General features: G+C 38.6%; 4 protein-coding genes and 1 long non-coding RNA gene across 7 annotated transcripts; 3 read left to right on the top strand and 2 right to left on the bottom strand.

The window, feature by feature from the left end:
- Positions 1-6,862: 6,862 nt before the first annotated feature.
- Positions 6,863-12,481, top strand: LOC144632586 (uncharacterized). 2 transcript variants are annotated; one of them, XM_078491264.1, is made up of 6 exons: positions 6,863-7,054; positions 7,958-8,086; positions 8,422-8,568; positions 9,166-9,273; positions 9,570-9,751; positions 12,080-12,481. In XM_078491264.1, exons 1-6 carry the CDS (start codon positions 7,046-7,048, stop codon positions 12,342-12,344), a joined length of 840 nt encoding a protein of 279 aa, XP_078347390.1. In that variant the 5' UTR covers positions 6,863-7,045; the 3' UTR covers positions 12,345-12,481. The 2 variants fall into 2 exon arrangements, with proteins under 2 accessions (XP_078347390.1, XP_078347389.1); XM_078491263.1 differs by having other exon boundaries at positions 9,570-9,747; positions 12,076-12,480.
- Positions 12,482-16,860: 4,379 nt separating this feature from the next.
- On the top strand, positions 16,861-47,775 carry LOC144633622 (tether containing UBX domain for GLUT4-like). Its single transcript, XM_078492464.1, has 20 exons — positions 16,861-16,979; positions 17,191-17,246; positions 29,721-29,821; positions 30,106-30,223; positions 31,256-31,331; positions 31,696-31,769; positions 32,905-32,978; positions 33,485-33,703; positions 33,996-34,060; positions 34,707-34,750; positions 35,399-35,496; positions 38,779-38,854; positions 39,254-39,335; positions 39,905-39,971; positions 45,007-45,069; positions 45,189-45,241; positions 45,777-45,828; positions 46,250-46,325; positions 46,528-46,739; positions 47,601-47,775. Exons 1-20 carry the CDS (start codon positions 16,893-16,895, stop codon positions 47,606-47,608), a joined length of 1,701 nt encoding a protein of 566 aa, XP_078348590.1. The 5' UTR covers positions 16,861-16,892; the 3' UTR covers positions 47,609-47,775.
- LOC144633623 (uncharacterized) lies at positions 40,490-44,561 on the bottom strand. Its single transcript, XR_013567078.1, has 3 exons — positions 44,331-44,561; positions 43,836-44,116; positions 40,490-41,929 (listed from the first exon to the last, which is right to left on the bottom strand). It is a non-coding gene; the product is annotated as an uncharacterized LOC144633623 (long non-coding RNA).
- A 1,740-nt stretch (positions 47,776-49,515) lies between the features above and the next one.
- On the top strand, positions 49,516-65,609 carry LOC144634018 (hepatocyte growth factor-regulated tyrosine kinase substrate-like). Of its 2 annotated transcripts, XM_078492949.1 has the most exons (17): positions 49,516-49,668; positions 49,780-49,864; positions 49,997-50,072; positions 50,622-50,714; positions 51,486-51,606; positions 53,093-53,148; positions 53,602-53,670; positions 55,963-56,096; positions 56,613-56,709; positions 57,210-57,311; positions 58,036-58,128; positions 58,512-58,550; positions 59,178-59,297; positions 60,692-60,766; positions 62,804-62,944; positions 63,470-63,542; positions 63,658-65,609. In XM_078492949.1, exons 1-17 carry the CDS (start codon positions 49,626-49,628, stop codon positions 65,106-65,108), a joined length of 2,868 nt encoding a protein of 955 aa, XP_078349075.1. In that variant the 5' UTR covers positions 49,516-49,625; the 3' UTR covers positions 65,109-65,609. The 2 variants fall into 2 exon arrangements, with proteins under 2 accessions (XP_078349075.1, XP_078349076.1); XM_078492950.1 differs by lacking the exon at positions 60,692-60,766.
- A 1,423-nt stretch (positions 65,610-67,032) lies between these two features.
- On the bottom strand, positions 67,033-99,148 carry LOC144631921 (DNA-directed RNA polymerase III subunit RPC5-like). The gene is made up of 23 exons (XM_078490497.1): positions 99,070-99,148; positions 98,930-98,980; positions 97,658-97,735; positions 95,377-95,507; positions 94,739-94,821; positions 91,701-91,811; positions 90,299-90,339; positions 89,532-89,651; positions 88,996-89,078; positions 88,600-88,644; positions 87,660-87,751; positions 87,116-87,236; positions 86,119-86,200; positions 85,711-85,770; positions 85,568-85,603; positions 84,859-84,926; positions 83,387-83,440; positions 82,801-82,868; positions 70,273-70,581; positions 69,660-69,754; positions 69,385-69,465; positions 68,817-68,942; positions 67,033-68,161 (listed from the first exon to the last, which is right to left on the bottom strand). The coding sequence occupies exons 1-23, from the start codon at positions 99,106-99,108 to the stop codon at positions 68,084-68,086; spliced, it is 2,052 nt and encodes a 683-aa protein (XP_078346623.1). The 5' UTR covers positions 99,109-99,148; the 3' UTR covers positions 67,033-68,083.
- Positions 99,149-112,181: the final 13,033 nt, after the last annotated feature.

Below are 112,181 nucleotides of genomic sequence, written 5' to 3'. Positions count from 1 at the left end.
AAGAAATCGGGATTCAACTATATTAGCTTCTTAATCTTTGTCAGCTTTAATGTGACATAATAATTCGGGCAAAAGTGGCACACTTTAACAACTTCGCAGAACGAACATTTTGTCGCTTAGGATTTTTCTGCTTTGTTTCTTTATTTTTATCTTTGTCCATCAACTGCGTTATGTTTTTGCGAACACTTACATAAGCCGTCAATACTTCCTTGCTAAACTTTCTTTGTTTAAATCTCACGCACCCCTCCGGGTAAATTTGATCATTTCAATGCTAACAATATCCCGGCTCTATCAGGCCAAGTTTGAAAAAAAAACGCCGGGTGCGTTTAATCGAGAAAATACGATATTTCACATTGATAGGTTTCGATCTCTAGAAAACAAGCTTCATATCACAAGAACAAAAGTATCGTTTTTACATGCATTTGCGATACCTTTAAAAGTATCATATTAGATATACAGTCAACTGACACAAGAATTTTTCATCTCTGTGGAAGCTGTGTACGTCGACATGTTCAAACTGCTACCTACAGAGGAATTTGGTAATTTCCACAAAAATATCCACAGTAAACAATTTAGTCGTCCATGTAAATGTTGACTCAGTAAAGTGGTGGCTCTTAAAACTGGAGGTGTTAAAATCTTCAAATGGATCTTTGCTTCAAAGTCCCGTACAAGTTTAAAACTTGAGACACATAAGCATCTGATTGTCTGTGTTACAAGGGATACGTGAGATATAAACAATGAAGTGCCAATGGTCAAGTATCAAGTGCACTAAAGCAATTAATCACGACGTCGACTGATTATCATTTTTTTCTCGCCTCCTTGTTTTCCCTCCTAAGTTTGGCTCTAGGTTGGTGGTTAAACTGACGTACGCTCCGACTGTGCTGTCTTTTGCCGTTTTGCTTATTTTTTTAACGTATTTAAAGAAGAAAGTACCAACGCCAAGAAACGTTTTTGCTTACAAGTGGAAACTGCAACTCACCGTTTAGGATTTGAAATAACGATTAAGAGTTAAGATTATAAAAACTCTAGCTTACTATATGGGATTACCGTCCGCCTCATATCAATCATACATTCAATTTTCTTTCTACTACAATTATGACCGCCTCTGATCACCAAAGCTTATGTACGCCTTGCGTGCCTATGTCGATAAAAAGAAATGGGTGAGTTCAAAGTAAGAAACTTGATACAGTGTACGGGTTATTGTGGAGTTTATTTTCGTCGGTTCTCTGCGCTGGCGTCATTTAGATTTTCTACACCGTGCTGACGAGTTCCAATAAGACGATTAACTGTCCACGGTTGCAATCCTGCTCTATCAGTTCTAGTCACGGTTTTGCTGTCTCGCAAAGTCTACTTTTTCACGTAGTATGATCAGCATTGCTGTATTGTTTGCTTTGTTTATATGGTATGCACCATCAATTTTATGTTGCAGAGAGTGTCTGATATTTTTGCCTGCTGTGCTTCTATCTTGCATTAAATTTACTTCCCTCTCAGCAAGGACGGAAACAGGAATGTATATGCAAGAAAGTTGTCTATTATGCCAATTTGCTCGGTTTGCTACACATACCTTTATACAAGTAGTAATCAGAGATCAGGGGAGTGCGTTTGACCTATAGGTAAAAGAGACCCTAGGTAGGCAGGCATTGGCAAAGAACGATGCGGTCTGCCTACTAGAAGTATGCCTTATACCAAAGTTAGTTAATATGCATATACACTGTACCTGACCTCGCTGGTTTAGCTCCGAACTCCGTATGAAACTAGGCATCAACTTACTTGATTTCCACTCTTTTTACGACGTTCAGTGGCTGAAGGCAACTCTGCTACCTTGGATGATAACCCTCTAATGTTCTCCATTTCGGCAAAATTACAATTTTGGTCACACGTTTTTAGCCCTTTTTCTCAAGCAAAAAAATGTTTCTGAGCTCAGTTTGGGACGCCATCTTGTTTTGAATGAAATCGAGGCCATCTGTGGCTACCAGTTTCCCGGCCGAAATTTGCCCCTGCAAAAATTAAGCGGGGGAGGCTAATCGCGTGTCCATACATCTGCGCGCGCAATGCGGCTCGATTCATTCCGCATAACAGTACACAGGCATACCAACTCAAAAGACACAGGACACAAAAACAATATTAGGCTTGCGGTCTCCTTTGTCGAACGCAACTACCGATTAAAATTAAAATTTAAAGCATCTAAATGCAGATTTTCAGCTTTTGTATGTGACAAAGATTTCAACGAAGTAGCACATTTATTCACCTTCGCGGAACGAATTTGATGCCCAGCAGGATAATTCTGCTCAGCTTCCTTATTTTTATCTTGCTCCATCAGCTGCTTTGTGTTTCTTTGAACACTAACCTTGGCCGTCAAAATTTTCCTTGTTTAATTTTCTTTGTTTCAATCCCACGCACCCCTCAGGGTAAAAAAAAACAATGTTAATAATTCCAACTTTACACTTTGGCCGGTCTAAAGTTAACTAATGTGTTGCAAACAGGAGCGTTAATTAGACGACACTTACACATTTCAGTTTCCGTGGTTGCTAAAAGAACAAGCGCTCGAATCTGGATTGCCAAATAAATTTAAAGATTTAGAAATATTACCACCTAGATGTTTATGTTACAAGGTTTCGCGGCATTTCAACAAGGAAGTATCAAGGCCAAGGTATCTTTCTTGTTTGCTGAAACAGAACTAGGCTAAAAAAGGAAAACTATTAAGCAGCAGGCAAAAACAAGGAAACTGAGCAGAAATAGCACTAAAGCATTAAATGAAATGAGCACTGATAGTCCGGCGGCTTAGCTCCTGAATTGTGCGATTTTTGATACAAGCACCAAACTTTGCAGGATTACAAGCATTCGCATACTAATCAATTCTTGATATAGTGCCAACGCCAATTTCCTATTTTCAGCTAGTAAACAGCAATGAAATTTTCAGCCGAGAGGCCCCCCTGCCCCTTCCCCACGAAGTATTTCTTCTTGTACTTTTATAAACCTTTTATTGTTGATTTTTATTCATAAATACAGATATGAATGCTTTTAATTAGGCTTACAATTGTTATTTTTTACCATCTGTTTGATACCAATAATTAAATAGGAAATTATTGCATGGGAAAAGATTTTTCGTTCCCCGCCCTCTGCTCCCTCGCGTCTTTCGTTTTGCGCTAGCGTCCAGGTCTCTCGATCGGTGAACCGTTCGCTAACAGAAGAAAAATAGGAAAATATAGGGCTGTGAACAGTCTAAATTACAGCATTTCATTCTAAATTTTGTACGTGCGATTTGGTGTCACTACCTGGCATAATAGTATTTGTCTATAAACCAGGACAAACAAATACTAGTCACGAAATTTCATTGATTTTAACCATATCCAGACCGGGAGGGGCGGAAAGTGCCCGCGCTGACTTTGAACGCTTATAACTTTTTCAAGATTCAACCAAACGCTACCAAACTTTGCGAATTTATCTAAAATTTATCTAGAAATACTTTGGTAGGATAAGTTGTTGTGTCAGGAACTTGACGTCACCATGGCAACGGTATTTTGACAGGCATGTTTTCCCAATTTTGTAATTTTCGTGTTTCTATTAATGAAAAATAATTTTAATGCAATTATTTTCATCCTTTCACGGTTTTTAAGCACAGTTTTATTGGTTTTGAGTACTTTGCAGTAATTTTGGGTGGTTTTGTGACGTTTTGGAAAAAATTCGAAATCCAAGATGGCGGATCCAAGATGGCGGCTGCTTTGACATTATGATGTAATTGTCACGTGATGTGACGTCATCTTCCCACGTGACGTATACCAAAAGATAGGTGTTTGGACATACTATATATTCCTTAAGTTTCATTGTGATTGCTTAAATATTCTGGAAGTTACGTAGGTCTGAAAAGATCCAAAAAAGCCCGGTCTGAATAGGGTTAATAAATTAAGGTTTCCATGGAAACCGGTGTTTTTCGGGCTTGGCACTATATCTGAAAACATTTCTGTTGGTGACCACTTTCATTGTGCCAAGTTTCATGCTTGTATCAAAAAGTGCACAATTCAACTAAAATTTCGAGCTAAGCCGCCGGACTATGAAGCATTAAATGATGTTAATTTTTAGCCGCTATTCTGTCAAATGTAAAACCTTACAAACTTATACTTGGTAATATTCCTTCTTATTATATAAACATCAGTGAAATACCAGGAAATCTTTCGCGCGAAAAAATCATATCTTCACAGGTGAAAATAACATGTTATTTTCACATGTGAAGATATCGATTTCGAAACATTTTCTGACAAGTTTGCCCTGTTTCAATGCTGAATGAGTCAAAGTAAATCGATATTAAGTCGAAACATCTTCGGATCTTCCTCGGCAATCTTCGGATATCTTCGGAAATTTTCGGAAAAGTTCGGAAAATGTTCGGAAACATTCGTACGACCTTCGGACAACATTTTGCAAATCTTCGGAAATCTTCGGAAAATGGTCGGCAATCTTCGGAAAATCGTCAAAAACATCGTAATTAGTAGGTTTATATAATAAACAGAATATTACATGGTTGCTTGGAGATATGAAATTTATCTTCTCGTGTTCAAATCGATATCCCACTCGTTCGCTGCGCTCACTCGTGAGATATCGATTCGAACACTCGAAGATAAATTTCATATCTCCGCGCAACCATGTAATATCCTCTATTTAACACCGGCAGAAAACTGAGGTTCAACTGCTTATTGCAGTTATTATTTTTTTAATCCATTCCGACTAGACATCAAGTTCATCCGAGGTGCAAAAACAGGAAGGGCCAAGAGAAGGAGGTAAGGGAGGAAGAAAGAGTTGCCAAGAAATTTAAAAGCATTATGTCACAGGTTTCGATTGCAAAAAACAAATGTCATATTAAAAGAACAAAAGTAACGTGTTATATGAATTTGCGATAACGACAAAAGTATTATGTTACATAAATTTGCAATAACGACAAAAGTGTTGTTACGCGCTCAAATCTTCGTTTGCATCTCTGCTTTAGGCTACCGGATTAATTTAAAACTTGAGACACATAAGCATCTGATTGTCTGGGTTGCAAGGGATACGTGAGATATAAACAATGAAGTGCCAAAGGCCAAGTTTTAGGTGCGAGGAATCAGAAAGCAATTAAGCACGAATGATTAAATAATTGCTTTTTTGTTTTCCCTCCTACGTTTAGTTCTAAGTTGGTGGTTCAACTGACGTACGCTCCGACTGTGCTGTAAGGAAGTGCCAACGCGTTTACTAAAAATTGGAAACTAAAACTCGCCTTTCAGGATTTAAAATTACGATAAGAGTTAGGATTACAGAAACCCTTACTTTTTAGGATTACCGTGCACCTTATACCAATTATCCATTCAATTTTCTTTCTGTTATAACTACTATGAATACCGTACGTTCATTGAATTTGATGCTCCAGCTAAGGTCTGATATTTTTGCTTGCTGTGCTTCTATAATCCGTCGAATCGAATTAGCTTCTCTCTCAGCAAGCACGGAAACTGGAATACGAAAGTTGTCTAATATGCCTGTTTGCTCGGTTTCCTACATCAATTACTTGAACTGCCGATTAAAATTAAAATTTAAAGCATAAAATGATTCCCAGCTTTTGTGTGTGACAGAATTTCCAACAAAGTAACACATTCATCAATTCATCAAAGTAGCACATTCATCGCGGAACGAATTTGATGCCCAGTAGGATATTTTTATTTAGCTTCCTTATTTTTATCTTGCTCAGTTAGCTGCTTTGTGTTGCTGCGAACACTATCCTTGGAAATCAAAACTTCCTTGGTAAACTTTTTTGTTTAAATCCCATGCACCCTTTTAGGGTAAAAGAACATTTCAATGCTAATAATTTGCACCTTTAGTTATCCTTTGGTCTAAAGTAATCTAATGTGTTGCAAACAGGAGTGTTAGACAACACTTTGACATTTCAGTATCCTTGCTTGCTTGAACACAAGCGCCTGGATCTGGACTGCTAAATAAATTTTAAGGTTGAGAAGTTTTATCATCTAGATGTTTATGTTACAAGGGCTACGTGAGATTTCAACAAGGAAGTATCAAAGCCAAGGTACCTGAGTTGCTGAAACAGAACTAGGCTAAAAAGAGAAAACTAAGCAACAGGAAAAAAAAAGGAAACTGAGCAGAAATATTGCACTGAAGCGTTAAATGATGCAAACTGTTAGCCACAATTCTGTCGCATTTTAAAACTTAAAAGATTATACTTGTTATAATTCCTTCTTAACACCGACAGAAAACTGAGGTTGTGAATGCTGTTCACGCTGCAATAATTGTTTCATTTTTTTCTTTATTGCAAAGAGATCCGTTTTGGTCGCACAAAAAGCGTTTTGCCTACACAGAAGCTGGTTTAGCCATCAAACTCAGTTGTGTTAGGAAAAACAGAAAGGCCAATTATGCAAGAGGAAGTAAGGGAGGAAGACAGAGCTTTCCAGAAAATAAAAGCTTTATGTCACATCGATAGGTTTCAATTTCAGGAAACAAGTGTCATATTACAGGAACAAAAGAATCATGTTACATGCATTTGCGATAACGACAAAAGTATCATATTACATATACCACCAAGCATTTTAAACCACTGGTTAATAGAGCGAGACGTTAAGACGTTTTTAGAAGCATCTGATATCCATGTTGCAAGGAGTACGTGAGGTTTAAACAATGAAGTGCCAAAGGTGAAGGTATGTGTGCGCTAAAACGGGAAGCAATTGAGATGCTTATATTTAGTTCTAACTTTAGATTTATTTGGTTATTCAAAGTCAAGTAAGGTGTAGCCAACTTGCGCATCCAGTAGTCATCACTAACATTTAAATCCGTGCTTGCTGAGACTATTAAGTTCAAACAATATAGAATTAAAACCAGGAAGACGCTGTGTGCTAAAACAGCAAATTCCTGTGCGCTAAAACAACAAATTCCACGCACGTATTATTTATAAAAAAAAACTAGCACAAGAACATCAGTTCAACGATCGACGCGCAACAAGAAGAGCACGAAGAAAGGAAAGCTAAGAGGAGAAGAAACTGACAAAGTTGAAGCTAAGCTAAAGAGAAATTGAACCATGCTGGACGTAAGTAAACAGAAAACGTAATGAATGGTTACTAAAGTAGGGGCCCAACCGACCGAGGAAATTTATGTTCTAGAAAGTTGTTTTTTATGCTGCCTGTATAGTAATAGCGCACTTTTCGGAACATTTCCAGAGCCTTACACAATTTGAGATATTCGAATTCTTTAGCTGATTACTGCATTACTGCCAACAATGTTTAGGGAACTGAATCTTATTCTTCCGGTACTTAAGAACTGAAAGATTTATGTCACCGAATAGCTTATTTTGTTTCGTTTCCTTAAAAAACGAAACGGTATAATATTACTACGGAATACGAGGAATTGCATAACGATACTTTTTAAAAAGTATGGTGTTCTTAAGAATTTGACAGTTTTCGTTCAATTTGTTTCTCACGTAACTTAATGCGTCATAAGGAAATATGTGATGCCGAGCTGTTCCATGTGCTGAAATGCACGAAAATATTGAGGAAAACTACTTCATTTTAGCATAATCGTATTCAACAAAAAAGGTGGATTATGTGTTTTGATCATGTATAAGATGTTCACTTAAAAAAAATCCACCGATTTAATAACTCAAGTCGCGGGAACGAAACCTTTTATTTTTTTTAAATAAATGCTACTTACATTTTCCATCCCTTCCGAAAACGTAAGCCGGAATTAATCGTGTTCTCCACGTTCCAGAAGTTTAAGCTGACCATGTCAACAAGGAGAACTCTATTTTTCAACAAAGTTACATCTGAATGTTTGAGGCAACTCAGGCTTCCTGATAATTCCCCACCCCACTTTCCCCCGGCCAAGTCGTAAATAACAATTGGTTTTCACCTGAAAAGATCACATGTCGACAAAAGTTAGGAAGACTTTCTCGCTTTTCTTGATTAATAGAAATTTGATGATTTTTTTTTTACAGCAAACCACCATTGTTAAATGCTATGCGGCTTTCATATTTGTCCTGCTTCTTGCTTCGGCAAAATTGGCATCCGCTAATCCTATTTGTGCTGGATGCGGGAACAACACTGCAGATTCGCCCTCTAAAAAGGTGGGTTAAGTTTTCAGGGTAAACAGTGTAAAAGACGCATAGGTTATTTCGCGTGGCACACGTCTTTATTATTCTCAAATAACTCTTCATTTAATTCTTGATCTTTAGTCATTATTTCCGCAAGTGGTGGTTTTCGGCAGTTCTAAAAATATGTTAATTAATTTATAGTGATTTCTTCAAACTTCTTGAGTGTAGTTTTATCCCATTTTATATCCGCCCTTTGATCGATGAATGGGGTTGAGATTTGCAAGCAATATCTAGCTTTAGTCTGGGGGTAACTTAAGACAACGTAGTTATAAACTAACTTGTGTGGCGTTATTCACTGCTTTTCTTAGGTGGTGGATTTTAACGTCCAAATCAGCGAGTCTGGAGCACAATACAACGAGACGATCGAGGTGGACACAGAGAAGCAAACAGAACTGTTTAAAGTTCCCGCACATAATAGCGTGGAACACAGCAATATTTTGCATGACTTCAAGACGGTAAGCATGCATATGGTCTCTTATAAAGGCTAAACAGGTTTGTCTTTGATGGTCGTTTAAAGGTGCGAGTGGGAATTTTCGCAAACTTAGGAAAAGGTCACTGATGTAGTACTACCTTATATACCCTATACGTGTATGTGCCGTTAGATGGAGTCCCGTTTTTGACCTTTCAGGTCTGTGATGTCGGTCCAGTTTTGACATTTTAATCTAAAAGATAGGGTCTCTGTTTCCGCTGTTTATTAAATCCTGCTCTAAAAACCGTATTCTGCGTACTCTTCTACTCCTTTCTAAAAATATAACCAAATGTAAATGAGAAAAACAAAATCAATTGAGCCAGAATTCAGGCTCCAGTACACATCTCTCAAAGTCACAGATGAATTTCTATCACATTGTATACATTTCCTTTGTTTAATAATAGCAAACAGGACTGTCACGCAGGTTAGACTGCTAAACTAGACAAAGCGGGGGGGGGGGGGGGGTCATTTCCGCCTTCTTATATCTGCTTCAGTGTACTGACGTGTCTAGACACCCTTTAGTCCCTTTAGCACTCAAGCCATCTGTTTTTTTAAAAAAGTTTTATATTTTTCGTCACCACAGAACATGAGTATGATACTGTTACCGGAAAAGAAAGTCTGTTACGTTCTGCCCCTGGAGAAAAGCGTGTTGACGCCAAAACAACTGTTAAGTGATCTTGATAAAGCTGAGGTGAGAGCATGCAAACTACGATATTTTGAATGTGTAGTATCTTAGATTTTAGCAGGTCTCGGGCGAGTCCCGGGCCCGTTTCTCGAAGGCTGTGAAAAGTTTTCGCACCCCGAAAGCCATAGCAAAATCTCAAACCTTACGAAATTACAGAGCTGTCGGTTATATTGACATATTTTTAATATGAACTCCTTCCACATGTAAACACATGGGCTACTAAAGGTCACAAGAAACAACCACCCCTATCACTCACTGCTCTACCGAAGTAGCGTTTAAATTATCTATGCTCCTTCTTTTAGAGAGCTGACAGCAAGATCACCGAGACTAGAATTATTGAAAACAAGTGGATAATTGACCGTGAGATGACGGACCGGTCTGTTCTCAGTGATGAGTTGGCAAATTTTTGTGCAAAATACCCGATGTATTACGTGAAAAAGTTGGAGGACTATCTGAAAACCACAAGGATTCAAACAGGTGGTGAGTGGCATTTTATAGCTGTCTTATACCCGCTCATGTTTTTACGTTCGCTTTTAATTTGGCTGTCTGGTTTCATACCAAACTACCTTGAAAACGCCAAAAATACTGTCTCAGACAACCTGTCAGACCCCACCCTCCCAGCGCGTAGCCAAGCGTTCTTCCCAAATATGATTTTATTATTTGTTGTAAATTTAACTCAGAATTTGGACGTTATATTGCGCATGCCCGACCATAGATAGGTAGAGAAACTTTATTTACCCTCGGGTTTACATGAGTCTTGCTAGGCTTGTCAGGCCTCTTGACAATGACATTGTTACTTATATTCGAGTGAAACTAAAAACAAAACAACACAGTATGCCTGCTTTAAGTTAAAAACTAGTGGTAACCACAGGTTAGAAAGTGCGGGCCTTGACGCACTTAGAACTGAAAGGTACTGACTGGTACGAGAGTGCGTAATGTTAGATGGCAGTGTCGATAAATAAATGATAAAATGGACAAAAGACAATGGTATTCCGAGTAACGCGTCACGCAAGGAATGCATGTTTTTATCATTTCCTATTGCAGCGAACCAATCTATGTTGTTGATTACACAGTTTTGTGAAGTGTAATCGAGCACTCGTTGTGAACTGAGATGTGTTTTTTCTCAGTCGGTAAACTCGCTATGTTGTGCTTGCCTTTTGTTAACGTGGCGCGATAAATGAAAAATCACTGGACAAAATTAAAGACAATTATTCCGAGCAACGCGTCACGCTTTAATAGTTGCCGCGAACCGGCCGCAAACCAGTCAGAGTTGTTTTTTGATTGACAGTTGATTGTGAAGTGTAGTCGAGCACGTGGTGTGAATTGAGATGCGATTTTTCTCGGTTGATAAACTCGCTATGTTGTCAGTGTTATATATAACGAATTCCTCGAGAATAACCGTTGCTGGAATCATTCGCTTTGCCGTTGTTTTATCTGTGATATAATCACAGCAAATTTTACAAATTTTAATAAAAGTAACACCTATAAAACAACGTCTACAAATTGTAATGTTTGCGATCTTCCATGTGACAGAAGCGTTGATCTTATGTGACAAACAGTTTAGATGTGTCACGACAAACTATCGTGATTGACACATTTTTCGCGTTCCGATCGAAGAACAAAATATCCTATATTCGCGTTCCGATCGATGGAAGAACAAAATTTTCAACTTCCGGTTTCTGTTCGCCTATTATTAACGTGGCGCGCACGCTTAAAACGCAATCCGCTGGTCACTGTCAAGTTTAGGGTTGCGGGCCTTTCTTGGGCCCGCAATTATTGTCTGTTCTTGGCCACACGCAATAAGTTGATAACAACTAGTGGTAACCACGGGTTAGAAAGTGCGGGCCTAGACGCACTTAGACAAGGTACTGGTAGGCAGTGCCGATAATTATAAATAAACGACTGAACAAGGAGGACTGAAATGATCAAATGGACAATACACAATTATTCTGAGTAACGCGTCACGCAAGGATTTTTCGAACGCGGTGCAGTGTGAATTTAGATGTGATTTTTCTCAGTCGGTAAAATCGCTATGTTGTCAGTGTTATAACGAATTTCTCGACAATAACCGTTGTTGGAATCATTCGCTTTACCGTAGTTTATCTGTGATACAATCACAGCAAATGTTCTCAAAAGCAACACATAACCCCTTTAATGTCACAGAAGGTTTATCTAATGTGACAAGCTGTTTTTAAAATATGGCTCTTGGAAAACAGATTTTTTCTCTTCCGGTGTTACGACAAACTGTCGTGATTAACACATTTTCACATTCCGATCGTGCTTAGTGGAAGAACAAAAATTTTCAACTTCCGGTTCGGTCCTGGTTTATAAACGTGGCGCGCACGCGTAAAACGCAATCCGCTGGTCACTGTCAAGATTAGGGTTGCGGGCCTCTCTTGGGCCCGCAATAATTACTACGTGAATGGCCATAGCAGTTGTTCATTCAACTAAGAGCAAATGTTAAGGGGAAAAAAGGACTGAAAACTCAGGCTTAAACGGGATTCGGACACATGACCTCTGCGACACCGGTGCAGTGTTCCAACAACTGGGCTATGAAAACGTACGCAGAGGTTAATACAATACAATACAATTTTATTGTCCATACGTAGGACGAGGTCTCTCTCAATGTCCGAGCCAGAGGCTCATGTATAAAACGTAGGACTAAAATTAAAATACACTTAAGTATATGCTATTAAAAATATAAAAAAATTATCCCACCCATTAAAAATAGAATTAAAAACAAGGTTAATAAAGCTGAAATTAGCTGAAAGGACAAGATAATCCTATATTCTGTATTCTATTTAACAGGTAGAAAAAATCGAAATCGTCGACAAGTTGTAACTGCACCTGGATACCCAATCCTTGAACCGGCCATTCTATGCTCGGGAGGGAAGAGTACGGTTACGCCGTCGGACTACGGATGGTGCACTGTTTTTCAGAAGCCGAACACCTGGAAGTTAAAATGCAAAGTGTATATTGATACATGCTATGAGATAGTTGTGTGTCCTTTGTGGGATCCCTGTTATAAAGATCACCTCATAAACAGAAGCTATTGTTGCGAATATCTTTGCATGTAGCAAACACAGGAACTATCATGCCTACTGCGACATACCTGGTACTAGATGTTTGATTGCTTCTTCTCTCATTATCGGCTTTTTTCATTTCGGCCCGAAGCGGTAAAAACTATTTGGCTTTTTCTTTTTCTTCTTAAAGTTACATTGAGCCAAACCTTTGTATATTTTTAGTAGTTCCTTAGTCTTTGACGAGTGAGCCATAAAACACTGACAAAATCACGAAATTTAATACACTTTTTGCTTTAATTTTTCTTGCAATCGCGAAAATTAATACCCGCGCAATTTGGCTCCTGATTTTTCGCGAAATTAAGCACTCACGTTTCAACACATTTCCAAACACCTTTAAAAAGTTCGTCAACAACACTATGGTGAGCGTCGTATATTTTGAATGCTCTAACCTGTGTTCGGAATTGTGATGAAACACTATCTCTCGTGATCGATATATCATGAGAAGTACGGTAGGACATCCATTCAGTTTGTGTTAAGAGACATCTATTTTCTGATCGTATATTGCAATTGTTAATTCTCCATTTTGCAAAAAAGTGTGTACATTTCCAAAACAGTGTTCATTTTCGTTGACAATCCAATATCAAACAGGGTTTGTTTTTTTACGTTCTGAAAATAACAATGGTAAAAGCTTGCTCTTTTCTTCGTAAGACGCGCAAGATGTAAGTTTTTAATTTTCTCTGGTCATTCAGTGAACAGTCCTGAACTGAAAATTGACATGACCTTCATTTAATCACGATCACCTGACCTTCCTCTCCTTGCACCCCTCTAAAATGGAGTGTTCTTTTTCATTTTATGAAAAAATGGTTTATTCGCCGGTAATCCGTCACCCTACACCCCGCCACCTTGGACCTGCAACTGTCAATTATTCTTAAGCAGTATATGTAATGTAACTATGAGTAGAGTGTGTTTTTATGTGCTTGTAACTAAGTGCTTTGAGTGAAGCAATAAACAAGGAAACTTTTGAATTTCACCTCTACATTACTTTATCACTGCTCGGCTGAAATGTAATTAAAATGTGACGTTTTTACAAAAACCTGCTAAACTTCTTGGGATATACAACTACATACAGTAGCGGCTTTATGCAGTAAAATAATGACCAAGTTGTTATTAAAGATAAGATGTTCTACATGACACGAACATGGGACAAAGAAAAATTCTGAGTCCGTACGCCGACGGGAATCGAAACCATGGGTTCGATTCCCGTCGGGGACTCAGAATTTTTCTTTGTCGATCCCATGCTCGTGTCATGTAGAACATCTTATCTTTATTATTTATTACCGAGCTTAAAATTTACCATCTTTATTATTTACTATAATTGTTATTGTACAGCGCATTTTAGCAAACCGATTTTGATTTTTTTTACATAGTTTACCTCGCTTCAGTCGTTTGTTTTTTTTTTAATAACTTCCCGTGAGGTATCTGGACCGATTTAATGATGTTTTTAAAAGGAGATTCGGATTTTTTTTCGGCCCTGAAACAAAATGGAAAGAAAGAAACTAACGACTAGAGCGAGGTCGGCTTTTCTCCAATTAAAAACTTATTCATATTTTTAGGTTAAAAAATACAACTGTTTTCCCTGTACAAGACCTTATATTTCGGAACAGAAAATCTCAGCTAGGTTGATTTGCCAAATCTATGATCGACAACCATCTCCGCTGCAATTTATCATTGATTAGACTTAAGGAGCAGTTTATACCGAGAAGTGATATATCACAAAAAGGTGCACGTGGGAGAATGTTGTTGCCGATCTTGCAACCATTTACAGAATGAATATACATCCTCGCGAGGATCCTTGCCAAAACACTGACATCTAGCAATATATAAATTTTTTACAAGGCCTCCACCACCACTACCCCTCTCCCCTCCAAAAAAAAGCTCACCGCGCGGAGCGATCCGAAAATACTTTAAAAAAAAGTGCATTTTTGCAGGGACATTTCTTATCGGCAAACGGTAATTTTTTTACGCGTACGTTGTGACATTTTTCTCTAAACTTTATCTGCGCCTAATACATGTACAGTAAGTTTGTCAAGACAAACCTAGTCACGTTTGCGGCCGTGACAAACGCGACCGGCAAAGGACGAGTTCGATGGTAGAGGACGTAGAGGTCATGAGATATATATATCGACATGGAGGCTGACAAATGGAACGTCACTTGAGAGAGAAAAAAGCCCAAGACTGGTTGGGGCTTTCGATCACACAAGCCCCGACTTTTACCCTGGGATATATACTTTGCTAACGTATCCTGCATCAACCCATGATACAGAACGTAGTTTTAGCGGTATGAAGAGGATGAAATCCCCTCTTCGTGGCGCCATGTCAGAGGAGAGGCTACCTGACTGGCAAACTCTCCACATGTACATTCACAAGCATAAAAATGAAGACATTGGGGAGACGTCTCGCCCTTTGCTTGTAAATTTTACTCTCAGTCTGTCTTCGAAAAAAGGTTAACATATAAACGATACTCGGCGTTTTGTCATGTTTTCATTCAGAGCCCCTAAAAAGTAAAACTTTCCTGGGGGGAGGCATGCCCCTACCCCAGAAGTTCTCTACGTTGCGTACTCCGCGAAAAATGCACGCTATGCCCCTGAGTGAGGTTGGAAGAGGTCAGGTATATATTTGTGTTCCCATTACAGTGCTCTACATTAACGTTTTATTGAGAAGGGAATATGATTATCCAAAAATAAGAAGCCTGTTTTATGCTGGAAGTATATCTTCTAAAGAGGTTTTAAAAGAAAGAACAATTTCAAGAGCGATTGTCAAACAAAAGCAAAATCGCCCAATCATTAAGCTTAACAACAACAACAACAGCAGCAGCCTGGCAGCAGCAGCAGTAACAACAGCAATAATGAAATGAGCAGCAACAACGTTTATTTAGTACCATGAAAACGTTGCAATATTAACTTTACTTTTTAAATCACAATAACGACGACAGTCATCAAACAAATCAAATAAATAGTAAATCAAAATCTTCCAATCACAACCAATATGTGACCAGTGAAGAACCTGTTGAAGTGAATTTTCGTTTCCTGAGATGATAAACGGCAAAGAAAAACGCACGACCAACTGTTGCAGTTGAGCCGAGTTTGCGCGTTATTATGGTGCAGTAATTTAAAATCTACAAGATATAGTCGAACTGAATATCAATTATTAAAATCTAGCAATGGTATATTGAAAATCCTGCGTTTTGATTGGTTTACAGGCAATGGTATATGAGCTCATATACCATTGACACAAAAATGGTAGCCGATACGCGTCATCGAAAACAGCAGGAGAGCTTAAATATTGCAATTCTTTGGGCATTTATAATAAAACAATTATTCCACTCGTGCTTGTTGGATATACCATCTCACATCCAACGCGCGCTCGTGGAATAATTGTTAAATAACAAATTCGAAATTAAACCATGCAATCAGTGAAAAGTAGCTATGTATCAATTTTCCACCAGATTGTTTTCGATTTTGGATACGAAATAAACTATCACTACAACGAGTCTACAAATAAATGGCATGCAATACATGCAGAAGCGATGACATTTCACAAGGGGTCTTACATAATTTTGAGGAAATTTGTCAAAAAAATAACGTAAATAAAAGTAGCTGACGCCTTGTGCGTAAAAAAGACTATTATCCAACTGCAGCTTACATTTTTTAAACCTAAGAACCAATGTTAGTGATTGTATAAATAGCATAGTTAGGGTCTGAATTCAAATCAATGCAGTACAGTGGAACCCCGATATAGCGATATGCCAAGGGGGCAGTAAAATTATATCGTTATATCGAGGAATCGTTATATCGGGGTTCCGTCCCATACATTTTACTATTGCCGGGACATAACATATTCATCGTTATATCGGGAATATCGTTATATCGAAGATCGTTATATCGGGGTTCCACTGTAGTTATAAATTCACAGACCAAGGATGCAAAGTTAAAAATACACTTTCGTCGTAGATATAGATTTGCTCAATTGTACAACAATATTTTGACTATTTTTAGATTTCCCTATGTTGTCTCAACAAAGCTGGCTTTATATTATAGCGTGACTTGCGATAAACGACATACGTCATACGCGGGAGCTAGGTTTTGAGCTACAAGAAAGGTCAAACGGTCTTTTGCTCTCAGCTGACCTGTATTTTCTGTATTTTCTAAGAATTAGAAATTTCTGTCTACTACATCTAATAGATCCCATCATATAAAATTTAGTCTCTTTCGTTTATACATAGCCTCCCACGCAGTCGTTCTTTCACTCGTGGAGTGAACACGATCGCCCCTAAGAACGACTGCGTGGGACAAGTGGGAGGCTAGTTTCTACATTGTACTGTTCAATTCTAACTGCACGGGAGTATTTTGCTCTTGTGTTCTACGCGGCGATTTCTTGTAAATTTTTACTAGATTTGTTCGATTGCGCTAAACAGACAACAGAAAACATAATAAAATGTAAAAATCGAGAATTTTTGTTTTTCGCGCGCATTTCGCGAAGAAGAAGAGAAGGGAAAGAGAAAGACTGGTGCCCAGCGCAAAAAAAGTTGGCCTCATATTCAACATGGCGGCGTGCAAGAGTGTTGTTGTTCTTTGTCCAAACGCACGTCGGCAAACCGTGAAAGTAAATCCAACAAGCACGATTCTTCAGGTATTTAAACTTACATTTCATTTTCTTCTTTTTATGTTGTAGTTGTGCAAAGTGTTGTGATTTATCTGGAAATATGTGAAGCTACGCACGGAAGCCTTTCATTTCGTAGTGTGCTAAAATTTAAAGCTTATTAAAATACGTTTAAAAATATAGACGAATAACCAGTAGTAAAATAGTAGTTAAACAAAACGTTATTTGTTCATTGATGCAGGTGCTTGAAGAAGTGTGTAAGAAGCAGGTTCTATCATCTGAGCACTACGCTTTGCAGTTAGTAGAAAAATAATTATGATTTTGAATCTATGAATCATTAAGTTATTAATTATTGTCATCAATGTGCAATCAATGTCTCATTTGTGCCCCTAAGCTCTGCATCAATCAATATTTTCAAGGTTCAGCTAAGCACAGGCAGCCCAAACTCAATATGTGACTGTTACACAATGAATGATTTATAAATTTTCTATGGGAATGGAAGTCTTAATTTATATAAATCCTGAGGGCCGTATTCCCAAGGGATGTATATGGATTAATACGAACCATCAAGGTATTTATCTGACTTATGTCATGATATAATTCATGAGGGATCTTTATATAAAGATTTTTCCTTCTGTTCAAGAACTGATACAAATGCTGACTAATTAGTATGCTCACACCTTTGTTGGATCAAAACAGAGACAATGAATGTGTGAGATTTTCACGAGGCTATGATAAACTAAATGAAGAGAAGATCCTCGCAGTTATGAGCACAACTTAAGCAGTTGTGAAAATAAACCTGAAAAAATCAGGCCTGCCGGGACTCGAACTCTGACCTTTGCGATACCGGTGCATTGCTCTAACCAGTTTAGCTAACAAGCCAACTGGGAGCTGGTCATTAAATTGGTTCGTAATATACCCTAACCCTAGGGTTAGGGTTAGCGTTACAGTAAGGGTTATTGTTTTAACCCTAACCCTAAGTGTCATGTTAGGGTTATTGTTTTAACCCTAACCAAAAACTCTTACCCTAACCCTAAAACTTTTGCTGGTTTCATTTTTCTGAGAAATAAAAGGTTGCCTTTGTTTATCATTTGTCAAAGAAAATTCCTATAGACGCTGCCAGCAAAACCCTCGCTTTTTTGCATATGTTATTTTGTGAAAGAAAGCAAGGACCAGTGAAATGAAATACAGCACAATGTTAAGCACACATAAATAAGCTTGCATGCGAAATTTGGAGCTGTTGTGACACTGTTTAATTAAGCCAAAAATTCAAGGGGACATTGTTGCGTACATACATTCAATTGTTAAATACAACCTAATTTCAAATGTGGTCAGTCTGTGAAGCTGGGGGATTACTTGCACATAATTTGCTGTCAGGCTTTCACCTTGTGCAGTTTGACATCTTTGTTATTTGCCAGTAATGTTCTGCCATTTTCTTAGTCCATTTCTATCGTAAAACATGCCAACTGTTCTCCAGGATATAAAATAATCTGTGAAGGATGTAAGTGCAAGATATGTCGCTTCAGTTCATGGATGTTTATTTTTTTCAAAGCCAATTTCATTATAGACAACTGCACCAGAAAAATGAATGGATTCTGATTATTGCATTCATTATTCATAGAAAGAGTTAAAAAATTCATGCTTATTCCAAGCTACTTGAAGTTTTCCAGTCATAAGTTCTGCAAGGAATCTTTCTTTTCTTCATAAAGGAAATGACTTGCAGGGGATCTTTATTTGAACTCCACATGACTTGACCACAGATCTTTTGCCTCTGCAGTATATCGCATTTCTCATCAACATGAATAACACTCGAGTGTTGACGCAAGGTGTCAAAATTGACCAGTCAGAGGGTATACCAGAATCTGGTATACTGGAACAAGCTTTTTTTCCTTGCTTCCTAGCCTCAGTCCCCTCAACATTTTTTCCACTTGCCAGTCTTTGCGTTAATCCTGTTTTTCGTGCTGCTCCCCAACTAACTGAACACATGGAACAGGCTACCCATGGATGCTGGCAAACTTAAGTTTGGGTTAACCCTGCGATGGACTAGCATGCCATCCAGGGGGGAGTAGAAATACTCCTAGTAGCTTAATGCTACAGAAACCAGGGTAAGCTCCATCCTGTATGGGTCAATAGGCTCGATGCAGACTTTACCTTATGGCTATGTTGCTTTATGGCAATTCTGTACATTTCTTTGTAATGCTAGACTGATATGTGGGAGAAGAAACCCTGTGAGTCTCCTACCTTGCTTTGCTTTATGTGGAGAAACAATAACTAACAACATCGAAAAAAAAGGCCACAAAGCCATCTAAAATGGACGCAATGCCCGATTCCATGCCTGCAGGGAATCATGGTAGTTGTATTCATCGTTGCTAAGTCTCGCCCGACCTCGCACATGGTTTGATGAATACAACTAGTGATACCTATCGGTAGAAATGCCAACGAGTACAACGGGACGCTTTATGATTTTAATCGATCACTAAACATTGCGCGTTTTCTTTGAAAATCTTGAATGTTTATGGAATAAAATGCGATTTTATGAAGGCTAACAAAAAGTTCTAAAATAATACCAAAGTAGTGAAGATTTAGTGCGAAATCTTGTAATCTTTATGCTATTTGCAAGTTTCAAGCCATTGTTGTCCGATGCCGCTATTTTGGAAAGGTTTCCGCTGTTTTAAATTCCTATAGGTCTTAATCAAAGTGGCTATGAGCCACTGAACACGAAAAATAAATTACGAAACAAAAAGAAAACTTTTACAAAGATTCAGCCAAAACAAAGCATTTCAAACTTTCCACACTGCAGTTCAATCCATTCAGCACATAAGTATTAAAAAAATTGAGGTTTTAAAAGGTAAAAGCCTGGTCGGACAAGTTTGTGGCCAAAGATGGAACAAGTTTATTTTATTAATATTCCGAGAATAATTCATCACGCACAATGCGTGATGTCTCAAATATCACGTTGAATTGTTGTTGTTGAGACACTGCAAATTGCGTTCGGGCAACCAGCTTTTAGGAAAATTAAAGGCCCTGTTTCCCGAGGAAAAAAACGCTGAAGTATCCAGAAAAAAAATGTAGTATAGGGAATTTATTTTATAAATTCGAGAAACGAAATAAAACTCTCTTATGATTGATAAAATCTGTGTTGTTTACTTTGCTAGACCTAACTTAATTACGCATGCAAATTTGTATGACTTCGAAATTTTCGAAGCTTTGGAAATCTTGAAGCTTTGGAATGAATTTTTTACCCTCATCTTAAATGAAATTAAATTCTAAATAAAGTTTAATTCAAGTTTCTTTCGTATTTCAATCTCTAGTTCGGGAATTTTGGCTTTTTGAAGCGAACAGATTTGAAACCTCTTTGTTATCTGAAACGCATCATGTCTGGGAATTTTAGTTGCCAATGACTCATGCACGTGCTGAACAAATTAGTAGCGCGCTGATTGGCCAAACTACAACAAAGTGTGCACGTGCTGAATTGTGTCGTCACGATCTACCTTACATTACATTACATTACTTACATTTCTCGACATTTGGAGTGTTTCTGAGATTTTTTTCGCATGTACAAATCTTCTCGCGGCTCTATGTGACCAGAAGGCCTGACTCGTTGGCAATTATCATGATTCCCTGCAGGCGAGCGCCATAGAGGAAATCAAGCATTTGCACCCAAACTGCATAAAAGACACAATGTTGCATGGTAAGTGAAATTTATTTCTACTTTTATTTTTAATATTTAGGACTAAAGTGAATTTGAACACAAAGTCTATAAATAATTCATTATGTAACATTGTATCAACAGTCACATACCAAGCTTGCGCTGCCTGTGAACTTAGTTGCATGTCAAATGCCCATCCTCCCTGCTCTGTGTCAGTCTTCACTGTCCATAGAACTCATTTTGCAGTTTTAATAGCAAAACATACATTAGCAATTTTGTATGTCTTGATGAAAACTGGACTATGAATAAAATGGTTTGAAGCTGAGCTTACATCTCTCTTGGTATGATGCAGAGCTAGAAATATGATTATATTCTTGGTTGCACTTATTGTGCAAAAACGACCATTATAGCACAAGGTCTTATTAATTAAACAAAGTCATTGGGAATCAATATCGTATCATATCTATCCATCATGTATCATATCATGGATATCAGTAGGCTCCGAGGATTTTTTATCCTCAATGTTTCATTTTTTTTTTAATATACTGTATTACATGTACATCCTTCCATGAACACCTACTGTCCATCTTATATTTAGTAATAATTATACATAAACCATAGTAACCCTTACACATTACTAACAATATTTTACAACCTTCATACGCTACTAAATTTCTTGCATTTTCTGCTTACATTTGCAATAAGGTGTCTGTAGTATATTATATTAGAAATGCATGACTCACAATACCATGCACTGGTAGCAGTGGGGTGCTTTATGATTGGAGGGTCAGGGCTTAGCTGACAGTTGTTCTGTCACTTAGCATTTCTAGTCTGAATAGTCAATCTTGTTCAGGTTTTGTTCCCATTCAAGTCCTTGCCCAGAGGGGGTACTCCGGGATCAAAGTGACGGGGATGATCGAATGGAGGCAAAACTTAGGACCCAAAAAAATCCCTAAGTCTCCCGACATTACCCAAAAAAATCCCTGGACCAAAAAAAACGCCCAAAAAAATCCCTAGTCAAATTACCCCTAAATTGCCAAGGCCGCGCCAAAGCACTTTAGTTTGATTTTAATACCCAAAAAAATCCCCTATTTAAATCAAGTCACCCAAATTCTCCTACCCAAAAAAATCCCGGAATCAAAAATTTCGACCCCCAAAAAATCCTTTGCACGTCCCCGTCACATGGATCCCGGAGTACCCCCCCCCCCCCTGGGAGTCCTTGTAATCACAAAAATCATGAAATAACACAAGGTGAATTTGTACCCAGACTCGTCAGTTTGAAAGGCAAGTGCCTGTGCTATTTTGATATGAGTGGGTCTGATGTTCTGCTTCTGGGTTGGACACTATTCCAGAAAAGAAGGAGAAAGAAGAGAAAATGTGACTTTAAACTCTACACAAAGGTGGATTTGTTTTCGATTTCTTGTGCAAGCAAAATCATAACTTTCTCAAAGTTCATGGGTTTTCACAGAGGTTTTTCTCACTTGAAGCCTGGTTGAGCTTTTGCAGCTCAACTTGTGGGCAAGTCTGGTAAATTTGTAAACCTCCAGCAATCACCACACATGCGATTAGAGAACAGCTTATAATATATAGTAAATCAGAAGAACTTGTTAATCTACTGATAATGAAAATCCTGGAAGCCCTAATGTGATTTTGGAAGTATGGTTAAAAGTCCCAATTGTCGGCTGACCGGCCAGTTGGTTTTATATAAAGCAGTGGCGGATCTAGGGGAGGGGCCCGGGCCCCCACCTTATTTTTTGGCCAAATATAGACCCGAAGGGACGAGAAAAATTATTTTCGAGGTACGTGGGCCCCCTCCTTATTCCAGGGCCTGGATGATCGGGCCCCCCACTTAGCTGAGGGTCTGGATCCGCTACTGTAAAGCGTGATCGAGGATTTGAACTCAAGACGACCAAGGGCTTAACCCGGGACCTCCGGAGCCCCAAACCACAGCCACACGCTGCCGCCAAAAGTTAGAAAGACAAAGGGGAGTTAGGCGACTTATCCTCAGGTATATTCGGAAATTTTGCCATCTTTAGAAGTTTTGGGTCAACTTTGGAGGTCCTCAGGTAGTTTTTGGAAATCTTTGGAGCCTTTTTGCTCGTGACAAACAGTGTATTTGCCATGTCTTGACGTACAAAGCCAGAATTACGCGTCAGTGGAAACCATCCTTTCGGTTACTAGCAAAACAACGGCAATTATATTTCTATTTATTTAATAATTTAATTATGCATGTATATACATTTTTTACCTTTTTTAACTTGTTTTCTTTTGTAATGTTAGACCTTTTTTTATTCCACGAGAGCGTTATAACGAGCTACGGCTCCCGTGCTTTTCGTGGATAAATCAGGGGCAGGTATCGAGCAAATTTTGCTATAGGTGTCGGAACACCGTCTTTATGTTATCTCCTTTTTGTGCCATTTAAAGGTTAATTTTTAAACGCTAAGAAAATTGTATCTGTTCGGATACGCTAGCTGAACTTTCAAACTTCAGAAAATTTTAGTGAACAAAATGTTATTACTCGAATTAACGCGCCGCTGTTGCCTTCTCGAAAATCGTAGCTGGCCTTTTCTTCAGTTTCTTGCCCAAAACGACATTTCTCTCTCCCCAAATACAACAGGCATTACTTTCCCCGTGTCACGAAAGTTTAAGGTAAAGAAAACTCCAGTTTTCGTCACGCTTTTATCCGGCAATTAGGCAATTATCGGTCTTCCGAACAGATATTCACCGAAACGGTCTGTTGGGTGCCCCTGATTAATAGACTATGCCTGAATATTGTCGCTACTAGGCAATAGAAGTATGTAACAAGCATGGTTTGCTGTGGAAATAAGCAGAGAAGAACTGACATTTAGAAAACTGTCTTACCTCAACCGGCGATACAATGAGAAATTTAGGCGATGGCACGACGGAAAGGGAAGTCGAAGAAGAGTCAGTTTCAATGTTGACAACAACTTTATTTCACACTTTTCTTCCAGTAATAAATGATCATGGAAGTTTACGCGAATTTATTTAGAGATTTAACTGGTTATAAATTCACTGTCTATACTTGTAATCGGCCACCTGGTCAGTTGTTAGGGTTCCAAAAAAACAAGTCAGTAAAACCGGTATAAAATGGTCATCACACCCGACCTATGGTTGGCCTTCGTAACAAATGATTTCTTCTGTGTACTTTATGAAAAGCCAGTGACTTTTCTTTACTAACCAAACCCGGTTAAAGGAAAGAGTTATAAACGTTCGTTAATGGGTGAGGACTGCAGGAGAAAATAAACACATAATTTGGTGTCAATCAATTACCATTTATGGTAATCGTGATGAGAAAAGCAGATCGTGTGTCGCACAACCGCGGAAAATCGATACGGTGGCACATAAGGAGAAAACATTTCCCAGAATCCGGAACACTTCCCAGAATATTTAAACACTTCCCAGAATTCTAATATTCTTTGCAGAAACCCAAGACACTCCCCAGAATCTAAAACACTTCCCAGAAGCTAAAACACTTCTCGACACTTCCCAGAATCGAAACCACTCCCAGAATTTAAAACACTCTCCAGAATCTAAATCACGTGTAAAGGGAGGCCTGGTGTGTACAACAAATGTACAACAAATCAGGGAAATCCTTCTGTACAAAAATGCAAAAAAGTGCTTAATGCAAATAAAGAAGAAATGGATCTTCCAGTAACTCGGTCATTTTTTCAAAAAACCACTTGAGAGAAACACACCTCTCCAACCAAAAAAATAACTGACACGTTAATCAAACTAATTTTAAACAAAATGAGACGACTGCATCTTGAATGCACGTTCCAGTAACGGACAAAATAGAGTTCCTTTCTACGTAAAATCAGACCAGAATCTTCCAGTTTAACCATCAGTCGCCTTCAAGAACTACCTGAAATAGGTAAATTACAGCTTGCAGAAATAAAAACAACGAAGCCGAAACAAAACTTGTATAAACGCAAAGAACGAAAAAGCAGTAAAAGAAATTAACCAAAGCAAAACACGGACATAAACCTAAAAAAACAGACAAGAGAAGCACTTCTGTTATTACGGAACTCCCAAAATAAGGGAGGGACAAATGCAAATTAACCACCAGCAGAAATGGGGTGGAATAAACACCTCTCGGTGAACCCATGGTAAAGTAAACGCGCAGCAAGGTCTCACGCCTAAATGCAGATCTACACCGTAAAAAACACATGAAGACATGCCTAAAAAGAATTAGCTTTTCAAAAACCTATCCCACAGAGAATACCGTAGATTTGTACTCTTACAAAAAATTAACAAAAAGGGTATGCTCGTTAGAGCCAAAACATACAAGGTTTACAAAGGTTTCCGCTGGTAGAGATTGTGTGACTTGTCAACCCTTGCAGTTTCACACACTGAAATTCTAGGAAGTGTTTTGTGATTTGTGAAAGTGTTCTGGGAATTGTTTTGATTTCTCGGAAGACTCGGAAGTGTTTTGGATGATTCTGGGAAGTGTTGTGTAACTATGGGCCGCCCGTAGATATCCAATCAGACAGCGAGTTTTCTCTTGTTATTCGATCCGTGAGTCCCCGGCCCCTATATATTTGAGCTTTCAGTCATCGATCATAAAATTCCTGTATTCACCCGTGTGCTGTATTGAAGAGCACTACGATCGTCGATTTTATAAAGACACCATGTCTGTTCAATTTCTTGGCGAAGAAAACTGGCAAACAACAAAATCTACCATCCAAGAAAGGTGCAAGTTCATGTTTAACAACGATGTCTTGAGCGACATTAAATTGGTCGTACCTTCAGCAACAAGCAACGAAAGTGAAAGTAAACGAGCTAAGCAGGTGCTTTCGGCTCACAAGTTTATACTGTCGATCAGTAGTCCTGTGTTTTACACCATGTTTTACGGCGAATTGCCGGAGACTGGAGACTCCATAGAATTGGCTGACTGTGAGTACGCGACTTTGTTAGAATTTGTGCGTTTCCTGTACAGCGATGAAGCTAATTTAAGCGGAAGTAATGTGTTGCAAGTGCTGTACTTAGCGAAAAAGTACATGGTGCCTTCACTAGCAGGAATAAAAATTTTTTTTTATAAATTCTTTAGGGTTTTACTTGTAGGAAAAAAATAAGATATGTGGAAGTGACGAAGGAGAAAAAGAGTTTGGAATCCGCTGAATCAATCGAGAGGTCTGTACTTGAGGCTATAGTTGAAAGAGATACTCTTAATATCAAAGAGATAGAACTGTTTACGGCTGTTAGTCGTTGGGCGGTAAATGAATGCAAGAAACAAGGTTTAGAGTCGGGTGGCAAAGTTATGAGAAGAGTTCTTGGAGATCGAGTTATCAAGGCAATACGCTTTCCAGTGATGTCAGAAGCCGATTTTACTTCAGTTGTTGTCAAAAGTGAAATTCTTACTACTGAAGAGATCAGTGATCTTACCAAGAATTTTGCATCAGAATTAAATCATCCAGTGGGATTTTCAAAGGAGGCTAGAAAATACAGTGGTGATCTTCAAAGATGTCGTAGATTTACTGGTGGTGGTTATGGATTTGGCACTAGTTGGTCATACCGTGGTTCCCCTGATAGTCTGCTGTTTGAGGTGGACAGAGACATTGCACTGCATGGAGTACGCCTTTTTGGCAACAGAGACAATAATTATTCAGTAGATTTGGAGGTAATAAACCTTGGTGATGAATCATCATTACTTTCAAAAACGGGAAATTTTACATCAGAGCCTCTGAGTGAAAATGTTGTGGGCGATTATGAGGGGTTTGATTTTTTGTTTGATACTCCTGTTGTTATTAAGAATAACACTAAATACCGTGTGAAAGCATTGATATCTGGTCCTTCCTCTTTGAAGGGATGGGGGCGCTATAGAAGTACAGCTTGTTCAGGTGTGAGATTTACTTTTTATTGCGATGAAGATAAAACAAATAATGGAACAAACCATAAGAAAGGACAATTCCCTGAATTTCTTTTTACACAGCTATGAAATATGCAGGGTATTAGCTTGCATGGGTATAGACTATTTTGACCATAAGACCATGAGCTCCAGGTTCCTATTAGAAGTGCTACTATGATAAAATTTTCACCCCTTGCAATTTTAGGCATATCATAGATATTTAACGAAAGATTCAAAATGGCTTTTTCCGTTTTCAAATAATTATCTATTTTAACTTAAAAAAATGATGTCGTCATCTACTCAAGTACCAAAATTGAGTTATCTTGATCATTTTTCTGTAGAGACCAATGAAACTTGGCAAACTAATAGTTCTACAGGTGTCACTTTTACAGTTGTAGTAAAATTATGTTACCTTGGCAACTCACTGTTTTCCATACCCCTTCAATTTGTTTTTAATTTTCAGTTCGGAAAAATGAAACATGGGCAAGACATCTGCCTAATCCATTCATATGCTCTCCAGGTCAGGCATGTTAAGCATCATTGGCAATCATCAAAAAGAATGCCAGAATTGGCCAGAAAAGCCTTTAGCAGCTGGGGGATCTGGGGCCTAATATGTTGCCATGGTAACCAAATTGTTAAGTTCATATTGTGAAACACAACTAGCAGAGTGTTCCTGCAAAGAATCAGAGTCTTCCATTACAAATTGAATTGGCTGAGATAACACTTTCTTCATATTTGATTATAATTTCTTTGAGTCTACGACGTCATTTATTTGCTAATTTGCATATTTTTAAAACTTAAATATCTCTGAAAAGAGAAGAGATATTGGAAAACAGTTAATGGCAGTTTTCTATGAGCGATAGTCAGCGAGGTGCACTATCACTCATAGAAAACAAGGGCAAGTAGTCTAATTGTTTTAGTAGAAATGCTGAAGAATTGCAGTCCAAATCATTCATCTAGAATGATGTAGTTTTATTCTAATCAATTTGTTCTGTAGGCTCGATTTCCTCTGCCTTCTCAAGTCCGGTCTTTGTTCCTCCCTGTGAGCAGGGGCTCATTTTCCTGAAAAGTGGCTATTAATCGAGCCTAACAGGCCCTGTCAGGGTAAATTCCAACAAACGACATAGCCTAAAAAGTAGCAACAGGACATAAAATAAAATCTCGACAAATGACAACCCTTATGGAAAAACTTGAATTCCGACAAGGACAAGCAATTTTCCTTCAATTTAGTTACCAACAGCAACATGAAGAGCGATAAAACAGTGACACAGAACATTTTTAAATTCAGACAAGCAACACAAGAAACCCCTCCTGGCAGGGCCTTCCCTAAGGGTTCTGCAGATTGTAAACTACATGTAAGATTATCATTCTATTACATGTATTCATATTTGAGAGTTTTAAAAGAAAAAAAATACTAGCAATGTTAGAAAATGTGTACAGCTGACAGCGGTAGTTTTTAACTTTGTCAGCATGACAATGTGATTATAAATTAGTTACGACCAAAAGAATAAAATTATTAAGAGTGTAAAAATTAAATTTCTGCAACTTTGTACTGGTCATGATTTGCTTGTGACTTTACTAGTTTGACACTGTTAATTTCATTATATTTCAAATATAATAAGGAAATAAACTAGACTTTTTCCAAGATACATATATGTTTGATTGTTCTTTATAATATTTAACCATACTTGCCTGGAAGTGGAGCATGATGCCTCACTTTGCACATGGTTTGCAGACTTCTCAACCTCAAAGAACTGGAAATCTGGAGATCGAGGTAAAAAACCCGGGAGATTCGAGTAAAAACTGGGAGATTAATCAATTGATGGACAAAAATAATTATACCAGGTGCTAATTAAGAGAAAGAGTTTTTTTCCTGTTTTAGCAACACAAAAATGGACGTTATTTTCACGGTTTGTGTCTTCTATATATGGTTATCAATTGTGTGTCTAGCGAACAAACTAATGAAATACCTTTGCTGGCTACGATTTTAAACAAATTGGCGCAAGACAATCGCCTTAGTAAGCCAAAAATGACATTATACAAGGAAATTGTATCCTTACAGCTTGTCACTCTGTTTATCGTGAGATTTTTTTGTCTTGTCGTGAGACCGTAAGATTGAACTAAAAATCGTGAGACTTGAGAGGTCTGGGTTTGGCCTGTCTGCAAGGTGCATTACGTATAGTTCTTGGGACCTATCTACCACAAGTTCTCATTAATTATATTAGCCCAAATATAATTTCTGAGCAGCTGCCATTTTCCCTTCTTCACCATGTCAGATGACTAAATTGATATTGCAGTAACAGGCGGGCCTACAAGTCCCGACTACCAGCACTACGAGGGGGCATCATTTTAGTTTAAACATTTTTGTCTCGTAAAGTGGTTGCCCATATTTCTCCACCTGAATACACAACAAAACTAATGTCCATGTCTTTAATATACCTTATTATAGGAATTTAACGAAGCAAAATTAACACATAATAAAATTAACGTGAATTGTCGAAAATTTATGTTTAGACATACATTTAATTAACACAAATTCTCATGTGGTGTGTGCTTACGTGCAGTTAATAACGCAAATTTTATGCGTAGTCATTTTTATAGCAACCTCTTATTCAAAAAAAAAAACAACAACGTCTAACAACAAAACTTGAGGTTTAATTCTGATAAACCATATACAACAAAAATATTTAAACAGACCAAATAGTGACTAAAATTCAATTAATGGGGCCAGCGATGGAATACATCCAGTCCTGGCACTTTCCACCCCCTCTGTTATTCCTGTAGCTTTCACGGAGAAGTAGATAACATGTAAAAATAACTTTGCCTGAAAATAAAGGTGACTTTAAATAACAATGCTGTAAAATAGTGTTATTTTAATTAAAACAAATATGACATTTAATTAAGGTACATGAAATTAACATGAAATTTTAAAATTCGCGTTAATTACATGTATCGTAAATTTCCTATAAGGTATATGCACTGGTTTTGCCTTGAAAAACACATAGCAGTACCATACATAATTATGGCAGAAATTTTAAAAACCAAACTGAATGCTGGACACAAATACCATCACAATGATGTTGGCTACTATTGTGCTCATTTTAAAATTAGCACCATTGTAACCAATGTTGTCATGGTGGAAATGTTACCTAAGGATGTCATTGGTAACCAATGTTGTCATTTTGTCATATTATGTGGCTAATTACAGCTCATAGTACCATAACACTCACTGAAAGTTTGAACAAATCCTTCTCAGGCACCAGAGGAAGATTCTTGATGACACATTACCAATCAGATATTCTGGTTTGTCTAACAATGCACATTTGGAGCTAGTTGAGAGCCAAAAATCAAAGAAAGGTAACTAAATGATGTTTATATATTAATTGACCTTTGTACTATTGTTTTTGTAACTAAAATTTGGTCTTTATACAAAGTGGACCAATTTTAAACATACATGTAAGTTGTGATGCTTTATGTTGGTTTTATTTAGTGTGTGGCTCATCAAACCTCTTGCATTTCCTGAAGCGGAATGCAATAATGCCACTGCAAAGGACATTAGTCACTGTATTGTTTAACCCTTTCATCCATTTTGATCCTAAGCTAATTCTCTGCTTACAAAACTTTTACTTTCTTGTCACTAGTACAGTCCAATGCTACTGTGGGCTTGCAACTAGAGTCTGGTGAGAGACTTGTCAAGGAGTTTCCTTCGTCGTCATCTCTTTGGGATGTCCTTTCTCACTGGGATTCAGATCAGGACAGGTAACAAAATATTCCTTTTACTTTTAAAGTTTGTTGAGATAATAAGAGAAGTCAGTGATTATCCCTCTGGATAAAGTGCTTGCCCACTGCAGGTTAATTGTTACATTTTACCTACTGAACTTTTCCTGATTGCCATAACAAGTTCTTCCCTCCCTCTCTCACCTTGCTCTCTTCCTCCTTTTCTCCCTCTCTCTTCCACACCCTCCCTCCTCTCTGCTTCCTTCCCACCCCATGTCTCCCTCCAACTGACTCCCTCCCTCCCTCTTTGACGCCCTCCAAGACACCCTCCCTCCCTTCCACCCCCTTCCTGCTCATTTCCCTCGTCTCTCCCTTCCATCCCTCCCTCCATCCCCCTCCCTCGCCTCTTTGACGCCCTCCATGACTCCCTCCCTCCCTCTTTGACACCCTCCAAGACACCCTCCCTCCCTTCCTCCCCCTTCCTGCTCTTTCCCCCTTCTCTCCCTTCCTCCCTCCCTCCATCCCCCTCCCTCCCTCATTTAACGCCCTCCATGACTCCCTCCCTCCCTCTTTGACACCCTCCAAAACACCCTCCCTCCCTTCCTCCCCCTTCCTGCTCTTTCCCTCCTTCTCTCCCTTCCTCCCTCCCTCCATCCCTCCTCCCTCCCTCTTTGATGCCCTCCATGACTCCCTCCCTCCCTCTTTGACACCCTCCAAGACACCCTCCCTCCCTTCCTCCCCCTTCCTGCTCTTTCCCTCTTCTCCCCCTTCCTCCCTCCCTCCATCCCCCTCCCTCCATCCTCCCTCCCTCCCTCTTTGACGCCCTCCATGACTCCCTTCCTGACACCCTCAATCATTGTCATTGTCCTTGTGTTGGTTTTTTGGAAACATAAGGTGCTTAACTCTCATATTGCCTCTCTGAACCCAGGAAAACCTGGCAAAACTTTCGGGTTTAACCTAAAAAAGATCTAGCATCCTGTTCTTGGAGAGTACAATTTAGCACTTCTCCAAGCTTCTTTTTTTCTTTTGGATACAGAAAAAGTGAAAAAATTATGATTGTTATTTTTGTTGTAGTCCTCACCAAGGAAAGATAATTAATCCTTCTCCAGAGGAACAGAAGAGTCCAGTGTGTGTTTACATGACACAAGAGGTAACTGTACATGTACTGTTCTGTGTAGTTTTATTCATAGGGCACAAATTAATGTTTTAGCCAGTGACCCATAACTAATAAAAAGCAAAATAAGGTATGTCACATGATATCTTTCTTTACGAATCAAAGCATAGTACATGATTTTTACATATAACTTGCCTAGCCCCTTGCCCATCATGCAAGTAAGCATGAAAAGTTAGTTGCCCAGCAAGAAAATTTACTAGTCCTGGACAACCAGATGACAGGACTTTTGAGCCCTGATTACTATACAAAGTTTAACCAGCTTTCAGTGAAGGCGTGCAGTTATAAACTCATTACAACTTATTAAAAACATATCTCTTTGCCCCGTCTGTTTAATATGTAGATTAAAGGTGAAAGCTCTTTGCGAAGTGCAACTTTGCATTCATTGGGTTTGACTGGTAAAAGAGCTGTTTTAAGGTATGTTTCCTACTGAAAAGTGAAATTATGCATTATACCAATTCCACTTAAATTCATTGATAAGGTTTTGTCTACAGAGTCCAAAGTGCTGGATAGCTAGGTTCTATAAGTTTTCCTAGTGCATACACATAGTTAATTAAAAACTCACTTGGAGATAAAGATCAAAAGTCAAGCATGTTGAATAAAATAATGTAGCATGTCTGCTAAAGTTGAATTAATTGATAAATGATTAATGTCCTGGAATGAACAGCTTGATTGGCAGGGGTACAAAAACTTGCAAATAATTATGGAGCAAGGTCAGGCTGGGGAACTTACATAATTAAAGGTTCTACAGGGTATGGTTTATGAGCTCTTTGTGTCTGAAATTGGGTAGGAGATTTTGCTGGTTTGATCTTGAAATACAGTATGTACTTGCAGGGCACAAAAATTGAGAAAAGGGGAATAAACAAATAAAATCAGTTGATTGCAAAAATTTTAATCCAAGGCTGCTTCATGTCTGAAAGACAGCATGGCTCTTAGTGGGTAAAAAGGGTAAGGGTGTATTGTGGTCAGAAAAGGTACCGTAATACTGCGTAATGTTTTGAGTACCTTCACCCAAAATTCAACAGAGTGCACCTCACCTTAAGCCATCTAGCCCCGGTCATTCTGGCTATATTTTGTCACTTACCGTATTTATTCGATTAAGCGCCCAACCTCGAATAAGCGCCCACCTCGAATAAGCACCCACCCTAAAGTTAGGAAAAGTTAATAAGTGCCCAGCCTTGAATAAGCGCCCACCCCACCCCACCCCACAAAAAAAGCGATGTGCGCAAATGGAGTATTGAAATTGACTAAGTACCACTAAGAGACTTCCCCAAAGACCGAGTTTTCTTAGTATTTTACAGAAACTTGAAATGAACAGTTAAAATCCTGCTTTGGTACATCTTCACGTTTTGGTATTCTTTATTGTTTTGTTACAAAATGAACTTACTATTTGCTGAAAATGGTGAAAATTTAATAAGCGCCCAGCCTCGAATAAACGCCCACCTCGAATAAGCGCCCACTCTCTCGGTCCAAAAATTTAATAACCGCCCAGGGCGCTTAATCGAATAAATAAAGTATCTCTTTAACTCTTCATGTTCTTAACAACACACAGGCTAATACACAGACAATTACAGGACAATGTTGAAGCATCTGTTGAGAGAGTGGAAATTCCATCAACAGAAAAAGGTATTTTGTTCTGGAAATTGATTTCCTTTATCACAGCAGGCAGCCCTGAAGCTAATCTTAAGAGCCACAGTATCCTAAGAAGACTCTATTCATAAGGTTTGTAGGGGAACAAAAAAATTATGTTCGTTATTTCGTAACACAAAGAGACAGTACAACACAGCAACAGTGTAAGTAAGTTTTATTCGTAAAACATTCGAATGTATACCTCCTAAAACAATATTTTTTTGTTCTCATCTGATCAGAACAAACCAGTATTATTGAATCTTGTTAGGGTACTGTGACTGTTATCATTGGCTTGGGTGGCCTGTGGTTTTATTTCACTAGTTTGATACCCCACAGACTGAAAATAATGCCATTAAAAAATGAGGAGAAGTCAACTGAACAAAATATAACTTAATTGTATGTAACTTAATTAACTCAGTAAAACTCAATGGAGGGATTGAATTTGCTTTACTTAAGTTCAATCAAACTTGTGAACAATATTAATTAAGTGAACAATTTTTCAGGGAGTAGTGATCCAGGTCAAAGTGGTATTTCTAAAAAAGATTTAGAACCTCAAGTAGAAGACCAAGCTACGTCAGACCAAAGGACTATAGACAAACCTATTGTTACAGCTGCAACATCTTTCTCAAAAACCACAAGCAAAGAAAGCTCAAATCAAGTTCAGAGAAATGTTAGGATAGATGATACTGCAAAGACAAGCTTTCAAGATACTCGTATACAAGGTAAAGGGACTTTGAACATTTAACTATGCAAAAGTAAGTAAAACAGTGAGTAAACAACGGTGAATAAACACCTTTAGACTTTGCATAGCACTCATGTGTCCCTTTGAAAGAAAATAACTACTTGTTTATACAATCTAGGTAGAATGCAAATATTTTTGTGAAATGTCCCTTTTTGCACATGTGGACTTTTAATAATGAGTTCTCCCAAAGTGACTTGTCAGTGAGTCAAATTGGTTTAGTATCAATAATTCTTTTATTGGTAATATCTCAGTGCTAATTTTTATTTTTACAGAAAGTGCAAAGGAACCTAAAAGAGCAAGGATAAACCCTCCAAAGCCTCCTTTTGCAAATTTTAAGGTACTGTTATGTCACACATTGTACTTCATGTATAGCCCGAGGCGGGGATGTAGCTAAAAAAACTCTAAGGCGAACTCATTGGCTTTTTGCCTTGGCAGCTGTAAAAAATTACCCATGGCAAGTCTTTGTTGTCGTGTGAAGTTTCAGCCAGATTTAAGTTCTCTTTCAGCTGGTGAAAAAAGCCAGCAGCCAGCCCTTTAAGCAATGTCCCTGCCTAGGTATTCTTTAACCTCTCTTTCCCACTTGTAAGTGCCAAATGCGGACATTTGCAACATAAAAATGCTGCTTAGGGGCTTTCATTTGAACACAGCAGGGTTTTTAATAGGTTTTCTTTGACAGACATTTTATTTTCAGCATAATAAGCAGTACCACATGCAAGTACTGTACAGTAGCTTTTATTTGAATGGTCACACACAAGGGTGTCTTAACCAGATAGTAGCACCACCTCAAAGTACTACTCGTTTATTATACAAAATTAATAGTGACAATTGCTGTAAAGTTATGATGCTTAGTGACAATGAGACTTCTAGAAAGTAGGCTAATAACCAAATTCAGTAGCCCACTTCTAAGCCATTTTCAGGTAGAGCTGCAGATGTATAATGAGTGAACTGTAATTCTATTCAAACTGTAATTTTTATTTTCTTAGTTTCCTGAAGAAACAGCAGGCATGGACTTATTCCAGAGAGAAAAGTGAGTGAATAGATTATATTACAGAGCTACCCAAGTTTACTTCAGTTCCCCGCTTTCATGAGGGTTTATTCAGTAACTTAGATTTGTTTTGACCATATATGGATAACACTGTGATAAGTGAGAAAGATGCTGTAAAGGTAAAGTCTGCATCCCCCGGATGGGATGGTAGTCCATTGCAGGGCTACCCCCTCCCTTCCTCCTCCTGAATTTGCTGGTACCCAATTATAAGAGTTATAATTACTATGTGGGTACAGTGTCTTGCCTAAAAACACAATTCAGTGACCCTAGCCAGGGCCTGAACCCTGATGCTCGATCCAGAGTCCAGTGCACTAACCAATAGGCCACTGGGCCTCCCAAAGAGGAAGATGCACTCAGTGAGTTGTTTGAAGGTCAGCAAGAGTTTTGAGAACCTGTGGCAGTGGCATGGTTGTATGCACACTGAAAAAATTCTGCATAGCCTAAACTGAAATTTCTCTCAACTTTGCAAACAACTTATTCACTAAATTGGGATATTACCAGGAAATCTCTTAAATTCATTCGTTTTTCTTTGCCGTTGAGAAATGCTGTCATCAACTCAGTACCCTCTGTTTCAGGTGCCAAACCATTCTCAATGTATTTGGCAGATATTCTGACTTGTGTCATTTTCAGGGCTGATTCCTCACGAAGAGAATTCCTGGCTACATCGTGTGACAGGCAACCTGTTGTATTTAGTGAAGAAGATCCATCTTCACCTAAACCTGATGAAGGTAGGTATTAAGCAATTATTGGATGAGGTTGAGCATGATATCGTGAATTATCGAAACCGAGGTCTGCGTTATCTGCCGAAGCCGAAGGCTGAGGCAGATAACACAGACACGAGGTTTTGTTAATTCACGATATCATGCGAAAACCGAATTCAATAATTGTTTTATTATACGTTTTTGGAACTTTTTGAGTACGGGCTGCCATCACTTTTTCTAGCGCCGGCGTAAAACTTCGTCAGAACATTGGCCAAAGCGGTTTTATCTTGTGGTTCCTCCAGGTTCTTCTCCCTGAAATAATCATTCAGAATCTCTACACTTGTTTTTGTTGTTCTCTTGGTGTTTTTAGAATCTTTGTTCTCGATCAAAACTTTCAATTCCTCTTCGGAAACGGAGGCGAATCGCTCAGCCATATTTTCAAACGTTTGACAGCACTACACGGACGAGGGGCTTGAAAACTAGGCGAACTTTGAACTCGACATGATAACCCAATATCTGCTGCAGATATTGGGTTATCATGTCAAGTTCACATGCTACTGTATATTGACTGAATGCTCTCGACCAATCACATGTTTCAAAGTAATTCTAATGTATAATAATAGTAAATAAATGTCCTTGTTTTTGTATTTTATTTATTTTTGAGTTAAAAACACAGAAAAATTACAGTTTACAATTTACAGTTTACAAAAAAAGAAACGTACGATATTCTAAAAAAATAATCACAAAGATATATACAAAGACGAGTTACATTATTTCACTAATACCACATAAAGTAACGTAAGCAAAATTTAAGAATAGAAAAAAAAAACTAAAAGGAAATAAAGAACAAACTACCACCAAGTCAAATTACACTACAGGAAAGGGAACCTAAAGAAAGATAAGATAAACTTTATTCTGACACAAGAGGGAGCAGAGGCTCCCACTTCTTGTAGTGATAACTAAGCTTGTTAGTCTCTCTCGCAATGAAATGTTCAAGTTTGTAGGTATTCTTAATACGCTCTAATAATAGTTTTGGGGATAAAAATCTGTCATTCAGTTTGAAAAGGTACAAGAGATATTTGCCTTCAAGAATGATATAGTTAATTAAAGAGCTATAGGTTTGTTTGTCACTTAGTCCGAAAGTGACATCTGTGATCTCAAAATGCTTAGAGAATTTGAGTTGCTCTCGGAAAAGGTTCGCTACTTCATTCCAGAACATCCTTACTCGTGGACAGTAAAAAAAAGAAGTGTTCTATAGTTTCTATGTCCGCTTTACTTGGGTAACATAATGGGGAATCGACTTTTTGGAACTTGTAAAGCATCTTGTTTGAGCTCAGCATGCCTTTCATTTATTACAATAGTAATTAGTAACAACAATTCTTATTGATAATGGTTTAATTCCATATAAATATGATACATTCCAAATAAAAATTATGCAGTAAAAATAAAAACCTAATTAGAAATCCTAATTTAACCTATTTAATTAGAAAACCTAATTTAAATAGGTTAAAATAATTATATATATTTTTAAAAAGTGTAAATAATGTAGTATACGCAACCCACAAGCTTCTTGGCTTTTATTTAATAATGTTTTAAAGGTTTTGCTTTGCTTTGGTTTACTTTTCTTTACTTTACGTTACGTTACCTTGCGTTACTTTACCACTGAATGCTGGACAAAAATACCATTCTGACAACGTTGGTTACTCTTGTGCTTATATTAAAATACGCACCACGGTGACCAATGTTGTCATTATTGAAATGTTAGCCAAGGATGTCAGTGGTAACCAATGTTGTCTCACAGTACCATTATACTAAGTGAAACTGTAATGGATCCTAATGCACTTGCATTTGGATTCAAATGCATTCTTACCCGTCTTTTTCCAATTAGTCATCGGGCCACCTTGGCGAATCTTCATTGTAATTTTGCGCTTGATGAACAAAAATTAACTGTAAGAGCCCTTTGTCTAAACCATCAGGAGTCAGTAATTTGTACTTTTCGTTAAATGACATTTTTAAAGTGTTTTTTTTTAAGGGACTGGTCAATAAGTATCAGGGGGGGGGGGTGGGCCGGAGCAATTGGAAAAGTGGTGGCTCAAAAATGTGTGACCCACCCCTTCCGTCTGGCTCAAAACCGACTAACCCACCCCTGACAGGGGGTTGAAAATTACATGACCCACCCCCTTTGCTAAAAAAAATCAAGGGACCTATCATTTCTTTATCATCTGTTAGGGGTTGGAGATTTTTTATTTGACTTCAGCTTTTTAAGTGAAATTCCCTACATAGACATTTTCCCTGATGAACACTGCTGTTCCATGTACGTCTTTTTTCCATTTCTTGACACACCAAAGAAGGATGAATTTATCACTTCTCATACTAGCCTTTTGTAAGTTTTCCACACATTTGTGTGTAAAGTCCATGGGGAAATTTAGACACAAACATATGCAAAAAACTGAATCAGTATATGATATTAATTCATAATTAATTATATATTGAAGAGTTAATATTTTTATACAGAAATAAATAACATAAATAAAATACAACCACTGTCCATCATTCATATTTGCAAATTGTTTGAGAAATATATCTTATTAACCACGCGCGAGGGCCGTACTGGGCGAATATTAGCCCGAGGTCTTGACAGTACGGTCCCGAGCAAGCTTGGTTAATAAGAGATTTATTACACGACTAGAAACTTTGTGTAGTGGGAATATTGCTACCCGGTAGATGTCGTGGAAAACAATGTGGGGCAGAACTTTTACGCTCGCTGTTTATTTCTGTGTTTAAGGTCATTTCATTTTCAAAGCAATAAAAACTCCGAAAAAATCTTGCAAAAAAATCTAGCAAAAATCTTGCGCTAAATCGCGAGGGACTGCACACAAGTCCTTGAATGCCACTAGGTCTTGGGCTTCCTGACCCCCAATGGTTAGGCTACTGTCAACAATATCCTCGCAACCATTTGGATAAACACGATTAGAAGGGAACTGGGGATGACCAACTGCCTTAAAACAGGAAGCCCAATACTACAGTGGCTGAACATTAATACCTGCCATGGAGGCTGTTGCCTTCATAGGCACTTATTGTCACATATAAATTCCCTGACAAGGCAGAAGGTCCATAAACCTTACAGGTTCAATTTCTAACATCCCACCGCGCGTATGTGTTAAGATAACAGTAAGCTTGCCTGGCACGACCCAAGTTTTAAAAGGCTTTAATAGTAGACCAATGATTGCAAGTTCACTAACATATTTAATCTCTACATAATTTACTTTATCCACGTGTTCACCATAGGTCTACTTTGATTTTTATTAGGCGAGGTTCCAGATTCATTCTTTGAGGTGACAGTGGATGACATCCGTGTTATGTTAAGAGACTTGAAGAATGAAAGGTACTCTATAGACCATACTTTAAAATATTATTACGATAGGTGCTGCTGTTGGTCAGGTGTTTGCAAAGCAAAATGCATCAATCTTGAGTGGTGCACTAAAAAATGCAGTATTTTTTGTTCGAGAGTTAGTAGCAACGAGAGGCGTAATTCCTTAGTTTCAAGAAATGTTACTGATCGAAACAATTATATTACCAGCAGCAGGAAGGGGGAGACAAAGGAGCAATGAAGTAAAAGTTCTTAGGGCATATTACCAAAGCTAGACCGATTCTTGAGCTGTGCAAATGCTGCTACTGGAGATCCAATTTACTGATTCCTCTTTAGTTTAACTAAACTCAGTAAACATGCCTTCTTTACCACAAAACTATGACGATTGGTTAATTTTGTTTTCTTGCATAACAGAAAGCAAGCAGACAGCGCCCCTTTAATGACAAGAGCCATGCGGGAAGTACGAGAAGAGGCAGAAATGTACAAACATGACAAGGTCGGTACAGTTACATGAAATTTAGCTAACTTTATCATGCACTTTGAAAACTTCTTGTGTGAACTACCACAACAAATAACGTCGTCTAAGTAAAGGTCTCAATCTATGAGACACCAGAGTACCAGAATAGACTAAAGATTGCTTCCTAGTACTAATGAGTGAGTTATATACTGTATATAGCCGTGATTTAGATCATGGAATTATCTCAAAGCATAATAACAAGGGCAAACTGAGGGAACTCTGGTGATATATTCTGTCATTAATTTAACAAACTTAATAAGTCGCACGCGTTCATGGCCTGGTTTAAAATAGTTTCTTCAAGTTATTTAAAAGTTTCTGGAAATTTCCGGTAACATATTTTGGTCTCGCCATCCTCCTCCTCTACTGCTAATAATGTCTTCCTAATAATGTCTTTACTCCTCCTTCCCCTCGTCGTCGTCGTCGTCGTTGTTTTTTCTCCCCGTGCCAGTCTCGTAACCCACAGGACGTGAATTACTGCTCCCGCAAATGAGAATGTCTAGGCTTATTTTGTTTCTTATTCTTTGTTTTAAATTTATGTACCTTTAAAGGTGGTTGTGAGAGTGAAGTTTCCGGACAGACTTGTTTTACAAGCATTTTTTAGACCAATGGAAAAAGGTAGACATGTGTTCTTGTATTGATAACAAATACAGCGGAACCTCGATTTAACGAAGTGCCAAGGGACTGGAGAAATTTGTTCGTTATATCGAGGGTTCGTTATATCGAAAACCTCGATAGAACGAATTCGCGGGAAAACAACCAAAATTTTCGTTATATCGAGGTATAGTTAATCAATTAAGACTTTTACGTTGCACTACGTACCCAGCATTTCCGGATATTAACGATTTCTAAAAATAACACTTTATTATCATGTATTATGTATAATATATTTACATAGATCTGGACATATGTATTCGAACTTATTCTCTTGCTACAGGACAAAAGGATTTTCATCCTTGTTGGTCTGTTCCGCATTCATCTTTTGTCGCGTGTTGAGATTTTTTCGTTATATCGAGGTACATTTTACGTTTGGGTATCTGGATTGTGTTCGTTATAGCGAGTATTTCGTTTTATATATCGAGGTTCGTTATATCGAGGTCCTGTTCCATACATTTTACTGTAACTTTGGACGAGCTGGAGAATATTTAACAATTATCCTGCGAAATCGCGCGGAATATCGCCTGATACTTAGCCGACGAGGCCGTAGGCCGAGTTGGCTAAAATCAGACGATATTCCGCAAGATTGAGCAGGATAATTGTTTTATTATTCAACAAATTGTCAACGAAACAGATTCTGCAGAAAGAAAAACTGTAATTATGCAGCGCTTTGCAAGATTTCGGACGAATCTTCGCAACCTACGTATATCGCAGGATATCTGTTATGTACGGATGACAGATATCGTTTACATTTTGACCATATATGGGCAGCGCGCGCATGTGTTGAATAATAAAGTTCGTTATCAGTGCGGCGCGTAACCAGAACTGGATATATGATTTCCTGTAATCTGATTGGCTCACTCACTGACCAAAACATTGTTCTGACCGCGAAAGGACTAAGCTCTACTGGGTTTGTAAGCAAATATGGCGTCGGCCCTCGAGTCTTCCAGGAAAGAATATAATAGCAATAGAATCCCGATTTAACCCACGTTGTATTGAACCTCCGTAGAACTCAAGCCAGTGGTTGGTTTCCTTGGATTTACGTTATGTATTTAAACGCTTCAATTTAACGCACGCTTTCTCAAATCAATTTTCGTTTCCTCTTGAGTTCGATAAATCACGATAATTTCCACCGCCGCACTGTACTCATCAATAGTACAAAGGATTTTTTGAACGAGATTTCGTTCTTAATTTCGCCACAAACAAAGATACTTCAGCCTTAAAAATGAGGCTGTTCAAGTGAAGTCTAATGCAAGTAAATATATTTTTTCATCAGGCTTTTATGACAGTTGAAGTATTGACCAGTATTGTAGTACACTCTCGTTTTCATTTCCGATCATTTTAAATCTTCCTCCTGTTTTAACGTGTACTAGCAGGAATTAAATCAAACTCGGCTCTTAGTGGATACAATCTAGATCGTTTAGATCTTTTCTGTGTCATGTGCAATGTTCTAATAATCAATAAAAACATCTAGTCTTTAAAAATGTTTCAGGTACGTGTATGTACTAAATTTTAAATTTCTAATACTTTGTTCAGGATTATCCTGTTTACAATTGTATATTGGGAAAAGTTCACACTGAGGTGATAAATGTAAATATTAGTATCAATCGGTTCCAAAAATTTTCTGCCACTACAGCTTTCAATCCCGGCACAAAATCCAGTATCCAGTATCATTTGGATTTTAACAGCCCCACATTAGGGTATCTTTCTTTGCTGCTGCCCCAGAAACTTCAATCACTTTTCTGTTTATACTCAAAAATTTGCAGTGTTTGTATTTTGTGTGAAAACAGGGTTGAAACAAGCATTTACGGTAACTTGGAAATAGCATTCAACACCACTCATTCAAAAGTTATTTTATTATGTTCCTTGATCATATCATAACTTCCTTTTTTCCTCTTTTAAAGCTTTCTTGCCATGACCTGGAAAAAATAGTATAATATTAGCAAATGTAATGAGAACAGCAGCTCAACTTATATAATTATTTATTTCCTTTTACACATATTAGCTATCACTGAGAAGTGAAAATGATTCTGTCAGCATTTGCATACTGCCAAGTCTGTTGATTACAGCTAGTTCAATACTCCCAAACAAACTCAAACAATATTCTGCCGTATATTTCTCCCACATACATGTATCTCCACAACCACTTAGATTTCAGGATATGAGTTCAAGGTCTGAATTGAAAAGATGATAGCCTCATTTGTTGAATCTAGCTTTCACTATATTTCATAGTGCTAAATACTATGTGTAACCCCCCCCCCCCCCCCCATATTTATTGGCCAGCAAGAGATATTAAGATTTTGTGAAAAAATTTTATTGGCATATATACCATGGGTATATATACAAGGGAAAAAAGATTTTGTAACAGCAGCACATGTAACAGGCCAGCCCAGTTTCAAACTACAAGTTTCACTTTTTATCTTTTTTCATCAATAAAAAATCTGTTCTTCTCAGCATTCAAAAGATAAATTAAAAATCATATGGTTGATAGCTAAGCAGTTAAATTAGGGGAGAACAGCTTTGGAAATAAGGTTATAATTACCATAGATGCTCTCAAATTTTAAATTCTTAATTTTAGTGAAAGAAATGCTAACATGAATTTAAAATTTAGTCAGTCACCCTCAACTTAACAAGCAAGATACAGCCATGAGCAATTAGGTAAATACTACAAAAATAACAGAAATGAAAATAAATATTATATGAGTCAGTGAGTCATGAGTGCATGATTCAAAATAAAGTCTGCGTCCAAGCCTTGTGGCCCATACAGCCAGAGCTTATTCCGGTTTTTGTAGCATTAAGCGACTAGGAGTATTTTACTCCCGGGATGCTAGTCCATCACAAGGTTTCCCCTGACAGTAAATTCACCAGTACCCATTTATACATCTGGGCGGGAGAGGCACGTTTCTCGGCTAAAGAACAAAATGCAGTGCCCTGGCTGGGCCCCGAACCTGGACTGCTTAATCTAGAGTCCAGCTTAATGGGCCACTGCACCTCCCACAAATAATTAATTATACAACAGAAGTTAATTTGAAAAAAGCCAGTGCAACCATTATTAACAAATAAAAACTAACCACATGCAAATGATTTCGAGTGCTTCTAAAGTAATTTGTACTCGGGCAAAAAATATTGTGGTTCTGACAATAGGTTATAACTAACTTTGTGTGAAAAACACTTTTTTCCTGATTGATTCATTAAGTCAGACTCATCTGACTCATAAAATAGGGGACCACAGTTTTACATGCTACAGCCTGACCGCAACGTCCAGACCCATGCAACACAGACAAAATAACGAGTTAGGATAATATGTGAGCCAGCGAGCCATGGGAGCCATGCGGTCGAGCCAGAAATCCCAAATCCTAATAAAAGACTAACCGCAAGCTACCTAAACTAACTGTAGGCTAACCAGAGTACTATTTAGGCTAACCAGAGTGATATGTAGGCTAGCCGATGTGTTATTTAGGCTAACCTGAATGGCTCGCAAGCCTCATGAGTCATGCGAGCCAGAAATCCCTAATCCCAATAAATGGCTAACCGCAAGCTACCAAAGCTAACTGTAGGCTAACCAGAGAGCTATTTAGGCTAACCAAAGTGCTATTTAGGCTAACCGAAATGGCTCGCTGATTATCCAGACCCCAAAATAACTTGCAAACTGGTTGAACAAAAAAAAAAAACACAGCAATAACAGGAGTTTCTTAATTTGTATGCAGAGTTGTTTTATTTGCTGCTGTGTTAAAGACAATTAATTATTTGCATTGCTTTCAGCCAGGTATAAGCTTACTATTGTTTTTACCCATGGGTCTGATACATGTAAAAATAAAAACCTACCTTATTTTTTTCCACCAGTAAAAGTTGAAATTGATGCATTTGACCATAGTTAGTAGAGGGACTTGACTTCTACTAACAAATCCGTATCGTCTGCAGGCTGAATACACTTTCTCCGGGTGAACATCTTTGGTGTCTTACTCACTCAACATCGATGTCAAAAAACTCCAAAATTTCGTTTCGAACCGCTGTCAAAGCAGTTCTGGACCATTTTTCACTTTGACAAGGTTTTCTTACACAACCGGCACCTTTTCTTCACGAAAGCGATGTGCTTTTCCATCAGACTGCAAAAGAACATAACACGAACATGGCATAAGCAGTCCAGTCGATGTATCACTTTACAAATAACGCACATGGCGCGACACATAGTTGTATCTTCAAAACCACAGCACTATGTGAATAACTCTTGCACTACAACGAAAATAGTACGAAATCAAAGCAAATTTTATGCAGATTCTTAGAATAATTTTTCCAAAGATGGAAAAAATTGCTACGCACCTTTTATGTTAAGATGTTTGATGCTTGGTCAAGCAGCTTCATGCTATCGAATGCTCCAAAAATCAGTATTTTTTCGTCTAGAACTCAAAGAATACGTGCAAAGACGCCATTTTCTCACACTCGTCTGTTACCTTGTTGTTCAAAGGCTACGTTCCCAAAGTACTGTGGGACAAAGGCACTTCAGCGCGTATACAGGACCTAAAAACTCTACCACTATACTGTCCCTTGAAGCGGGCGCCATTTTGAAAATAATATGACGTCATCAGATATCCAGTTCTGGTTACGCGCCGCGCTGGTTATACCGAGGACTTCGTTATATAGAGGTTCGTTAAATCGAGGTTCCACTGTAATATAAGACTTTCTGTCAGTTGATAACATCAAAGTGAGGTTTCTATTTCTTAATGCTTTCTTAATTTGAACGTCAAACGTTTTACGAGCTGAACCCTTCAAAACTATCTCGGTGTATAAGAAGTTTGCGTTTTATCAATTCAATTATTATTTTTTGATTTTATTTGGGGCATCTCTGCTATTACTTCTATGTCCATTAATTACCTGTTTTAGAAAAGTTTTCTTTTCTGTTTTTGTTGCAGTTGTGCTGAATCACTTCGTTCTGTTCAGTTATTTTGTTTTATTTTTCCAAACTGACTTAATTTGTCCATTTTTTTTATCTTTCAAGTTTCAGCCCTAACAGAGTTTGTCAGATCTCACTTGGAAGACCAAAATGTAAAGTTCTATTTATGTAAGTTTTTCCATCATCTGATTTGATGTGAATCAAATTTGTGTTAGGATTTGAAACATTTTTTTGATCTATTTGTTTTAAATTGACACCGATTTCCATTTCCTTATGTATGTAAATAGACACTACACCACCAAGGAGAATCCTTGACAAATCTAACTCAACTTTGTTCAAGGTAAGTAATTGAATCTTCTTTGTCTATTATGCTATTGTAAAAGAATCTAAAAAAGGTACGTTTTATAGTCGGTATCCCATGTACTGAGCACCCGACTTTGCGGTTTTTGGCACGATTGTTGCTGAGCACCAAAGTCTATTTCATTAAGCTTTGCCAAATACTCGCTATAAAACTTTATGTTAGGGGACAACTTACTTCTATGAAACTAAATGACGAAACCATAGCTTCATCACAGATAAATAAGCCTCCCGGGCGCTATAATTTAAAGTTATAAACAAACGAGATTATTTTCGTAAACTATTCAGCCTACAGTTTTTTGTGTAATGTTCTTCATTTATCGTCCATCTGTATCTTCTTTTGTATTTAAATTGTCTGTTTTTATATTACACGCAATTTGGTGGCCATTTTCTTATGTCTAAATTTGGCTTAAATCCGTGACACAGTTCCTTTTATCTCGAAGGTGAAAAGGTGAAAGGGTTACAGACATTTAATGGAAATTACCCTTTTCACATTAAATTCATTTTTTTTTTTTCAGAACAAATTATATCCAGCTTCAGTGGTACACTTTGGATCTCAGGAACAGCAAGGTAAGAAGTTGTCAGCAGCTGAGCGTTGTACAGCTATTTTTTATAATACCGAGAGGGAATCCAGCTAATTAGAAAAAGAAAATCTTACCGTTTCTTTTTGAGGCTAAAATGAAACCTCTTCACAAGCTAAAAGGGTTGACGGAAAGTTCGTAAAGAGGTGCTCGCTTTCATTGATTGATTGATTGATTGATTGATTGTTTGATTGATGGACGTTTTAAACTGATTAATGACATGTTTTGTTTGATTAACCAATCTTTTCAACCAGCCAAATAACTGAAAACCGCACATACAATTTATTGGTACATGGCTTTTTTGAGTTCTCCTCCAGCTTCCCAACTAACCGAACGCCTGGAACAGGCTACATCTGAGCATAAGGTCCAAAAATATGTCAAATTAATCAATAAGCCATTTCTCTTTTCAGAACACTTCCTCGCAAGGCGATTGCTAGACAAGCTGTCAACAGTTCTAGATGCCGAGAAAGCTGTTATTGATACTGGGTAAGGCGAGTAAAAGTTAGAAAAAAAAGACAACACCATACAAGGCTCGATTTCCGCCGCTCTCTCGAGTCCGGTCTTCGTTCCTCCTGGAGAAAGAAGCACACTGCGGGCTCATTTCCCGAACAGCGGTTGGTAATCCAAAATTTACACCATGTCACCTTGGTATTGAACGTGCTGATTGAAATTTGCTGCTTATTTCTAGGGTCTTATCAGTTCGTTCCAGCTCTAGACCAGATGTAGGAGACTCTCTTGTCAGCTCATCTACTGTGGATGATAATCAAGAGCCAGGGACGTCTCTAGCTGGGCCTGGTGCCCCTGATAGATCACGTGAAGGACTTAATACCGCCTCCAATAACAGACCTCGCACTGGAGGGGCCAGTAAAGGCGCAGTACCCAAATGGTTTAAGGGAACGGGTAAGAACGTAGAAAATGTTCAATTTATTTGTTATTTATTAACACGAAGGCGACTTTTTGCGAGATACCGTATAAACATTTCATTATGAAGCATTAAAATTTTGACCTGTCTTATTTCGAAGTTTGTTTGGCCAGGACTTGTTGTAGATATGTTTTTTTGGGTAAAAGTTTATTGCAGCGATGTTAAAGTCTTGTAAAACTACAAATAGGCTCAGAAGTACTCCACGAGACCTTCGCTATTTCTTCTGATCGAATAATGAGTTAGCAAGTGCAATAAGGCCCGACTTTCCTTTGAGAAAAATATACGAGACTCCAGGTGAGAACATCTCAGGGAAGTCATCCATGACACATCGAGAACATATGAGACTCCCAAAGATGACTGCGGCATACAATATTTCCGGGAAGAGCATGCACCATTCCCCAGAAAGACGCAAAGGACTTCTAATTGTGAAGCGCATTGAGCTTTGTAAATGCGCTACATAAGAATCTATATCATTCATCTATATCATTCATTCATAAGAGAGTTGGGGAAACAGACGAAACTTCCCGGAGAAAACATACGGTACTCAAGGGGAGAGCATACGAGACTCCCTGGGAGAAGCGGAGGAATAAGAGCCTGATCGATGATTTTTTTATGAGCCACGAGCGTTTTCATAGTTTGTTTTAGAAACCTATGACATTAAGCCAATCAGAACGTGCGGTGCACCTTGGGGCTATTTTATGAAACCGTACGAACTAACTAGGCACGCACTAGGCACAAACAACTAGGCACGCAAACATACTGTGTGGTGTTTAATCTTAATTTTTTTAGAGATGTTTACATGTTTCTTGTTAATTCTTTCCTTTTTTTCCTTTTTGCAGGGAAATAAAAGACATGGCTCTACTGATAGCAAATCTCTAAAATATTACTTAGCCGGCATGTGGAACATACAGGCACGGTCATATGACGAGAGCTTGTGGTCAGGAGACTGAAAGATTTTAAGAAAAAAAAAAAAGGAACTGCTTTGCAATGCTAGTTGTTGACGCTGCAAACTGTAGCACAAAACCACACAGAGCTTTAAACCAGCGAAAGAATACGTTGTTCTTTTCCATGTACAAAATTTTCTTCAAATCGAAGGAAACTTAAGTTAAGTAAGAAGAAAAAAAGAAAAAACAAAAAAAAAGAAGACGGGAAAAACAACAACAAGACAAGAGTTCATTACTCATGGATCACACAGCCAGACACAGCTAGTGATTCTGCAGTAACTAAAACTGAACTTATCGCATCTGACCAATCACAACAAACACAAATATCAAATGAGCCAATCAGAACACAAAGCAAAATCATGCAACCGGCGCCAAGCGCGGGAAAACGAATCATGACTGTTTTTGATTTTGCACTTGATTGGTTGAAAAAATAGTTTGTTCTGATTGGTTAAAGCGATACGCGAGCTACAATGGGCCCTACAATGAACTAATCTTATTGATAGGAAGCTGAGGCTGCAGTTAAGGCTTTCTTCTGAAAGATATTTGATACAGCCTTTCATCAGTAGCACACATCGCTTCACGAGTGGCGAGTATTTGAACCGCATTTGTTCCGCACGCCTGGCCTGTAAGACTTTATGACTAAGTCTTTGTAATGGTAATAGAATGTACACATGAGAATATAAATTGAGTTTTTGTTAATACAAATTGTGAAAAAAGTATCAATATTTAACATTCAAAAAGAAAGGAAATAAAAGCGTATTTTCACACTGGACTTGCATTGCCGGGTGTTCTGGTATCATGGTATCACGCCACTTAAACCTTTCTTAAAATCGGCATAAAGTTTCTTGTGATTGCTACACATTTCTTTAAACTTATGTGGTGCTTTAGACAATCATGCGCCCCTTGTTGATCAATTTATCCATTCTCTTCACCTGTCTGGTAGACAGTGCAATGAGATTGATAAGAGAAGTTTGATGTTAATCCCTCTTGGCTTACACGGCAGCAAATTGTTTGGACCTGACAGCGATCAACAGTACAGCTTCATAGTACGTGCAGGAAAAAACGCTCTGAGAATATCCAGCCTAATCATTATTCCTGTCCAAATCCCAAGTTCCTTCTCGAGTCTGACTACAGGAGCTTAGCATTTCTTTTAAGTTTCTTGGAATATTTCTTATTCAGGTTACTACAGAATCGTATATAGTATTAATCAGCGAGCTGACTTCTCGCGGAAGAGAAAACAGGAGTGGCGCTGTCCCCTACTCCTGTGTATAGATTCTTTATTTTCTGAACAGAGCAAGCCCACCTTTCCTCGCCTAGCTTCTTTATAAGGTCGACTCCAATGTTTATCAACCTCCTGCGGATATCTTTACTAAGGTTTCCCATTGTAGCCATTTTTGACACTTCCTCATTCGTAATTTTACTTGCGAGAGTATCTTGACTGTGAAAGGTATCAATATTTTTTCATCGTTTACATTCAATGATGACGGATAGCAGAATAAGGCCAATCAGGAACATTTATTTATTTTATAAAAGTTCCCAAAACTTTGTTAGAAAATTGACTTTTATATGTAAATGAGCAAAAATAACAAATTTAAGATTTTTGTCAATACGTATTTAACTGTACGTGATTAAAACGGTTAAATATGTTTATATTACGCTGGTTTTAAAATATCCGTTACTTTTTCCCACTGTCCCACTGTCCCACTGACTATGACGTAAGACTCATGAGTCAGCTGCGACCGGGATCAAACTATTTACTTCCGGAGACTAAGTAGAGTCTATTTTGGTCACAACGACGTCACTGACTCGGAAGTCAAGTTAATAGAAGTCCGCCATCTTGACAAAATCTTTAGTGTTGACGAGGCATAAACTTTGGTTGAATTCAGCGCGATCTTTGCCTGTTTCCCATCGGTTTCAACGATGGGGATATTCTCAAATTCTTCAAATTTTGATTCTCTACTTGGTAAGTGTCCTCCATTGCTTAAGCAAACGCGAAACTTCGTCTTTAAAGTTGTATCTGTTACACTCACAAGACTCACCAGCTTGTAAATATGCTTGAATCTTCTTGTTCTAGAGAAAGCAACGAGCCAACTTCTTTTAGAACCAGACTGGGCTACCATTCTTCTCATTTGCGATTCTATCCGACAAGAAGATGTCAAGTAAGTTAACTTCATTTACGTCTATTATTTGAAACGATAGTTGGAAGTAAAAACGTCAAATAATCCTTAGGTCATGCAATATTTTTATTGTTGCCTGCTGTATAAATTTATTTCATATATGTTTAATTACAGTCCCAAATACGCAGTGGCAGCCATGAAGAGGAAGATGTATGACAAGAATCCACACGTTGCGAAATTTGGATTGATTGTGAGCATATATTGCAACTGGTTATTTTCCATTAAGAATTTTACTTAACCTTATAATGTCAGTTTAGTATTTTTAAGATAACTAAACTGTTCTCCAGTCAGTGTTAACCAAAATCGGAATTAAACAGACTGTGGCACCCAAGCTCTTTTCACTTGATGGCTTGCGAGAATGTGATAATTAAATGGTTTTACTACGTAACAAAATTATAAAGTTGATTCTACAGTACAAACATTCCACTCAATTTTGTAGTCTGGAGTACCCAAGTGTTTCCCTTTAGAGAAATGAGAAACGATTAGGTCTGCACAGCTACATCTGTACTATCACATTTGATCTAGTTTAATGTTTTGCATAACATTCACAACAAAAATGAAGTTTATCACAACTGCTTTAGGAAAAGATCAAGTTGTTTGTCGAGCTGTTAATGCTGTGATGGTTGTTTCACAACTGGGTGTTAGAATGGGCAGGCCAGGCCCCTTTTAGACCTGAATTCCTCCTTTAACAATTAAGGAACTCTCTGAGTTAAGTAATTTTCTGGTCTATAATGTCAAGGTTTTAGAAGCATGTGTAAAAAATTGTGGAGCCCCCATGCACAAAGAGGTTGCTACAAAAGAGATTATGGATTGCTTCAGAGAACTGGCCAAGGTAATGTCAACTTATATATAGCAGTAGTTAATGTCAATCAAACCTGGACATCAAGTTTCAACTTTCTTGTCAATCCTTTTAGCCTCACATATACGATTGTTGACCAGCCAAAATAAAAATTCTTATAATTAGGGACAGACTAATCTTTTTCTTTATTATTGATACCAGATATCCTTTCCAGGGCTGTCGTTAAAAACCCATAACACCTGTTAAGGCTGAGTTCGCTTGATGTTACTTGTGAAGATGTTGATTAATGTTATGTTATGTTACACTAGTGTACAGAGCAAAATGCTACAGGTGATATTTTCGGTGTAATGAGTGCATAAAAACGTAATGACAGCCCTGCTTGCAAAACATAACTTAAATGATGAGCAGAGGACCTCAACACTATTCAAAACCTAATGTGTCAGCTCATTGAGCATTCCTGAAGGAAATGACCCACAATGGCAGACTCAAAAAGCCTGTACACACTATTTCCGAAACAAATGGAATGGAAATTAGCTTTAAGTGCAAATTAAGAATGGAGTAACCATAGGGAAAGTGTCATTGCAAAGTAACAGTTGTTCTCCCTTTTCACTTCTCAGAAGCTTATAAATGTTTTATAATTACAACCCTAAGTTATTGATAAGGCCTCCAGTAATATGGGATCCTTTCAAAAATGGATATCTGTTTTGAACCTGCAGAAACTTGAATATTATTCAAGGGGTGTCTATATGTAGCAGAGTAAACTGCATGTTAAAAACTATTTTTCCTGTACTTTTCGTATTTCAGAACAGCCCAGAGCCAGTCAAAGAACAAATTCTTAGCATGATCCAGACCTGGTCGACTGCATTTCGCAAAGAGCCCAAGTACAAAGTTGTCCAAGATACATTTAATCTTATGAGAATGGAAGGTGAGGTGTAATGTGCTAAGATGCAAGACAACACCTGTCTCAAACGTAGTGCTTCGGCAGTAGGATCATGCTGATCGCTGGTTTCTTGCACACATAACAAAAGCAAATCATAACCAATCGTCATATCAGTTCTAATGGGCTCCTCCACCTATAGCAATCTTCATTGACAACTGCTTTATATAATTAACTTCGTCCACCTAATGCCATTGATATCAGGATGGTACAATATTATTGTAGGTGTCAGTTATCAATATGTCATAAATCATAATGTGTCACATTATAATTTATGGCAGCTGGTTGCAGTTTCTGACCCTGTTATAATTTATGGACAGCTGGCTTTTAGCCAGGATTTAGAAAGTGGGAGTCCATTTTTTTTGTGGGCCAAAGGCCCACATAGCATGGTGCCTGTGGCGCCATGCTTCTAGGGTGGTCTGGGGGTATGCCCCCCCAGAAAATTTTGAAAAATTGAAGCCTCTAAGACATGATTTCCGCGACTCTGAGCAGCTGTAAACGTCTTTCAATTAAGCTATTAAACCGCCGTTTTTCCTTGATAATTTTACAAAACTATCCTTTCCTCAACTTACCTTGTTTAACATTGAACTATATTTGGGACAGAAACTCCAGTTGTTATGAACAGTGATTGAAATTTGAAGTTGTCAAGCCACGAACTTACACGAAAGAACGGATTTGCACCCACATGCATATTTATTTTTAGCACCTGGCAGAGTAGGGAGTTAATATTATTGAACAGCGGCTTTGCTTGTGAAAACGCTTCGCTTAACTTTGATTCATGAGAACAAAACAGTAAGGAAACTCGCTAAAAAAAGTGTAAATAGAGAAGAAAAACACGCCAGCAAGACTAAAACAACTCTTGAGAGCAAAAAGGAATCTAAGTTTTTTTAATTTATACACACTGTTTTGTTACATTAACCACAGAAGTTTGTAAATTGCCACCCAAAACAGGCCGTCGAAAATCACCTATTTCTGAAAAGTGGCCGTCCTTTGGACGGCTGGACGGCCACCTGGTTAAAAGCCTGATGGACAGTAATTTTGGTCCCAACCTCATATATTTTCCCTCATTTGGCTCAACTTGCTCAATATAATGGAACCCTGTTTATTACCAATGGCTGTTTTAAAAAGGTTCTTTAAATAAAAGAAAATCACTTTCTGAACTTTTGTTCAGGCCATAATAAGGTAGCCGAAATAATGAGGTGGCTGTATTAATGTAGTGACCGTGAGGCAAGGTTTACGTTCCACTGTAGATGTTTTAGAGGTGTCTGGCCAAAGAGCACAATGCAATAACCAGGCCAAGCTCAAACTCATTGTAGATCTTGATTGCAAATACACCTTACACAACTTCACTGTCAAAGAAACATATCAGATATTTCTTGCTGCTGACAGTTTTTTAATTAGTACTTTATAGCTAAATGTGCTTTTGAGATTTCAATAAATAAATTAATTTTTTTCTATCTTGCTGTTTGAACAGGATATAAATTTCCTCCAATCAGTGAGTCAAGTGATGCCTTGTTCACAGCAGAAACAGTAAGTTTAAAGAGGTTTTTATTCATAGCACATAATCATTTAGAATTAATATGTTGTTAATTTTTCTATCCCTGTGCATGTCAAAGGAAAAAGCCTGACCAGCATTGTGTAGTTTGATCAATTATCCACCCCTCTGAGTCCCGACCCGACACATAACTCGGCTCGCTCCGCTCGCCGAAAACATCATCGGGAGCCTGCTCGCAGGCTACTCTGGAAATTCCAATTAATCTTCATACATTTCCGTAGAGTTTTTGGCCTTTGAGAACCCCCCACCCCCAGGAATTTCCAATCCCTTCTGTGGAGGGAGTGTGGGCAACCACACATTGCTACAAGAAAGGCTTGTCAACAAAGCCTGTGGTATCATTCTGCTCAAGAAAAATGTGAAGACTCAGTGGTGTAATTTAAGCAATTATAAGCAATAAAGTGTTGCTGTTTGTTACTTTATTTTGCCAGGCTCCAGAATGGGCAGAGGGTGATGTTTGTCACATGTGCAGAGTCAAGTTCTCAACATTTCAGAGACAGGTAAAAAGCATCCTGACAAAAAGCCTTGTTCTTTTTTCAATGATGCCTGGAAAGTAGGGTAAAGCCCTGGCCGGCTAATTATACATTGTAGTAACGTAAGTAGCCGCAAGTTTAACTTGCGTACAGACGTGCGTTGGGTGGCCAAATTGACTTGCAAGCGCATGCAAGTTGTCCAAAAAAAAAAAAACATTCTTATGCTACTGCGTGCTGCGATTCGGTTCTTTTTTTTTTTGCCCCAACTTGTACACATTTTGTCTCCCCTCACAACTAATCACCGTATCTTAAGGGAAATCAATAGGCTCTTCTATGATTTTTTATGGAACGACAAAGTTAAGAGGGAAGTAATGATTAATGACTATGAAAAAGGCGGCTTAAAAATGATTGATATTGAATACTTCAATAAAGGATTAAAAACCATCTGGGTCAAAAAATATGCCGATGTAAACAATCACGGAAAATGGAAATATTTTTTTGACTTAGAACTCCGGAACTACGGTGGCAGAGCCTTTTTCAGCGGCAACCTTAGCAAAAGTGACCTGTCAAAGTATGTCAATTTATCCTATCCATTTATTGTGGAAATCTTAAATATCTGGTCTGAAATCACTTACGAGAAAATTATAATACGGACCACTTTTGCTCTCAGAGCCTCTGGCACAACTCCCTTATAAGAATCAATAACAGACCAATCTTCTACAAAAAATGGCAACAAAAAGGGATTTACAGGGTTTCGCATTTGATGAAAGATTCAAATACTTTCCTATCCTTTGCTGAATTCAAAGATCGGTATGGTATCACTGAAACAAATTATCTTGCTTTTTACGGACTGTTATCCGCTTTAAAAAAAATCAAAGCACCCTTACACAATAATACAAATATACAATACGAAAGCTTTTATACGAAATTTATGAAAGCAAGTAAGGCAAGCAGACAGGCCTATAAAAAGTTAATTAGTCTTAAACAAAGGTGTCCAACCAATAGTCAAGAAAAATGGGCTACGGATTGCGCCTTTGAAGCCCAGGAACCAATAGACTGGAATGCAGCTTACCAGCTATCATTCCAGTGTACCAAATCTACAAAACTAATTGTATTTCAATTCAAATTGCTGCATAGACGACTGGCGACTAATGATTTTCTTAAAGAAGTAGGAATAAAAGATAACGATCTCTGTAGTTTCTGCAAAACTGAGAAGGAAAGCCTAATTCATCTTTTCTGGTCCTGTAGAGTTGTCTCTACTTTCTGGCAAAACTTTAAGGAACTTCTTGTAAGCCAAAATCTTGCGCTGAGAACATACAACCTTTCTTTAAATATAGTTTTAGGCCTAAGGCCAGACACATCCAAAAATAAACAGAAACTTAATTTTAATTTTCTTGTGGCGAGATATTATATATGGTCCTGTAGGACACGCAACTTGTCCCCTGAAATGGAACATTTCTCTGTCTTTCTGGCATGTTACAACAGCCTCAAAACGGGAGCAGCGTCAAATAAAAATCATTAGAAATCTAAGTGGGTGATAATTATAATTAAACGTAATTTAGCAACAAGCAACTGTTAAAAAAAATGAAGAAAACTCTAAGGCTAACACTGTACGGAAATAATTGAATTTGTAGGTCAACCTTAATAAGTGTTGCACTTTGTTAGTAATGTAAGTAACATTTATTGTATGTAAGTAGTCTCTAATTAATTAATTAATACAATGTAACTTAATGTAGTGTAAGTAATGTAAGTAATTGTATTGTAAGTAATTATCCATTTAACAAGACTTGCGTTGGGTTGACAAACGGTGAAAAACTTGCGTTGACTTCGGTGCAAATTTAATCTTGACCAAAGTGAACGCAAGTCATGGCAAGTCAAAGCAAGTGCATGAAAGTTCTGGCCAAACAGAGATGCAAGTGGGCGCAAGTTTAAAACTTGCATCTACTTGCATAGATCTCTGACAGTTTGGCCAGGCCTTAAGGATGGTTGGTGCATCTATATACTGAACAAAGATGACTGTATAGTTACAGTACTGTACGTAGCTAGGACTGTATCATTTACATGTACACTGTACAGACTACATGATGTGAATCAATAGTTAAGCATTGGCAGTTTAAGACACAACACCAACACATCAGTTAAATTTTATATTTAATGTTTCTTAACAAGTAAATATGTTGAAGTTAAAATTTGTTTAGCTTGCACTGGTTTCAAAATTCAAACTGGTTTCAATGATTTTATTGTGAATGTTAGACAAAAAATATATAAAAATCAAACTGGCTGATATAACTCTATGTTCCATTCTTGTATTATCTTCAGCACCATTGCAGGAATTGTGGCCAAGTGTTTTGTCAGAAGTGTTCCTCTAAGGCTTCTATCATTCCACAATATGGCATAGAAAGAGAAGTGCGTGTGTGTGATCCATGCTTTTACAAGCTCAACCCATCAGCAGGGTAAGAAAGAATGTTACAGTCAGTTTTAGGTTTGTTTTACTCCTGTAGTGTTCTGAACATCCAACTCTGTGAAGATAAATTTAAGATAAAACAAAGGCAGCATGGCTTATTTACACTGTCTACATCCTAGTTAAAAGCTATCAAATGTCAAACAACAACAACAACATGCTGTACTTTCTCTGCCTTTTGCATTAGCAAATAATAGTTTTATTACTAATTGCTTTTTACTAAAAAATCACAAAATTTTTATCAACCTCATCCAGTTATTGTTTGTTTAATAGACAGTATATACCACACAAGTGAATAGTACTTTTGCTGTTTAAGCAGCTGAAGAGGAACAAAATAGCTTCCTGTGTCTCTTGGGTTACCGGGAGTATTGTTGTGGTCCGCTTGTTATTCAACTTGTGTTACTGTTACAATTATTCACCTTTGAAGAAGCTCAGTAAATATCCACCACTATTCACCTCCACTTCAGTGAATAATAATAAATATATTTATAATATTATTGCTATCTAGGAAAAGTGAAGAAAGTTCCAAGAAGTCTGACAGTGCATCTTCAGATTCTGATCTGCCTCCAGAATACCTTAGCAGCCCTCTGAGCCGTGAGACACAGGTGAATATTTAACTGATATGTTTCAATCTCCATGCAAACGTTAATCAGTATTCCCAAAAAGCATCTTCATGTAACTGTTTTATTCCTAAATATCAGATTATTATGATAACCAAGGATCGTGAAGATCCTGTCAATTTTCTAACTTTGTTGAAGCTGACTATACCAATAAGACTAGTTCTTACATTAGATGACAATATTGTTGTAGACTTCGTTTAGTGAAATATTCATCAACTAGGCAAACTAATTTTCCTATTTTAAAAATATAATATTTCACTTTTTATGCTGAGACTGGAAGAAAGAAAGAAAAATTAATGAGGGGCAAGAGAAAATGAAAGGCAAGCACATGGGAGTTAATTTGCATCTAAAAACAGACAGTTAAAATCAAGTTCATAGCTGCAGTTCCTGGCCTCTAATGAAATCGCTGAAGAAGGTACATGTCTTTAAAGGAACCAATCAAGTTTGATAATTTTGTCATTCCATGACATATCTCTTGTTGATAGGTCCCAGCTAAGAAATCTGCACAAGAAATTCAGGATGAAGAAGAGGAAGAGTTGCAACTTGCCATGGCATTATCACTGTCACAGGAAGAGGCAGCTAAGGATGTATGTTTTCACTTCTCCTAAACTGACTGATCTAAGTTCTTTTACTGTTGGTTGTGACAATTTGTAGCTACATCAAGACAGGTCCCCTTAGTCATAATTTCCTTGGTTGTCACAACTGTTCTTTACTTGATTATTGACAAATGAGATGTTTATCACTGAGGTTGTGAATGAAGGTGATTTTACCAGTACTAATTCTTTTAAAAAAATTAATACATGTAAGTTGGTTATTACAAGCAACCTGGTCATAAAGAACAAAAATGTTGTGTAATATACTGGTATATTATGTTTAATGTGGTCACAAAAATTAGCAATTATGGATGAGGCTGAGTATGATATGAAGAATTATGAGAATCATATGTATCATAAGAAAGCCAAATTCAATAATTGTTTTTATTATTCATTCAAAATATTTCCAGAGCTCTAAAAAAAACACAAAATGCATTTAAATGGGTTCTCACTTATGTTAGAATTTTTTCGCTGTTGCTGTATTTTGGAGGTTTTTCTCCTGAAGATAAGCTTTAAAAATCAAGTGACTTCCCTTTGAAGCTCTTTTTGTGTTTTCGCTATCTTTGACGTCTTATTTTTTGGAAATTTCTTTGTCATATTTTAAACCTTGTGGCTGTGGTATTGAAATTAAACTTTCCAGTAATTTTTAATATAACCAGAGTTATTTATTGAACTAATATTTAGATAATAATAATGATTACAATTTCTCTGTTTTCAGATGCGAGCCCGTCCCAGTGTTAAGTCATCCCCCTACAGTTCAGAGCCACCATACAGCTCACACAGGCAGACCAGCAATCTCTACGCATCTCCTGTATGTGTTTTCTATTTCATCTTAGCATAACCTAGCTGCCGTCTATTGCCAAACACGCAATCTGATTGGCTACACAGTTGCCATCTATTGATTAATAGACGGCTCTCGGAGCACACGCTGATTTTTTCACTAAATTTTGTCATTCAAAACCTTCAATAAATCAATTCTACCAATATTCTGTGTTAAGTAGATCAGCAGAGCTGGGTTATACTAAAACAATTAGACGGCTCGCTCTCGGGTTTTTATCGACTTTGATAAAAGCCTCAAGTTTGCCGTCTAATTGTTAATTAGATATACTCTTTCTATTGACCAATACTAAGTATGAGTTCTGTACCATCATTTATCACTTATTGTTTATTATAGTTGTTATTGTTTCTTTTCAGGATATTGAAGTTACTGACTCATCTAGCATGGACCCTGAGGTATGCACATTAAAAATAAAGCCTTTTTAACCCAAGTAGCTCATAGCACTCGGCACATAAAAAAATTCCAAATTCTGTACATGAAGCCATTGCAAGTTACTGCTTAGCACGCTGTTGATTGGCCCAACAATTTGCACCTTCCAATTTATACTCCTCTATGGAGAAAGGCACTGTGAATGTTAAGTGTCTTGCCCAAGAACATCACACAGTGGCAAGTCAAGTGCTAGAACCCAGAATGCTTGATCCAAAGTCCATTGCACTTACACCCTGTAACCATTAGGCCACTGTGCCCCTTACAAACATAAAACCAGTGTCTGAAAAAAGAGATTGTTTCTTAAACTGGTCAATCTGAAAACAAAAAATACAGTAACTTGGAGGTTGCTCTAATTACTAAAGTTTTGGAGTAAGGAGATCTTAAATTTTTTGCTGTTTGATGTTTATACATGAGGTCAAAAGTTTGAGCTCAGTTTTTCTTCCCATGCTGTGTTTTGGGGCAAGACAATTAACTTTTACATTATGGTTTTACACGCATGAATATAAATACTACTTGTACCATCAAAGGCTCCTTTGTTCGTTTTAATTGCAACACATAATTTTGACCTGAATTCTTTGATTTTTAAATTGAAGCTTGCACGATATCTGAATCGGTCATACTGGGAGGAGAGGAATGAAAGGCAAAGCTCGAGAGAGAGATCAAGTCCACCTGCCAGTGCACCAGTACAAACACAAGCTGCTAATCCTGTAGAGGTAATAACAATAATATTATACTGTTGAAATCAACAGTGAAAAGTAATAATCCAGATCAAGTGGTGTTTTTTAAGTCCTCCTCTTTTCCAACCTCCCTCTTTAATAAGTGCCCCCCTCTCCCCCCCACCACCACCAAAGTTCTTTTTTTTTTTAAAAAAAAAAAACTTCTTCAATCTCTAAATCATGGTAATTTTATGAATAAGGAAACAAGGTAACTTTAGTTTAGTTATTCATCTGCCTTGCATAATTTACCTAAATTTTTGTTGCTACTTTGTCCAAATGTGCTTAAATTATAATTTATCTCACAGTGCAATAGACTGTTCACCCTAAGTAAGTTTTTCAGCACAAGAAGAGAATGAATAAAACTACATAAAAATAGAAGGCTGTCACCAGTCTAACAATGAAAAATTGTGAGACAAATTGCTGGGAAAATATTTTAACAGTCATGATAAGTCTTGCAGTGTTGCACAGTTTGTTGCGGTGTACATAATCTTGTAACAATGCAAGAAGTAAGAAGTTACAGGGAAAACTCCCTTATTTAAAATAAATAAACTGTATTTATATTGTCATGTAAGTAGAAGGTGGCACTAATAAACTGAAAAACTAATTGTTATAAGCTCTCCTACAACTTGTGTAACAGATCAGGATCTAGGACTCAAATATTTGTAAAGATAATAAATTGTAGTTAAATTTTCGCCCATCACGTATTGATTTCGCAACATTGCTGCATAATCAAGAAGACAATTTCTGTATTAACAAATCCTGTCGAAAGGTATTTAGTTTGTAGAAATTCAACTGCAGATCACATATAACAAACCCTGAAGCCTATTGTGCTTAAAATTGCTAACATTAACGAACTTTTAATTTTCTGCTTAACCTCCTTTAAATAATCCTTAGTTTAACACAACCTCAACTCTTACGTTAGCTGTAGTTCAGGTTCTTACTGAAATGTCATCAACAGTGCAAGCACTAGGCCAGTTGTGTTGGTGTGGCAAGGTAAAACTGTATGGTTTCGGTTGTATGAAACTAGGCTTTTGTCTTTCTTGCTTTAGGTGCTCATGTAATGATGTAGCTGTTGCAGTTAATTTTTGATCTCCCCCCCCCCCATTGTGCCAAGGTAGAAACTGAAATCTCAAAATACCCAACATATATATTAATTTTAGAGCTTAAACATATAAATATGTTGTACAGAAACAAAAAAAAAGGTTCAAAAAATTATTCTGGAATTTTCCATGTCAAAATTAATAAAAATATGCCACAGATATTGTTCAGTAGACTGTTAGTGGAGTTTTAAAGTAGTAATCCTAACAACATTTTTTACTAACCTTCCCTTAAAATAACCTAGCTGTGCTATTAACATAAAGAGCTAAAAAGGACTGTGTATTTTATTGTAGATGAAAGTTGGTATATTGAAAGGAAAAAAGAAAAAGAAGGGAAGGAAACTGCAACGAGACACCTCTGAACCCATGGTTAATACCAGCTCTTCTTTCTGTTTGTCACTATTGAACACCTGAAACTCATTTATAAGAGGTTGAAATGTGTAACACTTTTTCCTGCTTTTTCTTTTTTTTTTTTTTTTCTGCGAAGTGGAGAATAGCGTTATGTGGGGCAAATTTGGAACCACATTCTTTTAATTCGTATCTACCATCTAATAGTGACCAGTAGGAACCATATTTGGCAAAACTTGGTTCACGTCCTCCCGCAACTTTTTACTGCCATCCCTGGGACCTAAGAGGGAAATGTAAACTTGAGTTGTGGAGATAGTTAATGTTAAGTCTATAGATGAAATGGTTATACGCTCGGTTGGAGCTGCCTTAATTCCTTAGGCAAGTGCTAAAGATGTGATTAAACCAGCTTGAAGTTAATACAATTTTTTTTTCGTGCAAAAAGAAAATAGTAGCAAAGTTTCCTTGTGTTACTTCATAGCAGTCTGTGGAGGAAAGCCCAGTGTGTGACCATTCAAATGGAAGCCATTGAGCGGTACTTTCGTGTGGTACTGTTTTATACTTTTCTGGACAAGGTGGTTCTAGCTTTTACATCTGTGGAGCTAGTTACATTTTACCTGCGGAAAAAGAAGAAATGAGAGCAAGATGACAATGATGTACCTGTAGTACTGTTTGTTTCTCGATTTTGTCCCATTTTGAAGCAGTTACGCATTTCAACCGCTTAAGGTCGCGGGGGACACCTTAGGCTCATCATTATGCATTTATTTAAAGCGTATGCACGATGTACAACGACTGACATCGGCAACTTTACGAGATATTTTTGACTGGACAAAAATATGGGCGCGTGCGCGTGATTTGTAAAAAAAAACCTGATTCTTTGTTATTTTAACCAATTTAAAACAACACTTAGCGATATCAGGTTCATATTTGTAGGAAGTCTTTCAGCTTATTTTCATTTAAATTTGAATATTTCTGCAACTCAGAGTAATCACAAAAATATTCGGCGTAAACAATCGTGTCCTATTTAAAAACGCATTGTTCTCACCATAAAAGCGTGGAATAAATTACCATATTTACATCTCTCCTTGGCAAAATGATCGTATTTAGGTCGGGACACCTTCGGAAATCTCAAATTTGGACTTTTCCGACAATTTTGTGGCAGAGAATACAGCACGGATACAGAACTTCATGACTTGTCACTACAGATAGGTAAACTATGAATACTGTAGTGTGTCATAACAGAAGCGGAATTTTAAAAGAGCGCTTTTAGAAAGAGGTAGAAGACATTAAATTCAAATCTGCGCACATAATCCGCCGTAACTTGCTGGCAAACTTTAAATTAAAAAATCCGCTTCTGTTATGACACTCTAGAGGTATTGACTGATTAGTTTTTGACAAGATCACAGTGTGCTGTCTCCTACTCGTTCCGCAAACTCTGCCACAAAATCATGTTTTTCCCAATTTGGCACTCACGAGGCAATAACATCGCCGTTAAAGGCAATCGACCAAATAAAAGATGACATTCACAATCTTTCATCATATCTTTATGTCTCTGTAAAATTTGAGCTTAATCGCACCCATAACAGCTGAGAAATAAGCGTTTTAACAGATGCAGGTCAAGCAAAATTTCCCTTCATGAATTTATTCATGCTGTTGGTATCCCCCGCGACCTTAATGAGTTTCTGTTCATGTAAAATGAGCTAATTCACACACTTGTAATGCATTAAACACTGCATGCTATAATAAAACTGTTGACTAACAACTATAACCTTTAACTTTAAAAAACAACTCTAAAGCAAATGATTCAGTGATTTAAAAAAGAGCCGGATCCATATCATATCACAGACATGGTGCTACTGTCATACGGTGCCACGACATAATGTTAAGTCACGTGCTATGAAAGAACCAATCTGAATAATGAATTTATTGGCATGATTAACTCAGTAATGCACTCTTAAAGTACAATGGCACTTAAACAGCTTACTTGACTTGATATTTGTCAAAGTTAAAGTCATTCTAATTAAGCTTGCTCTATTATTCGTTTTCTTTGTCTTCTGCCAGGTGGATGGTGTGACTTCACAGGCATCAGAAGTATCAGAAGCTATGGTGAAAACTTTTCACAACAACGTTGAGATGTTACTTGACCGAATGCAGAAAGTCTCAGGTCAAGGAAAGCACATTGCTATGGATGCTACAGTGCAGGTTCGTTTCTCATTTCCTCTTAGTACGTATGTCTGTCTGTGTAATTTGTGGTACTTCCAGGGCAAGAGTGCTCACCTCCCACCAACGTGGCAATTCTTCCCCCTTGTTTTTTCCTTGCTCGCTCGCGTTTTTCGCTTTTCCCTTCAACTACCGCCTGAACAGGCTAAGCCCAGGCTCTAATCCCTGACCCGGCGTCATGTGGGTTCCTATCCTGTTACGAGGATTTTTCTCCGAGTTTTCGGTTTTCCTACCTGCACAAAAACCAGCACTTCCAAATTCTAATTCAATCTCTATAGGTAGCTTTGTAGCTTTTCAGTGTTTTTCTGCTTTATATCATTATTCAAGGCCCAGTTTCAACCATTTAGCTTTGCGGCCGTTTGTTGTTGTTCAAAATTGATTACATGTTGCTTTGTTTCCAAAAAATAAGAAACGACCACAATGCCAAATAAGTGAAACTGGGCCTTTAACTTCGGTTTAAAGGAAATAACTTGCATAACTCAGTACTGTTCTTGTTGTTTACCTTAGTCTCTGTTTCAAACCGTGAGCGCCGTGCACCCACAAATTCTGAGATTCATAGAAGAACAAGAAGAGGAAAAGGGTGAGTTCAGTGTTTGTTTTAGTGTTTGTCTGTTTTGACTGTACATAATGGATGGACAACCGTAATTAGAATTTGCCTGTTGATTAATTTATTGTCCTTGTGCCTATTTTTCCAGCTAAATACGAAGCTCTTCAAGTGAAGGTGGGCCTGGTGCGTGAAGCACGCTCGTCTTTGGAAGAGATGCGAGAACAACACCGGGAGAAAGTCCGCCAGCAGGAACTCGAACAGGACATGCTGCGGCGCATGCAAATAGAACAGAAATTGGAGCTGATGCGGCAACAGAAGGCCGAGTATCTGGCTTATCAACAGCGTTTACAAACTGAACGACAGGCAGCCATTGAACAGCAACAGCAGCAGCAAAGACTTCTTTATCAAAGACAGATGCAGCAGCAATACGGTGGCGTCCAGTACCCACCAGCGGGTGATTCCAGTCCGTACTCGTCGTTAAATTATGCTCCAGCTGGCACGCAACCTTACAACCCTCAGAATCCACCTGCAGGGTACACCCCTGCTGTACCACCCGGATACCAGGTTCCTGATGCTCCACCGCCCTCTCAGTATCCCTCGCGAACCTCAACAGAAGGCTACATACCAAGCCGTACGGACTACATTTCGTACAGAAATGATGCACAAACCCCTCAAACAGATTTTCAGCCTCAGCCAAGCTCCCTAGAGTATCAACCACCATCATATGCGTCCCAAGTTCCGCCGGAATCAGGTCCATCGTCTCTTCAGCCTTACAACCTTGGGGCACCCCTCCCGGTTCCGACTGCTCCTGCACAAGTGCTTCCCCAAGCACCACCCCCTCAGTATGCACAGGTTAGCTCCCAGCCGGCAGCTCACCCACCCCTTTACGGACAAATAGGTCAGCAGCCACTGGCACAGGCCCCGCTGCAGAATCAGTTGCCAGGAGCAGCACCTCCAGGTCCTGCAGGGCAGCAACCTCAGTATAATCAGATGCCTCCACCACAAAGTCAGTCTCAACACCCGCAACAAACACCATACGCCAACCCAGCACCGACACCTTTGGTACCAGAATCTGCCCCACCCCAGTACCCACAACCTCCAACCCAAGTACCACAAGCTAAAACACAGCAGGCATTCCAGCCTCCTCAAACTAATGGTTTCCTTCCTCCAGCGGACGCTTCCCGGGGTTCCCCTCAAATGCAGTTTAACTCTGTACCAGCACAGCCACAACTTAACATGAGCGCACCAAATGGCCCTGCATCGTTTCAACAAGGGCCTACAGTGCAGCCGGCACCCCCAATGCAACAAGTTCCCCAAATGCAGCAAGGGTCGCTGATGCAGCAAGGGCCCCCAATGCAGCAAGTGCCCCCAATGCAGCAAGTGCCCCCAATGCAGCAGGTCTATGAACCACAACAACAACAACAACAACCCCAACAATTTACACCTCAGCAAGGTTACCAACCGGTTCCAAACCAACCGCCACCAGGTCAACAGCAACCACCGCCACCACAGTATTATGGGTCAGCGCCACCTCCCCAACAGTCGGGCCCAGCCCCCCAGAGGCAGTTGACTGATTTAGAACTGATCTCTTTTGATTAATGAAATATTAACGTCTGTATATCATATTACTGGGACGTTACATCATTTTAAAGGATTATTTCTACAATACCATGAAGGTTATGTAAAAGTGAAAATCGGAAGACTAGTTTTTAAAGGAATAAAATTTCTACAATCGGTTTAAATGTAATTGGAAATGTAAAAAGTAGCGAATAAGGCAATATAGGGCGACATCTTTTTGTACATTTTAGTGTTGGTTAAAATTGCTGGCTACATGTATCTTTTAAATAAAATTTCAATAGTTTAGAGAAAAGATCGGTTAAACAGAAATTCTGACCGTGGTAGTTTCGACTTGGTTTTCCCAAATCGAGGTTTTTCTCTCGGAGCTGATAGCCGCCATGTTGGATTTTATTTGTAGGTAACAAATGCTGATATTTTCAGTTAGATTATGAGCTTTTAAATTTCTTTTTTTTCCTTTTCGTTAAAAGTGTAAATACTTCAAGATGAACAACGCCAGGAATTTAATAAAACAATCTCACCAGTGCACTTCAGTTTGTGATTTTTTATGGGCGGAAAAAGGTCGATTATGGCATAGCTTTACCCTCCAATATTGTGGGGGGGGAGGCAGTGTACTCCTAGGCGATATTACACTAAAGCAATCGTCTCACAGTCAGAGTAAAGATGAACAATTTCAAAGCTTTTCTTTGGTGGGGCGCAAATTATCTTTTCCTTGCTTTTGAAACAGGTATTATTTTGTAAAGCATGGACAAAAACTTCATTCTGGTGACCAAATCCAAACATAATCAACTCATATTTCCAAACCGACGCAAGTTGCGAACACAAACTACGGTAATTTATCAAAAACTGAATCTCGTAAACACTTTACAGTGTCCAAAAATTTTAGGGTGCGTTCGATTGACCTCACTCCGGAATAAGATTAAATGGAATAACCCAAATGTCCGTTCGATTGAGTTGCTATTCCTATTCCAAAAAACACGGAATGGGTTCCAAGCATTCTGCTCTGGGGAGCAAAGTTTTCGGAATAAGTGACTGAAATGATTATCAGGCGGGGTGGGGGGGGGGGGGGGGTTGGAAAACCAAAGGGGGGAATAAAGTAAAATTAAAGCAAGGATAGAAGAGGGGGGGGGGGGGGCTCAAAGTAAAATAAGTCATTTAAGAGTAGGGGGCTTTTAAGCTTAAAACATTTTAGTCCAAGTGTTTATAGTTCTCACTAAAAGGCTTGATGCAATCCAGTTACTGATATACAATATGCACGGCACAAAGTCCTTATTTTTAATATATAAATAACGATAAAGCCCTAAAATCTGATTGCAGGACCATTGAATGAAAAAAAAAAAAACCAATCAACTGAACAAACAACAATTTTGCCACTGTTTGGTCTTTATTGTGAAACTATAGGGAATTTTATTCTGAAGTTGGGGAAATATGTAGTTGCTGGATAGGGGAAAAACCCGTTTGAATAATTTGAGCGAAAATTGTAGTGCCAACCCAACACTAAGCTCCTGCTTAGACAACGTACCACCGAGTACTACTGGTATTGTAATGAAAAGTTGAGAGCCCATTGAAATTACTACCCTACACCTTTAACACTGGGTTCTGCCCTACCAGTTAGCACAAAGAAAGTACATTTTAACTACCCATTTACATTTTCACCGTATTTTAAGGGAGCTCACAGAAAAACTGCACCTGCTATAAACACAAACGACTTAATAATAACAGATTAAACAAAAAAAAAAACCAACTAGAAATTACAAGAATAAGCCAACTTAGTTCGTTCGATATAAAACTGTCAATTTTTCAATCTCACATTATCTGAAACAATTTTTTTAAGGATTTGTCGTCGTGTCAGGGGCCGGCAGGTGTTTTAATTCGGCTTTAGAAGTTTAAGGCGACCTTGAGGTTTAACTATATTAGTTAAAAAAGAGATCGAGACGCATCCATTTATTATGAAAAACTTTATTTATTGTATACTTTGGAAAAAGACAGCCACATCTTATCAGGCAAATAATAAATATATCCTCGTCTAATGTTCATATCTTTGGACGCACTGTATAAAATTGCTTCACGATAAAAGTAAATTCTCGCTGTGTAAGGTCCTCTTGTGAATAAGGGAATTCTTCGTGCTTGTCGCCTGTATAAATTTCACCCATTTCACTGAAATGGTGCTCGCAACTTGGGTCGGACTTTCCAAATGAAAATTCATTACTCCAGTTTGCTCAGATTAGTGTCCAGCCCAGATCTCTAGAAGCAGAATATAGAGTCTGCGCCTTTTGGAAAAGAAGCCAGTCCACACATAGAGAACAATGAAAATTCAGCCTTTATCGTTTCTCATTCCGTCAAGATTGACATGGAGCCTCATAACAGCAGCGCCTCACAGTGTCATTGTATCACCAATCAGTTCATCCCCTCACTCAGATTATTCATCTACGGGCAATAAGTTACTTCTTTCAAAAAAAAAAGGAAGACAGTCCAGTGCATAAACACCAGCACTCAAAGGAACATGTTCCTTTTTCAGTTAAATCTCGTAGTAAGAGGAATTGCCGATCCTCGTTGTGAAAAAAAAAAGAAGATCGACAGAGCGAAAAGCCGAAAGCCGTACCGTCTGCCTGCCGTGCTACTTAGCAACTACCTGTTTCCGTTGCCGTGAATGTTGTACGGAAACTAAGTCATTTGGCTTAACACTCTGTAGCAGAGCTATTCAATGAATCAAAAACGTCATTTATACATTTAGATAACAAAATATACCATCTTTGGATTTTCTTAGCAAAATCCTTGCCTAGGAAGAAGAAACTTTTGCCCGAAGATAAGATGTTTCAGAAGAAACCTTGGTGGTGGTAGAGTGAGGAGTGCGAACATTGCTCGGTAAAAATGATTGGAGGCATCACATGGCATGTGCGTGACGCGTGACGCGTAACGCGTAACGCGACGCCCAATCTTCTCGAGGCTCTCCTCGCATCGGTGACTGAGCAGATGATGTCACAATCTGTCCAAAGGGGCTAAAGATTTGTTATCATGGTTGATGTTCCACGGAGATACCACTGGGTATGTTTGTTACCAACCCTCTCTAACAGATCCTATGAGATGAAAATACAGTAATTACACTTGCAGTCAAAATATTCAATACATCAGAATACATGTATCTTATTAACCATGTGCGTCGTACTGTGAATCGATGTAGATCACCAGAGGCTCAGTTTGGCGCAGCGAGGTCAGTACAGAGACCAAAGACGTATTCTCCAAGTTGTCGCGGGCTTGGTAGAGAGATTTATACAACTTAATGATTAAGAGGAGCTGATCCAGTACTTAGAAAATATAGACCAGCAATAAAATATCTTTATTGGCTGATATTAGTTATTGGCTCCCTTCGGTCCCTATCGATGTACAAAAAACAACGTGACAAAGCCTCTGTTATAGATAGATGCATTGGCGACAAATATTCGAAGGGGCCACTCGCAAGCATTGTACTTCAGTTCAAAAGACGCATGTATGCATTGCGGAACTAATGCTCTCTTTGCCTGCGTTGCAAAGGAACAAAACCCCGGTTGATCCGTCTGCAACATTTAATTAAATACCTCCTACAGATTTTGTTTGGTTCGTCACGCAATCTAAGGAAGGAGGGATTGTCTGACAAGCTTAAGAAATATCTTCGTAGCAAGCAATCCAAGCGCGAGTCGCTTTTTGAAGCAAACTATAACAGCTTCAGCTCAGTATAAAGTTAAGACTACTGACCTGCTGAATTATCATCCACTCCTTTCTTCCAGGCGCAGCCCCAATTTGCTGCGTGGCCCTGGCGTTGAAGTCTTTCCTGTACAAAACCCAATTTTTGCTGAACATGTCCAGTAACAACGCCCGATACTAAAAAGAAAAAAAAACAGCAGTTATAAAGTGACAGGCTCACTGGCCTCATGGCTGATATGTTGGACTCCGGACAAGAAACGGCCCGCGTTCGAGCCCAGGGCGGGGTCGTTGTGTTGTGCCTTTAAGCAAGAACTGTACCCCCATTCACTAAGGACTATAGTTCGCAGTTGGCTAGCATTCATCCAAAAGAAAAAATTCTCAGTCGGTTCATGATAGAGAAACAGGAGTTAACCGCCAGTTCTTCAATTAATGGGCTTAAATAAGATTTCAGTTTGACAATTTTTCTCCTTGTCATTTAGCTGACTCGACTGCGTACGCTAATACTTGGAACGCCAAGACTAATCACAGAAAACGACTTCAGTAATTCTCAAAAATTCTCCACAACGTTAGGCAAGCGCAGATCTTAAACTAAAAACCTTTCCGTCAGTCAAGTCCTTACCTGATCTGCCGAGTCTCCTGTGCTCCTGAAAGCAAAAAGTCTTCGAGACTGAGCATCGCTTGAGAGCGCACCAGTCGGCCACTATAAATAAACAAAATGTGTTACAGGAATAACAAAATGCTCATAAAACAAGAAAGGCTACCAACCCAAATTCCAACACAGTACGAAATAAACAATTTACGATCAAGTAAAGCACTTTCTTTTAAAGTTTCTTCAAAGCGGAGTAACAAAAAAATCTAACTGCTGAGTCAAAAGCTTCTGAGTTTCTTACTCACCTTGAAATTAATCTCTGTTGCTCCAGCGGTCAGAATCGCTTTCTCTAGCAGTGTGTCGGGTACTCCAGCACACAGCGGATCACCAGGGCTACTTGCTAACAAATAAAACCATTGTCAGGCTTAATAAAGCAACGAAAGAATGGAGGGAGATATAATCAGGCCTTACCAATCGATGATCGCCATCTTTACCCTGAAGTCGCAGGCATGGTAGCCTTTGACAACGCATCTTATAACGATAACCACGTCTCTTGACTCAGCCCGCTCTTCAGACATCGACTGCTCGCGATCATTCGTTTCAGGATTGCGTAAAATCTATCGCGAGTTAGTAATCGATAACAATCGATGGCAATCAATAGCAATGCCAATCGATGACAATCCATGTAATTAAGGAAATTGCATTTGTGACTATCGATTGCTCATCTATTGATCGATGCCAATCGATATCAATTCACAAACCATCATCGATTGATCGATTGATTTCCGATCATCGAGGTCCATCGATTGGTAAGCCCGGGATATAAACACTGCCTCTGACGGCCGCGATATACCGGGGTAATACAAACTGTAGAAAAAAAAAAAAAAATAAACCCAAAAACCTAACTATTTTACTCACCAGTTTGCCGCAATAGTAACAGCCTTTTGAAATCAGCTAAACTAAGCACTGTCCTGTGTAGTTTCTCTCGAACAAATTCCTGGAGAATTTTTAGCAAGCCATGTAAATGTTCATCATTAGCCGCAATAGGTTCTTTCCGTTGCTCATGATTTAAATCATTACTAGCGACTTCTTTGCAGTCTATTTCCATCGGCGACTGTTCCTCAGAAACAGGGCTTTCGTGTAACATGTCATGGTTCATAACATGATTAGCTTTGGCTTTTGAAGACTTGGGAAGTTTCTTGTTTCCTGCGACGGACGCGGAATCCGCTGAAACCAAATAGGCAAATATGATAAGTGCGACAAATACATAAAACTACTAAAAATAAGAGAAAAGAAAAAATTGTAGCCAAAACCCAACACAACTACAGCAACAGCTTGCATACACTTTCAAGCTCTAACAGTCAAAAAATAACGTTCAAGGTTGTCCATACCAATCATATCAAGCAGCAAACAAAAAACTAAAAGAGGGCCAGTCACTGACGTGATACTAACGCAGTAAACACAAAACAAAGGGAGGGCGAGTCCCTAACGTGATACTAACGTAATAAACACAAAACAAAGGGAGGGAGAGGCACTAACGTAATACTAACGTAATAAACACAAAACAAAGAGAGGACGAGGCACTAACATGATACTAACGTAATAAACACAAAACAAAGAGAGGGAGAGGCACTAACGTGATACTAACGTAATAAACACAAAACAAAGAGAGGGCGAGTCCCTAACGTGATACTAACGTAATAAACACAAAACAAAGAGAGGGCGAGTAACTAACGTGATACTAACGAAATAAACACAAAACAAAGAGAGGGCGAGGCACTAACGTGATACTAACGTAATAAACACAAAACAAAGAGAGGGCGAGGCACTAACATGATACTAACGTAATAAACACAAAACAAAGAGAGGGCGAGTCACTAACGTGATACTAACGTAATAAACACAAAACAAAGAGAGGGCGAGGCACTAACGTGATACTAACGTAATAAACACAAAACAAAGAGAGGACGAGGCACTAACATGATACTAACGTAATAAACACAAAACAAAGAGAGGGAGAGGCACTAACGTGATACTAACGTAATAAACACAAAACAAAGAGAGGACGAGGCACTAACATGATACTAACGTAATAAACACAAAACAAAGAGAGGGAGAAGCACTAACGTGATACTAACGTAATAAACACAAAACAAAGAGAGGACGAGGCACTAACATGATACTAACGTAATAAACACAAAACAAAGAGAGGGAGAGGCACTAACGTGATACTAACGTAATAAACACAAAACAAAGAGAGGGCGAGTCACTAACGTGATACTAACGTAATAAACACAAAACAAAGAGAGGGCGAGGAACTAACGTGATACTAACGTAATAAACACAAAACAAAGAGAGGGAGAGGCACTAACGTGATACTAACGTAATAAACACAAAACAAAGAGAGGGCGAGGCACTAACGTGATACTAACGTAATAAACACAAAACAAAGAGAGGGAGAGGCACTAACGTGATACTAACGTAATAAACACAAAACAAAGAGAGGGAGAGGCACTAACGTAATACTAACGTAATAAACACAAAACAAAGAGAGGGCGAGGCACTAACGTGATACTAACGTAATAAACACAAAACAAAGAGAGGGCGAGGCACTAACGTGATACTAACGTAATAAACACAAAACAAAGAGAGGGCGAGGCACTAACGTGATACTAACGTAATAAACACAAAACAAAAAGAGGGCGAGTCACTAACGTGATACTAACGTAATAAACACAAAACAAAGAGAGGGAGAGGCACTAACGTGATACTAACGTAATAAACACAAAACAAAGAGAGGGCGAATCACTAACGTGATACTAACGTAATAAACACAAAACAAAGAGAGGGCGAGACACTAACGTGATACTAACGTAATAAACACAAAACAAAGGGAGGGCGAGTCATTAACGTGATACTAACGTAATAAACACAAAACAAAGAGAGGGCGAGACACTAACGTAATACTAACGTAATAAACACAAAACAAAGAGAGGGCGAGACACTAACGTGATACTAACGCAATAAACACAAAACAAAGGGAGGGCAAGTCATTAACGTGATACTAACGTAATAAACACAAAACAAAGAGAGGGAGAGGCACTAACGTGATACTAACGTAATAAACACAAAACAAAGAGAGGGCGAGACACTAACGTGATACTAACGTAATAAACACAAAACAAAGAGAGGGAGAGGCACTAACGTGATACTAACGTAATAAACACAAAACAAAGAGAGGGCGAGGCACTAACGTGATACTAACGTAATAAACACAAAACAAAGAGAGGGCGAGACACTAACGTGATACTAACGTAATAAACACAAAACAAAGAGAGGGCGAGTCACTAACGTGATACTAACGTAATAAACACAAAACAAAGAGAGGGCGAGGCACTAACGTGATACTAACGTAATAAACACAAAACAAAGAGAGGGCGAGACACTAACGTGATACTAACGTAATAAACACAAAACAAAGAGAGGGAGAGGCACTAACGTGATACTAACGTAATAAACACAAAACAAAGAGAGGGCGAGGCACTAACATGATACTAACGTAATAAACACAAAACAAAGAGAGGGCGAGACACTAACGTGATACTAACGTAATAATCAAAACAAAGAGAGGACGAGGCACTAACGTGATACTAACGTAATAAACACAAAACAAAGAGAGGGAGAGACACTAACGTGATACTAACGTAATAAACACAAAACAAAGAGAGGGAGAGGCACTAACGTGATACTAACGTAATAAACACAAAACAAAGAGAGGGCGAGGCACTAACATGATACTAACGTAATAAACACAAAACAAAGAGAGGGAGAGGCACTAACGTAATACTAACGTAATAAACACAAAACAAAGAGAGGGCGAGTCACTAACGTGATACTAACGAAATAAACACAAAACAAAGAGAGGGCAAGGCACTAACGTGATACTAACGTAATAAACACAAAACAAAGAGAGGGCGAGACACTAACGTGATACTAACGTAATAAACACAAAACAAAGAGAGGGAGAGGCACTAACGTGATACTAACGTAATAAACACAAAACAAAGAGAGGGCGAGTCACTAACGTGATACTAACGTAATAAACACAAAACAAAGAGAGGGCGAGACACTAACGTGATACTAACGTAATAAACACAAAACAAAGAGAGGGCGAGTCACTAACGTGATACTAACGAAATAAACACAAAACAAAGAGAGGGCAAGGCACTAACATGATACTAACGTAATAAACACAAAACAAAGAGAGGGCGAGACACTAACGTGATACTAACGTAATAAACACAAAAGAAAGAGAGGGAGAGGCACTAACGTGATACTAACGTAATAAACACAAAACAAAGAGAGGGAGAGGCACTAACGTAATACTAACGTAATAAACACAAAACAAAGAGAGGGCGAGGCACTAACGTGATACTAACGTAATAAACACAAAACAAAGAGAGGGCGAGGCACTAACATGATACTAACGTAATAAACACAAAACAAAGAGAGGGCGAGGCACTAACGTGATACTAACGTAATAAACACAAAACAAAGAGAGGGCGAGGAACTAACATGATACTAACGTAATAAACACAAAACAAAGAGAGGGAGAGGCACTAACGTGATACTAACGTAATAAACACAAAACAAAGAGAGGGCGAGGCACTAACATGATACTAACGTAATAAACACAAAACAAAGAGAGGGAGAGGCACTAACGTAATACTAACGTAATAAACACAAAACAAAGAGAGGGCGAGGAACTAACATGATACTAACGTAATAAACACAAAACAAAGAGAGGGCGAGACACTAACGTGATACTAACGTAATAAACACAAAACAAAGAGAGGGCGAGACACTAACGTGATACTAACGTAATAAACACAAAACAAAGAGAGGGCGAGACACTAACGTGATACTAACGTAATAAACACAAAACAAAGAGAGGGCGAGGCACTAACGTAATACTAACGTAATAAACACAAAACAAAGAGAGGGCGAGACACTAACGTGATACTAACGTAATAAACACAAAACAAAGAGAGGGCGAGGCACTAACATGATACTAACGTAATAAACACAAAACAAAGAGAGGGCGAGTCACTAACGTGATACTAACGTAATAAACACAAAACAAAGAGAGGGCGAGACACTAACGTGATACTAACGTAATAAACACAAAACAAAGAGAGGGCGAGACACTAACGTGATACTAACGTAATAAACACAAAACAAAGAGAGGGCGAGTCACTAACGTGATACTAACGTAATAAACACAAAACAAAGAGAGGGCGAGACACTAACGTGATACTAACGTAATAAACACAAAACAAAGAGAGGGCGAGACACTAACGTGATACTAACGTAATAAACACAAAACAAAGAGAGGGCGAGGCACTAACGTAATACTAACGTAATAAACACAAAACAAAGAGAGGGCGAGACACTAACGTGATACTAACGTAATAAACACAAAACAAAGAGAGGGCGAGTCACTAACGTGATACTAACGTAATAAACACAAAACAAAGAGAGGGCGAGTCACTAACGTGATACTAACGTAATAAACACAAAACAAAGAGAGGGCGAGACACTAACGTGATACTAACGTAATAAACACAAAAAAAAGAGAGGGAGAGGCACTAACGTAATACTAACGTAATAAACACAAAACAAAGAGAGGGCGAGACACTAACGTAATAAACACAAAACAAAGAGAGGGCGAGGCACTAACGTGATACTAACGTAATAAACACAAAACAAAGAGAGGGCGAGACACTAACGTGATACTAACGTAATAAACACAAAACAAAGAGAGGGCGAGGCACTAACGTGATACTAACGTAATAAACACAAAACAAAGAGAGGGCGAGGCACTAACGTGATACTAACGTAATAAACACAAAACAAAGAGAGGGCGAGACACTAACGTGATACTAACGTAATAAACACAAAACAAAGAGAGGGCGAGACACTAACGTGATACTAACGTAATAAACACAAAACAAAGAGAGGGCGAGACACTAACGTGATACTAACGTAATAAACACAAAACAAAGAGAGGGCGAGACACTAACGTGATACTAACGTAATAAACACAAAACAAAGAGAGGGCGAGGCACTAACGTGATACTAACGTAATAAACACAAAACAAAGAGAGGGCGAGACACTAACGTGATACTAACGTAATAAACACAAAACAAAGAGAGGGCGAGACACTAACGTGATACTAACGTAATAAACAAAACAAAGAGAGGGCGAGTCACTAACGTGATACTAACGTAATAAACACAAACAAAGAGAGGGCGAGACACTAACGTGATACTAACGTAATAAACACAAAACAAAGAGAGGGCGAGACACTAACGTGATACTAACGTAATAAACACAAAACAAAGAGAGGGCGAGGCACTAACGTGATACTAACGTAATAAACACAAAACAAAGAGAGGGCGAGACACTAACGTGATACTAACGTAATAAACACAAAACAAAGAGAGGGCGAGTCACTAACGTGATACTAACGTAATAAACACAAAACAAAGAGAGGGCGAGACACTAACGTGATACTAACGTAATAAACACGAAACAAAGAGAGGGCGAGTCACTAACGTGATACTAACGTAATAAACACAAAACAAAGAGAGGGCGAGACACTAACGTGATACTAACGTAATAAACACAAAACAAAGAGAGGGCGAGACACTAACGTGATACTAACGTAATAAACACAAAACAAAGAGAGGGCGAGACACTAACGTGATACTAACGTAATAAACACAAAACAAAGAGAGGGCGAGACACTAACGTGATACTAACGTAATAAACACAAAACAAAGAGAGGGCGAGGCACTAACGTGATACTAACGTAATAAACACAAAACAAAGAGAGGGCGAGACACTAACGTGATACTAACGTAATAAACACGAAACAAAGAGAGGGCGAGTCACTAACGTGATACTAACGTAATAATCAAAACAAAGAGAGGGCGAGTCACTAACGTGATACTAACGTAATAATCAAAACAAAGAGAGGGCGAGACACTAACGTGATACTAACGTAATAAACACAAAACAAAGAGAGGGCGAGACACTAACGTGATACTAACGTAATAAACACAAAACAAAGAGAGGGCGAGGCACTAACGTGATACTAACGTAATAAACACAAAACAAAGAGAGGGCGAGTCACTAACGTGATACTAACGTAATAAACACAAAACAAAGAGAGGGCGAGTCACTAACGTGATACTAACGTAATAAACACAAAACAAAGAGAGGGCGAGACACTAACGTGATACTAACGTAATAAACACGAACCAAAGAGAGGGCGAGTCACTAACGTGATACTAACGTAATAAACACAAAACAAAGAGAGGGCGAGTCACTAACGTGATACTAACGTAATAAACACAAAACAAAGAGAGGGCGAGACACTAACGTGATACTAACGTAATAAACACAAAACAAAGAGAGGGCGAGACACTAACGTGATACTAACGTAATAAACACAAAACAAAGAGAGGGCGAGTCACTAACGTGATACTAACGTAATAAACACAAAACAAAGAGAGGGCGAGACACTAACATGATACTAACGTAATAAACACAAAACAAAGAGAGGGCGAGTCACTAACGTGATACTAACGTAATAAACACAAAACAAAGAGAGGGCGAGGCACTAACGTAATACTAACGTAATAAACACAAAACAAAGAGAGGGCGAGGCACTAACGTGATACTAACGTAATAAACACAAAACAAAGAGAGGGCGAGACACTAACGTGATACTAACGTAATAAACACAAAACAAAGAGAGGGCGAGATACTAACGTGATACTAACGTAATAAACACAAAACAAAGAGAGGGCGAGTCACTAACGTGATACTAACGAAATAAACACAAAACAAAGAGAGGGCGAGATACTAACGTGATACTAACGTAATAAACACAAAACAAAGAGAGGGCGAGACACTAACGTGATACTAACGTAATAAACACAAAACAAAGAGAGGGCGAGACACTAACGTGATACTAACGTAATAAACACAAAACAAAGAGAGGGCGAGTCACTAACGTGATACTAACGTAATAAACACAAAACAAAGAGAGGGCGAGGCACTAACGTGATACTAACGTAATAAACACAAAACAAAGAGAGGGCGAGTCACTAACGTGATACTAACGTAATAAACACAAAACAAAGAGAGGGCGAGTCACTAACGTGATACTAACGTAATAAACACAAAACAAAGAGAGGGCGAGTCACTAACGTGATACTAACGTAATAAACACAAAACAAAGAGAGGGCGAGACACTAACGTGATACTAACGTAATAAACACAAAACAAAGAGAGGGCGAGACACTAACATGATACTAACGTAATAAACACAAAACAAAGAGAGAGGGCGAGGCACTAACGTGATACTAACGTAATAAACACAAAACAAAGAGAGGGCGAGATACTAACGTGATACTAACGTAATAAACACAAAACAAAGAGAGGGCGAGTCACTAACGTGATACTAACGAAATAAACACAAAACAAAGAGAGGGCGAGATACTAACGTGATACACTCAACAAAGAGGGCGAGATACTAACGTAATAAACACAAAACAAAGAGAGGGCGAGTCACTAACGTGATACAAAAAAGGCGAGATACTAACGTAATAAACACAAAACAAAGAGAGGGCGAGTCACTAACGTGATACTAACGTAATAAACACAAAACAAAGAGAGGGCGAGTCACTAACGTGATACACTCAACAAAGAGGGCGAGATACTAACGTAATAAACACAAAACAAAGAGAGGGCGAGTCACTAACGTGATACTAACGTAATAAACACAAAACAAAGAGAGGGCGAGTCACTAACGTGATACTAACGTAATAAACACAAAACAAAGAGAGGGCGAGTCACTAACGTGATACTAACGTAATAAACACAAAACAAAGAGAGGGCGAGTCACTAACGTGATACAAAAAGATATAACGTAATAAACACAAAACAAAGAGAGGGCGAGACACTAACGTGATACTAACGTAATAAACACAAAAGAAAGAGAGGGCGAGATACTAACATGATACTAACGTAATAAACACAAAACAAAGAGAGGGCGAGACACTAACATGATACTAACGTAATAAACACAAAACAAAAAGAGGGCGAGTCCCTAACGTGATACTAACGTAATAAACACAAAACAAAGAGAGGGCGAGACACTAACGTGATACTAACGTAATAAACACAAAACAAAGAGAGGGCGAGTCACTAACGTGATACACAAAAAAGAGGGCGAGATACTAACGTAATAAACACAAAACAAAGAGAGGGCGAGTCACTAACGTGATACAAAAAAAAAGAGGGCGAGATACTAACGTAATAAACACAAAACAAAGAGAGGGCGAGTCACTAACGTGATACTAACGAAATAAACACAAAACAAAGAGAGGGCGAGACACTAACGTGATACTAACGTAATAAACACAAAACAAAGAGAGGGCGAGGCACTAACGTGATACTAACGTAATAAACACAAAACAAAGAGAGGGCGAGACACTAACGTGATACTAACGTAATAAACACAAAACAAAGAGAGGGCGAGACACTAACGTGATACTAACGTAATAAACACAAAACAAAGAGAGGGCGAGACACTAACGTGATACTAACGTAATAAACACAAAACAAAGAGAGGGCGAGACACTAACGTGATACTAACGTAATAAACACAAAACAAAGAGAGGGCGAGACACTAACGTGATACTAACGTAATAAACACAAAACAAAAAGAGGGCGAGTCACTAACGTGATACAAAAAAAAAAGGCGAGAATAACGTAATAAACACAAAACAAAAAGAGGGCGAGTCCCTAACGTGATACTAACGTAATAAACACAAAACAAAGAGAGGGCGAGACACTAACGTGATACTAACGTAATAAACACAAAACAAAGAGAGGGCGAGTCACTAACGTGATAAAACTAACGTAATAAACACAAAACAAAGAGAGGGCGAGACACTAACGTGATACTAACGTAATAAACACAAAACAAAGAGAGGGCGAGACACTAACGTGATACTAACGTAATAAACACAAAACAAAGAGAGGGCGAGACACTAACGTGATACTAACGTAATAAACACAAAACAAAGAGAGGGCGAGACACTAACGTGATACTAACGTAATAAACACAAAACAAAAAGAGGGCGAGTCACTAACGTGATACAATAACGTAATAAACACAAAACAAAAAGAGGGCGAGGCCCTAACGTGATACTAACGTAATAAACACAAAACAAAGAGAGGGCGAGACACTAACGTGATACTAACGTAATAAACACAAAACAAAGAGAGGGCGAGTCACTAACGTGATACTAACGTAATAAACACAAAACAAAGAGAGGGCGAGACACTAACGTGATACTAACGTAATAAACACGAAACAAAGAGAGGGCGAGTCACTAACGTGATACTAACGTAATAAACACAAAACAAAGAGAGGGCGAGGCACTAACGTGATACTAACGTAATAAACACAAAACAAAGAGAGGGCGAGGCACTAACGTGATACTAACGTAATAAACACAAAACAAAGAGAGGGCGAGACACTAACGTGATACTAACGTAATAAACACAAAACAAAGAGAGGGCGAGTCACTAACGTGATACTAACGTAATAAACACAAAACAAAGAGAGGGCGAGATACTAACGTGATACTAACGTAATAAACACAAAACAAAGAGAGGGCGAGACACTAACGTGATACTAACGTAATAAACACAAAACAAAGAGAGGGCGAGGCACTAACGTGATACTAACGTAATAAACACAAAACAAAGAGAGGGCGAGACACTAACGTGATACTAACGTAATAAACACAAAACAAAGAGAGGGCGAGTCACTAACGTGATACTAACGTAATAAACAAAACAAAGAGAGGGCGAGACACTAACGTGATACTAACGTAATAATCAAAACAAAGAGAGGGCGAGACACTAACGTGATACTAACGTAATAAACACAAAACAAAGAGAGGGCGAGACACTAACGTGATACTAACGTAATAAACACAAAACAAAGAGAGGGCGAGGCACTAACGTGATACTAACGTAATAAACACAAAACAAAGAGAGGGCGAGTCACTAACGTGATACTAACGTAATAAACACAAAACAAAGAGAGGGCGAGTCACTAACGTGATACTAACGTAATAAACACAAAACAAAGAGAGGGCGAGACACTAACGTGATACAAAAGAACTAACGTAATAAACACAAAACAAAGAGAGGGCGAGTCACTAACGTGATACAAAAAAAAAAGAGACGAGACTAACGTAATAAACACAAAACAAAGAGAGGGCGAGGCACTAACGTGATACTAACGTAATAAACACAAAACAAAGAGAGGGCGAGACACTAACGTGATACTAACGTAATAAACACAAAACAAAGAGAGGGCGAGACACTAACGTGATACTAAAGTAATAAACACAAAACAAAGAGAGGGCGAGTCACTAACGTGATACTAACGAAATAAACACAAAACAAAGAGAGGGCGAGATACTAACGTGATACTAACGTAATAAACACAAAACAAAGAGAGGGCGAGTCACTAACGTGATACTAACGTAATAAACACAAAACAAAGAGAGGGCGAGGCACTAACGTGATACTAACGTAATAAACACAAAACAAAGAGAGGGCGAGACACTAACGTGATACTAACGTAATAAACACGAAACAAAGAGAGGGCGAGTCACTAACGTGATACTAACGTAATAAACACAAAACAAAGAGAGGGCGAGTCACTAACGTGATACTAACGTAATAATCAAAACAAAGAGAGGGCGAGACACTAACGTGATACTAACGTAATAAACACAAAACAAAGAGAGGGCGAGGCACTAACGTGATACTAACGTAATAATCAAAACAAAGAGAGGGCGAGACACTAACGTGATACTAACGTAATAAACACAAAACAAAGAGAGGGCGAGGCACTAACGTGATACTAACGCATAATAATCAAAACAAAGAGAGGGCGAGTAACTTTGAAAACTGTTCAGCCCAGCAATATTTCAAAAACCCATATTGCAATCTGGTTCAATCTTCGTCACTTTTGGCCATCCATACCTTCTTTTGTATTTGCTGTGTTATTGAAATGTTCTTTCACTGTTTTAAAAGGTTATTTTTTATGTTTCGCCGAATTTGATGTTCATTTCCCATGCCTAAATTTGGCTAAAATCCGCGAGACAGTCCCTTTAACCTAATACTAACATAAAACAAAGAGAGGCCGAGCCAGTTACTTTATTTTTAGCACTCTATTACATTAGGGTAAAGATGTGTTGCGCTAGAGTGAGCATTACATGCTTGGGACGAATTGAGCTTTTCTTGGTGGTAATGACAGTCAAGGCCCGTTTTGTGGCAAAATTTGGTGGAGGACTCCGTGAGAATAACAGGAGAACTCGGTTAAATCAATTATGTTTCATTGAATCTTATTTAGAGCAGAAATGTGCTGAAAGCAAACGTATGGCTACTGGCGAGTGTTCAGTATAAGTTACTTCTGACTTGTTTTTCAACATAGGATTTCTGCCGCTTGCCGACAAACACGGTTTGCACACATGTGGGTAACCCGTTTGGAAAATTATTTTGGAAACATTTTGCCCATTTATGCAAATCAATTCATTCTTTGTGTGGGGAAAGGGTTACCTCGCATAAAATAAATGGTGATTGGTGGATCGAAATCAACCAATCACAGCTCACTGACGCAACCGTTTGAAATCGCCGCAAGTCGATCAGTTACAGTAAATTTCCTTGCATTGAACTCAGACACGTCCGCTAAAAAAACAGTGAACGTTTTGCAGCTGATTATGATATTACCATAACGTAATTCACTGCCTGACTAGAAAGCTTCGACGTTAAGAAAAAGACAACAACAACAACAACCGCACTGTAGCCTTGTAGCCTGCTTTTAGTTGATTTGTGTAAAAATTATAATTGATGGCAGCATCAAATATAACCTTTCTGTTCGCATGTTACTGAAAATCGCTGTAGCCAATTTCAAAAACAAAATCGCTAATCCTCGCGCGAAGTTGTGACGTCGGCATGGCGTCATAAACATACGTCATGTTGCTTAGCAACGCCTCTTGTGAAAACTGTGGGTTCATAACATTCCTGGAGAAGAAGTTTCCAACGAAACAGGTAACGTACGCCATACAAAGTTAAAGCTAGCCTGCGAATACAACCGCCTCTCATTCGCTCTCGCTACTACGTGTAAACCGCGTTTCGCACGTAGTAGCGGGAGCGAATGAGAGGCGGTTGTATTCGCAGGCTAGCTTTAACTTTGTATGGCGTACGTTAAGTTAAAGCGCACTGAAGCTTAATTTATATTCAAAATGAATTTCGAAAATGATCCAGAGATACAAATGACTTACCACTATTCATTCTTTTGAGGTCCACTCCTAACTTGTCCTGCTTTGGAACATTTAGTTGTTTTTGCAGCCTTTCAAAGGAAAAACGAAGAATTCGTTTTTATATTCCCGCCTACCTTTTATATCTACTACAGTGTAACTATTAAAACGATTGGAATAAAATAATATCATTCTTTTTTATTTGCTCTGTTTTTAAAATATTTTAATGCACATTTTAAAGTGAATGTTTGGAACATAATTCTCTGTGAGTCAATTATCACACAGATTGTCGTATTGTAAGAGGCACTTACCGAATCTCAGATAAAACAAAATTAGACTACAGAAAACTCAGACTTCTTTTTACCTGATTGTGAGTCCCTCTTGCCTGGGTTGGGATTGAGAGGCAGCAGGACGACTTATATTTCAGGCAAGTCTTCTTTGCGACCGTTACTTAGCAAGTTACGCAATCTTACCTCCGAGAATTGCCCGAGGACAAAAAACCGATGCGAAGGAGACTCTCTGGTTGTGCAATGAATCTGATGCACAGGCAAGTGTGGCAGGGATTTATAAACTTGGGTGTAAACTACTTTGAAAAAAAAAAGGTTCTTACACTTGATACTTGGCTTCCCACATGGTCAGCTGCTGCTTATACACATCAGGATGCCTGAAAAGTTCAAAATGGATTTTTGGAGGTGAGTTCTGCCCTTTTGTAGACAGGTGTTTTTTGAGAATATATTTTTTTTCGTTTGTTTGTGGAATTAGTAGGAAAAAAAAATCTCGTCGGTATCTTATGTGCGGATTGGACAGCGCTTGGCTTGAAGCGAGCCACACCCAAGGGTTGTGTGTGTTTTGTGTTTGGTCAAACTGAGATTTAGAGGAGAGTAACATCTGTTACTATGTTGGTTTGCCTCATGCCATAACACAGTTGTCTCAATCTAATCAAGAACCAAAGCACTCTCTTGAACAAAGCATTAATAAAAAGCTCTAAAGTCATCCGACAGAGGGCATTGGCAAGTGTTGTAACTCTTCAATCACAATTTAATATTGAAGCCCATAAAACTAAATCCAATCTGAAGAAATGGGATCCCTTAATTCCCCTCCTAAGCTCAAAGTAATTCACTTAATTCAGATGAGAAACTCGCACTACCTCGTCACATGTTTCCCAACACCCCAAGACGTTGAGGCTATCGTTCCTTTTCCTATATTCTTCACCTTGCACATTTATATATTTTTTTCCCCCCTCAACAAAACTTTCAGTTATATTTTAGTTGACTTGTAAAATAATGCGATATACATGTATTTTTGGTTGTTTTTCAAATCTTGGTAACACTAATATATTTAAAACTGTAAGTTATTTAGATTAAACTTATTTATTTATTTATTTGTTTACATAACGTGCTGTATTGTTAATTAAAAATGTAAAGTGCTGTAAGTAGTTTTATAATTATTGAAAGTAATGTTAGTATTGTAAGAAATGTTCGTTTGGTGAGACAAGTTAGTGTTGATAGTAAAGTTACTATTGTAAATAACGTTAATGTTATAAATAACGCCAGTATTGTAAGTAACGTTAGTATTGTAACTGTTGTAAGTATTGTAAGTGATGTAAGTCTTGCAATTATAAATAAAAAAGGCCATAATTAAACCTTAAAAAAAGTGTCGCCCAATTCACACATGTAGAGATTGTATGTGTTCAGGTTATGAAAGATCATTAGACAAGTGTAGTTTTGATCATTTTTTTAACCAGTACCTTTCCCACCGGGTTTGCTTCACTGTACAATCCGTGCATGTAGTTGTGGGTATGTGTTTTCTTAGAAACTGAAACCAAGCTATCTTGTTACCGTGACCATAATTTTATAGAGGAACAATTTGCTGTGCGAAGGTCTCGAGGCTGAATTCAAATACACATGCAGCACATTTGTCTCTTGCATTTATGAACTCGTTGGTTGATTCCTTATAGAAATTCCACATAATTTCCATGTATGCTTCTATCAGCAAGCCTCAGTAGAAACGCTACAAAATATTGACAGTATTGTGAAGATGTGTCTTTGTACACAGGTTGATCTTTTCATAACAACTACTTACTTTTGAATAAACTCCAGGTCATATGGCAGGACAAACTCCCACCCCATTGCTACTTTCATGCGTGACATCTACATAACAACAACAAAAATTAAAGATTTTCATCTTAGTGTTGGGCATTCATTCACACTGGTATAAGGAGTTTAATTTTTTATTGGGCTTTAGTTAGCAAGAGGTTTTGTGACAGCCTGTACTTTTAGCACATACATGTACATATACTGTATTTCAAAATTGAATTCAATTATCCACCGTTAAAAAGAATAGCAAAAGGAAGACAAAAATGACAGGCAAAGTTTGCATATGAGCTTAGTGGCCCATCACGCCAGAGCTTATCCCAGTTTCAGTAACATGAAGCGACTAGAAGTACTGTATTTCTACTCCACCCCCTGGATGGAATGCTAGCCCATCGCAGAGTAAGACAAAAATGGAAATGACAAATTTTATTTGATTTCCAATCTCTAAACATCAATTCTCCTCAATGACAGTACTGAGAATGTTAGTGTTAAATCAAAAACCTATCCCTAATAGCAATCATGCATTTGATGACTTTTCTTTATTCTCATAATTGGCACTGTATATCTTACAGAGTTTTGTTTAAATCATGTTGGTTGACATATTTGATGATGAAAATTACAGCTTTATTCAAGTCTCAGGGACAGGATTTCACCCTCAATTGGTTTTGGTACACACAGATTGCACAGTTATTTCTCACCTGGTCTAGCATTTCTTTGATGTCTTCACTCGGTAACTAAAAAGAACAGGTAACACATTCAATAGATGTTAATTATTATATGTTGAAAACTCTTAACAATTATTATTCAACGAGGCTGGCCAGGAATCTATTGCAGATCTCACCTTTGTAACTGACTTGATATCTTTTCGTACAACTACTCTGCTCTGGTTAAATCTCCACAACTGCAAAGAATGACAAAAAATTAGCTTTGGACAGTCTTTCTAATGAGGAAAAGGGTAAAAAGGACAAAGGGAAAGCTAGCTAACGGTCCAGAACATTTGCAGGCCTATTCACAAGGAAGAAAAAATTTACAACTTTTTGGCCCAAGCCACCTTGAGCTATGTTAAAATGTACCACATTCTGTTCGTTTTTACACTGAGGAAAGTCTGTCTCTTTCTTTAAATCTTGTATTCAAAAATTAATAGCAAAATGATTTCTGATTAGGTAGCTATAAGTAGGTGACAAAGAACCAAGTGGAGAGCTCTATAGTTTTTTTTTTTTTTTTGAAGAAAACAAAGTGTTGGACGTACTAAATAATCTCTTCCTTTACACAAAATATCAGCAGCGATTCCACTGTTTGGACTGATGCTTCCCTCTGGGTACAATAACTCACTGAAACAAAAAAAAAACTGGTTAACAAAAGAAAAACCATAGCTACAGCCTACTGACAACATCGTAGGTTATTTTAAAAAAAATAAAGTACAATAAATGACCAAACTTGTAGCTACATTTAGCCAAAGCAATTCAATGCCTGATTCCCTCTATGGCGCACACCTGAAGGGAATCATGGTAGTTGTATTTATCAAACCATGCACGAGACTTAGCAACAATAAATACAACCACCGTGATTCCCTACTGGGGTGTGCCATTGAGGGAATTGGGTGTCATGCTTGATTGTTTTCCACTTTAGAGAAAGTAGGAAGCAGGCTTACAAGAATTACAGTTCTCGTAGGAGGAGTCTGAATTTTCCACTGCTGAACTCCTATTCTTACCTGTAACTTAATAGCTACTGTCAATATTGTACTCAAGCTCGATCAATTTACTATCATAAAACCAAGGTACTCTTTAAGCCAAAAGAAAGAGTGTCCTGTGGGAAGTAATATATCAAACACGAGAGGCAGTGTTTCATCGGGATATCCAAACACCGAGAAGAGAGTTGAAAATACGACGCGCAGCGGAGTATTAATTTTGTGACGAAATTCGAGGTGTTTGGATAGCCGATGAAACACTGTCTTGAGTGTTTGATTAATTATCTTCTTAATCAAAACAAAAACTACGGAGTAAACGGAGAAATCGTAAAAATCTATGCTAATTAAGATCGGGTTTCCAAACCACCGTCACAGTTATAATTTTCTTTGTTTTAACTTGATGAATTATTAATGAGTTTGAGAATAATTTCCGCAAGGTACAAAAATGCAGGCATGACCTAATTGTCTGTATGTGCTGCGCTTGATAGCAGACCTTGGTTCATGGTAATAGATTTATCACAAATTTTCATGATACTAACAGCTAATAGATGGCTCTTACCTCTTCACAACCCAACAGCCTTGCACTAGAACAGCATATTGCTGGACACATTTTAAAACTGAGGCTTCCTTTGCTGCTGGGGACAGCAGTCTACACAACTGTGAGAAACTGATCACTTTTGCTTCAAAAAAAAACAAAATTCTTGTTGAAATGCAACCTCTGAACATTAACACAAACATGCAAAAAAGGTAAAGATTGTGATTTAGCCTGTTGGGTCATAATATGGTTGGCACTTAACTCTGGTTTTTGTACCATGACTGGGGGTATTGGTATTTCCCTTGGATGGAATGCTACAGCTAGTCCATTACAGGGAAACTCTAGCATTTAATTTACTAGTACCCATTTCTACACCTGGGTGGCAAGAGGTACTGTGAGTGTAAAGTAAAGAACACAACACAACAACCCCAGCTGTGACTCAAACTCAGAGTCAAGCCCACTAACCATTAGGCCCACACCTCACCACCCTCTACATAACATGTAAATTTTGTTGCCCCCCCCCCCCCCCACTAACACCCTGAGTATTAACCTAATGGCAAAAACTCACCATTAATAAGAAGAGCCTTAACTTGATCTGGCAAGTCCATAGTCTTGAGTTGTGTCATGGACAACACATTGCTTGGTACTGGAGGCTTAGAACTGAAACAAGGATAAACAAGTCATGAAGTACAAAGTCATGTACATACAACACAGTTGCCATGATGCTTGGTGAGCATTTACTTGGGCTACGTTGAAGATTCTACACTGGCTCACACAATCTGTGTGTTGCCTGTCTCTGCAAGGACTGCTCAAAGTTAATATTGAACCTTGTGTAACATGTTATCAGAAGACTTAAAAAGACCCATTTCATGTCACAAGTCTGTGAATTATAGGAGTCATATTTTTTATTTGAAAGTGGCACTCCCTCATTCTCACCCTGTTTCTTCATCGGCAAAGGTTTCATCACTCTCTACTCCATTGTCTTCTGTCAGCATCAAAACATTTATGGGGCTTTCTACTTTCCATTTTAAGCCCCAGAGAGAGGTACAAAAAGATGTGCTGAATATTTTTTTATATACCGTAAAATTCCAGTTATAAGCCCCGGGCTTATACAACTTCGTAAGGTGGTTTGGGTGGGCTTATAAGCGGAGGGGCTTATATCCGGGAGGGCATATAAGCGAAATAAAAAAAACGTTTTGAAATGAGCCACGGGAGTGTTGATCAAAATACGTTTTTAGGTTAAAAATGCATAATAAAGCAACATTTAGCCCTGTTCAGTACTGTCCTTCACCAGGGGAGGCTTATAGGTGGGGGGGGGGGGGGGGCTTATAACCGGAATTTTACGGTATTACCTTTGATTGTGTGCAGATCTTCATTTTTACATGTGTTTTCTATGTTGTTTCACAAACACCATGCTGATCATGCTAATTTACAGTTTTACAGGAAGCCTGACCCCATGCAATTTACAAATACTACTAGAACAGAATGTATACAAAAAAATTTGTTACCTTTCCTCCTGGGAGGCAGAAGGAGTCAGTAGTTTCAAGTAATCCCTATAAACAGCAACCACAACAAACATTTTGTCATCTACATGTATTAATTATATTCCTTTGTGTTAGGTGTATTTTAAATTTTTTTTTTCCTTTTTTTTTTAAAAAAAAACATTTTTTTTTTTTTTATTTTATTTTACATTTTTTATACACACCCCAAAAAAAAAAAAAAAAAAAAAACCCCAAAATTAAAAAAAAAACCCCCCCTCCAATAATTTTAATAGCAAAAACACAATCAATGTACTACGTGTGTTCAGTGTGACATGTGAAGAGACCCTCTGGACACATAACAGCTTTATTCAGAACTTTATTGCGCTCAATGAAGGATAACTGAGAAACTGAAGATTAAAATACCTTGGGGTGACTCTGAACTCTGGTGACTCACATTCCATTTCTTGGCAATATAGCAAACTATGCTCAGCAGAAGCAATGTCATTCTAGAGTTAAAAGAAAACAACTCAAATTAAGTGATAAATCCTTTCATCTAAAATTATTTACCTACTGGGTATTTTAAATTAAAGAACCAGCGGGACTAAAGTTGCTTTACCTGTGCAAGGTGCAATGGCCTAATGGTTAGTGTGCTGGACTCTGGATTGAGTTGTCAAGGTTTGCGCCCTGATTTGGTTATTGTGTTCTTGGACAAGACACCACTCATGTGCATTTAATGCAGGTGGAACCCAGTAATGAACTACATATAGCATCTTATTCAGGGGGAGTAGCAATACTGCCATTTGTTAACCTAGTCTTGAAGATAGACTTTATAATTTATTTGTTCCCTTTTCACCTTACCTTTCCATGACTTGTTTATTTTATACTCCCCCAAACAATGACTACAGGGTACAAAGGAGACAAATGTTCACATAAAGGTCCATGATAGTAATCTCAAATACCTGGGGATTAAAAAACTCCACAGTTTTCCACGGCTCTTCTGCCTTTTTCTTTTCCAGGTATTTGAAGGATGATAGACGCTGAGCCTTTGCCCGTTCTGTTTCAGGACGTGCAAATTTAACCTGAAAAAAAAAAAACAAGGCATGCTAAACAATTATTTCTGAAGTACTACCTTATTATAGGAAAGTAACGCTTGTGTAAATTAAGGTACCGGTATTTGAAATAAACGTGACTTAAATCAACGCAGATCGAAGGAAATATTACTTCCCAGTAAAGGAAATTAACGCAAAAGAGAGGGTAACATTTCAAAATGAAGGAAATTAACGCGACGTACACAAAGAAGAACACTTGTTGAGACAACAGGAACATGTTTTTTTTTCAACACTAGGCGTATAATCCGAGACGGAAACAATGTTCGTGATACTAAACCCAAACATATGGGTTAAGCGAAGGAATCTGACCGCTCCGAGCGCCCACCCTGAAGAAATAATGCTTTTTCCTAGAAAAAAGAACGTCTGTACTGTATCAAAAAATTGGGGCCAAAATAATGGAAATTAAGTCGCAGAAATTAACGCTCCACTAAATTAACGACGTGGAAATTAACGTTAACAAAAATAAATGCTTACTTACTTACTTACTGCCCATCATGCCTGTGCGACTTAAATTAAATTATGTAGTTATGTGTGAGGCATGCTAGCCATATCTTTAATGTACTTGACTCAAGATCAAGTGGGCATAGTTCGAACCTGTATATTATTCCTTAACTTACAGTTAATGGTTTTGCCTCCTCTTCTTCATCTTGGGAATCTCCTGGTAACACAATGAATTAGTAAGTAAAACTAGTGGTAACCACAGGTCAGAAAGTGCGGGCCTTGACGCACTTAGAAAAGGTACTGGTACGAGAGTGCGTAATTTTAGATGGCAGTGTCGATAAATAAATTATTAAATGGACAAAAGACAATTATCCCGAGTAACGTGTCACGCAAGAAATGCATGTTTTTATCGTTTTGGGAAGTGTAATCGAGCACGCGGTGTGAATTGAGATGTGATTTTTCTCAGTCGGTAAACTCGCTATGTTGTGCTCGCCTTTTATTAACGTGGCAAGATTAATGATAAATCACGCTTAATTGCCGCTAACCGGCCGCGAACCAGTCAGAGTTGTTTTTTGTCGGATTGACAGTTTAGTGAAGTGTAGTCGAGCACGCGGTGTGAATTGAGATGTGATTTTCCTCGGTCGATAAACTCGCTATGTTGTCAGTGTTATAACGAATTTCTCGAGAATAACCATTGTTGGAATCATTCGCATTGCCGTGGTTTATGCGTGATACAATCAGAGCAAATTTTCGCAAAAGCAACACCCGTAAAACAAGTCTGCAAATTGTAATGTTTGCAATCTTCCATGTGACAGAAGCCTAGATCTTATGTGACAATCGTTCTTGGAGGACAGATGTTCTCTTCCGGTGTTACGACAAACTGTCGTGATTGACACATTTTTCGCATTCCAATCGCTCTTAGTGGAAGAACAAAATTTTCAATTTCCGTTTTCTGTTCGCCTTTTATTAACGTGGTGCGCACGCGTAAAACGCAATCCGTTGGTCACTGTCAAGATTAGGGTTGCGGGCCTCTCTTGGGCCCGCAATGACAAAATCTTCCAGTCAGTTACTATCAAAAAACAAAAAAGTCAAGGCTTGTGCTTTAAAATTCCAGTTTCTGTAGCTTGTCCCCTTTGAAGAGGATTTGAGTCAATCACAGATTACTCCCCCTCCCCCCTCCCCAAAAAAATTGTCCATGATGGGATGGTTATCTGAACATAAAGGTCTACTTCTAGAGCTGGCACAGCTACATGTACATGTAGTTGAGCTGGATTAACTCAGAGTTTTATAGCATGCAGTGAGTAGGCACTTTGCTGATATTCTTCTGTGAGATGCCATTAATAATGCAGGCCATGGTAGTGATAATAGGCCTTCAAACAGGCAGGATGTGGCTGAAACGTGTAACCGGTAATGTGATAGTACCATACAAAAAATGCAGCTAGGATCAAAATAACAATCTAAGACACTAATATTATTAAAATACTCAACATAATGCAATCAACTACCATGGCTGTATTACAGTTGTAAATTAAATAACCTGTATCATTTAACAAGTAATAAAGGATTTATTTTAAATACCTTCTTCTGTGAGGTTTGATGCCTGACGAACATTTGCTTCACCCTTGTTGAGATACTCAAAACTTGGCCTGAGTTGGAGTGCACCGTGAATGGGTGTGAGGTGAAGCTCTCCTGGTAATTAAGGAGTTATGAATACAAGCATGTTATTTGAATGATCAAGGAAGATGTTCTGGCCAAGAGGAATAAGAGTCTAAAACTTAGTCTTTAGTACAAAGGGAGAACGATGCAACCTTGGTGATTAGTTAGGTTGCTTGAACAATTTGCTGCAACCCATCAAAGTATACACTTGCTATAGAGGCACTGTGTAAGTGAATTTTTTTCAAAACGCAACATAATAACATGTCCAAGATTGAACCTGGATCCTATACTCAGAGTAGAACACAAACCAAGGCTGCTGCCTAACGGGCGCCCGGTCGCCAGAGGCGCCTAAGTTACGAGTGCGGGCGACTAAATTTTTGTTCAAGGAGCCCGCATGGGCGCCTAAACATTGACCTTCCACTCCCATCCTTTGACTTCAATTTCCTTGTAACCTTGTTTCATTGGCATAAAAAATCCCATTTAAAACAAAAACTGCTTCATTTTAAAACGAAAACGCTAAAATTGTTCGCATTTAGCGTATCAAGTACGTAACGTGTCTTTGCAAAATTCAGCAACTTCGAAAACGATTCGTTTTCAAGTGTTTAGGACTGGGCCTAACTTCCAAATATGGAATAATGTATTATATTTTGGTTTACGTTTCGTTTGCTTCGTTGACGTTTCGGATAAGTTTCGAAGTATTAAAATCCAAGTGAATCTGAAGAAATATTTACGGATACAAAAGTGAAATCAATCTAAAAAAAAAAAAAAACCCATCCATAAATAATCTCTAGTTTGCTACTGCAGTCATGAATCAGGTCTGAAATAATTTTAATCTGCAAAAGCTTGATACAAAAACTTTTCCGACAGGCTTAAACTTACGTAAAACAACGCGCCAAATATCGTGATGTGTACACGAACTTACGTGGCGTGTTTTACATGTAATTCAGCTTAATCTATGAAGCATTGAACGCTTAACTTTAGTAGGAACATAAAATGTATGCCTCTTTTTTTTCATGGGAAATTTCATATCTGCTGCCGCTTTTTTGTGGACTAAGGTTGTTATTTTCAACGAACTGTTTCATGTTTTCACGTTTAAAATGAGGAGCATTCTCGGGCATTGAACCGTGACTAGCAAATTTTTGTGCTGGAAACCTCAGTGCTTTTGCCTGCTCAGATGTTCAGTTTGAATAAAATGGATTGCTTTTGTTACTACATTAATTTTATAAACAACTTATTTGATGAGTTAAGTAATTTGAAGTGTTTTCACAACTTAATTTTTCTGTTCTATTTTTGTCAACTGGTTATCATGTAACAAAGATAAGATCATAACTTAATTAAAGTGTTTACACAGGTGTTTTTGACTTTGTATTACCTTTTTCTAAACCTAGGAAAAATTGACCTGCTTAATTATTGCTTCTTTTTTAACCTTGATTACTAAAATGATTTTCCTGCTTCATGTTCATTGATTTTCTATGTGAAAACTAATGAAAGTACATGAAATGCACTCAGACTGGCACTGGCTTAACAAATGAATTAAATGCTCTCAACTAAATGCATGTCAGTTTTCATTGTTAGTTTATTTCTCCCAGCCCAGCTAGTGATTTAACCCACGGAGGGAGAGATAATTATATATATTGCTGATATTGATGACTTATCCAACTTCTTTCCTCTGGATCTCTGAGGTTGCTGCAGAGTAAAAAACAGTTTTATGGGGGGGGGGGGGGCTCTGCCCAGGGTACCCTTACCCTTTCATAATTGTATACCCTTTCTGCAATCTCATTCCCAGGATCTCATGAACAAGGTTGCCATTTTTGGTATGTGAAAGCGACCCTTACCCTTTTAGAAACCATAACCCCCCCCCCCCTCTTATTTTTCACTTGAATTAAAAACACCTTAAAATACTTAAATGACTTGATCATTTGGTGGGTGTGTTCAAGCATTATGAAGGGTTCTTTTAATACCTAAAAACCAGTTTTCCCTCCCCTTTTGTATACTCCAACTCGTGAAGTCTCAACCCTTTTATATACCTGGAGCCTGAAAAAAGGTATCCCTGTTGGGCGTAGCCTCCCAGTATAGTCCACTATAGGGAGTACCCTCTAGGGGACATTCGGGTATATTATAGCGGGATAATGTTGGGGGAAGGTTCAATCCCTGGGCCCCTCTCCTAGGCCACATAGTTGACCACATACTTGCCTAAGTAACCCCCACCCCCCCCCCTCCACCCCAGATTTGTCTTCGGCAACTTAAGCCGGGCTCCTAACATAATGGCTTGGGCTCCTAAATTTTGATGTTAGGAGCCCAAAGGGCTCCTTAAAAATTCCCTTAGGCAGCAGCCTTGCAAACTATGAGGCCACTTCACCATGACCTTTAAGCATCCTTGTAAAGGTAAAGTGTGTGTTAAAACTTGATGGCCCATCAGAGTGGTGCTTCCTGTTTCCTTGCATGAAGTGTTTAGGAGTATTTCTACACCCCAAACACTTAATTCACCAGTACTCATTTAAACATGTTAATGTACATCTAGGTGGAGAGAGGCACTGTGAGAAATCCACATGTACATGTCTTGTCCAAGAACACAGCACAGTATTGCCTCTTATTAAATCTTTGGTGATATCTTTGTCTATTCTCATCACATTTTTTGTTAGAAAACATACAGAGGAATCCCGATTTTTCGAACCTCAAAGGGAAACAAAAATTGGCTTGGGAAAACCGAGAGTTTGAGAAATTCGGGGTAAAATTGCAATCATTATGGTTGACTGAGTGGAGCGAATCCACGGAGGGAATTAAATAACTTTTGGTTTGAGTTTTCGGAGCTTTGAGAAATTGAGGGTACAAGAAATCAGGAATCCACTGTAGTCTTGAAATCACTATCTTTTGATTTCTCTGATTTGTATTTCTTCCACTGATTTATTCTTGTAACTTTCTTCAAATAAAAGAAAAAAAACATTTTGATGATGCCCTACCTTCTCTAAGAATGCCCACGGAATAACGGCTCACATCCTCTGAGGCTTGATTTGAAGTAAGGACCTGCTTATCCATCTTGTCACTGAGTTAAACCAGACAAAAAATCATAATTATGTTCAAGGTATCAGTACATAAAAATTGGATTTTCTGGGCATTTCAATGCTCAAAACAGTGTGCAACAAGAGATGCATATACATGTCTACAATAGCCCATGGCTAGAAAAAAATGATTCCTATTATGTTCAAGGCTTGCTGATTAAAACCCTCACTAGCTCAAGTCTTTTCCCATATATTTTATAGTCCCACCTGGTCAAGTAACTTGCCATATATTTTGTGGTATACTACTCAATAGTACAGCAGAATCCAGAATCCTCCAGGGGAAAAGAAAATTATTTCAAGAAATCGAGAGGTTCGAAAATCAGTGGTAAAATTACAGAGAAGTGCTATCCAAGGAAAACAAAAATTACTTTAAGAAATCGGGGGCAAAATTACAGAGAAGTGCTATCCAAGGGAAACTAAAATTGATTCAAGAAATTGGGATTCTACTAATTACATAACTGTAACTAATATGCACTTTCAGCATACCAAAAGATGACACTCTAAATTCTTACATGTGTTCAGTATTGAAGTACACTTACCTAGCAAAAAATGACCCTTTCTCTTCTGAAGGAGATGAAGGGGTGGGACCATCCACATCATGAGCGATCTGCTCTCCTCGTGGTACATAATAGTTTGTGCTGCTAGTGTTTATTGACAGTTCAAGTTCAACCTGTTATAAAAACAAAACAAAAACAAAAAAAAAAAAAACAAAGATCCACTTACAAATATAGAGGTTTTTTACTCTTGAAATACTGTAAATTTCGAAAATAAGTCCTGGTGTGCTGTTTGCTCAATGGCTATGTTTATAATCAAAGGCTCTTCGAGCAACCTCATGGTAATTCGATGATGAAGTGCCACCTCCGCATTTCTAAATGTCCATAGAAATCTCACTTTCTTACCACGAGCGACATGATGGCTTGTGCTTTCAGGGGTCGACGCATTCACAAAATACCGTTAGTGTCCTTTTACAAATTGTGATTTCTGTCCACGAGCTTATTTTTGAGCAGCGAAAAAAAATTGAGGAAAATACGCCACACTCATCTCTCGAGTCAAAAGAAAAAACGACGGAACGAGGTGACGCGAAAAACCCGTGGAGTGTGACAAAACACACCGCAAAAAATCAACATCCATTTCAACTTCGTCCGGGTCTGACAACAAAATTCACCTGTGTCGGCTCCGGCGCCGGGGCTGCGCGTTGGGTGGCCTGCTTGTTCTTTCCGTGGTGCTGTTCTTTCCCTGGGCCTGACGGGTGGTTTTCTTCGGTCGGTTGTTGGTGGTGTCTCGGTCTCTGCTCGTGCTCTCGTCTTTCTCGGTGGGCTCCGTCAGCGGGCTCCTTCGGTTTTTTCGGGGCCTTCTGCTCGTCCGCGCCGGATCACTTTCCTCACTTACAAGTCTCCGGTCTTTTCAGACGGGGTCGTACGGCAGCGAAATTAGCATGAAAAAAAACGCGCGCTGCGGCACGACTCTCGCTGGTCCGCGTCTGCTCTGCGAGGGTCGGATCGGCTTCTTCGTGGGCTTGAGGATAAAACCATATATACAGTGGCTTGTGGTGAGGTGCTCCTTGCTGTCACTGTGTCGCCGCCCTTGTCCGCCCCAACGCTAGCTGAGGGCGCGTGCGACATTTGGCCTTTTTTAACCGCTCCTAGCTGGCCCCCATCTCTTGCATTTGTTTTACTAAAATCTGAGAGTGAGTTTTTGGTTGGTTATTTGCGTTTGTAACTTTTTAGTGTGTGCTTGAATCTTCTCTTGCCGCTATTCGCTTTCGTGGTGCTGAATGTCACTTTTAATGTTAAACGTGTTGTGAATCCTCCGGTGATGATCACAACTAGTTCCTTGGATTAAGTCCCTTGAGAAAATCTTTGAGAAAAGTGATACTGTTTCTCTTCGCGGATGACGTGACACGAGGTGACGTGACGAAACACGTCCGTGGATGTTGTGTTGACAAAACACGTCACAGGCGAGCGTAATAAAACAGTAGCGTAACTATATGTAGTTCATGCGCCAATTCCGTATTTTATCACAAAAATTTAGGTCCTTTGAATCTTTTTAGCATTAAGTTGATGTTACTTTTTTGCAGCGTTTGGGAGATGCGCGGACGCTTAGATCGAACGGATGACGTGACACGAGATGATGTGACGCAAACAGTGCATGTTTGTGTTCACTAAAGCTTCTTTGAGTTTTCTTACGTGATGGGTCATGTAGCCTATGCTCTGGGCTTCGTTGAGCGTTCTATTCTCTTTTATCACCGAGGATGTGTAAGTGATCCTCTCGATTTGTTTTGTGAATTCAATTTAGTTCCCTGAAGAGAGAGACCCTGGAACGAGGTTGAAGAATAATTTGTTTCTGATTGACATGTGCTGATGCGTTTAAAGGACCCTTCTGTCAGCACGTTTCTCGTTTAATGCATGAATTAATTGCGGTTTTATATCGGAATGGAGTGAGTGAGTGAGCCCATGAGTGAAATAAATCGTCATTTTTAATACCTCATTACCATGAGGTAAAAAGCCAACTGGACTGCCTCCTGCCAGCTGGGACTTTTAACCATGTTTTCTTCAGTATTTATACACATTGGCCCTGAAAAGCCCTAATCGGAGAGTGGTCAATTAAATATCTACAGCAATGTATATCATAATTGGTGGCAAGAAAACACAGCTGTTGATCATGCTGAGTTTGTATATTATTGAAAGTTGTTGTATGCATTGCATAATATAACAATCTTGTTACAACTTGTCTTTACTTCAATTTTGTTGTGACACAACTTGCAGAAGATATTGCCTTTAGAGTATAAGAAATCTAACAGGAGTTATTCAGATTTCTTACCTTCTGTTGCCCTGGTTTGATTCTTGCTCCAATATGTGGTACATTATCATAAGTTATATCCCCTGGACGTACTGGGTACTATAACAAATACAAGACAAATATCTTGAAGATATTAACTCAAACAACAGGTATAGGACTGTTGAAAAATACAATTTCCTTGGATTACACAGTACCATTAGTTTAAGTGATAACGCAATACATTTGAACCTTATAGAGAAAAAGATGATCATTATAAACTTATAAATTTAATAATGATTATTATGAATTCTGGTTTATTATTTTTTATTATTATTAACTCACGCTGCCCATATATGGTTTAAATGTTATTGATATCTGTCATCCGTACATAACAGATAATCCTGCGATATATGTAGGTTGCAAAGATTAGTCTGAAGCCCTGTAAAGCGCTGCACAATTACAGTTTTTCTATCTGCAAAATGTTTTTCATCACAATTTGTTAAGTAATAAAACAATTATCCTACTCAACCTTGCAGAATATCATTTGATTTTAGCCAACTCAGCCTACGAGCTCGTCAGCTAAGTATCAGGCGATATTCCGCGCAATTTCGCAAGATAATTGTTAATTGTCTGGGACTGAGGGAACTGTCTGTTAAATAGAGGTGTCCTTGTTATGAAGTGTCTGTAAGGAGAGGTTTGACTGTTCTATATTAATGACAAATCATAAGGGATTTTTGGAGTAAGATCCTTCAAAGCAAAAGTGTCGATTTTAAATTTGTCAAACAAAAGACACGAAATTTATGTGCTAGAATTGGACTCTGTTCTGGTGTGTGGGCTAACAATTTTAGTTATTTTATGAGTTATTGTTTCCTTAGTGCATTGTTTGGGGCAGTTTAAAACATTGCAAACAATTACGGTAAGACTTTATACTATGTAAAAAAAACCTCTTGCTTTGCAGCAAAGCAACTTTGTATGTAAAATTTCAAAATCGTTCTTCTGGGGGTGTTAACAACTTTTACCCCTAGCTTATGGCTACAGCTGAGCTCAGAAGGAAAGCAGAAAAAAATATTTGATAACGGTCAATTCTGCCATGTCTTTACAAGTCAATCAAAATATAACTTATGACAAAATTTTATCACTATCAAGAACAATTTTTTTTTTCGAGGCAAATATCTTTACTGGAGTTCAAAATTAGCCTTTGTTACAAATGGACACAAGCTAACTTTGAATACTTAATTTCATGCAGAACGTCTGAAGAATTTCTGCATTGATTTAATCCTATACGTTAAGATTACGTCTAAGATGTGGAATTACCTGAAACAAGTAGAGATTGTTGGCCAACGTCTGGGCCAAATAAACGTCCACCTGAGGAATGATTAGTAAGACTTAAGTCTTATAAAACTGCTCTTCTTGTAAATAATGCAAGTTTTTTTAACAGCTGTGATAAAACAAACCTCCGCCACAACCGGGTCATCATCTTCATCGTCCGCCATGTTTTTTCACTATCATGCTTGGCACTTGCGCAGTTGAGACGTGCGGAAAAGATTCGAACACAGCTCGCCCCAGGCTGTTGCCGCTCGTCGATATATCGCGCAAAAAAAGCAGTCTTTTAATTAATAGCGTGACGCTCGCTTTTGTTAAAACTTGCCTTCCCCATTTTAGCGCAGTTCTTGCGTAGAAAAAGATGCAGGATGAATTGTCAGCTCTTTGAAACAACATCGAACATGGGGAGAGGATTATTCCGGGGATTATTACAAGCTCACCGGGCGAGAGTATTTGTCTGAACAATAAGGATAATGCAAAAATTTAATACGTACTGTTTTTACCTTTATTTTGCTCAATTCAAAACAAGATAAAAATAATACGTCACCATACTATGTAGCTTTGTCCATTTCTTTACGAGTTCTTTACCATTTTTAAGGTCATTTCTCTGAAATAGAACAAGTACTAAGATTTTTGTAAAACGTAGTCTATAAGTTGTTTATCTTATAGGAGCTAAAAACAAGATGTCCCGTTTAGGTATTTCATTTTTTTAGTTCCTTTATTAAAGATAAACAACTTATTTCACAGAAAGAATAAGTTTTTCTTAAAATTAACAAGTGTTCCTGACAATTTGTATTTCCATTATTTGGTAGTGCGAACGAACATTTATTCAACAAGTTCTCCCAAAACGCCATCAGATTTTGTAACTCCACGACAACTTAAATAAGTTTTCCTTTACGATTGTTAATCTCCTTTTCCAAAACCTGGCACGTCAGTTTTTCAACAAGAAGGCTCGTTAGTCGAGAAAAAACTTTCCATATTTTGTCACACATGCACAACGGAATACAACTAAGCCAGCTCTGAAATTTTGTAAAGGAAAACTTGTTCATGTGTAATTAGCATTGGTTAGACTATCATTGGAATCAAGACAAAAAGCACTTCAATAACAAGTCGGATATGGGTATAACAATAAATGGACAGGGAACGTTCATCTACAGCCCTATACGAACCCTATATGAGCTATAGAGGGTTTGGTTTAAGGCCGATTTGGTCTAAAATAAGGTATGATTTTGAACATTTTAGGCGAAATAGCGTATGAATAGTGCACTCTGGTTGGCAATAAGGTAGAGTTGCTAGAAGAATCTATATCATTGTTATTTTAATCTCTTTGGAGCTGCGGTTTCATAAACATTGGGAATTTGAAGCCCTTTTCTCTTTTTTTATTTATAAGAATACAGTTTTTCCGACCCAGGCTGAATATTCTTATTTTTCTGCCTATTTTAGGCTGAAATATCCTTATGTACATTCTTAGAAAATACCGTCAGACATTTCCGTTTTAGTAAGTATTGGGTAATCAATTACAAGTGTTTGGTGTCCAGATCAGTATGGTGTTACATTGTTCATATGTACCACTGCTTTTCGTTGCAGTCTGGCCGTTTGGGCTTTAAACAAAGCATTCCTCCCAGAGATAAAGTGACGGAAATGCCTGATTTTGTTTTAACTAAAAACTATATTGTTTTCAAAATCTCAGCCTCGGGTTTATTCTTAAACTATTCTTAACAATTTGCAAATTTCAGCCTCAATATTCTAATAAACTAGATTCTTATAAAAAAAAACTTAGAGTGTATTAACGCAAACCGAAGCAGTCACTGGATAGAGTCTGGTCTGAAACATAGGCACGCTAAGCATGCAGGAGTTATTTTATTCAATTTAGGGGGTGGCTTGCGGTGAAACTGAGTGATTTTCCTGTTGCGATGGTTATGTCATGGGTTGAGCTATTTGTGTATGGCGGCCCACGGAGTCACTTTTTGGCACAAAATTTGCTTGCAAACAAAATAATTTTTACGTGCAATTTGATACATCAGAACTGTTTTATTCAATTCGTGTAGCACAAAAAGTCAACTGTGAGCGCAAAGGTGTATATATAAGGTAAGCACCAAACCTCATTTGTAAGCGCAATGCGTATATATCAAACAAGCAGCAAACGTCACTCGTGAGAGCAAGCCTCATATATCAAGTAAGGATACAATTACAAGGTCATTTGTGAGCGCAAGGCGTATACCGTAGAATTCCGGTTATAAGCCCTGGGCTTATACAACTTCGTAAGGTGTTTTGGGTGGGCTTGTAAACGGAGGGGCTTATATCTGGGAGGGCTTATAAGCGGAATGAAAAAAAACATTTCTAAAAGAGCCATGGGAGTGTTGATCGAAATACGTTTTTAAGTTAGAAACGCATAATAAAGCAACATTTAGCCCTGTTCAGTAGTGTCATCCGGCAGAGGGGGGCTTATATCCGGGGGGGCTTATAATCGGATATATTTTTTTGTTTCCAAGAAGATGGGCCTATAACCGGGGGGGCTTATAAGCGAGGGGGCTTATAACCGGAATTTTACGGTAGAATAATACAAAACGTCGGTTATAAGCCCAAGGCTTATATGTCAACTCCGTAAGGGCGTTTTGTGAGTGCAGGCTTATAAGCAAGTAAGGGGCTTATATCCGGGAGGAAATGCTTATAAAGCAGAACTGTCTGGAATGAAAAGGTATATAACGTTTCAAAACGAGCCACGGGAGTGAAACTTGATGGAATATAATACGTTTTTAAGTTAAAAACACATAATAAAGCAACATTTAGCTCTTATTCAGTACTGTCATCTGGTAGAGGGGAGGCTTATATCCTGGGGGAGCTTAAAACCGGATGTATTTTTTTGTTTCCAGACCCGGCGTTTATTGAGAATGGGCCTAAGTAACACGCGGGGGCTTATAACCGGAATTCTACGGTATATCAAGTAAGCAAACAAGGCCACTTGTGAGCGCAAAACGTATATATCAAGTAAGCACACAAAATCATTTGGGAGCGAAATGTGCATTTATGAAGTAAGCACACAGGGTCATTTGCGAGTGCAAAGTGTATATATCAAGTAAGCAAACAAGGTCATTGGTGAGCGCAAAATATATCTTTCAAGTAAGCACACAAGGTCATTTGCGAGCGCAAGAGGTATATATCAAGTAAGCACAAAAGGTCATTTGTAAGCGCAAGGCGTAATTATCAAATAAGCACACATGGTGATTTGTGAGCGCAAGGGGTATCTATCAAGTAAGCACACAAGGTCATTTGCGAGCGCAAGGTGTATCAATCAAGTAAGCACACAAGGTCATTTCTGAGCGCAAGGTGTATCTATTGAGTTAGCAAACAGGGTCATTTGTGTGTGCAAGGTGTATCACTCAAGTAGGCTCACAATTTCTTTTGGGAGCGCAAGGCGTAATCATCAAATAAGCACACATGGTGATTTGTGAGAGCAAGGGGTATCTATCAAGTAAGCACACAAGGTCATTTGCGAGCGCAAGGTGTATCAATCAAGTAAGCACACAAAGTCATTTCTGAGCGCAAGGTGTATCTATTGAGTTAGCACACAGGGTCATTTGTGTATGCAAGGTGTATCACTCAAGTAGGCTCACAAGTTCTTTTTTGAGCGCAAGGTGTATTTATCAAGTAAGCACACAAGGTCATTTGCAAGCGCAAGGTGTATCAATCAGGTAATCACACAAGGTCATTTGTGTGTGCAAGGTGTATATATTGCGTAAGCACCCAAGTCCATTTGTGTGTGCAAGGTATATCTATTGCGTAAGCACATGGTCATTTGTGTGTGCAAGGTGTATCAATCAAGTAAGCAAACAAGACCATTTGAAAGCGAACGGTGTATATATCAAGTAAGCACACAAGGTCATTTGGGAGCGCAAGGCGTATATATCAAGTAAGCACACAAGTTCATTGGCAAGCGCAACGTGTATCTATTAAATAAGCACACAAGGTTATTAGTGAGTGCAAGGTGTATCAATCAAGTAAGCTTAAAAGGTCATTTGTGAGCGCAAGGTGTATCTATCGAGTAAGCACACAAGTTCACTTCCGAGCGCAAGGTTTGTCAATCAAGTAAGCATACAAGTTCATTTGCGAATACAAGGTGTATCAATCAAGTAAGCACACATGGTCATTTGAGAGCGCGAGGGGTATCTAACAAGTAAGAACACAAGGTCATTTAAGAGCGCAAGGTGTTTATATCAAAAAAGCACACAAGGTTATTTCTAAGCGCAAAGTTTATAAATCAAGTAAGCAGGTAAGGTCGTTTGCGAGCGCAAGGTGTATCTATCAAGTAAGCACACGGCAAGGCGTATATATCAAGCCAGCACATAGGTAATTAGGGAGCGCAAGGCGTATATATCAAGTAAGCACAAAAGACCATTTGTGCGCGCAAGGTGTATATATCAAGTAAGCACACAAGATCATTTGCAAGCGCAAGGAGTATATATCAAGTAAGCACACAAGGTCATTTGTGAGCGAAAGGTGATATTTATCAAGTAAGCAAACAAGACAACTTGTGAGCGCAAGGCGTATATATATAAAGTAAGCAAACAGGGCCATTTGGGAGCGCAAAGTTTATATATCAAGTAAGCACACAAGGTCATTTGCGAGCGCAATGTGTATCAATCAGGAAAGCACACAAGGTCATTTGCGAGCGCAAGGTGTATGTATCAAGTAAGCACACAAGATCATTTGCGAGCGCAAGGAGTATGTATCAAGTAAGCACACAAGGTCATTTGCGAGCGCAAAGTGTATCTATTGAGTTAGCACACAGGGTCATTTGCGAGCGCAAGATGAATTTATCAAGTAAGCACACAAAAAACTTGTTAGCGCAAGGCGTATATATCAAATAATTACACAAGGTCATTTGCGAGCGAAAGGTGTATTTACTAGCAAGTAAACACACAAGACAACTTGTGAGCGCAAGGCGTATATATAACTTAAGCAGACAAGGTCATTTGGGGGCGTAAGACATAAATATCAAGTAAGCATATAGGTCGTTTGCGAGTGCAAGGTGTATATATCAAGTAAGTACACAAGGTCATTTGCGACCGCAAGGTGTATCAATCAGGTAACCACACAAGGTTATTTGTGAGCACAAAGTTTATAAATCAAGTAAGCAGAATACGTTATTTGTGAGCGCAAAGTGTTTCTACCAACACATCACACAAGGTCAATTAGGGAGCGCAAGGTGTATATATCAAGTAAGCACACAAGGTCATTTGTGAGCGCAAGGTGTACCTATTGCGTATGCACACAAAGTCATTTGCGAGCGCAAGGTGAATCTATAAAGTAAGCACACAAGGTCATTTGCGAGCGCAAGGTGTAACTATCAAGTAAGCACACAAGGTTATTTGGAAGCACTAAGGCTTATATATCAAGTAAGCAGAATACGTTATTTGTGAGCGCAAAGTGTTTCTACCAACACATTACACAAGGTCAATAAGGGAGCGCAAGGTGTATATATCAAATAAGCACACAAGATCAAGTAAGCACACAAGATCATTTAATTGAAGAAACGTTGACCCCTGAAAAGCATAAACTATAAACGATGCGACCCAAATGTTTACTGGGAAATTGAAAAACAAATCCCTTTTTGTGGCCAAAATAAACATTATGATATGACGGATTGTATAAATCATGCTCTTAAGCCACCAAAAATAGAAAATATCTTGATTATCAATAAATGGAATATTACTCAGCTTACCAACGCTGTCTACCCAGAATACCATTCGGACTTATCGTTTTTGGATCATGCTTTTCACAGGGTCGACATTGCTTCAATTAAGTGTATATCAAGTAAGGAAACAAGGTCATTTTTGAGCGCAACACGTATATATCAAGTAAGCAAACGAGGTCATTTTTGAGCGCAACACGTATATATCAAGTACGCAAACAAGGTCAATTACGAGCGCAAAACGTATATATCAAGTAAACGCACATGGTCATTTGTGAGCGCAACACGTATATATCAAGTAAGCACACAAGGTAATTTGCGAGCGCAACACGTATATATCAAGTAAGCACACAAGGTCAATTGCGAGCGCAACACGTATATATCAAGTTAGCACACAAGGTCATTTGCGAGCGCAACACGTATATATCAAGTAAGCAAACAAGGTCATTTGTGGGCGCAACACGTATATATCAAGTAAGCACACATGGTCAATTGCGAGCGAAACACGTCTATATCAAGTAAGCACACATGGTCAATTCTGAGCGCAAAACGTATATATCAAGTAAGCACACATGGTCAATTCCGTGCGCAAAACGTATATATCAAATAAGCACACAGGGTCAATCGCGAGCGCAACACGTATATATCAAGTAAGCAAACAAGGTCAATTGCGAGCGCAACACGTATATATCAAGTAAGCACACAGGGTCAATTGCGAAGGCAACACGTATATATCAAGTAAGCAACCAAGGTCAATTGCGAGCGCAACACGTATATATCAAGTAAGCACACATGGTCAATTGCGAGGGCAACACGTATATATTAAGTAAGGACACATGGTCAATTGCGAGCGCAACACGTATATATCAAGTAAACACACAGGGTCAATGGTGAGCGCAACACGTATATATCAAGTAAGCACACAAGGTCAATTGCAAACGCAACACGTATATATCAAGTAAGGACACATGGTCAACTGCGCGCGCAACACGTAAATATCAAGTAAACACACAGGGTCAATGGCGAGCGCAACACGTATATATCAAGTAAGCACACATGGTCAATTGCGCACGCAACACGTATATATCAAGTAAACACACAAGGTCAATTGCGAGCGCAACACGTATATATCAAGTAAACACACAAGGTCAAATGCGCGCGCAACACGTATATATCAAGTAAGCACACATGGTCAATTGCGAGCGCAACACGTATATATCAAGTAAGCACACATGGTCAATTGCCAGGGACCCACGTATATATCAAGTAAGGACACATGGTCAACTGCGCGCGCAACACGTATATATCAAGTAAACACACAGGGTCAATGGCGAGCGCAACACGTATATATCAAGTAAGCACACAAGGTCAATTGCGCACGCAACACGTATATATCAAGTAAACACACAAGGTCAATTGCAAGCGCAACACGTATATATCAAGTAAGCACACATGTTCAAAGGCGAGCGCAACACGTATATATCAAGTAAACACACAAGGTCAAATGCGCGCGCAACACGTATATATCAAGTAAACACACAAGGTCAAATGCGCGCGCAACACGTATATATCAAGTAAGCACACATGTTCAATTGCGAGCGCAACACGTATATATCAAGTAAGCACACATGTTCAATTGCGAGCGAAACACGTATATATCAAGTAAGCACACATGTTCAATACCGAGCGCAACACGTATATATCAAGTAAACACACAAGGTCAAATGCGCGCGCAACACGTATATATCAAGTAAACACACAAGGTCAAATGCGCGCGCAACACGTATATATCAAGTAAGCACACATGTTCAATTGCGAGCGCAACACGTATATATCAAGTAAGCACACATGTTCAATTGCGAGCGCAACACGTATATATCAAGTAAGCACACATGTTCAAAGGCGAGCGCAACACGTATATATCAAGTAAGGACACATGGTCAATAGCGAGCGCAACACGTATATATCAAGTAAGCACACATGTTCAAAGGCGAGCGAACCACGTATATATCAAGTAAACACACAAGGTCAAATGCGCGCGCAACACGTATATATCAAGTAAGCACACATGTTCAATTGCGAGCGCAACACGTATATATCAAGTAAGCACACATGTTCAATAGCGAGCGCAACACGTATATATCAAGTAAGCACACATGTTCAATAGCGAGCGCAACACGTATATATCAAGTAAACACACAAGGTCAATTGCGAGCGCAACACGTATATATCAAGTAAGCACACAAAGTCAATTGCGAGCGCAACACGCATATATCAAGTAAGCACACATGTTCAATAGCGAGCGCAACACGTATATATCAAGTACGCACACAAGGTCAAGTACGAGCGCAACACGTATATATCAAGTAAGCACACATGGTCAATTGCGAGCGCAACACGTATATATCAAGTAAGCACACATGTTCAATTGCGAGCGCAACACGTATATATCAAGTAAGCACACAAGGTCAATTGCGAGCGCAACACGTATATATCAAGTAAGCACACATGGTCAATTGCGAGCGCAACACGTATATATCAAGTAAGCACACATGTTCAATTGCGAGCGCAACACGTATATATCAAGTAAGCACACATGTTCAATTGCGAGCGCAACACGTATATATCAAGTAAACACACATGTTCAATAGCGAGCGCAACACGTATATATCAAGTAAGCACACATGGTCAATGGCGAGCGCAACACGTATATATCAAGTAAGCACACATGTTCAATTGCGAGCGCAACACGTATATATCAAGTAAGCACACATGTTCAACAGCGAGCGCAACACGTATATATCAAGTAAGCACACATGTTCAATAGCGAGCGCAACACGTATATATCAAGTAAACACACATGGTCAATTGCGAGCGCAACACGTATATATCAAGTAAGCACACATGTTCAATACCGGGCGCAACACGTATATATCAAGTAAACACACAGGGTCAATTGCGAGCGCAACACGTATATATCAAGTAAGCACACATGTTCAAAAGCGAGCGCAACACGTATATATCAAGTAAGCACACATGTTCAATTGCGAGCGCAACACGTATATATCAAGTAAGCACACATGTTCAATAGCGAGCGCAACACGTATATATCAAGTAAGCACACAAGGTCAATTGCGAGCGCAACACGTATATATCAAGTAAGCACACATGTTCAAAAGCTAGCGCAACACGTATATATCAAGTAAGCACACATGTTCAATTGCGAGCGCAACACGTATATATCAAGTAAACACACAAGGTCAAATGCGCGCGCAACACGTATATATCACGTAAGCACACATGGTCAATTGCGAGCGCAACACGTATATATCAAGTAGGCACACATGTTCAATTGCTAGCGCAACACGTATATATCAAGTAAGCACACATGTTAAAAGGCGAGCGGAACACGTATATATCAAGTAAGCACATGGTCAATGGCGAGCGCAACACGTATATATCAAGTAAGCACACATGTTCAATTGCGAGCGCAACACGTATATATCAAGTAAGCACACATGTTCAATAGCGAGCGCAACACGTATATATCAAGTAAGCACACATGTTCAATAGCGAGCGCAACACGTATATATCAAGTAAACACACATGGTCAATTGCGAGCGCAACACGTATATATCAAGTAAGCACACATGTTCAATACCGAGCGCAACACGTATATATCAAGTAAACACACAGGGTCAATTGCGAGCGCAACACGTATATATCAAGTAAGCACACATGTTCAATTGCGAGCGCAACACGTATATATCAAGTAAGCACACATGTTCAATTGCAAGCGCAACACGTATATATCAAGTAAGCACACATGTTCAATTGCGAGCGCAACACGTATATATCAAGTAAGCACACATGTTCAATAGCGAGCGCAACACGTATATATCAAGTAAGCACACATGTTCAATAGCGAGCGCAACACGTATATATCAAGTAAACACACATGGTCAATTGCTAGCGCAACACGTATATATCAAATAAGCACACATGTTCAATAGCGAGCGCAACACGTATATATCAAGTAAACACACAGGGTCAATTGCGAGCGCAACACGTATATATCAAGTAAGCACACATGTTCAAAGGCGAGCGCAACACGTATATATCAAGTAAGCACACATGTTCAATTGCGAGCGCAACACGTATATATCAAGTAAGCACACATGTTCAATAGCGAGCGCAACACGTATATATCAAGTAAGCACACAAGGTCAATTGCGAGCGCAACACGTATATATCAAGTACGCACACAAGGTCAAGTGCGAGCGCAACACGTATATATCAAGTAAGCACACAAGGTGAATTGCGAGCGCAACACGTATATATCAAGTAAGCACACATGTTCAATAGCGAGCGCAACACGTATATATCAAGTAAGCACACAAGGTCAAGTGCGAGCGTAACACGTATATATCAAGTAAGCACACATGTTCAATAGCGAGCGCAACACGTATATATCAAGTAAGCACACATGTTCAAAGGCGAGCGCAACACGTATATATCAAGTAAGCACACATGTTCAATTGCGAGCGCAACACGTATATATCAAGTAAGCACACATGTTCAATAGCGAGCGCAACACGTATATATCAAGTAAGCACACAAGGTCAATTGCGAGCGCAACACGTATATATCAAGTACGCACACAAGGTCAATTGCTAGCGCAACACGTATATATCAAGTAAGCACACATGTTCAATAGCGAGCGCAACACGTATATATCAAGTAAACACACATGTTCAATTGCGAGCGCAACACGTATATATCAAGTAAGCACACATGTTCAATAGCGAGCGCAACACGTATATATCAAGTAAGCACACATGTTCAATAGCGAGCGCAACACGTATATATCAAGTAAACACACATGGTCAATTGCTAGCGCAACACGTATATATCAAGTAAGCACACATGTTCAATAGCGAGCGCAACACGTATATATCAAGTAAACACACAGGGTCAATTGCGAGCGCAACACGTATATATCAAGTAAGCACACATGTTCAAAGGCGAGCGCAACACGTATATATCAAGTAAGCACACATGTTCAATTGCGAGCGCAACACGTATATATCAAGTAAGCACACATGTTCAATAGCGAGCGCAACACGTATATATCAAGTAAGCACACAAGGTCAATTGCGAGCGCAACACGTATATATCAAGTAAACACACATGGTCAATTGCTAGCGGAACACGTATATATCAAGTAAGCACACATGTTCAATAGCGAGCGCAACACGTATATATCAAGTAAACACACAGGGTCAATTGCGAGCGCAACACGTATATATCAAGTAAGCACACATGTTCAAAGGCGAGCGCAACACGCATATATCAAGTAAGCACACATGTTCAATTGCGAGCGCAACACGTATATATCAAGTAAGCACACATGTTCAATAGCGAGCGCAACACGTATATATCAAGTAAGCACACAAGGTCAATTGCGAGCGCAACACGTATATATCAAGTACGCACACAAAGTCAAGTGCGAGCGCAACACGTATATATCAAGTAAGCACACAAGGTGAATTGCGAGCGCAACACGTATATATCAAGTAAGCACACATGTTCAATAGCGAGCGCAACACGTATATATCAAGTAAGCATACAAGGTCAAGTGCGAGCGTAACACGTATATATCAAGTAAGCACACATGTTCAAAGGCGAGCGCAACACGTATATATCAAGTATGCACACAAGGTCAATTGCGAGCGCAACACGTATATATCAAGTAAGCACACAAGGTCAAGTGCGAGCGCAACACGTATATATCAAGTAAGGACACATGGTCAATTCCGAACGCAACACGTATATATCAAGTAAGCACACAAGGTCAATTGCGAGCGCAACACGTATATATCAAGTAAGCACACATGTTCAATACCGAGCGCAACACGTATATATCAAGTAAACACACAAGGTCAAATGCGCGCGCAACACGTATATATCAAGTAAACACACAAGGTCAAATGCGCGCGCAACACGTATATATCAAGTAAGCACACATGTTCAATGGCGAGCGCAACACGTATATGTCAAGTAAGCACACATGGTCAATTGCGAGCGCAACACGTATATATCAAGTAAGCACACATGTTCAAAGGCTAGCGCAACACGTATATATCAAGGAAGCTCACAAGGTCAATTGCGAGCGCAACACGTATATATCAAGTAAGCACACATGGTCAATTGCGAGCGCAACACGTATATATCAAGTAAGCACACAAGGTCAATTGCGAGCGCAACACGTATATATCAAGTAAGCACACATGGTCAATTCCGAGCGCAAAACGTATATATCAAGTAAGCACACATGGTCAATTGCGAGCGCAACACGTATATATCAATTAAACACACATGTTCAATGGCGAGCGCAACACGTATATATCAAGTAAGCACACATGGTCAATTGCGAGCGCAACACGTATATATCAAGTAAGCACACATGGTCAATTGCGAGCGCAACACGTATATATCAAGTAAGCACACATGTTCAAAGGCGAGCGCAACACGTATATATCAAGTAAGGACACATGGTCAATAGCGAGTGCAACACGTATATATCAAGTAAGCACACATGTTCAAAGGCGAGCGCAACACGTATATATCAAGTAGACACACAAGGTCAAATGCGCGCGCAACACGTATATATCAAGTAAACACACAAGGTCAAATGCGCGCGCAACACGTATATATCAAGTAAGCACACATGTTCAATTGCGAGCGCAACACGTATATATCAAGTAAGCACACATGGTCAATTGCGAGCGCAACACGTATATATCAAGTAAACACACAAGGTCAATTGCGAGCGCAACACGTATATATCAAGTAAGCACACATGGTCAATTGCGAGCGCAACACGTATATATCAAGTAAGCACACATGTTCAATTGCGAGCGCAACACGTATATATCAAGTAAGCACACATGTTCAAAGGCGAGCGCAACACGTATATATCAAGTAAGGACACATGGTCAATTGCGAGCGCAACACGTATATATCAAGTAAGCACACATGTTCAATTGCGAGCGCAACACGTATATATCAAGTAAGCACACATGTTCAAAGGCGAGCGCAACACGTATATATCAAGTAAACACACAAGGTCAAATGCGCGCGCAACACGTATATATCAAGTAAACACACAAGGTCAAATGCGCGCGCAACACGTATATATCAAGTAAGCACACATGTTCAATTGCGAGCGCAACACTTATATATCAAGTAAGCACACATGTTCAATTGCGAGCGCAACACGTATATATCAAGTAAGCACACATGTTCAAAGGCGACCGCAACACGTATATATCAAGTAAACACACAAGGTCAAATGCGCGCGCAACACGTATATATCAAGTAAACACACAAGGTCAAATGCGCGCGCAACACGTATATATCAAGTAAGCACACATGTTCAATTCCGAGCGCAACACGTATATATCAAGTAAGCACACATGTTCAATTGCGAGCGCAACACGTATATATCAAGTAAGCACACATGGTCAATTGCGAGCGCAACACGTATAT

Source organism: Oculina patagonica, chromosome 12 (assembly GCF_052425735.1).
Source record: "Oculina patagonica isolate OP01 chromosome 12, crgOcupat, whole genome shotgun sequence".
NCBI lineage: Eukaryota > Metazoa > Cnidaria > Anthozoa > Scleractinia > Oculinidae > Oculina > Oculina patagonica.
The sequence above is the reverse complement of the archived record's forward strand: the minus strand, read 5'-3'. Positions and strand labels throughout refer to the sequence as shown.

What these genes read in the sequence shown, in the direction of transcription:
- LOC144632586 (XM_078491264.1), top strand. An exon ending in CAGATTCGCCCTCTAAAAAG is followed by an intron (nt 8,087 to 8,421) that starts GTGGGTTAAGTT and finishes TGCTTTTCTTAG; the next exon opens with GTGGTGGATTTTAACGTCCA. An exon ending in GTGATCTTGATAAAGCTGAG is followed by an intron (nt 9,274 to 9,569) that starts GTGAGAGCATGC and finishes TCCTTCTTTTAG; the next exon opens with AGAGCTGACAGCAAGATCAC.
- LOC144633622 (XM_078492464.1), top strand. Translation starts at nt 16,893, where the DNA reads ATGGCGGCGTGCAAGAGTGTTGTTGTTCTTTGTCCAAACGCACGTCGG. An exon ending in AGAGACTTGAAGAATGAAAG is followed by an intron (nt 38,855 to 39,253) that starts GTACTCTATAGA and finishes CTTGCATAACAG; the next exon opens with AAAGCAAGCAGACAGCGCCC. An exon ending in AAAGCTGTTATTGATACTGG is followed by an intron (nt 46,326 to 46,527) that starts GTAAGGCGAGTA and finishes GCTTATTTCTAG; the next exon opens with GGTCTTATCAGTTCGTTCCA.
- LOC144634018 (XM_078492949.1), top strand. Translation starts at nt 49,626, where the DNA reads ATGGGGATATTCTCAAATTCTTCAAATTTTGATTCTCTACTTG. An exon ending in CTCTGAGCCGTGAGACACAG is followed by an intron (nt 56,710 to 57,209) that starts GTGAATATTTAA and finishes TCTTGTTGATAG; the next exon opens with GTCCCAGCTAAGAAATCTGC. An exon ending in AGGAAGAGGCAGCTAAGGAT is followed by an intron (nt 57,312 to 58,035) that starts GTATGTTTTCAC and finishes CTCTGTTTTCAG; the next exon opens with ATGCGAGCCCGTCCCAGTGT.
- LOC144631921 (XM_078490497.1), bottom strand. Translation starts at nt 99,108, where the DNA reads ATGGCGGACGATGAAGATGATGACCCGGTTGTGGCGGAG. An exon ending in TCAAAGAAATGCTAGACCAG is followed by an intron (nt 84,927 to 85,567) that starts GTGAGAAATAAC and finishes GTTGTTATGTAG; the next exon opens with ATGTCACGCATGAAAGTAGC. An exon ending in GACCTGGAGTTTATTCAAAA is followed by an intron (nt 83,441 to 84,858) that starts GTAAGTAGTTGT and finishes TGAACTTTTCAG; the next exon opens with GCATCCTGATGTGTATAAGC.